This window comes from Gorilla gorilla, chromosome 3, assembly GCF_029281585.2.
Source record: "Gorilla gorilla gorilla isolate KB3781 chromosome 3, NHGRI_mGorGor1-v2.1_pri, whole genome shotgun sequence".
NCBI classification, from domain to species: Eukaryota; Metazoa; Chordata; class Mammalia; order Primates; family Hominidae; genus Gorilla; species Gorilla gorilla.
This window is the reverse complement of record NC_073227.2, coordinates 180683401-180827579: the sequence shown is the minus strand read 5'-3', so window position 1 is coordinate 180827579 and position 144179 is coordinate 180683401. Positions and strand designations below refer to the sequence as shown.

The following is a 144179-nucleotide window of genomic DNA, read 5'->3' as shown; positions in this document are numbered from 1 at the left end:
TCCTGCTGTCATTAATCAATCACCACCCTTCCCATCAGACATGTAAAAGAAGAGATGGAAGATGCCTATAAAGGGGTTTCTTTAAAGAGGGAATTTTCAATGACTGAGTTGAATATTCCTCCACACACTCTTCAAAACAAGAGAACCACTGGGAAAACTTGGCATGTGTCCTCTGGAATTTGAAGGACATAGAAACTGGTGTCTGACTTGCACATGAGTCCAATCGGACGGAGCTGACTGGTGGCCAAACTACAAGAGAAAAGGTTTTGTTGGTGATTGCCTGAACTTGCAGAATTTGGTTGGCCAGGCTTGAATATGTGTATTTCTTGTTATGTTCTGAATTGCATCCCCTCAAAGTTTATATGTTGACGTCCTAACCCCCAGTACCTGAGAATGTTACTCTACTTGGAGATAGGACCTTAAAAGAGATAACATTAGGTCATTAGGGTAGATCCTAACCCAATATGACTGATGTCCTTATAAGAGGAAATTTGAACACAGACACACCCACGGGGAAAATCACGTGAAGACAGTGAGAGAAGACTGCCATTTACAAGAAAAGGACAGAGGACTCAGGAAAAAAATAAATAAAAAAAAAAAAACAAAAAACCTGCTGACACTTCAGTCTCACACTTCTGGCCTCCAAAACTGTGAGGATATAGATTTCTGTTGTTAAATTTATATTCTGTGATGCTTTGTTATGGCAGCCCTCACAAACTAATATACTCATGGGCCAGAGGCAAGCTCCAGGGAAGTGAGCTGTTTGGGGTTTGTCTTAACAGGGATTCCACCCAAGAGGATCGTTCTAGATAGATAATGGGACCATAGCAGCAGGACTGGGAGGGAAGCAGGAATTTAGTTATGAGCATCAGGAAAATTGACTTTGTGGCACTCCAGCAGTGCAGAATTTTCTAGTAATCCATATAAGGATCCCACAAGAGAAAATGTAAGCTCACCATCTGCCATACTCAGGGAACACCAATTCCAGATTATAACTGTAAAAGTTGAATGAAAATCTTTCTGTCCTCTTAACTCTCTTTCCTCCCCTAAGTTACCTACCCTGGGGATCAGTGAAGGTGAAAGTAGCAGAGTACTAAACAAGTGGAGAGAAAAACAGAGGCATCAACCACTGCATCCTTTCTCATTACAGCTTGCCACGTCTGAAGTAGACCTGGTCTAGGGGATGGAGGAGCTTTAAATTTGGTGAAGATTCAAGCTGTGATACCAGAGTTGGTCAGACTTTTATAACTACCAATACAAAGCAGTGGGAAACTATAGAGTGACAGCCTAAGGATGAATCCAGAAGTGGGAAAATATATCCTGACTGAGAAAGTGAGTTAACGAGGGATGGTGAGAAAGGCTGAAGAGACTTCCTACTGCAACTGGGCAAGTCCATAGCTTTAATAAGTCAGTTACAGCAGACTAAATAATAAATAATATACATTATTAATACGAGATGTATTATAGAATTAATGATTCAAATCAACACTTGTTCCAGCTTAAACAACTACATAAAGTGGATCCTGAACACTCTACCTCCAAACTCTTTTCTTAATTCACACATTTTTTCATTCTTTACTCACTCAACTGATAGTTTTGGGGGATGTCCTGTGTGCCAGGCACCGTGCTAAGCTCTGGCAATACAATGGTGAACAGAATGCATGCCCTTATTGACCTCAAAATATTACAGTGAGATGGGAGTTACTGTTACTACTTCACAAGTGATGCTGCAGAAGATACAATGAGTCACTTACTCAGGCCTTGGAGTCTGCAAGGAAGGCACACAGGCTGCTCTCAAATCCAGGACTGATAAAATCATATTCTGCATCCTTTTCATTATTACACCTTGATTCTTATTCACCATGAAAATTGTTTTAATTGAGTGTTAGCAGAGCCTTCCTGCACAATAGTGCTGAAAGGTTGAAGATCTTTCTATGTTCTGTATCGTGAATGACATATGTAACCTCAGGTATATAAACATTTCCCAGGAACACAGGCCCTTCTTCTGTGCAATACAGTGTCTACACTAAATTGCTAAAGCTTCCTCAGATGTTACTTTTTAAAACCCTAACAACTAAATTGCAAACTTTGATAAACTGATGCAAATAGTAACACTAAAAAGTTTAATTTTTTTAAATTTATTATTATTATACTTTAAGTTTTAGGGTACATGTGCACAATGTGCAGGTTAGTTACGTATGAATACATGTGCCATGCTGGTGCACAGCACCCACTAACTCGTCATCTAGCATTAGGTATATCTCTCAATGCTATCCCTCCCCCCTCCCCCCGCCCCACCCCACAACAGTCCCCAGAGTGTGATGTTCCACTTCCTGTGTCCATGTATTCTCATTGTTCAATTCCCACCTATGAGTGAGAATATGCAGTGTTTGGTTTTTTGTTCTTGCGATAGTTTACTGAGAATCATGATTTCCAATTTCATCCATATCCCTATAAAGGACATGAACTCATCATTTTTTATGGCTGCATAGTATTCCATGGCATATATGTGCCACATTTTCTTAATCCAATCTATCATTGTTGGACATTTGGGTTGGTCCCAAGTCTTTGCTATTGTGAATAATGCCACAACAAACATATGTGTGCATGTGTCTTTATAGCAGCATGATTTATAGTCCTTTGGGTATATACCCAGTAATGGGATGGCTGGGTCAAATGGTATTTCTAGTTCTAGATCCCTGAGGAATCACCACACTGACTTCCACAATGGTTGAACTAGTTTACAGTCCCACCAACAGTGTAAAAGTGTTCCTATTTCTCCACATCCTCTCCAGCACCTGTTGTTTCCTGACTTTTTAATGATTGCCATTCTAACTGGTGTGAGATGGTATCTCATTGTGGTTTTGATTTGCATTTCTCTGATGGCCAGTGATGGTGGGCATTTTTTCATGTCTTTTTCGGCTGCATAAATGTCTTCTTTTGAGAAGTGTCTGTTCATGTCCTTCACCCACTTTTTGATGGGGTTGTTTGTTTTTTTCTTGTAAATTTGTTTGAGTTCATTGTAGATTCTGGATATTAGCCCTTTGTCAGATGAGTAGGTTGCGAAAATTTTCTCCCATTTTTTAGGTTGCCTGTTCACTCTGATGGTAGTTTCTTTTGCTGTGCAGAAGCTCTTTAGTTTAATTAGATCCCATTTATCAATTCTGGCTTTTGCTGCCATAGCTTTTGGTGTTTTAGACATGAAGTCCTTGCCCATGCCTATGTCCTGAATGGTAATGCCTAGGTTTCCTTCTAGGGTTTTTATGGTTTTAGGTCTAACGTTTAAGTCTTTAATCCATCTTGAATTGATTTTTGTATAAGGTGTAAGGAAGGGATCCAGTTACAGCTTTCTACATATAGCTAGCCAGTTTTCCCAGCACCATTTATTAAATAGAGAATCCTTTCCCCATTGCTTGTTTTTCTCAGGTTTGTCAAAGATCAGATAGTTGTAGATATGCGGCATTATTTCTGAGGGCTCTGTTCTTTTCCATTGATCTATATCTCTGTTTTCGTACCAGTACCATGCTGTTTTGGTTACTGTAGCCTTGTAGTATAGTTTGAAGTCAGATAGCGTGATGCCTCCAGCTTTGTTCTTTTGGCTTAGAATTGACTTGGCAATGCGGGCTCTTTTTTGGTTCCATATGAACTTTAAAGCAGTTTTTTCCAATTCTGTGAAGAAAGTCATTGGTAGCTTGATGGGGATGGCATTGAATCTGTAAATTACCTTGGGCAGTATGGCCATTTTCACGATATTGATTCTTCCTACCCATGAGCATGGAATGTTCTTCCATTTATTTGTATCCTCTTTTATTTCCTTGAGCAGTGGTTTGTAGTTCTCCTTGAAGAGGTCCTTCACATCCCTTGTAAGTTGGATTGCTAGGTATTTTATTCTCTTTGAAGCAATTGTGAATGGGAGTTCACTCATGATTTGGCTCTCTGTCTGTTATTGGTGTATAAGAATGCTTGTGATTTTTGTACATTGATTTTGTATCCTGAGACTTTGCTAAAGTTGCTTATCAGCTTAAGGAGATTTTGGGCTGAGACAATAGGGTTTTCTAGATATACAATCATGTCATCTGCAAACAGGGACAATTTGACTTCCTCTTTTCCTAATTGAATACCCTTTATTTCCTTCTCCTGCCTAACTGCTCTAGCCAGAACTTCCAACACTATGTTGAATAGGTGTGGTGAGAGAGGGCATCCCTGTCTTGTGCCAGTTTTCAAAGGGAATGCTTCCAGTTTTTGCCCATTCAGTATGATATTGGCTGTGGGTTTGTCATAGATAGCTCTTATTATTTTGAGATACATCCCATCAATACCTAATTTATTGAGAGTTTTTAGCATGAAGCGTTGTTGAATTTTGTCAAAGGCCTTTTCTGCATCTATTGAGATAATCATGTGGTTTTTGTCTTTGGTTCTGTTTATACGCTGGATTACATTTATTGATTTGTGTATATTGAACCAGCCTTGCATCCCAGGGATGAAGCCCACTTGATCATGGTGAATAAGCTTTTTGATGTGCTGCTGGATTTGGTTTGCCAGTATTTTATTGAGGATGTTTGCATCAATGTTCATCAAGGATATTGGTCTAAAATTCTCTTTTTTGGTTGTGTCTCTGCCAGGCTTTGGTATCAGGATGATGCTGGCCTCATAAAATGAGTTAGGGAGGATTCCCTCTTTTTCTATTGATTGGAATAGTTTCAGAAGGAATGGTACCAGTTCCTTCTTGTACCTCTGGTAGAATTCGGCTGTGAGTCCATCTGGTCCTGGACTCTTTTTGGTTGGTAAGCTACTGATTATTGCCACAATTTCAGCTCCTGTTATTGGTCTATTCAGAGACTCAACTTCTTCCTGGTTTAGTCTTGGGAGGGTGTATGTGTCGAGGAATTTATCCATTTCCTCTAGATTTTCTAGTTTATTTGCGTAGAGGTGTTTGTAGTATTCTCTGATGGTAGTTTGTATTTCTGTGCGATTGGTGGTGATATCCCCTTTATCATTTTTTATTGTGTCTATTTGATTCTTCTCTCTTTTTTTCTTTATTAGTCTTGCTGGCAGTCTATCAATTTTGTTGATCTTTTCAAAAAACCAGCTCCTGGATTCATTAATTTTTTGAAGGGTTTTTTGTGTCTCTATTTCCTTCAGTTCTGCTCTGATTCTAGTTATTTCTTGCCTTCTGCTAGCTTTTGAATGTGTTTCCTCTTGCTTTTCTAGTTCTTTTAATTGTGATGTTAGGGTGTCAATTTTGGATCTTTCCTGCTTTCTCTTGTGGGCATTTAGTGCTATAAATTTCCCTCTACACACTGCTTTGAATGTGTCCCAGAGATTCTGGTATGTTGTGTCTTTGTTCTCATTGGTTTCAAAGAACATCTTTATTTCTGCCTTCATTTCGTTATGTACCCAGTAGTCATTCAGGAGCAGGTTGTTCAGTTTCCATGTAGTTGAGCAGTTTTGAGTGAGATTCTTAATCCTGAGTTCTACTTTGATTGCACTGTGGTCTGAGAGACAGTTTGTTATAATTTCTGTTCTTTTACATTTGCTGAGGAGAGCTTTACTCCCAAGTATGTGGTCAATTTTGGAATAGGTGTGGTGTGGTGCTGAAAAAAATGTATATTCTGTTGATTTGGGGTGGAGAGTTCTGTAGATGTCTATTAGGTCCACTTGGTGCAGAGCTGAGTTCAATTCCTGGGTATCCTTGTTGACTTTCTGTCTCATTGGTCTGTCTAATGTTGACAGTGGGATGTTAAAGTCTCCCATTATTATTGTGTGGGAGTCTAAGTCTCTTTGTAGGTCACTCAGGAATTGCTTTATGAATCTAGGTGCTCCTGTATTGGGTGCATATATATTTAGGATAGTTAGCTCTTCTTGTTGAATTGATCCCTTTACCATTATGTAATGGCCTTCTTTGTGTCTTTTGATCATTGTTGGTTTAAAGTCTGTTTTATCAGAGACTAGGATTGCAACCCCTGCCTTTTTTGGTTTTCCATTTGCTTGGTAGATCTTCCTCCATCCCTTTATTTTGAGCCTATGTGTGTCTCTGCATGTGAGATGGGTTTCCTGAATACAGCACACTGATGGGTCTTGACTCTTTATCCAATTTGCCAGTCTGTGTCTTTTAATTGGAGCATTTAGTCCATTTACATTTAAAGTTAATATTGTTATGTGTGAATTTGATCCTGTCATTGTGATGTTAGCTGGTTATTTTGCTCATTAGTTGATGCAGTTTCTTCCTAGTCTCGATGGTCTTTACATTTCGTCATGTTTTTGCAGTGGCTGGTACCGGTTGTTCCTTTCCATGTTTAGCGCTTCCTTCAGGAGCTCTTTTAGGGCAGGCCTGGTGGTGACAAAATCTCTCAGCATTTGCTTGTCTGTAAAGGATTTTATTTCTCCTTCACTTATGAAGCTTAGTTTGGCTGGATATGAAATGCTGGGTTGAAAATTCTTTTATTTAAGAATGTTGAGTATTGGCCCCCACTCTCTTCTGGCTTGTAGGGTTTCTGCTGAGAGATCCGCTGTTAGTCTGATGGGCTTCCCTTTGTGGGTAACCTGACCTTTCTCTCTGGCTGCCCTTAACATTTTTTCCTTCATTTCAACTTTGGTGAATCTGACAATTATGTGTCTTGGAGTTGCTCTTCTCAAGGAGTATCTTTGTGGCGTTCTCTGTATTTCCTGAATCTGAATGTTGGCCTGCCTTGCTAGACTGGGGAAGTTCTTCTGGATAATATCCTGCAGAGTGTTTTCCAACTTGGTTCCATTCTCCCCATCACTTTCAGGTACAGCAATCAGACATAGATTTGGTCTTTTCACTTGGTCCCATATTTCTTGGAGGCTTTGTTCATTTCTTTTTATTCTTTTTTCTCTAAACTTCCCTTCTCGCTTCATTTCATTCATTTCATCTTCCATCACTGATACCCTTTCTTCCAGTTGATTGCATCGGCTCCTGAGGCTTCTGCATTCTTCACGTAGTTCTCGAGCCTTGGCTTTCAGCTCCATCAGCTCCTTTAAGCACTTCTCTGTATTGGTTATTCTAGTTATACATTCTTCTAAATTTTTTTCAAAGTTTTCAACTTCTTTGCCTTTGGTTTGAATTTCCTCCTGTAGCTCAGAGTAGTTTGACCGTCTGAAGCCTTCTTCTCTCAGCTAGTCAAAGTCATTCTCCATCTGGCTTTGTTCTGTTGCTGGTGAGGAACTGCGTTCCTTTGGAGGAGGAGGAGAGGCGCACTGCTTTTTAGAGTTTCCAGTTTTTCTGCTCTGTTTTTTCCCCATCTTTGTGGTTTTATCTACTTTTGGTCTTTGATGATGGTGATGTACAGATGGGTTTTTGGTGTGGATGTACTTTCTGTTTGTTAATTTTCTTTCTAACAGACAGGACCCTCAGCAGCAGGTCTGTTGGAGTTTGCTAGACGTCCACTCCAGACCCTGTTTGCCTGGGTATCAGCAGTCGTGTCTGCAGAACAGTGGTTTTTCGTGAACTGCGAATGCTGCTGTCTGATCGTTCCTCTGGAAGTTTTGTCTCAGAGGAGTACCCGGCCGTGTGAGGTGTCAGGCTGCCCCTGCTGGGGGGTGCCTCCCAGTTAGGCTGCTCGGGGGTCAGGGGTCAGGGACCCACTTGAGGAGGCAGTCTGCCCATTCTCAGATCTCCAGCTGCGTGCTGGGAGAACCACTGCTCTCTTCAAAGCTGTCAGACAGGGACATTTAAGTCTGCAGAGGTTACTGCTGTCTTTTTGTTTGTCTGTGCCCTGCCCCCAGAGGTGGAGCCTACAGAGGCAGGCAGGCCTCCTTGAGCTGTGGTGGGCTCCACCCAGTTTGAGCTTCCCCGCTGCTTTGTTTACCTAAGCAAGCCTGGGCAATGGCGGGCGCCCCTCCCCCAGCCTTGCTGCCACCTTGCAGTGTGATCTCAGACTGCTGTGTTAGCAATCAGTGAGACTCCGTGGGCATAGCACCCTCTGAGCCAGGTGCGGGATATAATCTCCTGGTGCACCATTCTTTAAGGCCGTCGGAAAAGCGCAGTATTTGGGTGGGAGTGACCCGATTTTCCAGGTGCCATCTGTCACCCCTTTCTTTGACTAGGAAAGGGAACTCCCTGACCCCTTGCACTTCCCGAGTGAGGCAATGCCTCGCCCTGCTTCGGCTCATGCACGGTGTGCGCACCCACTGACCTGTGCCCACTGTCTGGCACTCCCTAGTGAGATGAACTGGGTACCTCAGATGGAAATGCAGAAATCACCCGTCTTCTGCATCGCTCATGCTGGGAGCTGTAGACCGGAGCTGTTCGTATTCGGCCATCTTGGCTCCTCCCCTCCAAAAGTTTAATTTTTAAGGTACTACTGTTGGGTCACAAATTTCATTAGAACAAAGGGAGGCAGTCATAATCAAAGTTACTATTCACAACATTATATTAAAAATGAAAGTGCAAATTACATCAGGTTAAAATTTTGGAACCAATGCTAAGATATATTATTATTTCCTTATTGCCCATTAAAAACATGAAATTACATTGGCTGGATTATTCTAACACTGTTAATGTTAAGACTATATTTTGTATTTATTCAGAATCTTACTGGTGACTATTGTTGCCTCTAAAAATTTTCCTTTCAAACTCTAAATTCATTTTATTTGTATAGCTAAAACAGTTCTTTATACAGGGTAATAGAAGATCTTGCCTACCAAAGAGGAAAATTTTCAGCTGTTTATATAAACCCATTGTTATTCTCTGAAGCCTATAAAAGTGACACATTCAGTGTTTATTGGAAGGTCTTATTATTAGAATGAATAGTTATACTTTGCTTCCATGATGAGCTAAACATGTTTTTAAAAAACAAAAAAACTGAACTATTTATGAAACCAATTTTTTTCCTTTCTTTCAACTCACCAGTCCTCTCCCTGCTGAGTGGAATAAAGTTAATGGTACAAACTATTAACTATTTAATAAATAATACTGAATAAATTAGTAAATCGGTAGCACAGAAAGAGAATATACTCTAAGGCAGGCGTCCCCAACCCCTAGGTTCAACGTGGACTGTACTGGTCCTTGAACTGTTAGGAGACTGGCTGCACAGCAGAAAGGGTGTGGTGGGCAAGTGAACATTACTGCCTGAGCTCTGCCTCCTGTCAGAGCAGCTGTGGCATTAGATTCTCGTAGGAGCGCAAACCCTATTGTGAACTGCACCTGCGGGAGGGATCCAGGTTGCACGCTCCTTATGAGAATCTAACCAATGCCTGATGATCTGAGGTGGAACAGTTTCATCCCACTCCGCTCCCTGCAACCCCCAACAGGTTGCGGAAAAATTGTCTTCCACAAAACCCCTCCCTGGTGCCAAAAAGGTTGGGGACCACTGCTCTAAAGAATGTTGGTTCATTCTCCAACTTAGTATCAGTGCTTTAGGGAAATGCATTCAGCCTTTATATTGTTCATTCATTCATCAATCCTTTAGTTCATTCAACAGTATTTACTAAATAGCGAAACGGTCTGCTTAGCCCTGGAAGTATAAAGAAGAATAAAATTCCCCTTGGCTTAATCAGCTTACTTGTAAGGAAGAGAAATATCAAAATGCAATGTTGCCATTGCTTTAATACAAATACATAGGTTCCAAAAGTAAATGTTACTAATGCTGCTTCCATGAGTGAACACACTTAGAAAAGATGAAGGAGGAAATAACTAAACTTGCTCTTAGAAGAGAAGGAGAATTTTATACATGAAGAAAGCAGAAAGAATTCTAGAAAAAGAAAAGAGAGACTGCAGAGGCATGGTATTGTCAAATAACAACCAGTGGTCAGAAATGAAACTTTGAACTTCTCTGAAGTTTACTTGGACCTGGTGTATTAGTCTTCTCAGGCTGCCATAACAAAATACCATAGGCTGATTGACTTAAATAACAAAAATGTATTAACTTACAGTCCTGGAGGCTAGAAGTCCCTAATCAAGGTGCCAGCTGATTTGGTTCTTGATGAGATCTCTCTTTCTGTCTTGTAAACAGTAGTGTCCTCATATAGAAGAGAGAGAAAAAGATTTCTCTCTCTTTTCCTCTTCTTACAAGGTGACCAGTCCTATCAGATTAGGGCATCACTTACCCCTAATTATCTCCTAAGGGTCCTGTCTCCAAATACAGTCACACTGGGGGTTAAGGTGTCAACATAATGAGTTTTGTGGTGCCATAAACGTTCAGTTCGTAAGAGTACTAAATGAGTTCAGAGCAGCTGGGGTGGGAGAAAGGTAGTAGATGCTGTAAGAGTAAACTGGGAGTGAGGTAGTGAAAGATTTAGATTCCACTTTTATTTAGCTAGGTTTATCAATTAGATAGATTTGACATGGCTGAAAAGGTTTAGGGAGAGGAAGGTCCCCTTAGAGGCATACATATAGGGTGGGAATATGGATATTAAGGAGCTATTAAGGAAGTAGAGTCAGTGGGACTAGATCAATTGCACACAGTTTGTAAGAAAGAGAGAGACACTGAGGCTGGTTCTCAGGTTTCAAGTTTGGGAAATAGAGGGATCAGGGGTGATGCTTTTAAGTGAAGTAGCAAATGCCAGGAAGGAGCAGATCAGAGAGAGATAGTGTGTGTGTGTGTGTGTGTGTGTGTGTGTGTGTGTGTGTGTGTGTGTGTGTGTGTGTGTGAGAGAGAGAGAGAGAGAGAAAGAGAGAGAGAGAGACGCTGAGCAAGTTTGAATATGATGACTTTGAGCTATCTTTGGAATTTAATAGTTTAGAATATTTTGTAAACAACTGAAAATGCTACCTTGAGATCCCTAGGAGCAAGAACCAAAAATGAAACTCTAGGGAATACTTAAAATATGATTAGAAACAGAAACCTAAAAAAACGAACTTGTAGGTCCTGGGATGTAGAAAAAGACCCAGAGAGAGAGCTAGAATGAAGGCCAGTGGGAGCACAGTTTCAGGAATGTTATCGTCTTGAATGCCCTAGAGATGTTACATAAAACACAGACAAAGAATAAGTCATTAACTTATTTAATTAGGAGATCTTTCATAACTTTTATGGAGAGAAGTTTCAGCGGAATAATAGGGACAAGAATTTTTATGCAGGCAGAGTCTGGATGTATTTTATTCACCACCATATCCTCATTCCAAGCACGGTGCCCAGCACACGTGTATGTTCAATGAGTATTTATGAAAATAAAGTTAATTAGAAACTGAGGAATGATTAGGAAGAAGAAAAAAGAGGAAATGGAGAGTGTCCAAATACTGAAGCTAGCAGAAAAGAGGAGGACAGATTCATACTTAGAGAAAAAAGAACCAAAGAAAGGTTTCTTTCTTTGCTTTAGAAATGGATAGGAGGACCTTAATTACATTTATAGAAAATGAGAAAAAGCCATTGAAAATGAAGGAGAAACAAAACTAATAGGCCAAGGTGGCTAAAAAGACCTTCATCTGTATCTGTTCCAATCAGAAGAAGATTGAGATATGTATAAAAAAGTAAAAGTGACTTAGGAATTGCCTGTCAATAATTATGAACAATAAATATTAGCTATAATAGCTAATATTTATTATGTGCTTGCTAAGTGGGTTTTTTATAATAATTAGATATGTTGTTATGGGTTTTTTGATACTAACAATATATCTTATTGTTAGATATGTTGTTATGAACTGTGATCATTATTAGACTGTGTCATGAACTGAATGTTTATGTACCCCCAAAACTCACATATTGACAATGAGACTGTATTTGGAAACAGGACCTTAAGGAGATAATTAGGGGTAAATGATGTCCTAATCTAATAGGACTGGTAGCCTTGTAAGAAGAGAAATGTACCTGGCTATCAATGGGACAACAATAATTATAATAGCTAATATTTATTATGTGCTTGATAAGTGGGTTTTCTGATACTAACAACATATCTAATAATAATCTTGTTATTAGATACCACCCTGTTATTAGATACCACCTTAAAAGGTAATACTATTACATTTCCATTTCGCAAATAAAGAAATTGAAGCAAAGAGAAATTAGGTAACTGGTCAAAGGAAGCATGGCAAATAAGTAGCAAAGTTGGGTTTGAACCCAAGCTTACAGCTTCAATGTCTATGCCATTCGTTGCAGCATTAAAGTACTCAGTCAAGGACAATGTATTATTCCAGCCTGCAAGTCCAGCAGGCAGGTGCTGTGTAACTCCAGTGGGAGGCACCCCAACAGAATAAAGTCTTTTCAGTGGGAAACACAAAATAAATTTATTTCAATACTAATCATAATTATCGCTCCCTTGCAGATGTAGTTTTAAAAGAACATTTATGTGTGTGTAAATACCTTTGAATAATGTGAAGATATTAAAAAAAAACACATATCATGCTTTTATGCCTCAAAATTGACAATAAATTCTATTCATAACATCAGCAGGGCAGTTGAATTTTAGTTGATTTCAAAACACAAGTTTATCAGCTGTAAGTTTTAAAAGACGTAGTTTTAAAAGAACATTTTATGTGTATGTGAATACCTTTGAACAATGTGGAGATATTCAAAAAAAAATCATGCTTTTATGCCTCAAAATTGACAATAAATTCTCTTCATAACATCAGCAGGGCAGCTGAATTTTAGTTGATTTCAAAACACAAGTTTATCAGCTGTAAGTTTTATCCTAACCATAGAAAGTATGACATGATCTGAAGAAGGTTAGCATCCCTAGACTTATGACAAATGTATTTTTAGTATATAAAATCGGTCAATGCGGTAAATTGAAGGGAACTTGGTCAAAATGCTAGGAACAACATATTAAACTATTGTGTTTGATGTTTTCTTTATATCACTTAACTGCTTTGTAGAAATCCTCAACACTTTTCCATGAAACAGAAAGTAATGGAAAGAAGATGGCTTTTAAAAAAATGGAAATTGACTGGGTACAGTGGCCCATGCCTGTAATCCCAACATTTTAGGAGGCCAAGGCAGGAAGTGTGCTTGAGGCCAGGAGTTCAAGATCAGGCCAGGCATCATAGGGAGATCCTCTATCTATAAAAAATTAAAAAATTAGTCAGGTGTGACGGCACGTGCCTGCAATCCCAGCTACTCAGGAGGCTGAGGCGGGAGAATCACTTGAGCCCAGGAGTTTGAGGTTGCAGTGAGTGTTGATTGTGCCACTGCACTCCAGCCTGAGCAACAGAGTGAGGTTCTGTCTTGAGAAAAAAAAAAAAAACAAACAAAGCTAAGTTATTAGGTCCCTAGTCAGATTTGTTCCCTAGGAATCTTTACAAAGTTGTTGCACGTGTTTCAATAATGTTTTCTTCTTAATATAAAACACTACGGTATACACCTGTGATGTCAGGGTGAGTGCATATTCTCCACATCAGCCAGGTTTAGGAGAAAAATATTCAATTAAAGTAACATTCCTGGCCTTACTAACCCCTTCCCTTGGTGACAGCATGATTTATGTTGATGAGTCTGAGAAAGGAAACTGAGCAAGCTTAGCCCATGACCTGCCTCTCTGTCTTGAAGTCTACCTGCCTGAAGAGAGTATATGTTCTGTTCTTCATGATCCATATCTGTGGCTCAGCTTCTTCATGGAGAAGAGGCCTATCATTGTTCAGCACTGCCTGGAACGGGGTGGATAACTTGGTCTAATCTGGAAAGGAACTATTAGCAAGTCCCATCTGGCTCTCACAAGAAGCTATGACCTTCTGTAGCAGCTTCATCAGTAATAAAATTGATATATTCGTTCCTATTTGCCTAATTCCCGTATCTGTCTCTGAAATGGTTATAAACTTGAATGAGAGAGAAGGGAGGCTATTTATTAGGTCTCTAGAACCTCCATATTAAAAATTGAGAGAAATAGGATTTGTGACAAAAGTGATGCTTCAACGGCAAACTTTAGCAAACCCAAGGGAATACTGGAGACATTTACAAGGAGTTAATTAATAGGTGTACATATGGTAGCAAAAACACTTGACAGAGCCTTGCGTTTGAATATATCACCCAGCAAATCCACTGTAAACAATGTTGATTTTGCTTTCAAAAAATATTTTAATGGAATTTAGTCTTATGTAAGCCTTTGCACTGAATAGCCCTAAAGTAAATGCACTCCTTCAAGAATTTAGACACCTGAAATTGTTTAGATGGAGGTCAGTAAGACTTTTAGGCCACTTCTAAAAGACATAACCTTCACACAATTTTTATTGTCCTTCATTCTCTCTCTTAGGTCCTAAAAGTGTTTTCAGTTAGAATTCCAGAAAACACTGGGACCAGCACATGTCCCAAATGAACAAATTATGTCAGTTGCCAGGTTCTCTAAACAACCACCACAAATCCGATAGTTCACTTAGGACAAAAGTATGCTACTTGGAACTTCCTATCCAGTTCAGATGTGAGTAATGCCTTCCAAATACTAAGCTGACAGCATTGGTACCTTTCGTTTATCTAAAGCATTTAACCCACGTATTTTTCAGGTCAAATAAATACTCTATCCTGGAAAGGAAAAATATACCCCCATCTACGCTATTTTCTTCCCATACTTTTAGAAGCTAATTTAATGTAATTTAATTCTTATCTTTTTAGGATCTTTAATGTCTTCAACCTTATGGTTCTTCCTCTTTCCTCTGACTTCAATTGTATGCAAGACTTCCCCTTAACAACTAGTCCTTGACTTTTCTGTCCCTCCAACTACTGTCTATTCTCTCACTTTCCTTTCATTGCTCCAAATCTATTCCAAATTAGTTGTCTACATCCATAATTTTTTTCACCTTATTTCTTAATAGGTCAATAGCTCTTTGTACAAGTAGATGGTTAATAACTATCTATTAATTATTAGGAGTTTTTTGGTAATCCAGAAAAATGTGTGATTTAACGTAATTTAGGCTAATTACATTTTTTAATAATCCTGCTATTTTCATAGTTTTCATTCAGGTCAATTTTCCTGAGATTTTCCCTTGAATTTTCTTTGAGTGGATTTTTTTTCACTTTTTTTTAAAGTAATTTGATACTACTATATTTTCTTCTGCCTTACTAAAGTTTTTCAATTGTAACAGCACAGCAGCAAAAATGTTGAAAAAGGCATTTGAGATTCTTGAATGAATAAAATTTATTCTTGAACAAATTTTAAAAAATAGTAGTTTAACATTAAAAAATAACACGAATAAAAATTTAATAAATCTGATTGTTTAGGCAATCTTTATAAAAATACTTGCATCTAAAATAATATATGGCACAAAATAGACACTCAGTGAATAAATGTATATATTCATGCCTGACATATACAGAGGAAAGAGGAAGAACACCATAAAGATGAAGGCATTAAAGATCCTAAAAAGATAAGAAATAAATTAAACTAAATTAGCTTGACATTTAGCACACTGCTCAGCAAATGGGCTCAAAAAGTGGTCTCTTCCTCACATTTCTACATGTGTTTTGTATTTCCTAATGATAGAAATTCTCCATAGTTAAATCAAAAACTAAAAAAGGAAGAAAAAACTCAGTCACTTTTTATATTTATTATACCAAATATGAAAATGTATTTTAAAGGAATAAAAAAGTACTGAATTTATGTGAGACACTTTCATCATCATCATTATTTTGCATCAAAAGAGACCAGGCTCCTGGGCACTGAGTAAACATGGCAACAAGACCGACCAAGCAAAGTTGGTCCAGAGTTGCTCTCGATCTCCCACAGCGCCATTGGTTCATGAAGGAGGGACAGCGTTGTTTTCAGGCCACATCACAATCTGATTACTGTCACTAAAATGAGTTTTTTGGGTGAAGGAATTTGTCGTCTGACAAATACAATCAGAAAACAGAGTAAGATCAGTAATTGAAATAAACCACAAGAAATGGAGGATTATGGCAGTTATCTCAACAATCCAGGCAAGCAAATATTTTTGATTAAAATAAAAGTTCAGAATCTAAATGACCAGGATAAATTCTACTTAATCAGCACAGAAAAATATTCAAATTTTAGATCTATATATAAAAATAAAACCCAAGTTTTTATTTCCTAATTTTTATTTCCAAATAAGGTTAGATCATATTGATGAGATTTAGAATGTTTACAAAATTCACAATAATAATTATTCAGATAAATTTTTCTTTATTCTTAAGAACTACTTGAACATGTCATGAGTAGTTATCAGTGTTGGCTAATAGCTGCTAGTTTTAAATACATCACGAATGCAATATTCATTCATTCCGTAAGTATTCACAGAGCATCTCCTCTGTGCAAAATGCTGTGCTGGAGAGGAAGTAAACAGATGGATAAGACATATACTCTTGCCTTCCAGTCAAATAGGAGAAGGAAGACAAGCACATAATTAAGTTTCAGAGGAGAATGAAATAGATTAAATTTTCCAGATCAAAGAAGGGAGGATTTGTACTTTTCCCCATCATGACAGATGGAGAAGTGAGGGAGGAGGCACCACGAGGAATTTAAAAATTCGATTTGTACAAGATTTTACTGGTAAGGGTATGAACTTCCAAAAACCTGGAAAAGGACACTCTCAGCAAAGAATACAACATGAGCAAAGCAATGCTACGGTATAAACAAGACTGTGTGCTTACCAAAAGCGGGTTATTTGTGCTGGGAGAGAGAATTGCAGGATGGTGGGAGGGAGGTAAGCTATGGAAGAAAAGTTCAAAGAGGTATACTGGGCCTATTGTGGAGTCCCTGGCATGGCAAACTTCTCATTTGGACATATTTAATAACAACCTAGAAAACACTGAACTTTTTTTATTTTTAAAATTCAAGGTTCTCTTTCAAGTAGTGTTGTAATTCTTGTGATTCAATTAACTAATAGTAAAATAATAACTACAATTTGAGAGCTACCATGTGCCAGCTACTGTGTTAAATATATTACATGATTTAATCCATTTAATCTTCACAATGCTGAGACTATTAGTTGGCCTCATTTTTCAGATGAAAATGTGGAGGCTACTTGTGCAGATAAATAGTATGCACGAGGTCAGAGGGTTGTTAAGTAGCTGAGCTGTAACTTGGCCTGTGGTCCATCAGATTCCCAGCTTCACACTGTTATCCACCACACCACAGTATTTCTTGGCATTTGTACCAAGTAACACAAGACACTTAGAAAATTGCCATTTTTTTCTACTGTATTTAATGGAAAGAAGTGTCTGGGCTAGTTTCAACCATTAATTTTTCATGTAACAATTTATGTGACAATGCTGATATATATCTTTGAAACCGCCTTGCAAATATGTCTTAAAAATAATTCCCCTAAACATATATTTTCTAGACATTTATAATGTATTTGAAAATTAAAATATTGATTTAACTCACGCACCTTGATGATCATCTTGCTTCATGGAATTACAATTTTAGAATGCATAGATTATTCTTCCTCCAGAGGGGAGAACGCAATCAGGTAAAGACCTCTAACCACACACAAATTCTGTTCAGCTCCTTTTTATAATTTGAATAATAAAAATAAAAATATATTCTGGAATATTTAGAGTCCTAAAAAAACAATATTTTTAAAGTATTTTCTAGTTGTCTCCTTTTGTTTCTCAAACATTTTTTATTACCGATCAATCAGAAAACCACAATATATCATTCTGCTTTATCTATATTGATCAAATAAGTAGTTTTTTTACTGGTTTATAGTGTGTGATCAGTTCACAAATACAACCCCACTGAAGATTCTCACATAAAAGAGCTAGAAATAAAATGCTTAGAGTGTTAATCAAGTAACTATATAATCTAGTTATTTTTATACCCTATATTAGGAAAACAGGAACTTTTCTCCAGACGAAAAAAAAAAACATTTTCCATGTCTAATTATGGTAAGCAAAGCAGAGATAATCATAGTCAATGTGATAAGTGACAGGAGTTCGTATTTACTTGGCATGCCATCTGCTAATTCTCTTTCCCTAGAGATTTCTTGCTGGTTTTTTCCTCATTTCCTTGTGAAACTCCCCAACTATATATCTACGCTATCCCCCCTCCATCCTCTACTTTTTGTGTTCTTATTGCTGCATACGGGAGGTTGCCTAAAGTTGCGACAATCAATCTTATCTCTACTCAGCAGAAAAAGACAGCCCAACAAAGCTTGCTGCTGACTTCTTATATGTGATCCACAATTGGCTTGTTTTCTGATACATTTCTTATTTGTCAGGGCCTTTGTCAGACATTTTGTATTTATAGCCTCTGGGGTGATCAATTCTAATACAGTGTTTTATGCTGAATTTTGAATCCAGATCACTCCTGGCATGTACTTGCATACAGCATTGTCCAGTAAGGAAGCTCACCCCTGTGGCTCTTTTTTTAGGAGAAGAGGAATATTTACTAGCATTACCAAAGACCACCTCTTAAAATAATGCACCACGCCACATCTGTATCACCTTTTCTATTTGTATTAGACAATAATCTAATTATGCAGAGTATCTCCTTTGGGGAATCTGAAGAGTATAAAATGAACGCTGTCACTTATTTTTAAAATGTGCATTCAAAACCTACAAGTGGCCGGGCGTGGTGGCTCAGCGCTATAATCCCAGCACTTTGGGAGGCTGAGGCGGGCGGTTCACGAGGTCAAGAAATCGAGACCATCCTGGCTAACATGGTGAAACCCCGTCTCTACTACAAATACAAAAATTAGCTGGGCGTGGTGGCAGGCGCCTGTAGTCCCAGCTACTAGGGAGGCTGAAGCCGGAGAATAGCTTGAACCCGGGAGATGGAGCTTGCAGTGAACTGAGATCGCGCCACTGCACTCCAGCCTAGCAACAGAGAGAGACTCCGTCAAAAAAAAAAAAAAAAAAAAATACAAGTAACAATAAACTATTTAAGCTCACGATTTGAAAAAATAATACATAAGGTAAATAATATATTCTCATTCCTATGTAATCCACACAGTACTCATGTCAGCTCTCATCATCAAGAACTCATCTACCTCATACTGTAAGAACAGTTTTTAAAAAGGTCAACTGTATCCTTATATGAGGTATAAACTGGATTAATAAAGGCCCCTGCCAAACTAGGGTGCTGTGATGTATTTCAAAGCAAACAAAGCCTTTCTTCAGTTCTAAATTTACTTTTCCTTGCTGGATTGATCAGTTTATTTAGCCTTGACTTCATTTGGCCTTTCCCATTAAGGAAATGGGAAAATGTTTGACTAAATATAAGAATACATAGTTATTACCTGGCAGTAGCTTGAAGATGACACTGGAATGTATAATAGAATGTACTAATCTTTCTTGCACAAACAATACATTTCTTATAAAAATACACATTTATGAATATATTATATGTGGATATATACACATAAATATACATAGATATGTATATATAATAAATTCAACCAAAGGAATAAAAGTTTATAAGAAAATGAAGATCAAAGATTCATGTCCACATGATCAGTGCACTAAATGTTGGACATTAAGCCAGACTTTCCTAAAGACACTCTAAATATATCCTTAAATTTTAAAGATTGTTCTCTTAATTTCTTAAAATTTATTCTGTGACACGCCATTTTTTTCTTGACATTATTCTACAAACTGAAGCAATCTAATCATGTACCCTATGGTGTTGTCTCTAGAAATGCATATACTCTGAATCTAACAAAAATTATTTAATGTAGCTCTTAAACATCATATATACTAAATAATTATTGGGACGATTGGTATAAAAAACCTGTGGAATGAATGCTGGCATTTTTGTCATTCATTTCATACAACGTTTTATTTGCTTAACAAATTTTTACTTTAATTTATGCCATATATTTTATAAGTGCTAAAGTGACTGAAGATGAATACTACTTTTTCCCTTAAGAAAATTCAATATAAAGGAAAAAATTTTAAATTGTGTATATATAATTGGCATCCCTTTCTGTAGTAAAATTCTATTCACTCTGTTTTTTTGAGGACAATATTGAATTAGCAAATCTCTTCTCAGCACCAAGAAACTAGAAACCCAGTAAGAATACAATTAAAAGCATAAGAGAATATTTAAAAATAAAAACAGTCGAGTCAGGACCATATTTTGACTAGAAATGCTTCTTCTATGCTCACATTTCATAAAGATAAAAAGCCCTTCACTTTTCAAAATATTTTCTGATGGCAAGAGGGAAAAAAAATAGAGGAGATACTGCAGAATGATATTTTTAGAGGAAGGATTTGATTTTACATTTCTATGAGGAAAAAAAAAAATGCTGCATTTGTATTAAAAGAATGACTTTTAGGGGCCGTGCATGATGGCTTATGTCTGTAACCCCAGCACTTTGGAAGGCAGAGGTGGGAGGATTGCTTGAGCCCAGGGGTTCACGACCGCCCTAGGTAACATAGTGAGACCATGTCTCTACAAAAAAAAAAAAAAAGCTGGGTGTGGTAGTGCATGCCTGTGCCTGTAATCCCAGCTACTAGGGAGGCTGAGGTGGGAGGATTACTCAATCCCAGTAGCTTGAGGCTGCAGTGAGCCATATCGTGCCACTGCATTCCAGCCTGTATCACAGAGTGAGACCCTATGTCAAAAAAAAGAAAAAAAGAAAAAAGAAAGAAAAGAGAATGACTTCTAGTTGTCCCAGTTTGCCTTGTGTGTTGGCTAGGCAAACTACGCACCAATTGAATTGAGTATGAAACTTAAAATCGACCTAGAACAGCAGTTACTTGCCATAGTTGTGTTCTAGAACATGGTGGGAGCAATTTTAAAACGCTGATTCCTGGGCCCCGCTTCAGACTGACTGAATCTTGGAAGCAAGGGGTAGGTATTGGTATTTTTCAAAAGCTTCCCAGGTAATTCTACACAATCACTCACTCCTTAAATCCTCTTAATAACTGACAAAGCATCTAGGATAGCACAGCCATCTTCCAGAATATGAGTGAGAGGGCCCAAATCTGCATGGATTTAACACTTTGCAGAAATAATGAAGGGAAGATATAGGGAATTCTGATGATCTCGAGTGCTTCCAAGCTTTATTTTATGTATTTCTAACAAATACCCCCAAAAAGAGAGGATTCTACTAGGGGTGGAATAAATAGCAATCACAGCTTAGCATGACCAGAAAAGACGGCACGGACTCAGCAAGAGTCTCTGGAAGAAGTAGGATTTTCTGAGGCTGCTTAAATACTTGAGCATTTCAGAAATACTCAGCGGTTTCCCTTTCATAAACACAAAAACTCACACTGAGGGAGAAGAAAATCTTCCAGAAACAGAATCCAAATTGAACAGGTCAGGAGGCCAGGGGTCCAGTTACTGGATGTAAAATGTGCTGAGAAGGCAGATATCAGATCTGTGGACATTTCTACACAAAGAGGCCACAGTTTTAATACTTTGTGGTAACCATAGAAGAGAAAGGCCGTGAGTAAAAAACTGAGAAAGCTAACTTGACCTACCCCACCCCCTCCCTGCACAGGAAACTACTTCTGAGAATAGAGGAAAACCCATCTGATTAGCCATGAAAAGAAGAAAAGGCTAGCCATCCAACCTCATGAAATTATATCCTAAGAACTAAAGGAAAAAGTCCTGATTAATGTGCTAACAGATAATGAAAGAATAGCAATAAAATATAGCTGCAAAGTAGAAGAAAATTGTAACCTAATATTAAATATGAGATAAAATAAGAAAGTGGTAGAAGTCATGAAATTAAAGAATAAATCAAAAATGAAAAAGATAAGGAAAAAACTTGCCTAAACAATAGACCATCATGAAAAGGGAACTGATGGAGCTCAGGAAATATTTAGGAGAAGAAAATGAATAACGTCATTACTTAAATACTATCTAAGGTTAAAAAAGCCTAAACGGAATTTAATGATTTGAAAAATTGTTCCTCTTCTATTAAAAATAATCTAGAAGATGGTCGGTAAATAGCCTGAGTCAGAGCTGGGGCCACAGATAGAACTTCTCAGTTTCTAGCTAATTTACAACACAAGGCATATTATAACCCCATTGGAATCCATAAAATGCCTATATTGTGTAGCACTGGGTACACCTCAAGCCAACGGTAATGAAATCGATAAAAATATTACAATAGATCCCTGTATTAAGTTCTTATCACATAGCTGAGCTAGATGTTTTACTCATTCCTCTCAATAACCCCATGTACAGAAAAAGAATCTCCATAAATAAAATAAAACTTGTATGTGTTGATCCTGTTTTTTGGTTTTTATATCCCTCTAAAATAGATAGATAGATTTTTGCAATATTTAGTAGGGTATTTTAAGAATCATCCAACTTAACATGGGAAATGTCAAGCACACATACATTTTATCTTGGACAGTCCTTCAAAGCCTGTGACAATAAGGGGAAAGGCCAGCCATTAGTATCTGCTGACAGAGAGATGCACTACCTGTATTAAGAGAGTGAGACAAAGAAAATAAATGGGAGCTTCAGATATGAACCCAAAATCAAAAGTCACAAGGACAGATCCTGTCAACTGAAGGCTGTAACTTGCAATTGAGTTGCTTCTCGGAGAGAGTACCCATCTTGTGTGTCCCAGGCTGAGTAGCCACAGTGATTTTTCTATCTAAAGAAGGTTAATGAATTTCTGACGGAAAGCCAGTTAGGCCAGCCAGCAAACAAACGAAACTGGAGGAAGAAGTGGCAATATGAACACAGCAGTTCATGGCTGAGGTGTTCCAACAGCTGCTTCTCAAAATGTCTGATGACAAGAACTGTGGCATCATCCAGGTGTTTGTTAGAAATGCAGTTTCAGGTCCTGTCCCATCTCTGCTAAAGCCAACTGCATTTGTTTTTTGTTTTTGTTCATTTGTTTTTGAAATGGCACCTCGCTCTGTTGCCCAGGCTGGAAGCTCGGCTCACTGCAAGCTCCGCCTCCCAGGTTCATGCCATTCTCCTGCCTCAGCCTCCCGAGTAGCTGGGATTACAGGCACCCGCCACCACGTCCTGCTAATTTTTTTTTTGTATTTTTAGTAGAGACGGGGTTTCACCATGTTAGCCAGGATGGTCTCAATCTCCTGACCTCGTTATCCGCCCGCCTCAGTCTCCCAAAGTGCTAGGATTACAGGCGTGAGCCACCGCACCTGGCCAGCCAACTGCATTTTAACAAGATCCTCAGGTAATTCAGATATATGAAAGTTTGAGAAGCACTGTTCTAAAGAATATAGGTGATTATTTGCCTTTGTGTACCAGAGTGGAGAATTTTGTAATAGTCAAAAATATTGCAAGTTTTTAACTTATTCATCCAGTAATTGTCCTTTTAACTGCTTACGCCATGCCATGATCCATGTGAGATGCTATCAGGGAACGTGCCCCCGATAGTCACGTAGTTTCTTTTCTGTTTTCCCTAAGCATCAGCCGGGTCGAGAAATAAAAGGACAGAGTACAAAAGAGAGAAATTTTAAAGCTGGGCGTCTGGGGGAGACATCACATGTCAGTAGGTTCTGTGATGCCCCACGAGCCATAAAACCATCAAGTTTTTATTAGTGATTTTCAAAAGGGGAGGGAGTGTACGAATAGGGTGTGGGTCACAGAGATCACATGCTTCACAAGGTAACAGAATATCATAAGGCAAATGGAGGCAGGGCGAAATCACACGACCACAGGACTGGGGTGAAATTAAAATTGCTAATGAAGTTTTGGGCACCATTGTCATTGATAACATCTTATCAGGAGACAGGGTTTGAGAGCAACCGGTCTGACCAAAATTTATTAGGCGGGAATTTCCTCGTCCTAATAAGCCTGGGAGCGCTATGGCAGACTGGGGCTTATTTCATCCCTACAGTTTCGACCACAGAAGACAGTCATACCCAAGGGGGCCATTTTAGAGGCCTACCCTCAGGGGCGCATTCTCTTTCTCAGGGATGTTCCTTGCTGAGAAAAAGAATTCAGCGATATTTCTCCCATTTGCTTTTGAAAGAAGAGAAATATGGCTCTGTTCCTCCCGGCTCACCGGTGGTCAGAGTTTAAGGTTATCTCTCTTATTCCCTGAACATTGCTGTTATCCTGTTCTTATTTCAAGGTGCGCAAATTTCATACTGTTCAAACACACATGCTCTACAATTTGTGCAGTTAACGCAATCATCACAGGGTCTTGAGGTGACATACATCCTCCTCATCTTATGAGATGACAGGATTAAGAGATTAAAGTAAAGACAGGCATAGGAAATCACAAGGGTATTGATTGGGGAAGTGATAAGTGCCCATGAAATCTTCACAATTTATGTGTAGAGACTGCAGTAAAGACAGGCATAAGAAATTATAAAAGTATTAATTTGGGGAACTAATAAATGTCCATGAAATCTTCACAATCCACGTTCTTCTGCCATGGCTTCAGCCGATCCCTCCATTTGGGGTCCCTGACTTCTCGCAACAAGATGCTAGCAGTAAAGTGCTGAGAAAGGCAACCAAGATTTTTGTACTAATAGAGATGACAATCTAGAAGGTGATAAAGAGAATAATAAAAAAATTAGAAGAGTAATAAATGCTATGAACACCTGTATTAGGTGTTAAATAAATATATAAAGGAAGAAACTAAGCTTAGTTTTGCTCACCTACATTTCAGAAAAATGTGGCTTATGTAATGATTCGTGGGGGCTTCCGGAGCAATCTATTTGAAACAAACTTTACTTAAGTTAGCTGATATTAGTAGATTGGTTTTACATGTTTCACCCTCTCTCTCAGCATCTCCAAACATAATCATAGGAGAAACCACAAGAAATTGGCACATTCCAGGCAACCATTGTGTGAGGTTGCCATTCTAAAAGAATGACTAGAAAAGCAATACAGGAACTAAAGAATTACCCACCACTGGTTATAGAGGATGAAAAGAAAAATGACTCAGATAGCTTTTACAAATAGGTAGCTCAATAGCCTTCAGCAGCAGCACTTTTATACTGAAATTTCCTTTGGCAGAAGTATCTGCCAGCCGCACTTTGAATGGCATCCAAACTAATGTAACAGGCTGTGTGCTATATTGGCTCTCTCCATAAACACATGATTCTAGCAGGCCAAAGAACCACTGTGGAACTGAAAAAAATCTGGGTTCACTGGTATTGTGTGTAAGCTTTAAAATATGACCTAAACCTTCAAGTAAGGAATCAGTGAAAGAGTGATTACTTCAAATAACCATTTACAACAATTACTTCTGATATATTGCTTAACAAAATGTAGAAAGACCTCAGAGACAGATTGTAGTTTAAAGCCCCACTCCATTTTGTGCCAACTTTGTGATACCGAGAAGGCCATTTGTCATCCCTGAGCATCAATTATTTATAATATATATATATTTTATATATATATATAATGGCAATAATCCCTACCCCCAAAGACAAAAGAAATTAGGTATTTATAATACCTAATTTATATAGCATGTTTAACCACTTTATTGAGGTATGATTGGCATACAAAAGCTGCACATATTTAATATATGCTATTTTGATGAGTTTGAAGATTATATACCTGTGGAACCATCACCACAATCTATGCTGCAAATGTATCCATCACCTCTAAAAGTTGCCTCCCACCATCTTTGTGTGTGTGTGTGTGTCTGTCTATTAACAACACTTAACATGAGATCTATCCTCTTAACAAAATTTTAAGTATATAATACAGTATTATTAACTATAGGCACTATGCTGTACAGTACATCTCTAGGGCTTATTCATCCTATGTAACTGAAACATTGTGACCTTTAACTAATACTTCCCTCCCCTCAGCCCCTGGCAACCACCATTCTACTCTCTACTTCTATGAGTTTGACTATTTTACATCCATCAAAGATGTAGTGTTATCTAGTGTTTGCCTTTCTATATCTATCTTATTTCAGTTAGCAAAATGTCCTCCAGGTTCATCCAAATAGCCATAGTTCCTATTTAAGGCTGAATAATATGCCATTACATAAATGTACCACCTTTTCTTCATCCATCTGTCCATTGGTGGTCATTTATGTTGCTTCTATGTTTCAGCTATTGTGAATAATGTTTCAATGATCATGGGAGTGCAGATATCTCTTCAAGATTATGACTGCAATATTTTTGAATATATACCCAGAAGTGGGATTGCTGGATTATACATGTGTACTAGTCAGGGTTCTCCAGAGGGACAGAACTAATTGGAGATACATATATATATACATACACACATACGAGTTTATTAAGTATTAACTCACATAATCACAAGGTCCTACAATAGAAGAATAGGGTTCTCCAGAGGGATAAAACTAATAGGAGATATAGATAGATAGATAGATAGAAAAAGGGGAGTTTATTAAGTATTAACTCACATAATCACAAGGTCCTACAACAGGCCGTCTGCAAGCTGAGGAGCAAGGAGAGCCAGCCCAAGTCCCAAAACTGAAGAACTTGGAGTCCAATGTCTGAGGGCAGGAAGCATCCAGTACAGGGAGAAAGATGTAGGCTAGGAGGCTAGGCCAGTCTAGTCTTTTCACGTTTTTCTGCCTGCCTTATATTCTAGCTGCACTGGCAGCTGATTAGATGTTGCCCACCCAGATTAAGGGTGGGTCTGCCTTTCCCAGCCCACTGACTCCAGTGGTAATCTCCTTTGGCAACACCCTCACAGACACACCCAGGATCAATGCTTTGCATCCTTCAACCCAATCAAGTTGACACTCAGTATTAACTATCACAAAATGGTGGTTCTATTTTAAATTTTTTGAGAAATTTATATACAGTTTTCCATAATGGTGGCACCAATTTACATTTCTACCAAAAGTATACAGGTTTTCCTTATCTGTACAACCTCCTTAACATGTACCTTTTGGTTTTATGATTATAGCCACCCTGACAGATGTAAAATGATATCATGGTTTTGATTTGCATCTCCCTGATGATTAGTGATATTGAACACCTTTTCATATACCTCTTGGCCATTTCTAAGTTTCTTTGAAAGAAACATTTATTCAGGTCCTTTGCCCATTTTTTAACGGGGCTATTTGTGGTTTTGGTTTGGTTTGGGGGTTTTTTATTGTATTTTGTTTTTGTTTTTTGCTGTGTTTACTATCAAACTATAGAATTTGCTTATATGTTTTGGACATTAACATTTTAGCAGATGTATGATTTGTGAATATTTTCTCCTAGTCTATAAGTTGCCTTTTCATTTTATTGATTACTTTCTTTGCTGTGCAGAAGCCTGTTAGTTTAATGTAACTCCACTGTTTATTTCTGTTTTCCCCTGTGCTTTTAGTGCCATATTCAAGAAACAATTACCAAGGCCAATATCAAGAAGTTTTTTTTCCTATATTTTCTCCTAGGAGTTTTATGGTTTCAACATTTATGTTTAAGTCTTTAATAAATTTTGAGTTCATTTTTGAATAAGACATAACATAAGGGTTCAATTTCATTCTTTTGCATGCAGATATCCAGTTTACTCAACACTATTTATTGAAGAAACTCTCCTTTTCTCATTATGTATTCTTTTCATCTGGGTAGAAAATCAGTTTATCTATAGGTATGTGTTTATTTCTAGGCTCTCTATTCTGTTCAATTGGCCTATCCATCATAAAGCATTTTTAAGTGCCTAATAAAACGTAGGTGTTCACAGAACTTGGAGTGGCTTCCTATTACACACAGCCTAAATTTTTGAGCTTGGTATATCTCAGCCAGATAAGCAAGCTATCTGGCCTTTAAAAAAATGTCCCCAATTTTGCAACCTCTCCTCTTACCAGTTCTCTTCAGTTGAAGCTCTTATTATGTGTTAGGCATTCTGCTAAGTACAGGGAATACAATGATCAATATTCAATATTACATGGTTACTATTATTGCACAGTTTACATTTTAGTGATGAAGACAGAAATCCAAACAGATAATTTCAATATACTATGGAAAGTGTAATGATAAAAGTATAGTCACATTTGCATGAAAGCACAGAGATATTAAGCCTCATCACACAAGGTTAAGGAAGGTGTTTTGTAGTAATTGATGCCTAAACCAAATTTTTAAAGACAGGGGAAAATTAACCACATTGAAACAGGTTTGAGGATAATCTTTTAAGTGGAAAAAGAACATTAGCAAAGACAGTGTGATGTGAAACAGCATAATGCCTGCAGCCAACTACTAGAATATCACTGAGCATAAGTATACCTCTTAGCAAGGTGAGAGATGACGGCAAAGAGGTGGACAGGGGACAAGACTTTGGATGACAAATTAAAAGCGCAGATATAATAGTGAGCCACTGAATTATTTCTATAAAGGTAATAAAACCAGATTTGCATTTTGTGTTTATCTAGCTATTGTCTGGGCAAAACAGCCATCCTCAATACTGGTATCAAAACTCACAGATGTTTTCCCAAAATGTAAAGACATGTTGACATTTATTAATATAGTTAACAAAGTTTGTGAACATATTTAAAAATACATATATTGGAGCAAATTAACAACCTTCTCAATGCGTTACCAATAATTTATTTATTTTATGATATGCTCTTCCACTTTCAAGTTAGAAGCCATCACTATTATTCATCATTATTTTTCACTTACTTATTGATAAGTATTTCCAATAAAGAAAGAGAAGGACAGAACCATGACAGGAAATTTTAATAACTCTGGGTAAATCCTTGAGAGTGTGTAATAAAAATGAGGGTGTTCATGCGTCAAGGCGGGTGGGGGAAACGAAGAACTATTGGTAATAGGTATGGCAAATGAACTGACAGGGCAAATTGAGAGATAAAGTTATTTTAGAAGGTTGTTGATAAACTTCCCACTATTCCCTGACATGCTCATTCCAGCCCTTCCTTATATCATTCTCCCCTCCATACATACACTTTGAATGTTCCTCCCTTCCTCTCACTGCTCCAAATATTATCCATCTTTAAGGCTCAGACAGATGCCTTCTTTGATTACTCTACACATACCAATATTTTCTTCCTTGTAAGACAAGCTACAAAACCAAGCATATTATTATTATACAGCATATTTGCTCCCAATTTGTTCTATGTGCTTTAATCTTGTTTCCTCAGCTAGGTCTTCAAGTACTGTAATGTAGAAAATAGTATTTTTCTCCTTTCTTAAATCTTCAAAGGGCAGACATGATCCAGAATCAATGGAAATTTCATTCGGCCCTTTCACCTTTTCTCTTATAATGTTCTTATCATTTTTGCTACACGTGAGAAAAACAGAGAGAATGGATTTGAGAAATCATGTCTGAATCAGACATTCAGTGGGACAAGAATCCTTTAATCAAGAACTTCCTAGAAAAGAAAATTATATTCTCAGGGCATCCGCTTTGCTTTGCAGTTCTTAACCATCCATCTGGAGGTGAGGGGGGATATGTATTTAGTTTATCTTGGACATTGCTTGCTTGTTTCTTTTTTTGCTTGTTTTAGCAACCAGGATTTATCCATAAAACTATCCATGTCCTTTCTTGAATGTCAGGGGCCAGAAGCCTGAAAAATATCTTTTCCAGACTTCCTTGTTTCCAGGGCTTAGATATGATTTACATTCTGCCAGTGAGATAAATTTGTGTAAGATTTAGAAGTACAAGAGAAGCAGAATTCATTGCTTTCACCCTCCAAATCAGTAGTGAATGGATGTGTGGCTTTGACAGATGTGAGATCTTGCAGTGGCCCCCAGCTGTCTCCTTCTTTAAGTTCCCATCTGATACTCCCCACCTGGATGTGGCTGGGGAACAATGATCATCTGAGAAAGTTTCTCAGTGATTACTGAAGAGGTAACAGCACAAAGTTCCTGATTTTCTAGACCATACTTGAAAGGCCACACAACATTTGTTGATGTTCACAACCTTGGCCTTTCTAGTGGTTTTATAAGAATCTCAATAACTGTGTTAAAATTTTGGTGCAGCATATTCTTAACTCCTTCCCAGCTTTATTCATAATTGCTCAACCTTAGAAGCAACCAAGATGTCTTTCAGTAGGTAAATAGATAAACTGTGGTACATCCAGACAATAAACTATTATTTAGCACTAAAAAGAAATGAGCTATCAAGTCATGAAAAAAAACATGAAGGAAGCTTAAATACATACTACAAAGTAAAAGAAGCCAATCTAAAAAGGCTACATACTCTATTATTCTAACCACATGGCATTCTGGAAATGACAAAACTAAGGAGATGGTAACAAGATCTGTGGTTGCCAGGGATTAAGGGGGTTTATTTATTCCACCATAGATAAATAGGTGGAACACCAAGGATATTTAGAGCGTGAAAATATTCTGTATGAGCCTATAATGTTGGATACATGGCATCATATGCTGGTCCAAACCCACAGAATGTGCAACCCTAAGAGTGAACCCTAACATAAACTATTGACGCTGGATAATAATTTGTCAATGTAGTTCATCAATTGTAACAAATGTACCATTGTGGTGTGGGATGTTGATAGTAGGGGAAGCTGTGCATGTGTGGGGATAGAGGGCATATGGGGGATCTCTGCATCTTCAGTGCAATTTTGCTATGAACTAAAAACGTTCCAAAAAATAAAGCCTATTAAGAAAAATTTTTGTGGCCCAAGAATACCTGGATAAGTAAGGCATCCGTCATCAAGGTGTTCTAAGCAGGGAAGTGACATGACCTGATTTATATTTTTGAAAAATCACTTTACTAAGCAAGGAGAGAATGTAAGGAGACAAGACAAGGAAGAATGGAGTCCAGTTAAGAGAAATTGCCGATAGCCTAGGCAATGAATAATGGTGACAATGGATTAGGATGGTGACAGTGAAAGTGGAGAGTAATTTATATTTTAAGTACAAATGACAGGACTTGATTGTCTGGATTTAGAAGACAAAAAGAAGTAACCAAGCATGACTACTAGGTTTTAGGATTTTCCAACAGATTGAATGATTATATCATTTACCAGGACAGAGAAGACTGAGAGGGTGACACGGTCATGAGACGGAGAGCTGTGAAGAGAGAATACCAAGAGTTCTTTTTTTAGATGTGCTGCGTATAAGAAGCATATTAGCAGTGGTATGTTTGCAAATGTTTAACATTAGTTAAACTCTCCAGGAATAAAAAGATATACAAATAAATTTCAAACAAAGGTTTATTATAAATTTTTCTCATACAAAGATATAGCACATAATTTACATATAATAACAAATGTGAAATACTCTTTATTGTAATGACCATATAGCTAATTGAGCCTCTCAGGAACTTTCATTGGTTCTGCCAGCAGGAAGCCGAAAAAGCTGCTCCTTTTTCAGCCTAAGTTCCAGAATGGGAAGAGGCATGAGAGAAACAATGCCTATGAGTAGGATGTATCAGAAGAACCTCCGTAGCCTACTAAGGCCAACCTTACAAAATATGAAAGATTGATAAATGGGGTTTTAGGCCAATGAGACATTAGAATTACTTATCGTGCAGCATTGAGAGTGATGACAAGAATGGTTTCCAAAACAGTTTCAGAAAAGTGGAGACCAGGATGGAGGTGGTATGTAGAATCTAGACTTGTAAGGAGACAATCCTGAAAACTAGGGAAGTGCAGACTTTACCTGGGGGAAGGAGGGAGGTTTCATTCAATGGGTGATTGGAGAACATGTTTATATGCATTGTTGAATGATCATAGAGGGTGGGAAACACAGTGATAAAGCAGAAAGGGGGAAAAAGAGCAACAGAGATGAATTTGGGGAAGTTAAGGAGGGATGAGACTCATAGGTACATAGGAGGATGACCTTTGATAGAAAGAGGGATACTTCAACTATTGTGCAAGTAGTAAGGCAGAAACTATGAGTACACATACAACAGATTTGTTAACTGGAAGTATGATGTGAGTTCATCAGCTGACATGATGAGAGAATATGATAAGGAGAGACAAGGTACTAGAATAGTTTACAGAGAGTGGAAAACTAAAGTCACTAGGAAAAGGTAGCAAAATTATCTGATGGAGTTAAGTGCTAACTAAATTTGTGTGCTAATTAACTTAAAGAAAAAGAAGTCAACATGGTTCTGTGATTCTTATTTTTAAAAATATCCAGCTTCTCTAGGATAGTCACAGAAAAGGAAAACAATTTGGTATAAATCAAGTTTAGAATTTTGACAGTTGAATAAATAGAGGAAAAAAGAGGCAAGGAAGTTGAGATTGTTACATAAGCTATGTAACTGAACTGTGGACTCTCTGATAGGTATAAAGGAAGCAAAAATTAGAGAAGCATGATGGGAAGTAAATATGGATATAAGGTTTTGATTAGATAAAAGGACTTTTGGAATTTGGAAATACTAAAGTAAATGAACTGAAAAAACAGGAGCTGATATAGTTACCAAAGTGACAAGGTTTAGGATATATATGACCATGGTAGTAGAGAACAGATTTTTCAAAATGAGAAGATTCACAATTTAAGAAGTCAGAATGTTGGGTGTGTCATCCATGTGAATGCTGAATTGACCAAAAATAATGACTGCTGTAAGGGTAGAGAGAAAGACAGTAATAAGCTGGGAGCTAATTTTTCAGTGAATGAGAGAATCATAAGAAGCTTAGTAGAAGTTGTGGATAGTGAGTGGTGTATACTTCTAAGGAGCTGGGATGCTTGAATAAAAAAGGAAGAAAACGAGATGGAAGAGACACTGATAATCATGGTCCTGGGAGTCACAGGATAGGAAGGAAGGAAGGAAGGAAGGAAGGAAGGAAGGAAGGAAGGAAGGAAGGAAGGAAGGAAGGAAGGAAGGAAGGGGGTGGGGGGAGGGAGGGAGGGAAATGGTTTTTTTCAGATGTGACCTTTTGTATTAGTACAAGTTGAGTATAACCTTAAGGGTTACAACTTATCATTGGATGTGCTGAGAAAATTAACATAATGCTAAAAATATTTTGGGAGACTACAGAAAACTTTCTAAACTATAAAATTGAGGGAAATAGTGTTTGATTTTCAAAAGCAAAAGTCTTCTACTAAAAGATTATTTAAAACTGCTCTGACACGAAGGATAACAAGAACCGAATTCCAAGTGTCATGTGTGGTTTATAAAATCAACCACAGGCACTGTTATCATAAAAGCTTAGGAACCAGTAGGATAAAATACCAAAAAGGATGAAATAAGATTATAATGTGAAACCATTTGAAAAAGTAAATGTTTATATACACATACAAGGTCATCATATTATTATGAAATGCAAGTTGAGTATGAAATAAGAGAAGCTTCAGGCACTTTCCTCTGTAGGTATATTGTTCATTTTTCAGTTGTGTCTAAGCACAGGTTCGAATGCTAATCAACTAAGTATTTAGGGTGCCCAGCACAGTGGGTTCCACAAGTATTTGCAAAAACAGATTCTGCCCTTATGAGGTCAACTAATTCTGTATAAAAATTACTAGAGGAAAATATAGCATGCAACTAACTATTGAATAGCGTGGCACAGACCACAAATGTAACAAGAATTTAGAAAAAAGATTAATCATTACTAGTCACAGTAACAATTGATTAGATTATCCTTGCACCAAGCATTGTCTCTCAATTTAATGATTTATTTAAGTGACTTTCATCAGGAAGAGCTTTTGACAAAGGAAAAAGAAATAAAATAAAACTAACTAGAAAAGTACAAATGGGCTGGGCGCAGTGGCTCACTCATGTAATCCCAGCACTTTCAGAGGCCAAGGCAGGCGGATCACCTGAGGTCAGGAGTTCGAGAGCAGCCTGGCCAACATGACGAAACCCCGTCTATACTAAAAATAAAAAATTAGCTGGGCGTGGTGATGTGTGTCTGTAATCCCAGCTACTAGGGAGACGGTGGCAGGAGAATCACTTGAACCCAGGGAGGCAGAGTTTGCAGTGAGCTGAGATCACACCACTGCACTCCAGCCTGGGTGACAGAGCAAGACTGTCTCAAAAAAAAAAAAAAAAAAAAAAAGAAAGAAAAAGAAAAAAGTACAAATGAAAGCACATTTTATTACTCTTTTCACTAGAAGGTCACTCTGAAGAGTTATCTGTCGTTAGTAATCATGGTAATGTATTTTGAAAAAAGAAAATCCAACTATCAGAACAAAAACATCAACCATTTTCACCTTTTCAACTCTTGTCAGTAATTTAGGAAACCTTCTACAACCAACCACTTATGTAACTATTTCATTTCATACTCGGAAGAGTATTAAGTGTTCTTGATATCTTCGTTCACTGCACCATGCCCTCTACCCTTTAAGGAATTTAGAGTCTAAGTCAAAACAAAACAGATGGAATGTGGCAAACACTGAACAATTGATACTTTCCTTTTCCAAATAAGATATTCAATAAATTTTGGGGAGATGTTTCATATTTTAAGAGTTAAAAAAAGAGGAACACCTATAAAGCCAAGTACACCAAGTAGTCTTCAAAGAGGAAGTGGGAGATGAGATTGTGAGTCAAATAAGCAAAAATCTTAACACCAAAGAAACAAACAGTGTAAAAACCAGCTTCCTCAACTGAAGACTGTACAACTTGAAATACTAGGTGATATGTTTGGGTCCTCAAAATTCCACAAAATAAACATGGTACATATTCTAGAACTATAACTTTATTCAATGGCAATTGACTTGAAATGTTTTCAGGTGAACACAAATGTATTCTGGAGTAGAATGTAAATGTGTGGAATACTTTTCAAATGATAGATGCAATTGTGTTCTTTGAAATTATCTAGAAATATGAAATAATTGTCCACAAATAATAAGAGTAGTTTATCAGAAAAATTGCAAATTATTTACCAAAACAAAAACACACAGAATTGAGTCTGGCAGTAGAATAAATATATTTTTTAAATAAGATAAAGAACATAAAAATAACTGGATAAGTAGGTCATTGAAGCCACTTTTATCTCCTGGCACACTGCTACCTACTCCCTAAATTGCATTAGATTTAATATAGTAGAAATATTAAAAGTTGTTTAAGATTCCTAAGAAGAAACTACAACACGAAGATTAATCTGATACAAATATGCAGGATGGAATAACAGGAAGTGGGAGTGGGAGGGAGGGGTGTCTTGGGAGAACTATAGTAAGAGGATTATTGCAGGAGTCCAAACTTCCACTGATGAAGACATGGATTGAAATGAAGCACGTATGTGCTTACAGTTAACAACAACAACAAGAAAAGGCTGGAGAAAACAGCGGTAAGAGCACTTTGAGATAAATATGAAGACTAAATATACAGTTAACAACAACAACAAGAAAAGGCTGGAGAAAACAGAGGTGAGAGCACGATGAGATAAATATGAAGACTAATTATAATGTAAAATTTGAGTTATGCCTGTAGATAAACCTCTCAATCTTATTAATCAAAAGAGCTTCAGGTAGTATGGGATAATGTAGCTAATTAAATGCTGTATTTATATTTTCTGTCTCTTAAATTTCAAGCAAGAAACACACGAAGCTAAGATAGCTCTATGTCCCCTTTGCCACTTTCACTAGATTTCACCTGTGTCTATGCCTGGACGCCGGAGGTGGGGGCAAGAAGCAGGCCTCGCTGGTGTGGCTTGGCTCTGGCAAGAAGACGGCTGCTTGGACAGGTGATGCTGGTCATTCCCAGACTAGCAGCTCATTAGGAGAAAGAGGGAGAGACAGATGGGCCCCACTGGTCAGCTCTGGTTGCTGAATTTAATGTATTCACTGGTGAAAAAGAGAAAAAGTAACAGTGGCCTAACAGTTAACACATAGGCCAAGAATACGAGACTGTCAGACTGCACAATGCTATTAATTTTGAAAGTGGGAGCATAATTGGCTACCACTTACCACCTGTGGTTGATGTTAGTGCTTCAATAAAGGAGAAGAAAGATAATCTGAGGCTAGTGATTTTAGAGACTTAGCAGCTTCCAGCTGAGTCTCTTAAAGACAGTGTTGACAATTTTATTATAAACCTCTCCTAGAGGGGTTTCTCACTTTCATCTATAATTTGTCATCTCCTTGCACTCATGTGACTAATACTTTGCTTAAATCACTTTTGCCGTATTTGAAAAACGGAGAACCCAAAAGTGGCTTTTTTAGTGTAGCTGAGATCACATGCGTGTTTCTTTCTTTGCATTATTCTAATATAAAAGCAGTGGCAGAAAGCAGGAAAGAGAGTCTGAGAGTGATTTCAGCTGCTCTTCACCCATTTACTTGTTTTATGAGAATAAGCCTTCAACAGTGTGAAAGAACTTTTTATAAGAATTTTAAGGTTCTGTATGGTATAATTTCTCCTCTCTGTGACTCTCACTGATGTCACACTCATACTTCTCTGGCATGACAGAAAGGGGATCATGACCTTCTTTCTGCCAGCCATAATGAAGCCAAGATCATTGTATATAACTAAATGTACTACAGAAAGAGTAAGATTTAATCTAACATTAAAACACTCACCTTTCATGGAAAGTAATGATTCATGTCACATAAAGTTCAGAGGGGCAGTAGGTCCAGGGTAAAACTGAATTCCAAACATCTTTTACAAATTATTTGATCATTGAATAACTAGTTCTATTCCTGAACAAACTGTTCTTTCTTCTATTTCTCTGCCTTTGCTCAGGATGTACCCTTTGATTGAAAAAGTGTCTCACACCTTACTCCCTTCTCCCTAAGTTACCCTTCTCAACCAAACAAAAAGGAAAAACTAGCACACAGTAAGCATTATGTAAATATCAGCTACTAATTCATCATTATTATCTTTAAGGATTGTTTAAAACATTATACATAATAGACATAAAATGCCTGCATAGTTGGTCTCCCACAAAAGAAATGCTTACTAAGTGGTTATTATTATTAGCATGTAATTAAGACTTCTTTCCATGTCTGTCTCCCTAGCAGTTAGGTACTTAAGGGTGTGCATGATACCTTCATGTATTCATTTAACAAATATTTGTTAAACATCTGAAATGTGCATGGCGTTGTGATGTGTATCAGTGGAGATACTTGGAGGACCAGCTAGTTAGGGTTTCAGAATTTCCTCAACTACCTGCCTGAGTTATTAGTACCCCTGTCATTTTTTGTATTTCCTATCACCAGGCACTTTTCACACTTTATTTAAAATATCTAACTGTCATGTGGAGTCAGAGAATGCTTTCCTTGCCTTATTAATTATTGTGCCAATTTCATAAATATGAATTGATCAACTTATTAAGCCTTCTGCTTTTATGTCTAGAAATCATCATTGTATCTATAAAACATTAACATGTTCATGAAAATTTTCTCCTATAGTTATTAGCCTTAGTTTACAAATTATCAAATTTTTGAACTAGCGGATTATATATGTTATTTTTGTTAACTAATTTTCAACAACTCACATACATGATTGGTTAAATACTGAAAATATATTTTGTGTATATAGCCTTTTATGTTTTCCAGAATACAAAAAGAAAGATAGGAAGTTATATGAAGATATTATTTCCAGGTTGCGATGTGAGATACTTTTTTCAGTTCAAGATCTAAGTCATTTGGAAGATAACAGTAAAGTAAAATCATAAACTCCAAATTATCATTTGCTAGGTGAGACTTCTCAGGGATCTCTGGATAAAAAATTAAGTGGACCTTCAATCCAGGTTTCTTTTATCAGGGTCAACAGCCCCTAATTTTCATCATAACACTCAGACTAAACCTACTCAAGCAACTTTTCAGCTTAGAGAATAAGTAATTGCTATATATTCATCTTAAACTCTACTCACATTTTTAATGGAGAAGGGAAGTTACAATTCCACGCTAATTGCAGTCACTGAAAGTAAAAGACGAACTTTTTAGTATCTTTATTTTATCCTCAACCTCTATACCAAAGCTACTTTTTAAAACAGGAGATTTGAATGGCTTTCAGAGAAAGAAATTTATATCAGAGTCTTAAGCTGCCAAAATAGATGCAAGCAAAGAAGACATGTCTCTACATCAGCAGAAATTCTGCACATATTAAAAGATAGGTAAAAATTAACAATCTTACAGTAATTAATTTCAACTTTTGTTAGTTGATATAATAAATAACATCATTATATGCATGTAATCTTCTTCAACAATAGAACCTATTTCAAAGACATTTAAGATACAGAAATAGTTTTAGCTTTTAAATCCTCTTAAGAATTTTCTAAAATTCATCTATATGTTCTGCTCACACTTTCTCTCCATTAAGACAAATCACATATTCTTTGATAATATCACATCATTTCCACTGACATACTAATGGATCCCACTGTGTGTTACAAGTTTATGGCTATATGATTCATTTCTATGATAATCTCGCTTTCATTAATATAATAGCTCCAAATGTAGTACATCAATTCCTGAGATATCCACATTCACATCCTAATGACTTTTTCATCCCGTAACGGGTTTTAAAAGAGAAGAGTCACATTATTCTGGAAAAAAAATAATAAACCTCACTAGGAGACTTAAAGACTTAAATCAGCTACATTACTAGTGTCCTCAGCAAAATGGTAATGATTCAAGAACGTAGTGATCCAAAAATTTGCATACATGCAGAACATTTCCTTAGCTCTCAAAGAACATAACAAAAAACTGACACTATGGAGAATAAAATTAAATTTTCAAAGTAATTCAGCACATATTGTTACCTATTCTAGATTTTAGTAATTGTACTATGAAGATACTCAGTCTGGTATTGGTGGGCCTGGGAAATTATAGGTGGGCTTCAAAGAGTAAGTCAGTCCCCTGATGGTATAGAAGTAATATGTTATATACGTGTATATTTATGGAGATAGTACACATCTTTCATCACATTCTAAAAATAGTCTTCATGATCAATACACATACAAATATATATAAAGACCTCATTGTCTGTCTACTTCTATAACATAAACTAGAAGAAAACAGACTGAGTGCTTAGACTGTAGGAAGTGATTCATATGTAAATAGACTATGGGAGGAAATGGAAATAGTACTTTTAGCCCTAATCATCTATATCAATATGAATATGGAATTTTATACCAATATGAATTTGGAATTTTAAAAAAGAGAATGATACAAAATTACAGTTTTGACTTAAGGCAGAAATATGAGTTAAAATTATAATACAGCAATAGACGATTATACCATTTTCATAAAAAACAGACCTGTTGATATTTTCATGGAAATAAGTTGGAGAGTCTGTGTTCAATGCTGAAAGTAAATAGAAGTAAAAATCTATGTAAAGAGGTTGAAGACATTTTTATCTTAAGAGTTGGCGTGGGGCCGGGCACGGTGGCTCACGCCTGTAATCCCAGCACTTTAGGAGGCCAAGGCGGGTGGATCACGAGGTCAGGAGTTCGAGAGCAGCCTGACCAACATGGCAAAACCCCGTCTCTACTAAAAATATAAAAATTAGCCAGGCGTGGTGGCACGCATCTGTAATCCCAGCTACTCAGGAGGCTAAGGCAGGAGAATTGCTTGAACACAGGGGGCGGAGGTTGCAGTGAGCCGAGATGGTGCCACTGCACTCCAGCCTGGGCGACAGAACGAGACTCCTTCTCAGGAAAAAAAAAAAAAGTTGGCATAATCATTCCTTTTCTTGTGGGATCTATCCTTGAGAAAAATATCCCACTTTGGGGAAAACCTATCTGAAGACCAAAACATGGGAGGAAAGAGATAAATTCATCCAAATAAGACAAAGAGATGGTTTTTAATCAGAGAGAAAAAGGAATACAAGAGGAGCAGGAGAAAGAACTTAGAGAGGGTGAAAAATTGAAAAAGTTTGGAAATAAAGGCCAATAAAACTTCCTGGTGGAAGAATAGGTAAATAAAATTAACCAAAAAAATGATGCGCAAGAGCAGATAGAAGTTTTTTGGGGATACACTTACATGATTTTGGTGATCCTTGTTAAAAAAAAAAAACCCCAGAATTTTAAATCTCTAATTAGGGAACAAATCTTTGGAGGAAACATGTAAATTGGGGCCCCTAAAGCCATAGCTTTATTAGTTTCATGGAAATTCAGGACAAGTCATGTCTAACATTCCATTTGAATTTCTTATATGCAGAACATCTACTAAAATTCATGTCTTCCATCATGCACCCATATGTTCATCGCAATGCTATTCACAATAGCAAAGACATGGAATCAACCTAGATGGCCATCAATGGTGGATTAAACAAAGAAAGTGCAGTACAAATACACCATGGAATACGATACAGCCATAAAAAATACATTTCCAACAACGTGGATACATCTGGAAACGTTTATCCTAAGCAAACTAACACAGGAACAGAAAACCAAATATCATATGCTCTCACTTCTAAGTGAGGGCTAAACATTGGGTCAGATGGATACAAAGACGGAACCAATAGACACCGGGGACTACAAAAGGGAGGAGAAGGGAGCAGGAAAGGGGTTGAAAAACTAACTTTTGGGTACTATGCTCACTAGCTGGGTGGGGAATTCATTCATACACCATTTCCCAGCATTGCATAATATACCTTTGTAACAAACCTGCACACGTACCCACTGATCCTGAAATAAAAGTTGAGACAAAAAGTTCATGTCTTCCTTACTAACAAGTTTATCTTCCTGGCAGACATTGAGGCATTGCATTAGACAGGAGATGCAAGGGTTCCGATTTTCATGGAGGTAATATAACATGATGGTTAGGATACCAGGGAGTCACTGCAGCCCTCATAAGTTACGTGATTTTTTTGTCAAGTTGCTTAATACTCTATGATTCTCTTTCCTCATACATAAGATGGGGATAATATAGGACCTACTTCATGAAGCTATTGTGAAGATAAAGTAAAATAATATTTAAACACTTGATATTGTGTATTAAAGCTAGTAAGTGATGAGTGAAGCTATTATTATTACCTGTACTACAACTATTTCCATCTCTATTACAAGCCAATGAACTTAACATTATAACAAGAAGGACCCTAATCCTGGGCAATATAATGGCAGCCCTTGGAAGACTAACTAGGATCTTCTATCTCTAACAATACATTTCCTTCTTAGAGAGACTGGAGCGATGGCACAGGGAAAGATGGAAGGCATAATATATCAGGAATTGAGGTTGAATTGCAAAGTTCAGGAATAATTATTGTGCTGGTTAAATGACATAGTACTTATTAATCTACTAGAGAGAGTTTCGTGAAAGGTTTCCAGAAATGTGCCACTCTACTCCACTCTTAGCCTTGAACTCTTTACTTTAAATGCTTGGATTAAGACAGAAAAAAAAAAAAACGATGTGCTCATATTCTAGGGTGAAATAAAGTCACTAGAATATGCACTCCTTGAGAGCAAGCACCTCACTTTCTTGTCTACCATGTGTATCTAATGCAGATGCTCAATAAATATTTTGTCAATGAATGAAAATCCAAAACAATTTTAGTCTGGATAAACTGAATATTTTTTTTAAAAAAAAAAGTGATAAATGTAACATTTTTGACATTTAATTTTATGGTAACTTGAGAGAGATAAGGCAATTGAGCTGAAGCACATGTTAGAAAGAAGAAAAAAAGGTTTTATTTGACACTGAACACCACTTATTCAATGTTATAATAAAATCCCCAAAGCTTCCTCAACCCTGGGCTCTATTAATGTCTGCTCTGTAACTAGGGACAAAAGACTGAGCTAAGCTACTCCCTAATGGTTCCAACTCTATGCAGTACATAAATTGCACTCAGTTCTCAAAATCGTATTTGAATAGAAAAAGAAGACACAGCAAAGTTACCAACAATCCAAATAATAAAGGGTCTATAAAACAAGTTAGGTAAGAAACGGTTAAGGAAATTATGGAGTGTATCCTGCAGAAGAGTATAAAATAGCATGCTACTCTTATATAAACTTGTGAAAGCCCAGACATCCGCATAGCTCCAGATTTAGAGAGATAGGATCAATAAATATAATCTATAGGAAAGCAGATTTGGAATCAATAAAAGGTAGAACAAATATTTCTAACAAGGAAATAATTCAAATCATAATGGTTTTGAGAGGTTGTAAGTTGTTTTCAATGAAGTTTCCAATCCTTACTTCCTTTATTTATTCATTCATTCAAGTAAATGTTTAGTGCCTCCCTACATGTTTGATATGATCTGTCTCTGTTTAACAGCAATTTTATTCCCTAATTCCTATTGATATTTTAGGTCTAAGCTTAAATTTTATTTCCTTAGACTTTTCCTGATCTCAAAATTTAAATAAAATCTCTCTCTCTTTCATCAGATTTACTGAAGTATAATTTACACACCATGAAATACACCCACTACCAGTGTAACAGTGAGTTTTATTAAATTAATATCTGTTTAAAAACAACATTCCAATTCTATTTTAAAACATTTCCAAAAAGTTCCAGCATGACGATTTGTTGGCAGTCTCCACTCCCAGCACCAGGCAACCACTGATCTGCTTTCTGTCTCTACGGTTCTGTCATATGTAGAAACTTACAGGTTGAATCATTACATACATAAGTATTCTTTCACTTAAGATGTTTCTGAGGTTCATAAATGTTACATGCACCAGTGTTTTGTTCCTTTTCATTTCCAGAAAATATTCCATTGTAAGGATATGCTTCATTTTGTTCACATATTCATCAGTTGGATATATTTGGATTGCTTTCAGTTTTGAGCTATTATGAACAATGCTACTATCCACATTAACATAGAAGTCTCTGTGGAAAGATTTGTTTTCATTTCTATTGGGTAAATACCTAAAGGTAAAATTTCTACATCACATGGCAAGTGTATGTTTAACTTTATAATGATATAATAAAACTGCTTTCCAATGTGGCTATGTTACATTCCATTTCCACGAACAATGTATCAGGATTCTCATTTCTCTATATTCTTGACAGCACTTGGTTTTCTCTGTCTTTATTCATATATTCTGGGTACAAGTCCTTTCTCAGATATATGATTAACATATACTTTCTCAAATTCTCTGGGTTGTCTTTTCTTCTCTCTTACTAGTGTCTTTTGAGGAATAAACATTTAATTTTTAATTTAAAGTCTAATTTACCATTTTCCTTCTATGGATCTTGCTATTGATGTCAAATCTAAGACCTCTTGGCATAACTCAAGAACACAAAGATTTTCTTTGTGTTTTCTCCTAGAAGTTTTATACTTTTAGTGCTTACATTTAAGAATATGATCCATTATGGGTTAATTTTTGTTACTGGTGAAGCAAGAGTTTTAATTCCTTTTTTTGTTTTATTTTGCTTTGCTTTTGGCATAAGTTATCCAAATGTTCCAGAACTGTTTGTTGAAAAAAAAGTCATTTCCCAATACAATTACCTTGGCACTTTTGCCAAAATCAATTAGCCATAATGATGATAAGTATGCCAAAATCATGGACACCTATATATTCCTTATTGTGCATAACAATTATTGAAAAATGCATGTCTTTCACAAGCAGAAGCATGACAATTCATATGCATTCAGTTTGTTCAATAAACAAGCAATTGTTGTATATTTACAATGCAGGAAATTTTGTAAATATAAAAGTAAATGAGACATAGAATCTGCTACCAAAAAAAAAGTTTATAATCTAGATTAGGAAGTGACAAAGGTCTCAAGGGGGCAAACATAAAGTGGAATGAATACTTAGGTAGAAAGAGGTTACCTCTATCTGAGGATACCTGCATAGGTTCCATACAGGCAGTGGCATTAGGGACAGAACTTGACAGATGGGTGGGATTGAATTCTACAGAAATAAGTTGAAGGGCATTTCAAAATGAGGATAAAGCCTGACACAGGCAAGGTGGCAAGAGAGTGGGGAAAGGGGAAAGTGGGGTGATACATAAGAAATATCCAAAAGAAGCAAGATTGTAATATGGAAAATAAATTTGAAAAGGTTAGTCCCACACTAAAGAATTGGATTTTATTTTCTAAGCAATAGGAGCAATGGGAGTTACTTAAGGTTTATGAGCAGAAAGATGTCATGATTGATGCTTATATCTGTGCTAATACAAGTAAAAAACTTAAACATTTACCACCATTTCTAAAATTATTTAATTTCATGTAGGAGATGCTATAATTCAGTTCTTGTTCTAACAGTTTCTGTGCTTACTATTTACCTGATACTGATTAAATTAGAATAAATTATTTAGATTTGAAAATTCTAAGTTCATTCATCTATTCATTCAGCATATATTTATTAAATGTCTTCTATATGCTGGGCACTGGACATGTACTAGTTTAAAAAGAAATATAAAGGTGTATGTTCACACTTCATGAAGTATATTTACATACACATACATAATATACTCACACATCACACATATAGATTTACGTATATTAACTAAATCATAATGATTGTTAAAGAGCAATAGCATCTTATATTTAAATAGGTTTTAAATTTTATTTAAAGCATTGAAATTTTATTTCACATGTACATTAACCTATTTAATCTTCATGAAAGCTATTTTAAGACAGTATTACAGGCCTCACTTTACACATGAGAGTATTAAAGAACACAAAATTAACTTCATACAAGATCATAAAATTAGAAAGTCAATCTGGGTTAGACAGCTCTAACCCAGATCTCTTGATTCTAAACCCGGTACTCTTACCATAGCATGTTAGAGGTTTTAAATTATAAATTTTTCCTAAATTAATATGGAGAAATTTATGTCTGGCCTAATCCATGGCATAATATGCAACACTGAAAAAACTATCCTGTCCATTTTGGTACATGTCTTGGCCACTTTATTCTTCCTACTCAAACAGCCATCCCACACCACTCACACACACACTGCAGAAGAATGCTTAATAAATGCCACTCTGGTCTAATTCTGACTGCTTGGCCCTGTGGGTCACACACAGCACTATCTCACACTCCAAGCAGTAAGGAGAAGATTTGGTGTCTTAAGAGAAAAGTTGTTTGTCAAGAAGTTTTAAAAGCTCAGCTCCAAAGCCCCTCAGGGTAGGAAGAAAAGAAAAAAAGAATTAATTGAGAGCAGAGAAAACCTGGTGAGGTCTGTAAACAGGTCAAAGATTTTTAATTGCTTAAAAACTGTTGAACTTGGCCCTAAAATACATCCTTAATTCAGGAAGGCCAGCCTCAAAGGAGATTCATTCTGGAATCACATATAAGAACCAAGATGTTGAGGTTTAATGCTTCCTAAAAATAAATGATCATTTTTCAAAGCCACAGTCTTGCTGTTGCCATAACACTGTGATTTTAGTTGGTCTTGGAGAATTAGATTTTTCTTTTTAGGTATCCCACTTATGTTTTCTTAGAAACATTTAGAAAATTTCTAGTAATACCAATGGTATTATATTAGAAATTTACTTTAGCATAAAGTTAATGTTTTCACTAAGGAAACATTAAGAGTTCTGCCAGAATCATAAAAGTCTACATGAGAGTTATCACATGCATGCCTTCATTTTGATTCATAGTATTTTGGGATTTCTTAGGAGCAGGAGCCAAATAGCTTAATCTAGATCAAATGGGGAGGAAAATAAATTCCAGACTGCACCTCACATATGGCAAAGAAGCAGAATGCTAAGAAACTACTAAGTGAGAATAGTCCTAGAACATGTATGACACATTGAAAGGCTTAAGAGGAGTGCAGATTCCTGAAAAAAAAAAATAATTTAAACAAAACATTTTTGCATTTTACACTTTTGTGTCTAGAAATTGTGTCTCTTTTTAAAATTAAACTTACGTAATCATAAGGATAACAAAAATAGTAACTAGTTTACTCTCTGGGAAATTAGCATAGCATAATCTCTTGAAAAAATAAGCATATTGGTTTTTTATTTTGAAATAATTATACATTCATAGAAAGATTAAAAAAGAAGTTGAAGAGGTCCCATGCACCTTTTATCCAGCATCCTTTAATTTTAACATCTTGCATAACTATAGTACAAGATCACAAGGAAACTGATACAACCCACAGAGTTGTTTCAGAATTTGCCAGTTGTGCATGCATTTGCATGCGTGTGTTTATATTTGCAGGCAATATTATCACATGTATATATTCAGGTAACAACCATCACAATCAAGATATGGAACAGTTATATCTAAAGATTCCCTTGTGGTGGTTCTTTAAAGCCACATCCACTCTCCCATTTCTAACCTTTTGTGGCAACAATTTGTTTTCTATCTCTGTAGTTTTGTTATTTCAAGAGTGTTATGTAAGTGAAATCATGCAGTATGTAACCTTTTATGATTTTACTGGGCATTATTCTCTAGTGATTTTCAGTAGTTTTTACTTCTTAATTGCTGAGTAGTGTCCCACAGTGCAAATGTACTACACTTTAACCATTCACTCATTAACAGACATGTGGCTATTACCAATCAAATTGCTGTAAACATTCATGGACAGGTTTTTGTTTAGACATATGTCTTCATTTCTCTCAGCTAAATGTCCAAGAGTACAATCAATAGGTCACAATGGTAATCGCATGTGTTAAACTAAATTAAATTTGGCCTAAATCTGCTGCCATATTAAGGGAACCGCAAGCAAACTTAGTATGTAAACAAACTGAAACCTAACTCGAGAATATATTTCTGTAATCAGAATCTACTGTAACGAGAGTCATAGCCAATCACCAGCAGCCAAGCTGCAGCCAATCACAGGCTGCCAACTGATCAGACCATGTGAACATAAGGCAAATGCTGAGCTGTAAACAACCAAGCTGTTTCTATATGTTACTTTCTCTTTCTGTCTATAAATAATGTCTGCCCACATTGTTGGATGGAGTTCTCCAAATCTCTACTGGCTCAGGGTGCTACCCAATTCATGAATTGTTCTTTGCTCGGAGTTTACGTGATTATTTGCTAAACTGAGTTTATCTAAAGTTTTTTCTTTAACACAGGCTGATTTTTATAAGAAACTGCCAAACTATTTTCCATAGCGACTGTACCATTTTACATTTCTACCATCAAAATATGAGTGATCCCGTTTCTCAGAATCCCCATCAGCATCTGGGGCTATCACTGTCTTCTAGCCATTCTGACATGGGCATAGTTATATTTCATTATGGCTTTAATTTTTATTTCCCTAATGTTTAATGGTGTTGAATATTTTTGCATGAGATTATTTGCCATCTGCATACCCTCTTCAGTGAAGTGTCTGCTACTCATTTTCTGACTGGGTCATTTGCATTATTGTTGAGCTTTCAGTTATTTGTGTATTCTAGCTACAAGATATTACAGATATTTATATTTTTGGTCAGATATGTGGCTAGCAAGATTTTCTCCAGCACATAATTTAAAAAAAAAAAAAAAGAAAAGAAAGAAAAGAAAATTGGGAGACTGTTAGATGTGATATGCAATTAAATTATTTCTTCCAGGGAACATGAGAGCCAATCAGCACTCATGAGTTTTTGTCAGAAATACAGAGAACACACAGGAATTTCAGGGTTTGAAAAAATAATAAAGAGCACCTGAGAGTAAGAAATTCCTATCATATTTTGTCATCATTCTCAAGATTAATCTGTGGCCCCATGACTAAAAGCATCAAGCAGCTATGAAAACTTGTCTCTCCATCCAGTTTCTGTGACTGACATTCCATATAACCTCAGAAAGTAGCTCTTTTTCATAGAAATGTGTTTATTCGATATATGAGAATTACATTACTTCTGGGTTTGTATAATACTCTAAATCTAGAGAGAGTAGTATTTCCAAAATTTTTCTTCTGACACAATGAAAATATTACTGGTTCTAATGTATTCTGACTTTGTTACAGTCACTAAAAATAAGCCAACCTGAAATTCTCCAACCCCTGAAATTTTATTTCAAAATGGCATACTAATTCATAAATTTATTTTAAATTTTACCTCAAAATCCGATAACAGAAAAAATATAATTTGAAATTAATATTTTTCTTCAAAAATCATGAAACAAAACTTACTGTTAAAAGGACTAGAAAACAAATATTAAATGCCTTTTAGTACAATTAAAAGAGAGCTTTCATTTTAATTTTTGATAGACAATTTATGCATCAGGAGATTATCAGACATACTAGAAATGACCTGTGATTGTTTTTGACTCTCAAATCAATATCCTCACCACATAAATGCTAACTTTAAGCAAAATTTTATATACGCCATAAAAATGTAGCTTATACATTTTGTTTATATAGCATTTAGTTGAGAAATGGTATGAAATAAACTTGTTTTACATTTACATTCTTGGGTTTTATTTATATGAGTAGTGCTATTGGACATATTCACTATATAAATGCCAGTGAATGATTTTAGAGTGTGTGTAAGTGTATATGAAATTTATTAGGGTGGAAACAGTAGTATGTTTTCAAATAATCGACATAGAATGTCTGAACAGTGAGACATGACATCAGTGTGAGTCAAAACAAAATAGAAGTCCAAGACAACTTTAGAAGAGAGAGAAATCAATTAAAAAGTGTTTAAAAATTGGATGATTCTTGGAACTGGGAACAGGCGTCTGCGCTACTTGGTGACTTGTTGATAAGCAAGTACATGCCTAAAGCTAAGGAAAAAATAATGGTAGTCTGCCACCTAGAGGGCAGTTCAGTCATTTTTAACAGCGTGATATATTTTAATGGCATTGTTCCGGACCCCAGATCCACAGGCACAGAAAACCTTCCCAGCAATTTTAACTTTTGCATTAAAAGGGGGGATTTTTTTCCTTCTGAGAAAGGTTCAAAAAGCTAATCTTTTTAGCTGCCAGGAAGTGAACTGTATTCTGGTGTGTGGAAAGCATAGAAAGGAAGCCGTTGTAAGCTAAAAGCCTAATTTAATGGTTTTCTGTGTCAAGCAGAATTTGGCAAAAAAAAAAAAAAAAAATCCAGAATCAGACATTACATGGAATTGACTTTGAAGATGTGCTTGATCTTGTTAAGGATGAACAAGATTGGAGATCTAGTGTGGCTTGGAGAGGAACTACTATAATGGCCAAACATTGTTATATAGTTTCATTTAAAATCTGAAATGGTAATTTTTTCCTGAGACATCTCTGGATAAGCACTTACAAAATGCTTTTGAAAGGTAATTCTACAAGACAAAATGGTCTTTCTGCACTAAAAAAAAAAATTTTAATCTCATATTTCTAGAAAAATAAATAAGGAATACCACATTATTTACTATAACTTTTCCTGCCTTTTGTTTCTCATTGTTTCAATTATTCAGGTCAAATAAAAGAAATAAGTTGAGATGGACACACGATAAAATTTAATTCAAGGAATGACAATTTAATAAATATTTAAAGCTTATTTCTGTCTCAGTCTACTACTTCTCACCACTAGCAGCCAGCAATCTGTACTCTACAACAGAATACATGTATTCACACAAATTTGACAATTATACAGTGGCAAAACACGTCTAGTGTTTCACCATTTGCAACATTAAGGTGGTTTTTTTTGCTGAAAATTGCTGCTGTAGGCAGTCACTTTAAATATATAACATACAAAACTATAAAACTTTTAGAAAAAACTAGGAAAACATCATCAGGACATAAGGTTAGGTAGAAGAAAAGCTCTTAGACTTGACATGAAAATATGATTCATAAAATAAATGATTCATGAATCGTAAAATAATTTTTTAAATAATTTTAAATTTTTAAATAAATTTATAAATTTATTCATAAAATAAATTGGACATCAAAATTTAAAATTTTGCCCTGTGAAAATCCTGTTAAAAAGATGAAAAGACAAGCTAGAGATTAGAAATAAATATTTACAAATATCTGACAAATAACTAATATCTAGGGTATGTAAAGAACTCTCAAAATTTAACAATTTTTAAAATTTAATTAGAAAATGAGCAATAAACATTTCACCTAAGACGATATACAGAGAGCAACAGAGCACATGAAAATATGTCCAACATTATTAGACTTTAGGGAAATTAAAATTAAAGCCAAAATGAGATATTACCAGTCTATCAGAATGGCAAAACAGGAATAACAATAAATGATTGTAAGGATGCAGAAAACTTTATCTCTTATGATTTTCTTATGAGATAATAATTTGGCCGCTTCTTATAAAAATAAACATGCAACTATATGTAACCCAGCAATTGCACCCTGGGGCACTTATCAGAGAAAACTAAAAATTTATTTTCATGGCAAAATGTGTAAATATTTATAGCAGCTCTATTTGTAAGAACCAAAAAGTGGAAACTACCCAAATGCCTGCTAATGGGTGAATGGTTAAACAAACCATGGTACATCCATACAATGGAATACTACTCAGCAATACAAAAGAATGAACTATTGATGCAGGAAACTTGGATGGATCTCAAGGGAATTATGCTGAATGAAAAAGCCCAATCCCAAAAGTTATGTACTGTGCGATTTCATTCATATAACATTCTTACAATGATAAAATTATAGACATAGAGAAAAGATTAGTAGTTATGAGGGATTAGGGAGTGGAGTGGAGATGGAGGGAGAGTGTGGATAGAAAGGCCAACACGAGGAATCCTTATGGTGACAGAACAGTTCTCCACCCTGACTGTAGTGGTAGTTATGAGAATCTACACATGTGAGAAAATTTGATAAAACCAAAGACATATGCACATATACATGAATATGTGTAAAACTGGTGAAGTCTGAATAAATCTGTGGACTGTACCAATGTCAGTTTCTTGGCTGTGACATTGTAGTATAGTTATGCAATATGTTACCACTGGAAAAAAATGGGTGGAGGGTATATTTCTTACTAATACATTTGCATCCGCAGTTATCTCAAAATTGAAAGTTTAAGAAAAAAGAATAAAAGCAACTAATAAGTTCAATAAAGTGCAGAATATATAAGATATGAAGCAAACTTAATTTTCTCATTAAATATGCAGGAGTTCAGTGGAAAAAGGATGTAGCGAGACTACATGTAACCTACGGTAAATGTATATGTTTGTATATTTTCAACATTATTCTCTGTTAAATCTTTAAAAGTTTTACTCATGAAAATGCAAATGGACTAATTTCTTCGCTTTTCCATATTTGTTGTTAGAAGAATTACTAAAACTGGGCAAAATATTAATAACTCACACAGTAGGGAGGAAGAAATCCAGTATGTAGCAGACACTTCAATAATAGGCCTGAAGTGAGATAGCTATCTATCCTTAGAAAGGACTATTTGCAAGGTGGGCCATTGGATTTCTGGAGTGTTCCTACCATTCTTTAACAGATAAAGGTGATATACTGTACCTAAAATATTCATACAAACAATGTGATGTCTACTGAACACCTGTTTTTCTTCTGGGAGTCTAGAATTTGGGTATGTAGTAAGTAGAGGATATTTAGATGATCAGTCACCAATAAAAGCCCTGGGAACTGAGTCTCTAATGAGCTTCTTGGGTAGACAACATTTCATGTATATTCTCGCAACAGATTGCTGAATGAATTAAGCACATCTTGTGAGACTCCTTTGGGGAGGACCCTTGGAAGCTTGAGCCTGGTTTTCTGTGAACTTTCTCCATGCACCTTTTTCCTTTGCTGGTTTTGCTTTGGATCATTTTACTATAATAAATCTTACCATGGCTATGGCTCTACGCTGAATCTTATTAGTCCTAGTAAATTTTGGAATCTAAGGTAGTGTTGGGGCCCCTTAACCATTTGGATAATAAGAATAAAAAGGAAGAAATGCATTCTGCCTTATGACCTCTAGTTCTCAGTCTAACAGGCCACCCCATCCAGTTTCCAACTTACTATTCTGAAATTATATCACTGGGAAGATTCAAATCAACATTAAAAATCTCTTTGTGTAAATCCTATCAAGGCTGAGCTAGGGATTAAATGGAGCTCCTCTGTATGAATTTTGAAGTAGCTATGCCAACTTTTAACTTCACAGACAAGAAGGCTACTTTATTATTTAAGCACATGGATAAACACAATCTCTCATTCATATCAAAGTTTCCTTTCAAGCACCTTTGACCATCATTTCTCTTATCTCCAATTAGCATAAACTTCACAGAATTTTTTTTTTTGATACAGGGTCTTCCTCTGTCACCCAGGCTGGAATGCAGTGGTATGGTCACCACTCACTGCAACCTCAACCTCCTGGACTTTAGATCCTCCCACCTCAGCCTCCTGAGTAGCTGGTAGCTAGGACTACAGGCACATGCCACCACACCCACTAACTTTTTTCTTTTTTTGGTCTAGACATGGTTTTACCATGTTGCCCAGGCTGGTCATGAACCCCTGGGTTCAAGCAATCCGCCCACTTCATCTTCCCAAAGTGCTGGAATTACAGGCATGAACAACTGTGCCCCATCAGAAATATATTTTTTAAAATAAAGAATAATATATATCTAGAACTGCAGAAACAAATGAATTTTTTATTTGAGGTTGTTTAACTAAAATAAGTGCACAGTAAATAGGAAAAATATATACACAAAATCCTGGTGACCTGAAATAGAGTGATGTAAAGAAAGACTGGCCCATATATTTACCTCATGCGCATCCCAAAACTTGGGGGAAATGACAAATATATTTGAGAATAAATCCAAAAGTGTTGGAAAAACAAGGGTGGGTGTTATCAGCAGATCAGAATCAGATGGGTTGGTTGAGATTGATGGGGAAAAAGAAACAACCATGAAACCTCCTATCCCAGTGCAGGGGAGAAGAGGGGCTGATGGAGATGTTTTCTGACAATCTACCTGGGGATCAACAGTGTCCATATCATGTGCTTTCTGTTCTCTACTGTAGCTTTTCCATGGCAAGTAAGTTCATAAGGCTGACTTCTCTCATCCAGCTTTAACATCAATGAAACAAGCATTTTGTTCTCTATTTAGCTCTTTCATATATTTCTCCTTTACTTCAGAACCTGTAAAGAATGGGTGTGGTCAGCAATCACATGGAGACTCTACCTGTGATTTACACAGTGTCTACCACAGTGTTGCCCTCACAGGAGAAATTTAGCAAATGCTAAATGATTGACCAAAAAAAAATTCCTTGTCAATCTTTCAGAAATGGTCACAATTTAAATTTTACAGGTTAATGCATGTTCTTACTTATTAGTGGGAGCTAAACATTAAGTACTCGTGGGCATAAAGATGGCAACAACAGAAACTGGAGACTTCTGGAGTGGGGGAGGAAGGGAGGGATAGCAAAGTAACAAACCTATATATGCACCTTCTGAATTTAAAATAAAAGTTGAAAAAAAAATGTTATAGGCTGACTTCTCAATATAAATATATAGCTAGGCCTTGGCTTCCAAAAGACTTTTCTAATTTTGTTTTTCTTAGAGGTAGGGTCTCATTATATTGCTCAGGCTGGAGTGCAGTGACCACTCACAGGCACAATCACAGTGCACTATGGCCTCAAACTCCTGGGCTCAAGCAATCCTCCTGCCTCAGCCTCCAAGTAGCTGGGACTACAGGCACATGCCACCACATGCCCAGCTTGCCTACGTTATTTTAAACTTATTAGTTTTATATTGTAAAGACATTACTCTAAAGAATTAAGCAATTTTCTTAATCACAAAATATGGTAATATTAATGGTCCAATTTTTACTTTATTTTACATATGATTCCAATGAAAACAGTTTTACGTATGGTAAAATTTCAAAAAGCCACAAACTCTTAGCAAAGGAAAAAATATTCCTACCTCTAGCCCACACTGTCAATCTTGTTTTTTGTTTGTTTGTTTGTTTTCTTCCTTTCTCTTTTTCAGAAGTCAGTCAACAAATATTTTAGTGTCTTCTATATGGCAGGCTCTATTGAGGCACTGGAGAATGTCACAGAAAGGGAATATCTCTGCTTCAGGAGAGCTTACATGTTAAGGAGAGCGTGTAGGATTAGTTATGGCCTTGAGTATCAAAAACACTAAAAGTTTGAAAAAAAAATTGTAAAATGTGTTTGCAGTTTCAGACTAGTTATGGTGGCTCCATGATTATCAGGCTTACCAAATATTAATGTGATTGTATAGGTTCTGCACTGCACGAGTCTAAAGCGTATCATTCATATCATAGGCATTGTATATTTTAATTAACTATTCTACACAAATGGAAGTATTTATAAGCATACGAACTTCTTAAATGAGGAGAAACATTTCTCTATTCCACACCCTCCTCTTTTAGCTCCCACCTTGTGCTACTTATTCCAGCTCCACAACTCAGCCTACAGGGGAGAAAAGTGTACACTTCCTCCCTTTAAGGGAAATTTCTACAGGTTACATATTTTACCTGTGTTCATATCTCATTAACAGGACTTAGGCACATAACCACACCTAGCTGCAAAAGAGGCTAAAAATATGCTTTTTGTTCTGGGTCGCCATATGTCTAGTAAAGATCAGAAGGTTTTCTGGTTCCTGTCAAAATGCTGAACTAAGCTAGCTGCTATTCTCTCCCCAAAAATAAACCATGGAGAAACTACACATATTTATATACTTATACATAGTAGATAACCAAGTTTTTAAAATTGCATTTCATACTGCACACGAGGAGATCCATATTTCCCTGTGTTGGCTACAGTATCTTTCACAATACTGTGCAAAACACAAGCACTCAATAAATATTTGATGAAAGATTGACCAAACCCACTTCCTTCTGTGCCATGCTAGAAAGAGGAAAATTGGTCTGCTTGATAATTTCTCCATATACTTAAAGATTGACATCTAGTCACCTCTCAAACTTATCTTCTGAAAGAACTAATCTCCTTTTCTTTATCTTTCCTTATTGATTTGGGTCCTGAAATCTTAATTATCTTCTAAGCATTGCTGTAGATTCTTCCACCTTGACCAAATAAACAAATTTGATGAGCCCAAAAGGCAATTAATTGCTCCATAACATAGATTACCAGATTCCATCAACTGTCTACAACAGATTGAATATTCCGTAGGCATTTTTATAGAATCAAAGACCTGGAGGTAGAAATCTTTTACCATGGTTTTAAAAAGCCTATGCATTCAATCAACACTTTTTGCTAAACTCATCCTTAGAATGTATTTGCTTTCACTTTTATTAACGTCCTAAAACAAAGTATCTTTTAGTAATCAGAGCTTTTAGTGCTTTGTCTGAGTTCCCCTTAACAAGCCAGCTGGCAAGTTTCAAACCCCTCGAGAAATCTACAGAGTACACATTTCTATTTCTATTTATTCTTATGCTGTACTTGACTGTGGAATTTCATCTTCCTGATAACTCTTCTACTTGTACTTGGCTAATAACTAATTTAACAAAACCTAAATCTGAGAAGAGATTTAAGGGATCAGGAAAGCTACTTAGCCCCTTGAGTTTGCTGCAGTCCTCTGCCCTAAGAGCTATATTTTCTTGAAAATAGACTGTTCTGCAAGGTGACAGGTTAAAGCCCAGGAGTTCTTAATGTGTGTTTTTTTTTTAAATAAGCTAACTTTAAAGAGAGTTTTGGTGATGGAAAAGCACACTTTTAAAGTCAAAAATCCTCTCTAACCTGCCAACTTTGCATTCATTAATTAATTCATTCATTCATTTTTAGAGTATCTATTGTGTGCCAGGCATCCTTTAAAGCTCTGGGAATACAGTACTAAACAAGAGGTCTTTGCTATCATTGAAATTAAATAAAAATCCAATTATTTTTTAGCTTACTTATTCTTTACAATATGAAATAATACTACTTTAGCTCAAGAAAGAATTTATGCTTTGGTGTGTAAACTTGGTTGCCTGAACTGAAATATAAATATATGCATTGTCAAAAGTACTTTTTTTTCCTTTTCTCTGAGTCATTTATGGCTTTAGTCAATATAAAGTATATAAAGCCAAAGATACAAAACTTCCAATAGAAGTGTTAACAGAATTTTAATTTATCACTTACTTTTCCTACACTTGTAGGAAATAACATTGAAATGGTGAGAATGAGTTCACAGAGCACCTATACACACACCCAACAACAAATTCTTATATCTTTAGAGTATTGTATTTAACTCTGTTGGTGAATGCATAGTTTGAGCTGTAGATGCATATTTTGAACTATACATTTATGCTCATTTGAAGCATTATATCATATTATGATAGCTAGTAGACTGCTTAAGGGCATCCTGTCAAATCTCATTGGTATGTATGTTGAAACATAGATAATAAAAGCAATACTGAATAAGGAGAGTCACAAACATTTTAGTTTGTCAAGTGAAATTATCCAAAAACAAATAAAACGTGGCTAAGGATACATATAAAAACTATAAATATTTAAGGATCACTTGCAACATGCCTTCCTGTGTTCTTTGCACTAAAGAAAATACAACTGCTATTATAAACCCTCATTTGCAAGGTGGCCTTTTTAAACTGTGGTTACCTACTTTCTTATTAACTATAAGAAGCACAGATCCACATATTTAAGCTGAATTTCTTTTGAAGTTTACTACCAACAAATGTAAATAGATTTTGACTTTACCAAATAAAGTCTCACATGATTTCGCAATATTAGCTATGGGTTTGTCATATAGGGCAACATTGTCTTTTAAAAATACAGGAGGGAAAAAGGCTTCTACAGACTGTATTTGTTCATTCTCACACTGCTATAGAGAACTACTGGGTAATTTATAATAAAAGAGGTTTAATCGACTAACATTTCCACAGGCTATACAGAAGCCATGGCTGGAAAGGCCTCAGGAAACTTACATTTGCGATGGAATGTGAAGGGGAAGCAGGCATGGTCTTCACAGGGCCAGAGGAGGAGAAAGAGACAGAGCAAAGGGAAAAGTGCTACACACTTCCAAACAACCAGATCCTGTGAGAACTCTGTCATGAGAATAGTAAAGCGGAAGTTCACCCTCATGATTCAATTACCTCCCACACATGGGAATTACAAATTGACATGAGATTTGGGTGGGGACACAGAGCCAAACCATATGATTCCACTCCTGGCCCCTCCCAAATCTCATGTGCATCTCACATTTCAAAACAAAACCATGCCTTCTCAACAGTCCCCCAGGTCTTAACTCATTTCAGCATCAACTCAAAAGTCAATACAAATTGATTGTTATAATCAATTATACACCAACAAGCTTATCAACCAAGAAGAAACAAATTTCTAGAAACAACCTACCAAGAATGAATCAATAAGAAATAGAAAGCCTGAGCAGACCGATAAAAAAAAGGAAAAATAAAATATAACAAAAAAGATCAGTATTCAAAAATTTCTCAAGAAAGAAAAGCCTAGGACAAGAAAGTTTCACTGATGAATCCTACTAAACATCTAAAGAAGAATCAATTAAATCCTTCTTAAACTTTTCGAAAAATGGAGAAGAAAGAGTACTTCCAAACTTGGTTTATGAGGCCAGCACCAAAGCCAGACAAAGATATCACAAACAAAGAAAACTACAGGCCAATATCTTTGCTGAACATGACCAGAAAATTCCTCAAAAAATATTAGCAAACCACATTTAACAGCATATTAAAATAATTATACACCATGATCAAGTAAGATTTATCCTTGGGATGCATGGTCAACACATTGAAATCAATTAATGTGATAAATGACATTACCAAAATGAAGGAAAAAAAAATGGCACAATCATTACAATAGATGCAGAAAAAGCATTTGGCAAAAATTTTATACCATTTTATCATAAAAAAACACTTAATATATTTGGTATAAAAACTTATAGCTGAGTGTGGTGGCTCATGCCTATAATCCCAGCACTTTGGGAGGCCAAGGCAGGAAAATGACTTGAGACCAGGAGTTTGAGACCAACCTGTGTAACATAGCAAGACTCCATCTCCACAAAAAAACAAAATAAAATAAAATAAGCTGGGCATGGTGTAGTCCTAGATACTCAGGAAGCTGAGGCAGGAAGATCACTTGAGCCTAGGAGTTTGAGGTTGTAGTGAGCTATGATCACACCACTGTGCTCCAGCCTAGGTGACAGCAAGACCCTGCTTCAAAAAAATTTTTAAAAAAGGAACATACCTCAACAGAATAAAGACTATATATGAAAGCCCCAGTTACATCCTACTCAATGGTGAAAAACTGAAAACTTTTCTTCTAAAATCTGGAACAAGGTAAGGATGCCCACTATTGCCATTTCTATTCAACATAGCCCTAAAAATTTTAGCCAGACCAATTAGGTAGGAAAAGAAATAAAAGGCATGTAAATCAAATGGAAGAAATAAAATTATCTCTGTTTGCAGATGACATGTTTTACATGTAGAAAACCCAGAAGACCCCACAAAAAAAAAATGTTAAAACTAATATGAATTTTCAGCAAAGTTGCAAGATACAAACTCAACATACAAAAATCAGTTGCATTTCTATACACTGACAATGAACTATCCAAAAAGGCAATTAAGAAAACAATTCCATTTACAAAATTTTTAAAATACTTAGAAGCAAACTCAACCAAGGAAGTAAAAAATCTCTACTGAAAACTACAAAACATTGAAAAAAGAAATTAAAGCAGATGTAATTAAATTGAAGGACATTCCTATGTTCATTGAAAGGATCGATATTGTTAAAATGTCCACACTATCCACTACCCTGTAGATTCTGTTATCTACAGATTCAATGCATTCCTATTAAAATCCCAATAGAATTTTTACATAATAAGAAAAATAATGCTAAAATTCATAAAAAAAAAAAAAACAGAAAAGATCCTAACCAGCCAAAGCAATTTTGAACCAGAATATAACTGGAAGCATCACACTCCTTGGTCTTAAAGTCTACTACAAAGCTATAATAATCAAAACAGCATGGTACTGTCATAAAAACAGACAGATCAACCAATGGAACAGAATAGAAAGCCCAAAAATAAACTCACACATGTACAGTGAACTGACCTTCAAAAAGAGTGCCAAGAATACACAATGAGAAAAAAAAGTCTCTTTAATAAATGAGGTTGGGTAAATTAGACATATACATGCAAAAGAATAAAATTGGTCTCTTATTTTGCACCATATACAAAATCAACTCAAAACCGATTAAAGATTTAAACATAAATCCTGAAATTATAAAACTTTTCAAATAAAACATAGGATGCAATGGTATGTGCCTGTAATCCAAGCTACTTGGGAGGGTGAGGCAGTAAGTTCACTGGTGTCCAAGAGGTCAAGAGAAGTCTGGGCAACATAGCAAGACCCCATCTCAAAGAAGGAATAAGGAAGGAAAGAAAAAGAAGGAAAGGGAAGGGAAGGGAAGGGAAAGGGAAAGGGAAGGGAAGGGAAGGAAAGGAAAGGAAGAAAGGAAAGGAGGGAAGGGAAGGAAAGAAGGGAAGAGAAAAAGGGAACAGGAAAGGAGAAAGGAAAAAGGGAAGAGGAAAGGAAAAAGGGAAGGGAAAGGCAAAGGGAAGGGAAAGGGAAGGGAAAGGGAAGGGAAAGGGAAAAGGAAAGGGAAAAGGAAAGGGAAAGGGAAAAGGAAAGGGAAAGGGGAAGGGAAGGGAAGGGAAGAGAAAAGAGGCAGGGAGGGAGAGAGGGAGGGAGGTAGAAAACAGAGAAAAACCTTCTGGATATTGGCCCTGGCAATGATTTCTTAGACATGACACCAAAAGCACAAGGAATGAAAACAAAAATACACAAGTGGTATTACATCAAACTAAAAAGCTTCTGTACAGCAAAGGAACTAATCAATAATATGAAAAGGCAACATGAAAGGGGCAGAGCAAGATGGTACAATAGGACTTCTTAATGATCATTCCTCTGCCAAAACATCAATTTAAACAGCTATCCATGCATGAAAATCTTTTACAATAGCTAAGCAAACCAGGTAAGAGATCACAGTACTGGATATAGCATAGAAATGAGAAAAGATGCATTGAAGAGGGTGGGAAAGACAGCTTTATATTACCAATGTCACCTCTCCCTCAATCCCAGGCAGCAGAGCATGTAGAGAAAAAAACCTCCACTCAGGGAAAAAAAAGGGAAGTGAGCAGAGGAGTTTGCCTCGGACCCCAAATCTAGGCCTGCCACAGAAAAACCCAGCATCAGGAAAGCTTTCACAGCCCCAGACTCCAGGCTGATACCTGCAGACTCAGCTTCCAAATCTTCCCTCATGCCAGGCCAGACCCTACAGCCCAGGTTTCAAGCCTGTGTGGCAGACTCAGTCTCCAGGCCACATCACTGCTGGGCCTGCCTCAGCTCCACGGCAGTCTCAGCAGAAGCAGGTTTTGGGTCTACCCCACTGCCATCTTAGGCCCAATGGCCACAAGCTTCAAGCCCACCTCACCATCAGCCTGGCTCCAGCAGACCGAGACTTAAGGCTTGCTCCACTGCCAGCTCAGCCCCAGGAGTCCCATGCTTTGAGCCCACTCACCTGCTGACCCAGATGGCGGCTGACCAGCTAGCCCAAGGGCTCCAGTAGCAAGCCTGCCCATGGTCCACAAGAGACAGTCTGCCCAGAATCCTTGGACAGGCTTACTTGTTGAACTTCCCCAGACAAAGCCAGTCTGTGAAGACTGGAATAAATACCTGTTTCTTCAGATACACAGACACCAAGACATACAGCAAAGATAAAGAATATTGAGGGAAACGTGACATTATCAAAGGGACAAACTAAAGTACCAGGGACTAACCCTAAAGAGATGGAGATGTACAAACTGACAAAAAATTCAAGAAAAGGCAACCTATGGAATTAGAGAAAATATTTGCAAACCATATATCTGACAAAGAGTTAATACTGAAAATATATAAGGAGCTCAAACAGCTCAATAGCAAAAAAAAAAAAAAACAGAAAACTCAATTTTTTATTTTATTTTATTTTATTTTTATTTTTTTGAGACAGAGTCTCAGTCCATTACCCAGGCTGGAATGCAATGCCACAATCTCAGCTCACTACAACCTCCAACTCCTGGGTTCAAACAATTCTCCTGCCTCAGCCTCCTGGTTAGCTGGGACTACAGGCATGTGCCACCACATCTGGCTAATTTTTTTATTTTTAGTAGAGATGGGGTTTCACCATGTTGGCCAGGCTGGCCTTGAACTCCTGACCTCAAGTGATCCACCTGCCTTGGCCTCCCAAAGTGGTGGGGTTACAGGCATGAGCCCCCACATCTGGCCAGAAAACCCAATTTTAAAAATAGACTAAGAACTTAAATAGACATTTAGTCTATGGCCAATAGGTAATGGGGCCAATAGGTAATGAAAAACTGCTTAATATCACTAGTCATTGGAGAAATGCAAATAGAAGCCACAATGAGATACTACTTCACACCTGGTAGGATAGCTATTTTCAAAAAAAATTATATATATATATATATATATATATATACACACACACATATATACATATATAATTTATATGTATACACATATACATATATGTATACGTGTATATACACATATACATATATGTATACGTGTATATACACATATATGTATACGTGTATATACACATATATGTGTACGTGTATATACACATATATGTATACGTGTATATATACATATATGTATACATATACATATACGCATATATGTACATATACATATACGCATATATGTACATATACATGTATGCATATATGTACATATACATGTATGCATATATGTATATATACATATATGCATACGTGTATATGTATTATACATGCATATATACATATATACATGTGTATACATATGTGTGTATATGTATACTTGTATATACACATGTGTGTATACATGTATATATACATGTATATACATACATATATACATGTATACACATATACACATATATACATGTATACACATATACACATGTATACATGTATACATGTATATATACATATATAATATATAATATACATATAACATATACATATAATAATATATGTATATATAATACATATATACATATATATTATTTTTTTTGAAAATAGCTATCCTACCAACAATATATAAATGTTGGCAAGAGGCAGACCATACAAAGAACGTTTTTACACTGTTAGTGGAGGTATAAATTGTTTCTATGGAAAAATACTGTAAAGGTCCCTCAAAAAATTTAAAATAGAAATATATGATCCAGCAATCCTACTTCTGGGTATATTTTCAAAGGGATTGAAATCAGGATTTCAAAGAGATAGCCACACTCCCATGTTCACTGCCACACTATTCACAATAGCCAAGATATGGAAGCAACCTAAATTCCCACCAACAGATGAACGGATAAAGAAAATGTTGTATGTTCATATAATGGGATATTATTCAGCCTTTAAAAAGGAAGAAAATCCTGCCATTTGTGGCAACTTAGAATAATCTGGTGGACATTATGCTAAGCAAAAGGAACCAGACACAGAAGGACAAGTACTATATGATACCAATTACATGATGAATCTGGTCAGAAAGAAAACACAATTACTGGCAAAATTCCCTTGCTGAATGGCAATATGGAATAACACTTAATGGAAAGTACACCCCACATGCATGCTAGAAGACATTTCACTTTAGAGCTGGATAAAGCCATTCACATAAGCAAAGCTTAAACCATTTCTTCACATATGCAGTAGGCATTTATGAGAAAACTATGGGGGTTTTTTTGTTGCTGAAAACTCATGATACAGTAGACGAAATACTTTTTACATTGGTTAATGATTACTTTGCATATTAAAATAAAATAGAAAAAGATAAAATATGTCGTGATTGCTACTAACAGAGTAGCATATACGAATGCAGCAATAAACAGTGTAGCTAATCAAATTAAAAAGCTTGCTTCTTAATGCCAATTACTACACTCCATTAATCACAGACAACAGTTGATTTTGCCTCCTAATCTTGATTCAACATTGAAAGAAATGGTAAAAAAGTGAATGCAGTTATATTGTGCCCCTAAGCATAAGTATTTTAAGGCTGCCTAATAAAAAATTTAAAAAATAGTAATGTGCAATCCTGCTTTCTTCTGCCAGGTCCTGCTGGTCATTAAGAGAAAAGGTGTGCACACAGGTTGGGCAATAAGAGAATCAAACAGTTCTCCACCAGCCATTAACACCAGGGTACATATATCAGTAATGAATTCCGTGTCTTGAAGAGCCTAAAATTTATAACCTCTGAGTAGAAAAAATAATAATATTGAGGCTAAGATATGATAAGAAGGCTAGACTAAAAAGAAAAGTATTTATTCATCAGAAAAAATAACAAATGACATGTTATTGTGCATATTTTTAAAATCCCTTCAAAATGCTTCTAAAAACATTATAAAATGCTTTCCAGAGTCAAATACATTCAGCTCTGGGTTAGGAAGCACTTTACTATTATCCTGTAAATTTAAAAAAAAAAAAAAAGAACAGAGTTCAGGTGTGAGTGATATACTCATTGTCTAGTCACTTAGCATAGAACTGAAAGTTTCCATTCAGGTATAGAAAACAACCTGACAGTCAATTTCTGCCATAAATGGTGCCCTTCTAAGTTAATTTTTCTAATTTTCTAGTAATATGGAGTAAGAAAAACTGTGCCTGGTACATTGATTTATTGGCCACAATACTTCACTTCTCTCACATCCAACACCCTTGCTGTGACATCATAACTGGGGGAGGAGATTGGATAATATATTCTTAGCCCTTAGTTTGGGGCTTGACTATGTGATTTGTTTTGGTCAGTGAGATATCAGCAGGCATGACACAAGTAAGAGTGTGATATGCGCTTGCCTGGGTCAGACTGTCTTCTTTGCATCTCTGCCATCTTCACAAGGAGAAAAATGTCACACTAACCTGCTGATCAAAAAATGAGGGACACATCAGAAGAGCAATCTCAGCTCACAGGAAGACTAGCACCTGAAGCACATGCAGATGCACAAACTTGTGAGCAAAAGAAAGGCTTACTTTGCTATCACACTGAGATGATCTGATTGCTATGCACCATTATTGAGGAGAGACTTCACTAATGAAAATTTTCAACTGCAATAGCTTTAAATTCTGGCTATGGCTCATCAAGCAGAAGTAGATATTTTGCTTGATTAAAAACAGCATAATCTTTTTAACTGATATAAAACTATTATTATCAACAATATTTTTAACTTGCCTGATTTTATTGCTTTTAAATTGTGTTAAAATTTTTTAATTCACCTTGTTGTTTCCTATATGAGCTGAAAGCCCATTAAGTAGTTCATGATTGCTCATAATATATGAAACGCTGAACTGAAAACTTATGTCAAATACAGTATACTGTAAACAGTATTAAAATTAAGTACCTTGAACTGCTAAGTTAGCAAAAATTCATTTACATATACACATATACACATACACGCATACACACACACACACAGAGTCCTTAAATGGTTAGGGGGGTAAAATTTCAGGTTTTCTCTTGTGCATATATTATTCCTATTTAATGCAGTATATTAATCTTACTCATGTGTAGACAACCTATTTTTACATAAAACACGTCCTAAACAATTCAATTATTCCCTGGAAATCATGAAAGCAATCAAGTTTCCGTAACTGTAACTGCCACTAGGACAATATTTTTCTTCTTTTCTCCATATCTGCTTTAGTGGCTAAAAATATGACTGAATCTATTCTATCCACCAAGTGAGCCAAATTGGCTCTGACGGCTCAGATACTTTGCGAAAGGCACTTGATGTGACCATACGGGATACTGATAACAACTAGAGTAACAGTAGACATTTCAGATACTTTATTTTTTTCTGTATTTTTACATTATTCCTGATGTATCTGAAACCATGGCAAATGTTCAGGCAGCTTAATTGTTTTATAAAGATTTGTGTAAAATCTAGAGACTATGAAATTATTTTACAGATCCCATTGTTTTGTTATTTTTAATAGGAATTATATTTGTAAGGAAATGTGACAGGAGCAAGAATCAGGCTTTAAATTTTTTTAATCCCTATTGTGTGAATATTCTAAAATATATTTTATAGTTAAAATAAAAGTTAGCATTTTAAGAGATAGACAGCAACACAATAATAATGGGGGGTTTCAATATCCCACTGACAGCACTGGACAGATCATCAAGACAGAAAGTCAACAAAGAAACAATGAACTCAAATTACACCCTACAACAAATGGACTTAACAGATATTTACAGAGCATTCTACCCAACAACTGCAGAATATACATCCTATTAATTAGCACATGGAACATACTCCAAGATAGGACATATGATAGGCCACAAAACAAGTCTCAATACATTTAAGAAAACTGAAATGATATCAATTATTCTCTCAGACCACAGTGGAATAAAATTGAAAATCAACTCCAAAGGAACTCTTAAAACCATGCAAATACATGAAAATTAAATAACCTGCTCCTGAATGATCTTTGGGTCAAAAATGAAATCAAAATGGAAATTAAAAACTTATTTAAACTAAACAATAATAGTGACACAAACTATCAAAACCTCTGGGATACAGCAAAAGTAAGTGCTAAGAGGAAAGTTCATAGCCTTATCAAGAAGTCTGAAAGAGTACAAATAGACAACCTAAGGTCACACCTCAAGGAACTAAAGAAAAAAGAACAAACTAAACCCAAACCCAGTGGAAAAAAAGAAATAACCAAGATCAGAGCAAAACTAAATAAAAATGAAGCGAAACAAAAGATAATAAAAGGCTTGTTCTTTGAAAAGATAAATGAAATTGAAAAACCCTTAGTGAGATTAACAAGAAAGAAGAGAAAAGACCCAAATAAGTTCAATTAGAAACAAAACAGGAGCCTTACAACCAATACCACAGAAATACAAAAGATCATTCAAGGCCACTATGAACACCTTTATGCACACAAACTAAAAATCCTGGAGGAGATGGATAAATTCCTGGAAAAATACAACCCTCCTAGATTAAACCAGGAAGAAATAAAAACTCTGAACAGACCAATAACAAGTGGCAACATTGAAATAGTAATTAAAAAAATTGCCAACAAATAATGTCCAGGACCAGACAGATTCACAGCTGAATTATATCAGGCATTCAAAGAAGAATCGGTACTAATCCTATTGACACTAGGCTACAAGATAGAGATTCCTCCCTAAATCATTCTATGGAGGCAGTGTCACCCTAATACCAAAACCAGAAATGAACATAACAAAAAACGAAAACTACAGACCAGTATCCCTGATGAACATAGATGCAAAAATTCTCAACAAAATACTGTCTAGCCAAATCCAACAGCATATCAAAAAGATAATCCACCATGATCAAGTGAGTTTCATACCAGGGATGCAGGGATGGTTTAACACCCACAAGTCAACAAATGTGATACACCATATAAACAGAATTAAAAACAAACAAAAAAAATCACATCATCTCAATAGATGCAGAAAAAGCATTTGACAAAATCCAGCATCCTTTTGTGATTAAAACCCTTAGCAAAATCAGTATAGAAGAGACAAGCTTAAGGTAAGAAAAGCAATCCATGAAAATCCCACAGCCAACATTATACTGAACAGGAAAATGTTGAAAGCATTCCCCCTGAGAACTGGAACAAGACAAGGATGTCCACTTTTACCACTTACATTCAACATAGTACCTGAAGTCCTAGCCAGAGCAATCAGACAAGAGAAAGAAATAAAGAGCATCCAAATCTGTAAAGAGTAAGTCAAACTGTTGCTGTTCACCAATGATATGATCATATACCTAGAAAAGCCTAAGACTAATCCAAAAAGCTCCTAGAACTGATAAATGAATTCAGCAAAGTTTCAGGATACAAAATTAATGTACACAAATCAGTAGCTCTGCTATACACCAACAGTGACCAAGCTGAGAATCAAATCAAGAACTCAATCCATTTTACAATAGCCACACACACACACACACACACACACACACACACACACGAAGTACTTAGGAATACACCTAACCAAGGAGGTGAAAGACCTCTACAAGGAAAACTACAAAACACTGCTGAGGGAAATCATAGATGACAAAAACAAATGGAAACACCATCCCATGCTCATGGATGGGTAGAATCAGTATTTTGAAAATGACCATACTGCCAAAAGCAATCTACAAATTCAATGCAATTCCCATCAAAATACTTCACAAACTAGAAAAAAAAATCCCAAAATTCATATGGAACCAAAAAAGAGCCTGCATAGCCAAAACAAGACTAAGCGAAAAGAACAAATATGGAGGCATCACATTACCTGATTTCAAACTATACTACAAGATGATAGTTACCAAAACAGCATGGTACTTGTATAAAAAATAGGCATGTAGACCAATGGAACAGAATAGAGAACCCAGAAATAAAGGCAAATACTTACAGCCAACTGAACTTCAACGAAGCAAAGAAAAACATAAAGTGGGGAAAGGACACCCTATTCAACAAATGGTGCTGGGATAATTGGCAAGCCACATGAAGATGAATGAAACTGAATCCTCGTCTCTCATCTTATACAAAAATCAATTCAAGATAGATCAAAGACTTAAATCTAAGACCTGAAACCATAAAAATTCTAGAAGATAACATTGGGTAAACTCTTCTAGATATTGACTTAGGCAAAGACTTCATGACCAAGAACCCAAAAGCAAATGCAACCAAAACAAAGATAAATAGATGGGACTTAATTTAACTAAAAGGCTTCTGCATAGCAAAAGAAATAATCAGCAGAGTATACAGACAACCCACAGAGTGGGAGAAAATCTTTACAATCTATACATTCAACAAAGGACTAATATCCAGAATCTACAAGGAAGTCAAACAAATCAGCAAGAAAAAACCAATCCCATCAAAAAGTGGGCTAAGGATATGAATAGACAGTTCTCAAAAGAAGATATACAAATGGCTAACAAACATATGAAAAGATGCTCAAAATAACGAATTATCAGGGAAATGCAAATGAAAATCACAATGCAATACTACCTTACTCCTGCAAGAATGACTATAATCAAAAAACCAAAAAATAATAGATGTTGTCAGGGATGCGATGAAAAGGGAACACTTCTACACTGCTGGTGGGAATGTAAACTAGTACAACCACTATGGAAAACAGTGTGGAGATTCCTTAAAGAACTAAAAGTAGACCTACCATTTGATCCAGCAATCCCACTACTGGGTATGTACCTAGAGGAAAAGAAGTTATTATACAAAAAAGATACTTGCATATGCATGTTATAGCAGCACAATTCACAATTTCACAAAACACATGAAATCAGCCCAAATCCCCATCAATCAATGAGTGCATAAAGAAAATGTGGTACATATATACTACAGAATACTATTCATACATAAAAAGGAATGAAATAATGGCATTCACAGAAACATGGATGGAGTTAGAGACCATTATTCTAAGTAAAGTAACTCAGGAATGGAAAACCAAACATCGTAGGTTTTCACTTATAAGCAGGAGCTAAGCTACAAGGACGCAGTCATAAGAATGATACAATGGACTTCAGGGATTCAGGGGAAAGGGTGGGAAGTGGGTGAGGAATGAAAAACTACACATTGGATGCAGTGTACACTGCTTGGGTGATGGGTGCACCAAAACTTCAGAAATCACCACTAAAGAACTTACACATGTAACCAAATACCACCTGTTCTCCTAAATCTATTGAAATGTTAAAAATAAGTAAATAATAAAATTCTTTAAAAATTAGCATTTTAAATGTTACAAATCTAGTATTTGTTTTGGAAAAACTATAACTCATTATCATCTTTATTGAAGCACTATTTACAATAGCCAAAATATGGAATCAACCTAAATGCCCATAAATGAATGAATGGATAAAGAAAATGTGGTGTATATATGTATACACACACACACAAACACACACACACACACACAATGGACTACTATTCAGCCATAAAATAAAATTTTGTCATTTGCAGTAACATGGATGGAAATCGAGGTCATTGTGAAATAAGGTCATAAGTGAAATAAACCAGGCTCAGAAAGACAAATATTGCATGTTCTTACTTATGTGGGAGCTTAAAAAATAAGTGGATCTCATGGATGTAGAGACTAGAATGACACTTACCAGAGACTGGGAAAGATAGAATGAAGACGATAATGAAGAGAGGTTAGTTAATGGGTGCAAAAATACAGTTAGATAGAAGGAATAAGTTCTAGTGATCAATAGTACAGTAGGGTGACTACAGTTAACAAGAATTTGTTGTATATTTCAAAATAGCCAGAAGAGATTTGGAATGTTCCTCACACAAATAAATGATAAATGTTTGAGGTGATGAATATCTTAATTACCCTGATTAGATCACTACACATTGAATATGCATGTATCGTATGCCACATGTATACCATAAATATGTACAATTATTACATACCAACAAAAACATATATATATAAAACTCGAAGTCTGATCTCAGACATATCCTTCATTAAATTTAGTAAATCATCTCCAGAATTTATTCAACTGTATCCGTGACCCTGACTTACCCAACACTTACATTTGTTGCTGCTGTTGTTGGAAGTGCTGGTAGGGTGAAGTTTTTAATCAATAAGAGAGGGCAAAAACTCAGGACAATTCAAATTATTTTAATCTTTGTTACTGTGATACATATTCTCAAGTTCAGAAGACTTCTAAAACAAATTGATTCATGATTCTTTGTTAATCAAATATGTATAACAATAAAAATGTGTTTTATTGAGATATATAGATACAGCTAGATATGGATAAAGATTATAGATATAGACTGCTATAGATATAGATAGATATACAGCAGGTTCTCTAATAACAACATTTCCTTCAATGTTGTTTATAACATTGATGAAAAATAATAATTGCTTCCCTGTCAGAACCACTGCCTGTGTGGTTTGCACATCTTCACCACGTCTGTGTAGGTTTTCTCTGAGTGCTCCAGTTTCCTCCCACAGCCCAAAGATGTGCACATGGGGTTAACTGGCCCAGAATGAGTGAATGTGGGTGTGTGTGTGAGTGCACCCTGTGATGAGATGGCATCGTGTCCAGGGCTGCTTCCCACCTTCCACCCTGAGCCCATGGGATAGGCTCCAGCCACCGGTAACCTTGAACTGGAATAAGCAGGTTGGAAATGAATGCGTTCAAATCGTTGTAAAATAAAAATCTGTAAAGGATACAATATTCATACAAATGCATGACACTAAAACGATGTGGTAGGAAAGTGCTCAGAGAACCTACCATATTTGTGATTGTTTTTGAACTTCAAGGTGGGAGGAAGTGCTCCCTACAATTTTCACTTGTCAAGCATTTATTTCCTGATTTAATCCACCACCACAATCACTCCCACTCACTGATTCGTGAAAAATTGGGAAAATGATCATGTTACTTGGTTTTATTAACTGTCTTTCAATGTATGTAAAGCTCACATGTATTTCAATGCTTAATATTAGAAGTGGTTTGGGTCTTAGTTTTGAAGTTTGATGATGTTTTTGTGACCAGAAATATGTCATAGGAACTGAACTTTTGCTTATATCAGTTTTGCCTGTGGTAAAATTGGTTTTGTTATAAGTTTTTTTCGCTTAAAGTCACAATTCCCAAGAAGCTATCATCAATGTTAATTGAGGGCTTAACTGCATACTGGTCATCTATCAAATATATCAAGTTATATATTTGGTGTAAGGTCAGAAGGTAGATTTATCAAGAGATTTTTGGAATCTACCCACTGATCTCATATCAAGGAGATATAGACATATTTTAATATTATATATATATCTTAAAACATGTTTTTATTGTATACCTATTAGATGGACAAAGAATAATCAATTTGTTTTAGATGTCTTCTGAACTTGATAATATGAGCCATGGTAGCAAAGATTAAAATAATTTAAAATGTCTTGATCATTATTGTAGATCCTAATAATCTGTTGATGTTATAAGAATTTTCTAATCCTTAAAAAAATTTAGATTTTCTAGATTTGACTTTCTGAAATCACTTTTCTTTGATTTTCTATGCTGCCTTTATTTGCTATGGTAATTCTCTACTTCTACTTTCCACATTAGTCATTAGTTTTTTTTCTACTGTCTCAAAATCATTGAATTTATTTATTCAGAAAGTATTTTTATTTTTATATTTCACAGGCATATATTCTGTATTTGTAATATTGTCTTCTGATTTTTTTTTAACTTTTAAGTTCAGGGGTACATGTGCAGGTTTGCTACATAAGTAAACATGTGTCATGGGGGTTCGTTGTACAGATTATTTCATCACTCAGGTATTAAGCCTAGTACCAATTAGTTATTGTTCCTGATCCTCTCCCTCCAACCGATAGGCCCCAGCGTATGTGTTCCCCTCTATGTGTCCATTTAGCTTCCACTTATAAGTGAAAACATACAGTATTTGGTTTTCTGTTCCTGCCTTAGTTTGCTAAAGATAATGGCCTCCAGCTCCATCAATGTTCCACAAAGAACATGATCTCATTCCTTATTTTATCTGCATAGTATTCCACGATGTATATGTACCACATTTTCTTTATCCAGTTTAGCACTGACGGGCATTTAGTTTGATTTCATGTCTTTGCTATCGTGAATAGTGCTGCAATGCACATACACATGCATGTGTCTTTATGATAGAATGATTTATATTCCTTTGGGTATATACACAGTAATAGTCATCAGTATTTTCAGAATTCAGCAACCTCTGTGTACACAATATTATTTAGCTTAGAGTTAAAAAGATTCAAACAATGTAAACATGTAGTTTGCAGACTTCTAATTAAAAGATGAATTTCCATGAGAAATTTGAAAACATTAAAAAGAGATATAAAATCGTCACAAAATTGCCCAGAGCTTAATCTTGACAGACTAATCTGCACAGGGCTGGTTTGAGAAGCACCACACATGGCTTAAAATCATTAGCAGTAGTGCAGCAAGATGATTTAAAAAGTTAATATCATTTACGAAGCTCTTCCTTTGCACAAGGTACTCTCCAAAGCACTTTACACCACAAAAATCTATGATATTGTGTATTAGTCCGTTCTCATGCTGCTATGAAGAAACAGCCAAGACTGGGTCATTTGTAACAAAAAGAAGTTTAATTGACTCACAGTTTCGCATGGCTGGGGAGGCCCCAGGAAAATTACAATCATGGCGAAAGGCACCTCTTCCCAGGATGGCAGGAGAGAGAATGAGTGCTGAGCGAAGGTGGAAGCCTCTCATAAAACCATCAGCTCTCATGAGAACTAACTCACTATCACGAGAACAGCATGGGGGAAACCGCCCCTAATGATTCAATTATGAGAACAGCATGGGGGAAACTGCCCCTAATGATTAAATTATCTCCACCTGGTCCTGCTTTTGACATGTGAGGATTGTAACAATTCAAAATGAGATTTGGGTGGGGATACAGAGCCAAGCCATATCGGATTGTTCATTTTTTTATCCCCATTACACAGACAAGGAAACTTAAACTGCAACCAGTAAATTCTCCCAAATTCAAATAGCTCAGGGATATGAACTCAAAGAGTCTGGTTTAAGAGGTGATGCTCCTCTACACAATGCTCTACTCTCTCAAAAATAAGAGTGAGAATATTAATGATCACTATGTGAATGTGTTACATACATTAATCTTAATAGTGAGTACAATGATTATTCTATTTTACAGATAAAAAAACAAAGTATACAGAGCTTAAAAACCTTGCCCAAATTCACAGAGAGAGGACTTTTCGAGGTATTGTGTTTTTCTCTTGTGTGTTTTTCCTTCCTGAGTTTTATGTCTTTCCCTTCTCGTTTTCCCTAAGAAATGAGTTCTTCCTTAATGTAGCCTTCCCTACTAGCTCGTGTTACAGGTGGAAAAGCAGAATAGCCCAGACCAGTGCGGGGAGGGGTGGAGTTCTTTGTTTCAAAAGGTAAGCCTAATAAGGACATCCTGCAAAGTACTTTCTGAGGTAGTAAAAAGGAGAAAGACAGGAAGTAATGAGAGCAAGTGAGCTTTCCCACAATTAGGAAAGTGATAGAGAATTGTGGGTTCCCTGAGATGAGAAAGCTGTCATCTCATTCCCACTTGGGGTCCTTGGATGACAAGCACTCAGAGGGAAAGAAATTGCTGCGTATCACTGAGGTACTACAGTGATGGCTAGGAGGAGGCCCTGGGATGCTCAGCCCTAAAAAACATACCTACCCATTCCTTAGCACATCAGAGCCTCTCACTATCAAGGAATCATAACTTGGACAATCAGTAGTGACATATACAGTCTTGTGAAAGGAAAATATCTTGGGCCCCCAAATTCACTAAGGAAAACTCAAGCTGGAAACTGCTTAGGGCAAACCTGCCTTCCATTCTATTCAAAGTCACCCCTCTGCTCACTGAGATAGATGCATATCTGATTGACTCCTTTGGAAAGGCTAATCAGAAACTCAGAAGAATGCAACCCTTTGTGTCTCAACTATCTGTGACCTAAAGCTCCCTTCCGGTTTTGAGCCTTCCTGACTTTGCTTCAAGTTGTCCTGCCTTTCCAGATGGAACCAATGTACTTCTAACTTATACTGGCTGATGTCTCATGTCTCCCTAAAATGTATAAAACCAAGCTGTGCCCCAACCACCTGGGCACATGTCCTCACGACTTCCCGAGGCTGTGTCACAGGTGCGTCCTCAACCTTAGCAAAATAAACTTTCTAAATTAACTGAGACCTGCCTCCGATTTTCTGGGTTCACAGTCTGAAGCACACAGGGTCCTCTTGCATTGTGAAACTCTAAGAACTCTGGTAAATTGTCACAGGATGGGGAAAAAGAAGACCCGATAATAACTGAGTTTGCATTTCTTGCCATTTGAAGTTAGATTTAATTTAGTTTTAGAAGATCATCATGTAATATGACTGGCATAGCTGAGTTTCTGGAGAAGAATGCATCCCTGCTGTACTAATTTTCCAAAAGGCTCCTGTTTATTCTCCCTAATACTATACCAAGAGAAGAGACAGAGTTTGAGTTGTGGTCAGTCTTTTCAGAAAGTCATCTTGTCAAAATACAAAATTATTGGTTTTGAAGTCAAGAGTCATGAACACTTGTACAAGGAAATCTGGACTTTAATCTGAAGCTATAATTACATAACAGAATAGAGTTTTTATTTTAAATGACTATAGAAATGATACAAATGCCTAAATTCCAGCTGTGTCAGCTATAGAAACAAGCTTCTGCAAAAACTGAGAAAAGTATTCTTTGTAAATCTGCCCCAACATACTTGAAATTGATCCATCTATAATTATCTTCTCTTTTCCCCTAAGCAAAAATATTTTCATGATTTTTAAAAAGCCAAAATAAGGAGAAAAAGCTCCTTGATATGGTGTTTCTTGGTAGAGTTATTTAAAACTATGTACACTAGTTTTAAAATGATAGACGGATTATGCACATTATTAGAGCATAATGTATGGTAGAGATAAATGCTCCTTTGTTTTCTTATAGAAGATTTTTCTCCATGACAAGGCACAGCTGTCAAAACTTCAACAGAATTCTGCTTTTTTGGCAAGTAAAACAATTAAGAGCTGAGGCTTACTGACCCCTTTCCAAATATAGCCTCCTTTTCCACAAAGGTAGCTGACAGACTGTAAGAGCTCTAACCAAACTGAACACCTAGTAGGTATGGCTTGTTTCTGGAAAAGGTGTATCAAGTCTGTCAAAAAGTCCAGGTAAAATCTCACAATCTCGGTTATTTAAAGAGATGCTTTGAAACTCATGTCTATTTAAAGACCAAAAAGACAATGGCCTTTATGATACTTACAGATCCATAAATAAATGTTTACTGTTTGCTCTGAGCAAAGATACACAATTCTACACCAAGATGATAAATCTCAATCTGAGGGACCAATTATAAAATATTTGAGCCACATTTGTTGTTAAAAATCCATAAAAAACTGGAAGTTATTATACTTGTGTATGCCAAGTCTTTCTACATACATGTATTTCAATAGTTTATAGTATGCTACAAATTTCTGATGTACTGGATTTACTTTCTTTTTTTGAGACTGAGTCTGGCTCTGTCGCCCAGGCTGGAGTGCAGTGGCACAATCTCGGCTCACTGCAAGCTCTGCCTCCCGGGTTCAGGCCATTCTCCTGCCTCAGCCTCCCGAGTAGCTGGGACTACAGGTGGCTGCCACCACGCCTGGCTAATTTTTTGTATTTTAGTAGACACAGGGTTTCACCATGTTAGCCAGGATGGTCTCGATCTCCTGACCTCGTTATCCACCCACCTCAGCTTCCCAAAGTGCTGGGATTACAGGCGTGAGCCACCGTGCCCGGCCGACTGGATTTACTTTCAAGACAAAAGTTTAATGATCATTTAGGTGATAGTTTCTCCTGTTCTGCTAAGTCAGAATTATGAATGCCTGGTAGGGATTCAGTGTTCTTATGTGGAGGGGATTTTTGAGTCCCCAGAGTGACCTGTTTCAGTGACTTAGGCATGTAATTAGGGACATGTGGCTGGAATCATTGCAGCAATTAAAGAAGTCTAGACGAAGGCCTGTTCATCTCTGCTGTCAACTATAGCAAGGACACAATGAGAAAGATGGAATTCTGGATGCTGCATATGTTGCTCGCTCGCTTATTTGTGTTTTAGTTGTTTCTTGAATCTGTTTGGTAGGGGTGAGATGGTATAGAAGGAAGGTTTTTTATTTAAACTCTGCTAAAGATTCATTCTCTAATATAAACATGCAGATAGTTATACTCCACCAAGAAATTTGAACAGTCTGAGCTGCTTTCATATCCTGTTGAAACTCTTGTTAGATAATTGAATTTTATGGCACCCATCGTGAGAGTTTTTCATTCTGTTTAATTCCAAAAAAATTAGAAATCTAAATACGAAAATGCTGGCCTTTGGTAGTCGAGGAAATCCCAACGATGGAGGAAGAAGATATTTTACAATATTTAACTTACATCTTTCTTCCTGATTGTCAAACTGGATTTGAGTTGGCTTACCAAAAAAAGATTTATTTAGTATAAGGCTGTTAAAAAGCATACATATAAAACTCCAGGCCCTTAAACATAGGTAGAAAGTAACATGATAACCATCAAATCGAATGCAGTAACCATGACTTAGCATCACGTTTAATTCTGACCTTTCCCTGAAAACAAAGCAGAAATGGTACTAGAATCAATTGTGTGTTTTATTATTATTTGATAGAAAAAAAGCATTCGTCTTTTAATAAATTTTTTTACATTAACTTCTAAAATTAATTTCATTGAGTTCCTGCCATTTACAATTCCAGGAATGGCATCATATATTAGTGACCCTTATGATCCAATCAATAGGCAATGAGCTTAAAAAGGATTTAAAAGACTCTTGTATCATTTAAATATGTCAGGTATTTGCACTGAAAGAAACACAGAGAGCTATCAAAAGGGAATTTAGTATCTTCTTAGAATACCATATATAACAGATGCTTATGTTCACCCACTCCAAGGAGGTAAATTATGCCACCTCTGATGTGATGTACCTATTCCCGAAGTAAAGCGAAAGCTCTGCCTGAGACTATCACTTTCTGCCATGCTTTTCTTCCACAAAAACTAATCACTTTTGAAGCACTTTATTGTCACCAGGGTTTTAAAAAAAAGTCATTTTTTATTGTTGAACACTGATTGAACTCTCAGTTTATTCTAGTATATTATGAGAATCATAAACTCGTGTTTATTATCATGAACATCTTACCTTACAAAAGGGGTAGGGTGAGGACACATACCAGTGAAATAATAGTTGTTTACTATATGAGCACTTCTCAGCTACCAAAAAAAAATGAGACATGAATGGGTAAAAGGAAAGTTCCATAACCATTTTTTAAATGATGGTTTTAAATGTAGACTCCTCACAAATATTAGATGATACTTATCTGAGTAGACCTGACTACCCTTAATTATGTAATTAATAGACGGCCCTGGCAGCTTTTGTTTATATCTTATGAAGAAGTAAAATAAGACATGTGAGCTGTCAAGTCTTATCTCTTCCCTTACTGGCTATAAGACCCTGGACAAGTTATTTAACCTCACAGTTTTCTCATCCATGAGATGAGGATAATAATCAGCCCATAAAGTTGCTGTAAATATTAAATTAGATAGTATACATAAATCAGCAGCACATAAAGCATGAGAGGAACTAGAACTGCTGCTGCCTGAGGGAGGTCAACTGGAAAGCATGAAAGAAGACTACAGGCTCCAGTAGGAGCCAAACCAGGACCTTCCAACTTCCAGCAAAGGAGCCTTAACACTACGAGAACAAGAAACTCAATTAGCCCGCAACCTGAAAGAGCTTGGAGGTTGATTCCTTCCCAGAGCCTCCAAAAAGAAATGTAGCTTTCCACACCTTGATTTCAGCCTTGTGGGATCCTAAGCAGAGGACCCGGCTGAGCCACACTGTACCCAGATCTCCGACTTAAAGGAGGTGAGAAGATAAGTGGATATTGTTTTTTGTTTGTTTGTTTGTTGTTGAGACAGAGTTTCGCTCGATCTCGGCTCACTGCAACTCCTGCTTCCTGGGTTCAAGCGATTCTCCCGCCTCAGCCTCCAGAGTAGCTGGGATTACAGGAGCCCGCCACCACGCCTGGCTAATTGTTGTATTTTTAGTAGAGATGGGGTTTCACCATGTTGGCCAGGCTGGTCTCTAACTCCTAACGTCAGGTGATCCACCCGCCTGGGCCTCCCAAAGTGCTGGGATCACAGGCGTGAGCCACCGTGCCCGGCCCTAAGTGGATATTGCTTAAAGCCACTAAACGTGTGGTAATTTGTTATGGCAACAAAGAAAAGTAATACAAAGTTCTAAAAGAAAATGTAGTTGAAGAATTTTACACCGTTGGAATAGGAAAGATATTTTTAATCATGATCGCAGAGTCAGAATCTATAAAAGACTGATTTATAAAATTCATAAATATGTAAAATTTCTGCACAGAAAAGTACAAACAAATTTGATATTTAAATGAGAAGATGTAAAAAGTATTTACATTCTACATGATAGGCAAGAGATTTATTTAATAAAGACATTTTACGAATAAAAAAACAAGGTATTAGAAAAATGGACTAAATGTATTAAAAATTTATTAAAGATGAAATCTAAAGAAGGAATTCTTAGAAGTCCCCTTGTTAGTAATGAGAAGTTTGAAACTAAATGAAGATAAACATTTTGATGTATCAGATTAGAAAAATTTTAACAGTTTCTGCTATTCAGTGTTGACATTGGTGTAAGAAAATAGGTACCCTTGCATATTCCCAGTAGAAATGTTCTGCAGGGCAATTGAATGTGTATTTCAAACTTTTAATAAGTATATTTATTGATAAATTGAATTCACTTTTACATTTTCATCAGAAGAAGTAAATATAAGCAAGTATACAAATATATTAATTGCAACACTGTTGACACTAACAAAAATTAGAAAAAGGTGAAATGATTAAATTTTGTATAATGAAAATATTAAAATAAAATTAATTATATCTTTACAATGATATACTGGCAGATATTAAAATGAAGATAGAGATTCATATAATACAGAGAATTTTAAGCACTGAATAGTTATGTTGAACTTGATATTTGTGGGCCTCTCACCCCGCCATATACTAGATGTGCAACCTTAAGTGACTTACCTATGTACTGGAATTCAGATACTTTTTCAGCAAACTGCTGATAATACCTACCCAGCTTATTGTAAAACTTAAATGAAATAAATATATAAAATACCTGGTACAGATTCTGTTGTATAAATGTGCTTAACAAATTGTAGTTACTATTATGTCTGTCTAAAATTATGAGATTTGTGTTATAAAAATGTATACAGTTTTATACTCATGATAAGAAGCAAAAACCACTTTTAACAATAAAACATTTTATAAATAAACTTCAGATCTTAGATATAAGTAAACAAACCATATTACGTAGCAGGATAATGATGTTATTAGTAATCATGCATGGACAACTGTGCTCCACTCCAACTGGGCAGCCCGTCCAAAAATAAAATGAAATAGTCAAAATGACATAAAAAGAAATTACTCTGTAATTATGTGTTAAACAACATAGTTGCTCTGAATTTTGGCAAGAGAATAAATTTCAGGCTGAGATTTTTCCTAAAAAGTGCATCTTTTCATGTCACCATCAGACATCTCTCCAGGTTAGAGCAGCCCATGGTTTTGATGCTTGGGCATTTTTACCCATTTATTATGGGAGACATAACTGTATTTTCCATCTCTTCAATTCTCAGGATACTCACTTTATCACTGAGAAAATACTATTTAATTTTGAGAAAACTGTAAGAGAAATTGTTTAAAAAATATATCCTTAGAAATAAAGAGTATCAACATTGGAAGAGAAGCTCTCTGTAAAGGTTGCTAGTTATACAGACAAGGAACCATGATACTGACAGACTTAGTAACTTACCCAAGTTCATGGCAAAGTGGGGTCAAGAACCCAGCTCTCTCATATCTCTGCCAAGTAATCCCCTTATTCGATCACTTTATCTTCTTATTAGGATGTTTTCTAAGAGAAGGAAGGAGAAATCTCAGAATTACGCAGGATCATATACAAGCTCCACCTAAGCTAGCATTCTTTCTCTAAGAGGCAGGCTTTCCTAAGCTCTTCTTAAAGAAGGTAGGCTGTTCATCCCAATGTCAATCTCAAAGCTTAAATTTCTAAGAAAGTTAAAGGAAAAAATAGCAAAATTTCCTAATTAACTATGGAATTTCTGGAGCCTCCGACAGGGCCGAATTGCCTCCTCAGTCTGACTTGAGGAAAACCCCATGCCAGCTGCTCATGCTTCATTGCCATGAGAGTTCTTCTAAGGCACAAATCTTTCCTGCTTACAAACCACTGTGTGGTGTGCCATGCTGTATGATCAGGTCCCAGCTCTTTATTATGGGTCTTCTAGATGCCTTCAGTCTCTGCCATATTTTACATTACCTATAATTCCTAGGGGCCCCAGCAAGAGGGGGCATGAGTCTTGGTGATTATAATACATCTGTTCATACCTCTTCCTCTGTTTCTCACAGTAGATCTAGGGAGAGGTTAAGATTAGGGCTATCTAGTAGGAAACTTTCTTTCCTCTTGAGAGAGTGTCCAGGATAGGTGAATCTAGATCATGTCTTTCCTGGAGAACCTCAAACCATTAATATAAGGCTTAGAATCAATAGAAGTGAGAATTAGGACTCCTGGAATTTTTTTAAAACTGCGTAGTGGCACTTTAAATATCTTTTGTAGATAGACTTCCAGGCAGAGTGGTTTGCTGGTAAATGTTTAATAAGCTGTCTCGGGAAAAAAAGAAAGAAAAGTCTGTGTGTACATACACAAATACACACAGACACACACATATATATCATATATAGTTCATTATAAATTGTACTGGTATAAGGATGTATATCACACAACTTACAAATAATAAAATGTGCCTACAATTTTTATAGGTACACACATAAAGGCAATTGATTCTCCAGAACATTTTCATTGATTTTTGCCAAACTCTTATATCAGTAGCCAAACTTTGGTTGCAAGTGATGAATGAGTATACTTCTGGCATGAAAGCTGGTTGATCTTTATGAAAATATTTACATTAATATTTATGATGAAAGTGAGACAAAGATATATGTTGAAGCTTTGCTTATTCAACAGCAACATGTGCAAATCATTTGTCAAATCAGATAATAATTTTCAAGTATTGGCAGAATGTCACCCATTCTTTTGCCATTTGCAATGTAATGGCTAAGGACATACATGTTTTTTAATTTAATATGCCCTATTTATCTTTTCTCTATCATTCTCTTAATTTTACACAATGAATAAAACAATAAGTCAAGTCCTCATTTGTAGCATTTGCTACAAATACTCCTACCATGACTGATTTCAAGCTATCAACGTGGTATCCTTTGATACCATTACCATGATTGAAGTACTCCTACCATGACTGATTTCAAGCTATCAAAGTGGTATCGTTGAAAATGGAGTTGGGAAGAGATATTCAATAGCACATCACTATGTAATATTTCCACCATGTAGATACAATAAATGCAAATAACCTCAAGAGCTCAGCTATCATAAAATGTAGTAAAATAATTAGGAAGTGATGTTTTGAATATTTGTTATCTTGTTTTTAATATAATTAATTTAGCTATAAGTTTATGTAATTTAATATTTACTGACTGTGTTATTAATAAACTTTCTGAACATTTAACAATCATCTGGTAATGGGTTGGCATCAATCAGTTCCAAAATACCACTGGTTCCAGGTATTAATGAGTAACTCATAAAATAAGTTTTCAAATAGGATCCAAGCTCCTTGTAACCACTGAGAAATTATAGAAATTCTATGGGAAATACATCTATAAATTCATGATGAAACATTAAAGACATTATACGGTAGAAATCTACATTGAAATCATGCTTCATTTTCAAAGCTATAGTTTTACATCTTCACTCTGAGATATGCTACCAATAGACATCGCTGATGACGTATTTTCTTTATGAAACTATTTAAATAAAAGGGTGTTGTATAATAGCTATCATATTATTCTCACTCTTGATCTCCTTTCTACACCATCCAATTTTCCTATATTATCTACCTTAGTTGATGGTGCCACTCTCCTGATCCAAGTTGGACAAAATGGACCCAAAATGTCCATACTCAAGATGGGCATTTGGAAGGTCCTATCTAACCAACTGTAGGTTTTTCCTTCATTTTCATCTTATCGCACCACCACCATCTCTCTTGTTAGATATCTCTTGAATGCTTCTGGTTTTCTGGCCTCACCCCATACCCTGAGCTTTTGGAAAGACCTCAGCCATCCCTGCTGAACTCCCTGAAGGCACAAGCCTACAGTACTTCTCCTCACTCATACACAGTGCCTCTACATCTCCTCCTTTCCTGTTTACAGTAAGGCCTCTAGTCTTTTTTCATTGCCTTGAGAGTTCTTCTAAAGCACAAATATTTCCTGCTTACAAACCACTGTGTGGTGTGCCATGCTGCAGGATCAGGTCCAAGCTCTTTGTCATGGCAAACAAGGTCTCTCATGAAGTGGCTTCTGCCCCATCTCCAATTCTACAACTCCTTCTTACACTTCGGCAATAAGAAACTTGAATTTTCCAGGTACTGGCTCTTTTTATTTATACTCTGTTTAAAACTTTGCATTTGTATTTATACATAACAGATGAAATGTGACAGAATAAGTGAGATGTTAACACCTTTCTTTACTGCTTAACTTAGGGCTGTATGTGTTGCATGTTCTTCACATTCCACCCTCTTCCCCTTTCTGTCAATTCTATTTCTTAAATTTCCCTTCAATCTTCTATTCCCATTCATACTGTCTTAGTCATGTTCTTAGACTGATTTAACCACTCACAACTGATGTTCTATAGATCTTCTTTTTCCTTCCAATCCTTTCTCACATTGCCCCAGATATTTATTTATTTATTTATTTACTTACTTACTTACTTACTTACTTACTTATTTTTGAGACAGAGTCTCACTCTGTTGCCCAGGCTGGAGTGCAGTGGTGCAATTATGGCTCACTGCAACCTCTGCCTCCCAGGTTCAAGCAATTCTCCTGCCTCTGCCTCCCAAGTGATGGGATTATATGTGCCTAGGATTACAGGCTTGCACTACCATGCCCAGCTAATTTTTGTATTTTTAGTAGAGACAGGGATTCACCATGTTGGCCAGGCTGGTCTTGAACTCCTGATCTTAAGTGATCTGCCCGCCTTGGCCTCCCAAAGTGCTGGGATTACATGTGCCCCAGATATTTTTTAAAAGCCATGAATCCCTTCTCAAATCTCTTAAAGTTGTTTAAAAATTTTAGATGGCCAAAAAGCTCTGTTGGCTCCTACTGATTTTATATGTCCTGGCTAAACAACATTTCTTCAAGAAAGCATTTTCTGGTATCGCTGGCTAAATCAATTTCCCATGTTGAATACTTATAGCATCTTATACAATATAAAAATATAATAAATTAATGTGAAATTATCCTCTTAATGCCTATCATTTTCCCCACTATTTTGTATAAAAGTATGAGTCATATCTCTTTTGTTCACCGAGCAGAAAAAAAATTTTTTTGAATGCATGAGTTAGTTAAACAATCAAGTTGGCATCATTTCAGCTCTCAGGAAAGAAGCTCTACTCTTAAGGTGATTGATAACATAAACAAATAATTATAAAATTAACTGGCCTTACCCTCAGTTTTTCACACATGCACACCAAATGGTACAATAATTTCCACATATATACCATAGCTCTGATGCAGTATATTAGTTCCTATTGCTGCTGTAATAAATTACCATAAACTTAGTGGCTTGAAACAACACAATTTATCTGCTTTCAGTTCCAGAGAGCAGAAATCCAGAATGAGTCTTATGTGGCTTTAATCAAGGTGTCTGCAGAGCTAGATCCTTCTGAAGTCTCTGGGGCTGAATCCATTTCCTTGGCTTTTCCAGCTTCTAGAAGCCACCTGCATTCCTTTTTAACATCTCCTACTATTTACCTTGATATTCCTGCATCCGTCTTATAAAGACCCTTATAACTACATAGGACCCACCTAGATAATCCAGGATAACATCTCCATGGAAGACCCTTAACTTAATCACATTTGTGAAGCTCCTTTTTCCATGTAAAATAACATAGTCACAGATTCCAGGGATTAGGACGTGGACATCTCTGAGGGATTGTTATTCAGCCTACCACACTCAACTATAAGAAATGTTTAACAATCCTTATAGAGAAAAATCTGCTAAATTTCCTGTCTGATTAAGAGAAAGAAAAATGTTACTTATTCAAAATCAAGTCCCTTCTGCAACAGAGTTTTAAATGACTGCAAAAATGAGTTTGGCTGCTTGAAGAGTTTTTTATTATAAAAATTTACAAATCTCATTTAGCTTTGTTACTGTTTTCTCAATTCTAAATGCACAGCTGTCACGCAAATGACATGCATGAGTTAGAGGATGTAAAAAAAACCACTTGTGGGAAAACTTACTGATTCCTTTTTTGATATTATAATGGAATTTTTTTTACTGAATCTTATATAATGATTAGGTAGCATGAATTATTGTCTAGCTAATGGGAAGAAGTGAAATATAAAGGTCAGACTTATTTTTCTAAATCACAAAAGGTACTCTCCTAGACCACCTTGAAATAACTCGTTTACCCAAACACACACAAGAACTGCATTTGATCTTCAGATTTAAGATTCAAATTTAGAAAATACTCAGATACTATTTCTCATTTCTCCCTTAATAATGTTATAATTGGTCCTTTGCTAATAAGTCATTTGTTCACTTAATGGCCTCTGTAAAATTAAATTTAGCAGTAAGAGCTACCATCAGTGCGACCATCTTTAACAAGCAAAGCATTCAACTAAAATTATGACAACTTTATATGCGGCAATGATCATTGACCACTGCTCTAAATTTACAATTGATTGTGAATCCTACAAGTTTTGAGTATAAGACTCTCAGTATTGGTCCCTCATCACAGACATGATAGTAAGAAATATAACAGAAAACACTGAAGGGTGTCTACAAAGTCACATAACTGGTTTTATGTATCAGTCAAACATCTGCCTCCTTGTTTTACAGAAACATTTGACATAACCTGAAAGATTACCAGAAAGAGCCATTCTATAACTTTGGCTTATTGCTACATAAACTTAAACTGATTTGTTGTTGCTACAAAAATATTGAATAGTTTTTGTAAACTCATATTAAGTAATTGAATTCTGTGTGCACATACTAACTGATTACAGAAGAGGTTCATCTAAAATTGTGTTATGTGTCAAGGGAAGCCCCATATATAATTTTTTAAGAACAGTATCAGTAATACTCAAAAGCACTTAATGTATTGATTTCATTATGGACATACAGTCATGCATTGCATAATGACATTTTAGTCAACAATGGACTGCATATACATCAGTGACCCCATCAGATTATAATAGAGCTTAAAAATTCATATTGCTATGACATTGTACCTATTGTAAAGTCATAGTGCAATCCATTACTCGTGCACTTGTGGTAATGCTAATGTAAACAAACCTGTGCTGCCAGTTGTACAAAAGTTTAGCAGATACAATTATGTACAGTACATAATACTTCATAATGATAATAAATAATTAGGTTGCTGGTGTATGTGTTTACTATATCATACTTCTGATGGCAGCAGTGGCCCCTCTGGACCAGCTGCTGCAAACATGCTGGCTGCAGCAGGGGAGGCTCCCCTGGGGTCGTGCACTCCGTGGAGCCAGCAGGGGCCAGGAATAGGCAGGAGCCCTGACCCCTACCAAGTCAGTAGGGCAGGAGTCCCGTGCGTTCAGGCACAGCTGCAGCCACCCAGCTGGGTCTCCAGATCCCAGCATCCCTGCACACTCAAGGGCCCAGGAAACCCCTTGCTCCAGCGTGCTTGAAAGTGCCTGCTCCTGCTGCTTGGCCTCTCCCCACTCCCAGCACCTGCTTGGGGGTGGAGCAATGTTGTAACAAAGCCTGGTGCTGTCATGACCTGACCGCATGTGTGATATGCTAGTCCCCTGCCTCCTTGGCCCTCTCCAAATTCTGGGTGCCAACGAGCATGGGAGGGAGGCTGAAGGAGGTCTGAGGGTGGCTCAGCATGGGCCTGCAGGCACCCCTTGGCATGAACAGTCTGGGCACTGTGGATGACATGTTGATGGTGGCAGGAGGCAGACAGGCTCCTGGGCAGAAAAAGACAGGTGAAGCCCCACCTTCAAGCCAGGGACAGCCTGAAGCCTGGGGGCCAGGTTGTCCATTCTGGATGGAGTCTGCGGCCCAGAGTGAGGACTTACGGTGCTTTTTCCAGGCCCACTCATGGCCACCCATGGACCAATCAGCACGCACTTACTCCCTTCTGAGCCCATAAAAACCCAGATCCAGCCAGACTCACACAGACGTCAGGACTACCAGCTGCAGGAAGGAGCTACCTACTTCAGGTCTCCTCGATTTGTCAGGATGATCTGCCTGCAGAAAGGAGCTACACACTGTGGGTCTCCTCTCTGCTGAGAACTGGACACTTGTCAGGATGACCTGCCTGCAGGTAGGAGCTATCCACTGCAGGTCTCCTCTCTGCTGAGAGCTAGACACTCGTTGGAATGACCTACAGAAAGGAGGTACCGACTTCAGGTCTCCCAAAAGCTATTCTGTCACTCAATAAAGCTCCTCTCCACCTTGCTTACCCTACAGTTGTCCACATACCTCCTTCTTCCCGGATGCAGGACAAGAACTCAAAAGCCATTGAATGGAGGGACTGAAAGAGCTGTAACACAAACAGAGCTGAAACTCAACTCCCTGCTCACCACATTGTGGGTGATGAGAAGGAGAGAAGAGCTGTGGCCCTTCTGGGAGCCCAGACCTAGGTGCTCCCCAAGCCAGAGCTGTGATACCCTCTTTGGGGCTCTGCAGTTTCTGACATCTCCAAGCTTCCAGGCATCACCGCATTCCCCTCATCCAGACACCGGTGCCCACAGTGGAAGCCACTTGCAGTGCATCTGTTCCAGCCGCAGGCTTGCACGGAGCAGGCGCCTGTGCTGGTGCCTGGAGCTGCCTGCCTCACCGCAGCAGCCTGGCTGTGCACAGTGGCCAGACCCCACATTTGCTCATCACTCCCCTCTCGCTGCTCCGCGCCTGACTGTCCCTTGGCAGGCATGGAATCCGAGCTGATAGTGCAAGCTCAGCACTGCCTGCCAGGCCGAGTGAGCAGAAAGAGCCCAGCGGGCTCAAGCAAAACTCAGGCAAAGGTGCCACTGGCCACAGAGGCTTCTGCCTGGAAAGGCAACACCCCAAGGATCCTGAGACATTTCTTATCGTTATTTTAGAGTGTACTTCTACTTATTTAAAAAAAAAAAATGTAACTGTAAAACAGCCTCAGACAAGTTCTTCAGGAACTTTTCCAGAAGAAGGCGTTGTTACCATAAAAGAGGATAGCTTCACGCTATTATTGCCCCGGAAGAACTTCCAGTGGGACAAGATGTAGAAGTGGAAGACAGTGATATTGATGATCCTGACCCTGTGTAGGCTTAAGCGCTAATGTGTGTGTCTATGTCTGAGTTTTTAACAAAGAAATTTAAAAAGTAAAAAAATAAAATAAATAAAAATAGAAAAAAGCTTATAGGAAAGACTATAAAGAAAATATTTTTGTACAGCTGTACAACATATTTGTGTTTTAAGATAACTGTTATTACCAAAGCGTCAAAAGGTTTTTAAAAACTAGTTTATTGGCCAGGCATGGTGGCTTATGCCTGTAATTCTGCACTTTGGGAGGACAAGGTGGGCAGATCACTTAGGCTCACAAGTTCAAGACCAGCCTGGGCAACATGGTGAAACCCTGTCTCTACAAAAAAATACAAAAATTACCAGGTGTGCTGGCATGCAGCTATAGTCCCAGCTACTCAGGAGGCTGAGGAAAGATGGCTTGAACCCAGGAGGCAGAGGTTGCAGTGAGCCAAGACCATGCCACTGCATTTCAGCCTTGGCAATAGAGCCAGACCTTGTCTCAAAATAAATAAATATAGTTAAGTAAAAATGTTACAGTTACCTAAGATTAATTTATTATTGAAGAAAAACATTTTTTCACAAATTTCCTGTAACCTAAGTGTACAGTGTTTATAAAGTCTATAATAATGTACAGTCATGTCCTAGGCCTTCACATTCACTCACCGCTCACTCACTGATTCATCCAGAGCAACTTCCAATCCTGCAGCTTCCACTCATGATAAGTGCCCTATACGGGGGTACCATTTTTTATTTTTACTGTGCTTTTTATATGTTTAGGTACACAGATACTTCCCATTGTGTTATAATTGCCCAGTGTTTAGTACAGTGACATGCTATATAGCTTTATAGCCTAGGAGCAATAGGCTAACTATACCAGTTAGCCTAAGTGTATAGTAGGCTGTATTAGTCTGTTCTCATGCTGCTAATAAAAACATACCAGAGACTGGGTAATTTATAAAGGAAAAAGGTTTAATGGACTCACAGTTCCATGTGGCTGGGGAGGCCTCATAATCATCGATGAAGGCAAACGAGGAGCAAAGTCACATCTTACATGGTGGCAGGCAAGAGAGCTTGTGTAGAGGAACTCCCCTTTATAAAACCATCAGATCTCATGAGACTTATTCACTATCATGAGAACAGCACAGGAAAGACCCACCTCCATGATTCAATTACATCCCACCGGGTCCCTCCCTTGACACGTGGGAATTATGCGAGCTACAATTCAACATGAGATTTGGGTGGGGACACAGCCAAACTCTATCATAGGCTATACCATCTAGGTTTGTGTAAGTACCTTCTGTGATGTTCAAACAATGATGAAATCGCCTAAAGATGCATTTCTCAGAACATATCCCCATTGTTTGTGATGCACGATTGAATTAACTAATTTCTGGTGAAATCAGGTGGCTCATTTTATTCACTATGTGATGCATAAATAATTTAAATGTTTAGATATGTAATAGGTATGTTAACTTGTTAAATAGAAAATATAGGTTGTCTTATCATGTTTGGTGCTGGGGCTTGAGATACAAGGATAAATTGCTAAATTACAGAAGTTCTGATATCTCTTTCTATTCTTAATCTAATACACTCTCCTTATGTTTGTAACATAACACAAACAATCAGATATGGAAGTGTTATTATAATAAGGTGATGTGAAATATGATAAAATTTTCTAGTCACTACATTACTACTCAATTTACCCCCTGTAGTTAATTTAGCTAGGTTTGATGTGTATAGTAGGCCTATCTTTTTTAGGAAAAACATCAAGATTCCTTAGGTGTTCTTTCCTGTTTTATGTTTGAGACTGCCAATCACCATCCTCACTCCGTAGCCGCATGGCTCACAAACAACCCAAACCAGTATACCAAGTCCTTCCTGGAATCAAGGAAAGAGAGTCAGTTTTTCTCTGATGGCGAAGCTGAAAAAATAAAGCCAAGTTTCTTTTGTTAGCTTCAATTTCTTCCTCACAAAAAGAACTGGCATGGAAGAATTGATACTACTCACAATGAAAAGCAGTAATAATAATAAATGCAGAATAAAGCTTATGGCAGCATTAGTACTGTGGGTTGCAGTCATTCCAAAAATCTATCTCTATTCCTGTGCATCTGCTGGCTTGGATATGGAGCCAACAAATTCCATTCTTTGCTTAAACTAGTACCAGTGCAGGAATTCACAAAAGGAATGGGATGAAAGAAAAGCAGATAATTGGGTTTTCACAGAAGAGATGACTTTATGATGATTTGAAAGACCGGCAAGATTTTGATAGTGGAGATGGGAAGGGGTAGCAGATAAGAAACAGCATCTCTAGATAAAATAGAAATTAATAATACGTAGTGGAGATGGGTATCCCCACTCCAGTCCCACAAAAGAGCTGGTGCTGAGAACTTTCCTTCCGCAAGACCATATCCAGTCTGCATCTCATAGTCCTTACTTTCTATTTTGCAGTGTGGGTTGGTCATTGGAAAAAGGAAGATAGCATGGGGAGTGTGGATAGAGCAAATGCATCCCCTCTACTAGATAATTCATGGACAACATAAAAGCTTCACCTGAGAGCCAAGACAACACACTTCAATGGGTAGGTCAGCTGAAGGGACTGCTCAGCAGTTGCAGCATGCAGTGTTCACTAATATGAAATCAGACAGACATTTGTTTGCTCCCCTGGTGCTGGTGGCCTATAATATTCGGCAGTTTCTCCAATCAGGTACCACTCCCCTAAAGTCACATGCCTTATACCAGATACCATTGAGCTCTCCAGCATCATAGCCCATTTTCTCTGAACCCTGCTTCCAGCAGAAGTGACTTTGACCTTGCCCCTATTCTCTCTTAAAGCTCATGCAATGACATGAATTCAGGGCCCTGCTTCCACCAGGGCCTCCTTTGGTTCTTAAGAATCTTTCTTCTCTTAACAGAACCCATGTCTTGCTAATCACAGTTTCCTTTTCAAATGTGCTGTTTCTGGAGTGGGCTTGAAAAGCCTAAAAAACAAGCTGAACATTGTTTCTGATTCTCAGATCAATTCTGATGCCTCTGGATGTCTTAAACAGCTATTTACAAATGTGCAAATATGTATTGAGCGCTTACTATATGTCAAGCACTGTTTTAATGTCAAAAAGAAAAGAGCAAAGCCTAATCATTCTAAGCATTGTCTCATAACATTCTTCACCCTGGTCAATTCTGTGTCTCTGTCAAGATCATTTCCTCTTATCTTTGCTTTACATCCCAAGGCCTAACAAACTCTGGATCTTGTGCTTCCTCCTTTCTCCTATCTAACCCTAAACTACTAGGGGGCTGCTTGCCTTCATGTATTTACTGGCACTACCAGCAACAGAGTAAAGCATCTTCCTTGTGACCCCCTGCATCTTGGTAATGGAGGTATTATGTGCTTGCTTTGTGGTCACTTCTTTGCTGCCTGTGGCCACTAGTATATTTATCCGGTTTGTTGTCTGGGGCTGGCGGCCTATTCTTGACTTTCTAGTGTGATACTCAATTGCACAGCATCCTGGGATGGGTCACACAATTGAGGCAGTGCCACTTCCTTCCTTTCAGTCTAGCTATTGGTCACCAGGTATCCCATCAAGAGTGATTTTTTTTTTTCATTCTCTTAGTCTGCTGGGATGACAATATGCCCTGCCTCTTCTACTTCCAAGGCTCACTCTGGACTCCAGGGAAAACTTATCTATCCTTGCTCTACCTGTTGGTGTGGACTCAGGCTATTTCTAGGCACATTCTCTGAACTGTGCCATGCTACAGTTCTGAAAGGATCAATGAGGAAGGCCTACACAGTGAGCACCTGCCTTTGCAAGACCCCTAGTCTAAGAAGAGAGATTATCTTCGTGCATTTCTTTGGAACAGAAAGAGTTGAAAGTTGCCCCTCATATTCACGGAGGGAAAGGATATTGTGATAACTATTCTTCTGAAATCTCTGCTCTCTGGAAAGAATACTTTCTTTTTTTTTATTATTATTATTATACTTTAAGTTTTAGGGTACATGTGCACAATGTGCAGGTTAGTTACATATGTATACATGTGCCATGCTGGTGTGCTGCACCCATTAACTCGTCATTTAGCATTAGGTATATCTCCTAATGCTATCCCTCCCCCCACCCCACAACAGTCCCCAGAGTGTGATGTTCCCCTTCCTGTGTCCATGTGTTCTCATTTTTCAATTCCCACCTATGAGTGAGAACATGCGGTGTTTGGTTTTTTGTCCTTGCGATAGTTTACTGAGAATGATGATTTCCTGTCCTTTGTAGGGACATGGATGAAATTGGAAATCATCATTCTCAACAATACTTTCTTTAAAACAACTTTACATTGATTTTCCAATATGGGGAAAAGATGGTAGAAACAAACTTGTTGATTTTTCTTATTCACTCTGTTTTATCTCATGGCTCAAAAGAGGTCACTGAATCCAGCCATCAGTTTTCTCAGTTCTTTGTGCTTAGCAATTTGAGATGGAGGATGGTCAAGAGGAACTCAACCCAAACATAAAAATTTGACAGAAGCAATTAGTTTACATGCTGATTCATTTTATACCTTAATTTTTTTATTTTTAGACTATTTGATAGTAAACTACGACGTCAACGCACACAAAGTTTGCAAACTTTGCAGAACCCCAAGGATTAGTTCTCAGACTTCTTTCTTCTATTCACACACCCAAGGTGATCTTGTCCAGAATCAGGCTTTAAATCCCAACTCGATGGTGGTGACTCCTGAAGACCCAGACTCCTCAGTAAAATCTAGACTCATATATTTAATAGCCTATTTAGTATCTTTCACTTTTCAATTAATTCAGCAAATATTTATTGACACCTACTATTTGCAAGTCACTATTTCCATAGTCCTAGCGAAAAACTGATTGTTTCATAGTCATGGTAAAAAGTAACTACCAGAACTAGAATTTATTTTGTTCCATCAAATACTACTCACCTCAATGAACATGCTTCCAAAAGCCAGCCCATCAGTGGCATCCCTCTTCTTTATAAAGCCAGCCAATCAACCACAGCCTCATTTCAGCAAACATGCCTCTGAAATTCAGCCCCTCAGAAATATCCCCACCCCAGTGACCAAGCATCTCCAGCTGAGTTAACCCATTCCTGCCAGTGAATCTTCATCAATACCTGAACGCCATGCCTCCCAACAGCCCTATGTAAGATCAACACTCTTCTTTGTTTGGAGATAGTGTGCCTAACAAACACAGCTCTTTTTTTTAAGTGATAAATTCAGATTTTTGATTCCAAATTAAATGCTGATCTTATACTTCAAGAGTTGAATAAATGATTGGATGATGACACAATTTGAGTCAGATATAGAAAGCCACCATAGAACCAACCTAACTACTATAAAGATAAGAGAGCATGCTGCTAGCTAGGTTTCTCCTGATACTTAGAACAAGCCACAAAAGGAGAGTGTGAATCTCAGAACGCATAATGACAAAACCAAGTTTATTGTAAAAGATGAATGTTTCCTAGGTGGCTGCATCTAGTGTACGCTGCTAGAGCTACCACAACAAAAGACCACAGACTGCGTAGCTTAGACAACAGAAATTTATTTTCTCACACTTCTGGAGGTCAGGGTCCAACATCATGCATGTCCAGGTTTGGTTCCTTCTGAGGCCTCGCTACCGGGCTTGCAGATGGCTGCTTTCTTTTTCCTTTTTTTTTTTTTGAGACGGAGTCTCACTCTGTCGCCCAGGCTGGAGTGCAGTGGTGCAATCTCTGCACTCCAGGTTCAAGCAATTCTCACTGCAACCTCTGCCTCCTAGGTTCAAGCAATTCTCCTGCCTCAGCCTCCCAAGCAGCTAGGACTACAGGCACACGCTGCCATGCCCAACTAATTTTTTGTATTTTAGTAGAGACAAGGTTTCACTGTGTTGCCCAGGCCAATCTTGAGCTCCTGAGCTCAGGCAATCTGCCCACCTCATCATCCCAAAGTGCTGGGATTACAGGCGTGAGCCACCCTGCCCAGCCAACGGGTGCTTTTTTACTGTGTCTTTACATGGTCATCTCTCTGTATACACATTCTTCTAATGGCTCTCTATATGTCCAAATTTCTTCTTTTTATAAGGACACCAGTCATATTGGATAGGGCCCACCCTAAGGATCTCATTTTAACCTAACTACCCCCTTTGAAGACCTTATCTACAAATACAGTTACATTCTAAAAAACTGGGGATGAGGACTTGAACATATTAATTTTGGGCAGACACAATTCAGCCCATAACACTGAGATCCATGGCCCAGACCCCCCATTAAGACTAAAAGAAATTATTCTCCCGAGTGCTAGAAGTGCTGCCAGGACACAGCCTTCAGCTATCAGCCCTTTTTACGAAGTGCCTTGCCCAAAATGTCTCCTTCCCCAAGGTCATGTCCTCTTCTCAGGGTAGTTCATATCCAAAAACTGATCAACACAGCACTGCAAAGGCCCACCCCCTCGCCTTAACCTAGGAGGAATCTGAAAGCCCATCCTATGATGTCGGCTGAGGCTCCTGTTGCAACTACATCACGTATCAATCTCTCCCTCTGCCTATTCCTACTTCCTTCCCTTCCATTGTTTGGATTTCAAGAGTACTCCCTAATGCATTTCCTACACGCTAATCTCCATCTCTGAGTCTGCCTCCTAAGGGATCCATCTTATGACTCTTCTGAAATAGAATCCTGATTACACTGGAAAAATAAGTAGAGGCAAATCTAGTTAGCTAGTATTTATAAGATCACAGAAAACGGTATTCTATGAAAGGTTATTAAAATGGGGTGGAGTATTTGGGTTTCCTTTAAAGAATACTATTTTGCATGAATTGTTTATCGCAAGTGAGAGATTTGAGCTCTTTATGGAATGTTTTCATAAAGTCATTACATTTAGATATTCTTAAAGGATGATATTTATTTAAGCTGTCACTGAAGTATGGAGTTTTTAGCTTTTGATAAATTTTCCCCTGGGTATAAGGGAGAGAAGCATATGGTGCTTAAGAGAACATGAGTTAAACAAAGAATCTGCTCAGGGATGCAAAAATTCTGGTCTGGTCAACTTTGCTTCTCCAGAGGAGCAGATATGAATGGATTTTCTCACCTTGGTTGCTGGTAGATGCCTGTAATGTGAATGGTACACAACATGCTTGTCATTCTGTTGCATACTTATTAAGACTGAATTTCTAAGCACTAATACCAACAGTTTTCTCTCCAGGCCAAAATAAAGACCCAGCACTGCCAAATATGTAGAATAAGGGAACTGAAGAGTAACCAACTCCCAGGGCAGGTGGCACATCAGAAACCCCTTCTCACTAGAACACAACTGAGCCTCTAAGTGAACACAAGCATATTTCTCCCTTTGCTTACAGGGTACTCCAAAAGATGCCAACTCCATCCCACCCCTCAGATTATAAGCATCTACTATATTTATGTAACCATAATATTGTGATACTTTGCCTCCATAGTTTTTGTTATTGTGAATTACTCGAGACCATAGTCTGACTTCCAATATCACAATGAGGAAAGTAATATAATCAGGTAGCTTGTCATGAGAAATGCTCATGCTATTAACAAATCCCTCTAAACCCACTGCCATCAAAATTCACCCAAACAAACATACGCAAACAAACCCAGACAAATATACCACTCACGCACAAATAAGTTAGCAAAAAAAAAGAAGCATATACCTTAGGGTTGAACATAGATCAGCATCAAGCATTCATGTGCAAACTTTTCAATGAACTAGCTGAAAGATTCACTTAACTTCATATTACATATTTGAATGAATGTGGTCAGGTGCTTTCTTCTTGGAGTTGGCCATGATTATTAAAAGATGGACTCATAGAGGAGGAAGAAAATCTTTCCAATATATATGATTTATGAGTAAACCTTGAATAGTGTCATTAGCAACTCTTTCATTCAGGTCTCCAGAAATAATCAATCAAAATATCAGGCACAGAGAAGATACAAAGTAGAGAAGGCCATCACACTGAAGTCAAATATCTAGAATCTATGCACTGTGTAATTGCTTCTCAAACCATCTTGTGGTGAATAACCAGTTTTGTTTTTTTATTTCCAATTCATTTTTATATTGATTGATATTGTTGGTCTATATCATGTTCATAAAAATGGGTCTACAAGAATAGTAGGGTGTTTTGACAATATCAAATTGCTATAAAATGTTTCTATTCACTGATTCTTATAAGTCTCTCTACTTATATTTCTGCAGACTGTAACAAGCCATTTGTGGAGATGCAAATGTGGGTCCACAGGTTATACTTTGAATAGCACATTTCTACGTAATCTGTGCGCCACTAAAAGGAAGACACAAGCCTCCCAGCCTACCATCATTAACTCCTTGTGGAACAAAATGAAAAAAACATAGAAACAAATTGTGTGTGTTCAAATGCTTAAAACCTATCTCCCTAACATTACCAAAGATTAACTTGGCAATGCATACTTACGTCTTACTAATTTTTTTAACAATATGTCTTAAGTGGATAGGAACATAAATCTTTAACAATAAAAAAATTATTTTCTAAAATCCATGTATTTTGAAATTCTGAAAGCACTTTCATAGATCAGTGTTTGTTCCGTAAATATTTGGGACATATTCTGTGTTCTAGTTTCTGCCTTAGACATTGGACCTGCTTAGCCTGATGTAAAGAAGTTCCCTATTTAGAATTCCATCTAGCAAAATATCAGATGAGGGATGTTAGTCACTAGAAGAAAAGCCCCCAGGTCTCTAGTGGGTCTGTGAGGATAGTTCCCATAGTGACCCCAGGTCTCTAGTGGGTCTGTGAGGATAGTTCCCATAGTGACACTATCAGTGTGAAGTAGGCCAATTTAAACTGGGTTGCTGCACTGCACATGATCAGTTCCCACTGGCTGCTGTGAGCAAAGGCTTTACTGCTGTTCCTGCAGGAGTGTGCATCAATCATCAGGTTAAACCTGCAGGCAGGGTTCTGCCTTTGGTACGGGCCATGCACAGGCTTAGACAAGCAACTTGATATTTCACAACGTCACATATCGATGCACTTGAATTAGTGAAGTATTTTTGTAGTATAAATCATTTTTCTGATTAGAGAAAGAAAATATTTTTTTCTGGCTTACTAGTTTGATTAAAATTAACAAGTAGCTTTTTCAAATAGCTTGTCAGTTGACTAGTCAATACCTAGTCTCATGCATTTCATAAGGATCAGTTATGACCCTCAAACATTTTTGGAAGACCAGTCATAATTCTAAATCTTTCTTCAACAACTGAATAAGAAATATTATAGCCAATCAATCTGTTTCCATGGCATAATCTGTAGGCTGACTGTTCTTAAGGAGAGTAAAATTATATTGACATGACAGCCAAAAGTCTAACTCCATACAAAAGAGATTTCAATGGGTAATCTTAGAGAGAACACATGATTAATAAGGTTATTAAAGGAGAGCCATGTGTACAATATTTGCTCAGCTAAAATTATACTTTTCAAAACTGAGGCCTCAAAATGAACCACATGGATGGTTTAAAATTTTCTTTGATAATTTTTAAATGTTTTTGAAAATAACATAAAATTGCAATAAAATAAGAGCACCCAATTTACTACATACAAAAGAAAACAATGACTAAATACCAAAATCATAAAGCAAACTTAAGTGCCTAATGTAAAGGCACATCCACAGTTCAGAATATTATAGAAATAAAAATATAAATATAGAGACATATAATGTCTGGTGTGTTGAAAATACCATGAGAAGATTTTTGGTATAATGTTATGATGAAAAAAATACGATAAAAAAATCTATCTGTAGGATAGATTTACTTTTAAAAGGCATATACTAACTTGTGAACAGCCAATCATATTCTCTGGAGATAGAAATATTAATAGGTCAACATTATTTTCTTTTTTTTCTCTCTGATATTCATCCCTGAGGATAGTACTTTGATAACTGGGGAGGGGGCCAGGAGAGGAAGAGTGAACTTTGTTCAAAAGAATAAAAGCAGAAACGATAAATAGGTTTTTAAAAAGCTTAAAAGAGAATGGTTATTTTTAATTAAGAAATAAAAACTAAATGGATTATAATTTAAGAAAAAAACAAACTAAATGGCAGTGTCATGTTTTAACAATGTCAAGCAAAGGAATCCAAGTGCCAGCCTTTTGAAGCAAAGTTTCAGTAGCTGTCACCTCTCCCCTATATTGTTCCCCTAGGTTGTAAAAGACTGCCAAGAAGTTTTCCTTTGAATGTCTTTCAATAAAAAAGCACTGTTAATCATCTGGACTTCTAAATCTCTTACACTAATCAGCATGTGTGCTTTAGCAGCCTTCAAATTGAATTAGGTGGATTTCCCAGGAGAGGGTCTAAAGAACAAAAAAATCCCTCTTCCCTTAGATCTCCCTCATCTGAAAAAAAAAAAAAAAAAAAGAGTCCTCGTATTGCTTTTTATTTTCATAGTTTACCTAAAGACAGAAGCATTAATAAATTTACATTTAAACTTAACCCTCTCATTTAGGGGTAAGCCTGCCCCATTATTCTCCACTTTAGAGCATATTCCTAAATGGAACTTTTCAATTCAGGTCCTCGAAGAATGCTTAATGTGTTTTTAATGATATTTCCTTAGTCTCGGGAAACCTTGTTTCTAATATTTAGATTAACTGTCATAAAACCAATTTATATAAATTCAATATATATATTTAAATCGAAAGAGACTGAAACAATAGTAAAACAAGTCTTATATTAATGTTCTGATACTGGCATAAGTCCTACTTCGGCTAATGTTTGATGTATCAATGATAATAAAATCTATATTAGCAAACACAATCCACATGTACCAGATGTTCTATTGAAGGTTATCTTAGTCCTCTGCCAGAATCCTTTAGGATATTCAGTATCAATTACTATGGCAAAAATTGTGATTATAAGAAATGAGAGAAAGAGTGTTTCTGTCCTGGATACAGGGAGCACATACCGCACCTCACTTAGTAGTGGTGATGTGTGTTCCCTGGCACTTATCTTTGAAGAGAAATCAGACATTTAGTGGAAGATAATTCAAACAGCTGCCTCCTATATAAGCACTAAAACACATTTACATACTGGATGGTGACTTATCACTAGAATATCCCTGTTGAGTTGTAGAATAATTGTACCTTGACAAGGAAAATCTTAGCCTAAAGTAGCAGTGTCTATAAGAATATTAAAATCCAAGATAATTTAAAGTTAAAATTTCTGCTAATTATTTACATAAAGAAAAAATGAAAAACTTACAAGAAACATTACTACTCAAAATTACTGATTTCTGACAGAAGAAATGAATGAGCAATTTTATGACAGAAAAGCGTTATAATAGTTCAAGACCAGATTGAATGTAGTTTATTGATTTAAATAAATACCAATATCAATTTTTAAAATTTTCATGAGTTTTAATAACCTTTGTAAAATGTGATTTTTATTAGCATGCACAGATATATTTAGCTTCCAATATTTCTTAACATATAATGTTCAAAACTTCTATAAGTATTTAGAATAAACATTTTACTGAATAAAAATTTTGCAAGTTAACAAATCAATTATATCATAAATGCAAATTGGTAGTAATAAAATGTACCACGTTATACATGTTTTAAAGGCAATTACCTCCATGTACACATAATAATCAATGTAATTTATTCTTCATAAACTGTTAAAAAAAATCATGTATTCAAGTGGTTTTCAGATGTTTCCCAAAAACTGTGTTAATTATGTTTCATTCCATCAATAATTATTTTCTGTATATCAGACGCTTTATGAGAGATATACAAAAGCTTCAAAAAAGTGCTGTTTCTTGTTTTTATTTTCTGGAGGCATGTGTTGCTCTTATTAGAATTTTTGTCTTGCTTTATTTTGACCATGTAGTCAATTATTCAGTGTGGAGTTTGAAGGTGTAAGTTTATCCCAGTGCCTTCACCTAAGTTAAACCAGACTTATAGACATATTAATTAGTACAAGTAATGTCATTAGTGAAGGTTACTATTGTGAGGACTAGGAAATCTTTCATAAGCATATGTTAACCATTCTATCTTAATCAGGCTCTATTCTCATCTTACTGTGAAATAGCTTTAAAAGTCTATGTTATATCACATGGCAAATTGATAACTAGTTTATGATATTTTTATTCTATATGACTAGATCTTCAAATGCTGGCCTCAATTTTTTTCCAGTCCAACACTGTGTATAAATTTTTGTATAGTGCCATTTTTTCCAAACAGTTAAAAAGGTTTTAGAAATCAAAACTCATTTGAATTCAACAAATTCCAGAGCTATAAAAAGCTAACAAAAGAAACCAAGAATGCATCAATCTCAGCACTAAAGACAAGAATAGGAGAGACCTATGGATCATCCAGTCCAATCCATTGTAAAATTATTTTCTTTTACATTAAATGTATGCTTACCTACTAACAGTGCTACCTGAGAATATGCTCCATAATCAATGTGATATAAACTAGATTATCTTTCTGCTTGGAATATTTTCATCTCTTCATCATGATAATGTGTTTCTTAAATATACTTTCTACAGTTTTTTTTTTTTAATTTAAGAGAGCAGCATGATATAATTGAAGTTCACAGGCTCTGAAATCAGATCCAGGTTTAACTTCCAGTTTGGGTATTCATTGACTGTTTAGCCTCAGGAATTTATTCATTCATACATTGATTCATTGCACCATAGTTACTAAAAATATACATGCTCCGGGGACTGTTCGAGGTTTTCATACATAGCGATAAAAAAGGACAGAGTGCCTTCCCTATTCAACCCTGAGTTCTAGTGGATCGTAATGTACTCTGAGATGTGGGAAATGAGAAAATATCTCTACCTAAAGGTCTGTAGAAAAATCAAACATGTAATTGTATTTTAATATAAATATGTTAAAGTATGCTGCATATGTTATGCCAGGCTTGATTCCTTATGCAGCTTCCCAACCCAGACCTAGTGCTCTCTTTAAGCATTTTCAGTCTGGAAGACAAATGCACATTGGTGATAATCCATGGAGAAGCATCCTGTCCCACCCAGTTCCAGTGCTGAGCGGTGATCCAACCAAGCCTTGGTGTTCTCCTTGAGCCTCCTCAGAGAGGAGGCAAAAGTAGATCAGAGATTATCCACAGAGGGAGAATATGGCCCTGCTTAACCCCAGCAGCCAGACAGTGACCCAAAAAAGCTGTTGTGTTCTGCTTAAGGCTACCCTAAACCAGGAGGCAAGCTCAAGTCCATGCCTATCTATGGAGCACAGTGTCTGACCCTGCTCACCCCAAATGGCAGAGCGGAGAATCCAGAGACCTCACTCAACCTCAGATCCCAGCACACAACCCTGTCAAACTACAGATTCCAAACAATAGTACTGCCCAGTCAGGGAAGACAGCCTTCAACCCTGCCTGATCAGAGGTAACTGCAGACCCAGCCAGCAACTCCACCTAATCACAGAGTTCAGCCAGTTGTCTCGCTGGACCAGAAGGCACTCCCAGCACATCCATTTGACCTCTGAGCACAGGGAGCAGCCCAGCCCAGCTAAAGGACCCAACATCAAAATCTGCCTGTTCTAGGTCACAACAGCTAGGCCCGGAATCCCAGACTAGACAAAATTCTGAAAGTTGATCACCACCAAAGAATACCTGCAAAGGCTGGAAGACATGGTCATTTCCTCAACGTGCAGGCACCAATGCAGAGACATATTATGAAAAATCAGAGAAATATGACACCACCCAAAGAAATTAAGCTCCAATAATGGACCCTTAAAAGATGGAGATATAAGAAATGACTGACAAAGAATTCAAACTAATCCTCTTAAAGAAGTTCAGGGAACTATAATATGGATAAAAAAGATGGATAGAAAATTAAAATGTGGAAAACAGTTCACAAACAAACTGAGAACTTTGACAAAGAAATAGAAACTGTAAGAAAAAATTGTAGCAATAATGAATACAATAACTAAACCGAGAAAGTCAATATAAAGCTTCAACAGCAGACTTGATCAAGTAGAAGAAAGAATCAGTGAGCTCAACAATAAGACATATTAAGTCATCCAAGCAAAGGAATGAAAACAATTTAAAAGGTCTATGGGAATTATGGGACATCATCAAGATATTGAACCTTGGCATAATAGTAGTTCCAAGAGAACAGAGAGAAAAAAGGCCCAGAAAGCCTATTAAAGAAAATAATAGCTGACAGTTTTACAAATCTGGGAAAAAACAAAAACATTCAGATAAAGGAATCTCAGAGGTTCCAATAAAATTTAACCCCAAAAATATTAACCAGACACATCATAATGAAATCAAAAATCAAAGACAAAGAAAGAATACTGAAAGCAAGGAAAGATGAGAAACATATCAAAATCAGGAGACTCTAAAATGGCTTCAGCAGATTTTTCAGTAGAAACTCTGCAGGCCAGGAGAGAGTAGAAAAATATATTCAAAATGCTGAAGAAAAAAATCTGTCAACCTAGAATATTTACCAGGCAAAGTTGTTCAGAAATGAATAAGAAATAGAAACTTCTCCAGACAAGCAAAAGCTAAGTGATTTCATCACTACCAGACTTGATTTATAGGAATTGCTAAAAGGAGTACTTCAAGCTGAAATGAAAGGCTGATAATTAATAACACAAAACATGTAAAAATTAAAAACTCAATGTCAATGGTATAAGTAATACATAGTCATATTGAGAATTCTCTAATACTGGAAGGGTCATGCAGTGTTTCTACTGAAAAATCTGCTTCATCTCTACTATAAATGTTAAAAGAAGAAACTATAAAAGAACTATAGCAGCAATAAATTCTTAAGAGATACAAATTATAAATGTAAATATTGACATCAAAATTATAAAAGGTGGTGAAGAGGTAGTGAATATAGAATTCTTGTATGTAATTAAGTTGCTATCAGCTTAAAATAGCCTATTATAAGGATAAGATATTTTATATAAGCACTGTAGTAACCACAAAACAAAAAGTTATAGTAGCAGCACAAAATTAAAAAAAGATGCAAAGCATACTACCATAGAGAACCATCAAAACACAAAGACAGCAAGAGAAAAAGAAAGAAACAAAGGATCTACAAAACCACCAATAAACAAATTACAAAATGACAGTACCAAACCACTACCTATAAATAATTATCTTGAATGTAAATGGGTTAAATTCTCCAATAAAAAGAGTGTCTGAATGAACTTAAAAAGCAAGATCCAACCATATGCTACCTACAAGAGTCTCATTGTACAAGTAAGTACAAACATAGACTGAAAATGAAGGGATAGAAAAAGATATTCCACAAAAATTGGAACCAGAAGAGAGCAAGGATAGCTATACTTATATCGGACAAAATAGACTCTAAATTACACCTTAAAGAGCTAAGAAAAAGAAGAATAAATGAAGCCCAAAGTTAGCAGAAGGAAAGAAAAACAAAGATCCAAGAGGAAGAAACAGAGACTAGAAAAACAATAGGAAAAAAAAAATCAACAAAACTAAGAGTTGGTTTTTTAAAAGATAAACAAAACTGACAGATCCTTAGCTAGACTAAGTAGGAAAAAAGAGAACACTCAAATAAATAAAATCTATAATGAAAAAGGAAATATCACAACTGATACCACAGAAATACTAAGAATCATAAGAAAATACTATAAAAAATTATTTGCCAACAAATTGGATAATCTAGAATCAGATAAATCCTAGGCATATATAAAATACCAAGCCTGAATCATAAAGAAATAGAAAATCTGAATGGACCAATAAGAAGTGAGAAGATTGAATCAGTAATAAAAAGCCTATCATCAAAGAAAATCCCTGGACTGTATGGTTTTGCTGCTAAATTCTACCAATTATTTTAAAAAGAACTAATTGCAATTCTTCTTAAACGTTTCCAAAAAATCAAAGTAGAAGGAATGCTTCCAAACTCATTTTAGGAGGCCAACGTTACCCTGATAAGCAAAGCCAGACAAGGACACCACAATAAGGGAAAACTACAAACCAATATTCTGATGAACATAAATGCAAAAATCCTCAACAAGATAAACAAATATTAGCAAACCAAATATAATAGCACATTAAAATAGTTATTCACCATGATCAAGTGGAATTTATCTGTATGATACAAGGATGTTTCAACATATGCATATCAATCATTGTAATATACCACATTAACAAAATGAAGGCTAAAAACCAGATGATCATCTCAATGAATTCACAAAAAAAATTTGAAAAAATGCAACATACTTTCATGACAAAACTGCTCAACAGATTAGGTATAGAAGAAATACAAAAAAAGGTTATATATGCCAAACCTATAGCTGACATCATATTCCATGATGAAAAGTTGAAAACCTTTCCTCTAAGATTAGGACAAGACAATGATGCCCACTCTTACCTCTTTTCAACATAGTACTGAAAGTCCTAGCCAGAGCAATTAGGAAAGTAAAAGAAATAAAAATCATCCTAATAGGAAAAAAGAAGTGAAATTGTTTCTATTTGCTGATCACATGATTTTCTATATAGAAACCCCTAAAGACTCCACCAAAATACTGTTAGAACTGAGAAATGAATTCAGTAAAGTTGCAGAATACAAAATCAACATATGAAAATCAGTAGCATTTCCATATGCTAATAATAAACAATGTGAAAAAGAAAATTTAAAAAACAATTCAATTTATAATAGCAATAAAAATATAAAATATTTATATGTAAATTTAATCAAGGAAGTGAAAAACCTGTATAATAAAAATTATAAAACCCAATAAAAAAAGAAAACACAGAAAAATGGAAAACTATCTGTGTTTATGGATTGGAAGAATAAATATGGTTAAAATTTCCATACTTCCCACCAATATCTACATATTCAGTGCAATGCTTATCAAAATTCTGATATCATTTTTCACAGAAATAGAAAACATTTTTAAGTTCACATGAAACCACAGAAGATTACAAATAGCCAAAATAATCTTGAGAAAAAAAAGCTGGAGGCATCACATTCTAATTTCAAAATATACTACAAAGCAATTATAGTCAAACCAGCATGCTATGTGTATAAAAACAGACACATCAACCAATAAAACAGGTTAGAAAGCCCAGAAATAAACCCATGCACTTATAGCTAATTGACTTTCAACAATGCTGCAAAGAACACAATGGGAAAAGAACAATCTCTTCAAGAAATGGTATTGAGGATTGGAAAAAAAAATAGCAAATAGGAGGCAAGACTAACTTGCAGCTCCCACTCATATAGACAGAACAGCGTGTAGAGACTCACATCATAAACTTATGCTCCAAGAATCACCACAGGAATGTACTAGGAAAACCAAAAGAATTCACAGACCCATTGAAAGAAGTGGCTTGCCACTGCAAACTCTGTGAAACAGCTGAAAAAAAAAAGAAAAAAACTGTGACTCCGAAAGTGTGAGAAGGGGACAGTTCACCTTCGAACACGCATCCTCACAGGGGAACCTGAAAATCCAGAGCACAGGAGAAAGAATTAAAGTTACCTAGAGCTGAAACAAATTTAGAGAGCCAAGTGAAATATAAAAGTAGAAGAAGCAGGAGGAAGAACCCTGTAGGCACTCCTGTTCGCCAGGAAGCCATTTCTGACTTTATCTCACAGGAGTCCTTGGGGAGGGCAGCCAATGGAATTAAAGAAGGTCCACAGGGAGAAGAAGACTTCCAGCTAAACTTTATAATAATTTTGACCTAGCATGAATTTTCTAAGGCAGAAGCCAGGGGTCAGGGCACAAACAGGAAGTGCAAATATGAACACAGAAGCCATGGCAGGCAGAGAGGAGCAAGGCCTCAAAACCCTGCTTGCTTTCTCAACAGGGAGGCTTATAGCCTGGGACAAGATCTCAGCCCTGTGCACTCACTGGAGGCCTGGATATAAATTTAGCTCCGTTAGCTATTAGGGGAGCATGGCAGGAGTGAGACTGGCCTTACTGGCTGTGTAGGAGCTGAGAGAGGCCTGTTACTGCCTGCTTTCCCTCACCTTCCCTGATGACCTGTATGAAGCAGCAGAGGAAGCTATAATCCCCCTTGGAACACAACTCCGTTGGTATGAGAACCACCCCATACCCCACAGTGACCACAACAAGGCCACCCACGGAGTCTGAGCTCAGACACACCTAACCGCCTCCACCCCACCTAATAGTGTTTTCCTACCCACCCTGGCAGCCAAAAACAAAGGACATAAACTTCTGGGAGCTCTGTGGCCCTACCCATCACCTGAGAAAGATGAATACTTATTCAGGCAACCTTAGGGCAAGCTTGTACACCCTCCATATGACCACAGCTAATACTCCCTTGAAAGTGACACCTCCTGGCTAGAGGCCAACCAACTCAAGTCATTACGGCAACACATAACAGAACAACCCTGCTCCAAGGAAGGAGAAAACAACAGCAAATTCCACCGCCTATAATATCCTGGCTGAGGACAGGCCCTGAGTCTGTCCACATGACAACTTTACTGCTAGTATAACTAGCATTCAAGAAAACCAGCACACTAAACAATACTGCAACCAAGGACTCTCACAGAGTCCACTTCACTCCCCCTGTTACCTCCACTGGAGCAGGTTTTTGTATCCATGGCTGAGAGACCTGAAGAAGGATCACATCACTTTGCAGACATTCCGAAGTGCCAGGCCAGAGCCCAGTAGCTCCACTGGGTAGCTAGACCCAGAAGAGCAATAACAATTACTATGGTTCAGCTCTCAGGAAGCCCCATCCCTAGGAGAAGCAGGAGAGCACCACACCAAGAGGTCATCCCATGGGACAAAAGAATCTAATCAGCAGTTTTTGAGTCCCAAATCTTTCCTCTTACATAGTCTACATGAATGAGAAGGAACCAGAAAAACAATTCTGGTAATATCACAAAACAAGATTCTATAACACTTCTAAAAGACCACATTAGCTAACCAGCAATGAAACCAAACCAAGAAATCTCTGAATTGCAGAAAAAGAAATTCAGAAGGTCAACTGTCAAGCTACTCAAGGCAGCACCAGAGAAAGGTGAAAACCAACTCAAAGAAATTAAAAAAAAAAAAACAGGATATGGATTTTAAAAATCCCCAGAGAAATAGATATCATAAATAAAAAACAATCACTTCTGGAAATGAAAGACACAGTTAGAATAATGCAAAACACACTGGAAATTTTCAACAATAGAATTGAACAAATAGAAGAAAGAATTTCAGAGCTCAAAGACAAGGCTTTTGAATTAACCCAGTCCGACAAAGACAAGACAAAATAATTTTAAAAAATGAACAAAGCTTTCATGAAGTTTAAGATTATGTAAATGACCAGACCTAAGAATAATTGGTGTTCCTGAGGAAGAAGATAAATCTAAAAGTTTGGAAAACTTATTTGACAAAATAATCAAGGAAGACTTCCCCATCCTTGCTAGACAGCTAGACATCCAAATATAAGAAGCTCAAAGAACACCTGGGAAATTCATCAGCAAAAGATCAACACCTAGACATGTAGTTATCAGGTTATCTAAAGTCAAGGCAAAGGAAAGAATCTTAAGAGCTGTGAGGCAGAAGCATCAGGTAACCTATAAAAGAAAATCTGTTAACAGCAGATTTATCAGCAGAAACCCTACAATCTAGAAGGGATTGGAGTCCTATCTTTAGCCTCCTTAAACAAAATATTTATCAGCCAAGAACTTTGTATCCAGTGAAACTAAGCTTCATAAATGAAAAAAACAAAAAGGTGAAGTTTTTTTCAGACAAATAAATGCTAAGAGAATATGCCACTACCGGATGGGGAGAGCCAAGATGGCCGAATAGGAACAGCTCCGGTCTACAGCTCCCAGCGTGAGTGACGCAGAAGACGGGTGATTTCTGCATTTCCATCTGAGGTACTGGGTTCATCTCACTAGGGAGTGCCAGACAGTGGGCGCAGGCCAGTGGGTGCAGCGCACCGTGCGCGAGCCAAAGCAGGGCGAGGCATTGCCTCACCTGGGAAGCGCAAGGGGTCAGGGAGTTCCCTTTCTGAGTCAAAGAAAGGGGTGACGGACGCACCTGGAAAATCGGGTCACTCCCACCCGATTATTGCGCTTTTCAGACCGGCTTAAAAAACGGCGCACCACGAGACTATATCCCACACCTGACTCGGAGGGTCCTACGCCCACGGAGTCTCGCTGATTGCTAGCACAGCAGTCTGAGATCAAACTGCAAGGCGGCAGCGAGGCTGGGGGAGGGGCGCCCGCCATTGCCCAGGCTTGATTAGGTAAACAAAGCAGCCGGGAAGCTCGAACTGGGTGGAGCCCACCACAGCTCAAGGAGGCCTGCCTGCCTCTATAGGCTCCACCTCTGGGGGCAGGGCACAGACAAACAAAAAGACAGCAGTAACCTCTGCAGACTTAAATGTCCCTGTCTGACAGCTTTGAAGAGAGCAGTGGTTCTCCCAGCACGCAGCTGGAGATCTGAGAACGGGCAGACTGCCTCCTCAAGTGGGTCCCTGACCCCTGACCCCCGAGCAGCCTAACTGGGAGGCACCCCCCAGCAGGGGCACACTGACACCTCACACGGCAGGGTATTCCAACAGACCTGCAGCTGAGGGTCCTGTCTGTTAGAAGGAAAACTAACAAACAGAAAGGACATCCACACTGAAAACCCATCTGTACATCACCATCATCAAAGACCAAAAGTAGATAAAACCACAAAGATGGGGAAAAAACAGAACAGAAAAACTGGAAACTCTAAAACGCAGAGCACCTCTCCTCCTCCAAAGGAACGCAGTCCCTCACCAGCAACGGAACAAAGCTGGATGGAGAATGAGTTTGACGAGCTGAGAGAAGAAGGCTTCAGACGATCAAATTACTCTGAGCTACGGGAGGACATTCAAACCAAAGGCAAAGAAGTTGAAAACTTTGAAAAAAATTTAGAAGAATGTATAACTAGAATAACCAATACAGAGAAGTGCTTAAAGGAGCTGATGGAGCTGAAAACCAAGGCTCGAGAACTACGTGAAGAATGCAGAAGCCTCAGGAGCCGATGCGATCAACTGGAAGAAAGGGTATCAGCAATGGAAGATGAAATGAATGAAACGAAGCGAGAAGGGAAGTCTAGAGAAAAAAGAATAAAAAGAAATGAGCAAAGCCTCCAAGAAATATGGGACTATGTGAAAAGACCAAATCTACGTCTGATTGGTGTACCTGAAAGTGATGCGGAGAATGGAACCAAGTTGGAAAACACTCTGCAGGATATTATCCAGGAGAACTTCCCCAATCTAGCAAGGCAGGCCAACATTCAGATTCAGGAAATACAGAGAACACCACAAAGATACTCCTCGAGAAGAGCAACTCCAAGACACATAATTGTCAGATTCACCAAAGTTGAAATGAAGGAAAAAATGTTAAGGGCAGCCAGAGAGAAAGGTCGGGTTACCCTCAAAGGGAAGCCCATCAGACTAACAGCGGATTTCTCGGCAGAAACCCTACAAGCCAGAAGAGAGTGGGGGCCAATATTCAACATTCTTAAAGACAAGAATTTTCAACCCAGAATTTCATATCCAGCCAAACTAAGCTTCATAAGTGAAGGAGGAATAAAATACTTTACAGACAAGCAAATGCTGAGAGATTTTGTCACCACCAGGCCTGCCCTAAAAGAGCTCCTGAAGGAAGCGCTAAACATGGAAAGGAACAACCGGTACCAGCCGCTGCAAAATCATGCCGAAATGTAAAGACCATGGAGACTAGGAAGAAACTGCATCAACTAATGAGCAAAATCACCAGCTAACATCATAATGACAGGATCAAATTCACACATAACAATATTAACTTTAAATGTAAATGGACTAAATTCTCCAATTAAAAGACACAGACTGGCAAGTTGGATAAAGAGTCAAGACCCATCAGTATGCTGTATTCAGGAAACCCATCTCACGTGCAGAGACACACATAGGCTCAAAATAAAAGGATGGAGGAAGATCTACCAAGCAAATGGAAAACAAAAAAAGGCAGGGGTTGCAATCCTAGTCTCTGACAAAACAGACTTTAAACCAACAAAGATCAAAAGAGACAAAGAAGGCCATTACATAATGGTAAAGGGATCAATTCAACAAGAGGAGCTAACTATCCTAAATATATATGCACCCAATACAGGAGCACCCAGATTCATAAAGCAAGTCCTGAGTAACCTACAAAGAGACTTAGACTCCCACACATTAATAATGGGAGACTTTAACACCCCACTGTCAACATTAGACAGATCAACGAGACAGAAAGTCAACAAGGATACCCAGGAATTGAACTCAGCTCTGCACCAAGTGGACCTAATAGACATCTACAGAACTCTCCACCCCAAATCAACAGAATATACATTTTTTTCAGCACCACACCACACCTATTCCAAAATTGACCACATAGTTGGAAGTAAAGCTCTCCTCAGCAAATGTAAAAGAACAGAAATTATAACAAACTATCTCTCAGACCACAGTGCAATCAAACTAGAACTCAGGATTAAAAATCTCACTCAAAGCCGCTCAACTACATGGAAACTGAACAACCTGCTCCTGAATGACTACTGGGTACATAACGAAATGAAGGCAGAAATAAAGATGTTCTTTGAAACCAACGAGAACAAAGACACAACATACCAGAATCTCTGGGATGCATTCAAAGCAGTGTGTAGAGGGAAATTTATAGCACTAAATGCCCACAAGAGAAAGCAGGAAAGATCCAAAATTGACACCCTAACATCACAATTAAAAGAACTAGAAAAGCAAGAGCAAACACATTCAAAAGCTAGCAGAAGGCAAGAAATAACTAAAATCAGAGCAGAACTGAAGGAAATAGAGACACAAAAAACCCTTCAAAAAATCAATGAATCCAGGAGCTGGTTTTTTGAAAGGATCAACAAAATTGATAGACCGCTAGCAAGACTAATAAAGAAAAAAAGAGAGAAGAATCAAATAGACACAATAAAAAATGATAATGGGGATATCACCACCGATCCCACAGAAATACAAACTACCATCAGAGAATACTACAAACACCTCTACGCAAATAAACTAGAAAATCTAGAAGAAATGGATACATTCCTTGACACATACACTCTCCCAAGACTAAACCAGGAAGAAGTTGAATCTCTGAATAGACCAATAACAGGAGCTGAAATTGTGGCAATAATCAATAGTTTACCAACCAAAAAGAGTCCAGGACCAGATGGATTCACAGCCGAATTCTACCAGAGGTACAAGGAGGAACTGGTACCATTCCTTCTGAAACTATTCCAATCAATAGAAAAAGAGGGAATCCTCCCTAACTCATTTTATGAGGCCAGCATCATTCTGATACCAAAGCCGGGCAGAGACACAACCAAAAAAGAGAATTTTAGACCAATATCCTTGATGAACATTGATGCAAAAATCCTCAATAAAATACTGGCAAACCGAATCCAGCAGCACATCAAAAAGCTTATCCACCATGATCAAGTGGGCTTCATCCCCGGGATGCAAGGCTGGTTCAATATACGCAAATCAATAAATGTAATCCAGCATATAAACAGAGCCAAAGACAAAAACCACATGATTATCTCAATAGATGCAGAAAAAGCCTTTGACAAAATTCAACAACCCTTCATGCTAAAAACTCTCAATAAATTAGGTATTGATGGGACGTATTTCAAAATAATAAGAGCTATCTATGACAAACCCACAGCCAATATCATACTGAATGGGCAAAAACTGGAAGCATTCCCTTTGAAAACTGGCACAAGACAGGGATGCCCTCTCTCACCGCTCCTATTCAACATAGTGTTGGAAGTTCTGGCCAGGGCAATCAGGCAGGAGAAGGAAATAAAGGGTATTCAATTAGGAAAAGAGGAAGTCAAATTGTCCCTGTTTGCAGACGACATGATTGTTTATCTAGAAAACCCCATTGTCTCAGCCCAAAATCTCCTTAAGCTGATAAGCAACTTCAGCAAAGTCTCAGGATACAAAATCAATGTACAAAAATCACAAGCATTCTTATACACCAACAACAGACAAACAGAGAGCCAAATCATGAGTGAACTCCCATTCACAATTGCTTCAAAGAGAATAAAATACCTAGGAATCCAACTTACAAGGGATGTGAAGGACCTCTTCAAGGAGAACTACAAACCACTGCTCAAGGAAATAAAAGAGGATACAAACAAATGGAAGAACATTCCATGCTCATGGGTAGGAAGAATCAATATCGTGAAAATGGCCATACTGCCCAAGGTAATTTACAGATTCAATGCCATCCCCATCAAGCTACCAATGACTTTCTTCACAGAATTGGAAAAAACTACTTTAAAGTTCATATGGAACCAAAAAAGAGCCCGCATTGCCAAGTCAATCCTAAGCCAAAAGAACAAAGCTGGAGGCATCACACTACCTGACTTCAAACTATACTACAAGGCTACAGTAACAAAAACAGCATGGTACTGGTACCAAAACAGAGATATAGATCAATGGAACAGAACAGAGCCCTCAGAAATAACGCCGCATACCTACAACTATCTGATCTTTGACAAACCTGAGAAAAACAAACAATGGGGAAAGGATTCCCTATTTAATAAATGGTGCTGGGAAAACTGGCTAGCCATATGTAGAAAGCTGAAACTGGATCCCTTCCTTACACCTTATACAAAAATCAATTCAAGATGGATTAAAGATTTAAACGTTAGACCTAAAACCATAAAAACCCTAGAAGAAAACCTAGGCATTACCATTCAGGACATAGGCGTGGGCAAGGACTTCATGTCCAAAACACCAAAAGCAATGGCAACAAAAGCCAAAATTGACAAATGGGATCTAATTAAACTAAAGAGCTTCTGCACAGCAAAAGAAACTACCATCAGAGTGAACAGGCAACCTACAACATGGGAGAAAATTTTCGCAACCTACTCATCTGACAAAGGGCTAATATCCAGAATCTACAATGAACTCAAACAAATTTACAAGAAAAAAACAAACAACCCCATCAAAAAGTGGGCGAAGGACATGAACAGACACTTCTCAAAAGAAGACATTTATGCAGCCAAAAAACACATGAAAAAATGCTCATCATCACTGGCCATCAGAGAAATGCAAATCAAAACCACTATGAGATATCATCTCACACCAGTTAGAATGGCAATCATTAAAAAGTCAGGAAACAACAGGTGCTGGAGAGGATGTGGAGAAATAGGAACACTTTTACACTGTTGGTGGGACTGTAAACTAGTTCAACCATTGTGGAAGTCAGTGTGGCGATTCCTCAGGGATCTAGAACTAGAAATACCATTTGACCCAGCCATCCCATTACTGGGTATATACCCAAAGGACTATAAATCATGCTGCTATAAAGACACATGCACACGTATGTTTATTGCGGCATTATTCACAATAGCAAAGACTTGGAACCAACCCAAATGTCCAACAATGATAGACTGGATTAAGAAAATGTGGCACATATACACCATGGAATACTATGCAGCCATAAAAAATGATGAGTTCATGTCCTTTGTAGGGACATGGATGAAATTGGAAACCATCATTCTCAGTAAACTATCGCAAGAACAAAAAACCAAACACCGCATATTCTCACTCATAGGTGGGAATTGAACAATGAGATCACATGGACACAGGAAGGGGAATATCACACTCTGGGGACTGTTGTGGGGTGGGGGGAGGGGGGAGGGATAGCATTGGGAGATATACCACCAGCATGGCACATGTATACATATGTAACTAACCTGCACAATGTGCACATGTACCCTAAAACTTAAAGTATAATAAAAAAAAAATAAAAATAAAAAAAAAAAAAAAAGAGAATATGCCACTACCAAGCAAGCACTACAAGAACTGCGAAAAGGAGCTCTAAATCTTGAAACAAATTCTCAAAATACATCAAAACAGAACATCCTTAAAGCATAAATCTCACAGGGCCTATAAAACAACAATACAACAAATTTTTTAAAAACACCCACACAAGATATTCAGATTTCTGTGACCCAGTCTTCCCACCTTGCTTCTGAGGAACATCAGCTACATGCATAAGCGGCCTCTACAATTTCTCCTCTCTCCCTTCTTCCCCCTGGAATTTCATTACCTTATTCTCCTTCTGGTGGTGGCTCTGTCCTGTGGTCTCTGGCAGGTCTCTTGCTGAGAGGGACTTCCCCTGTCATGCAACCTTTTCCAGCCTCAATATGTTTCATGTGTTTATGACTCTCAACCTAGCTCTTCCTTGATCACCCTGGAGATTCTCAAACTTGCCCCAGCTTCCACTGAGAATCTCAGTAAAATCTGAACATAATGCAGTAAAACAATATACACTCACTTAAAAACCATTATAATAAATATACTTTTCTCATTATGTCTAAAATATCAAATCCAAAGTTAAAGTAATTAAGTACAAATAATGATTTCTCTTTTTATTGGCTTTAAATGTGATGTTTTAATTGTAAAATATTGATCAACTCTCTAATTTTTCTGGTCTAAATATATGCTGTCTTATTTCTTATTCCTCTTTCCATTCAGACCCTGTCCTTGTTTCTACATAAATATAACCTCTTTTGCACAGACCCACAATTTTTCTGAGATCTAATTTTTTACTAAACAACAACACTTTTTACATAAATCTCTATAGTAAGGGTTTACAGATTTCCCTGATTCTGATTGCCTCACCCTTGTCTAACTAACTGCCACTCTAAATCACAAACATGATTGCACTATCTGGTGACATTTTGAAAATGCTTCAAGAGCTCTTCGTGGCTTGTATTTGCACCTAAATTCTTTCTAATCTTGTAGTTCATGCATACATGTATGAGATCTCCTGCCAGACATCCTTCCCTCTTTTCTATCACTGGAAATTACTTATCAACTCCACTCCTTAACTCTAGTTCATAAGTCTTTGCCTGTCCACATGTTCCAACTGCTTTAGACTATCTTTCCTATTAATTCATCTAACTTCCTCTAGTTCCTACTGGTCTACCAAAATTCAGCTGATCATTTTCTCCTACATGGAATATTCTCTACTTGTTCTTATTTAGAAACACTTGCCTTTATGCATCCCTCTGCATCCTCTAAAACAGTCATCACATGAAACAATACCTTTGAATGAATATTTTTACTCTGAAGAACAAATCATTGCACATACGGCTTTCTTCAGCATAAAAATAAAATAGCACCATTATTAAAATTGTCCTTTGTTGCCACGAGGATGTTAAAGCTAAAATAGAATAAAAACAAAAGTATATGTGCTTTTTCTCAGACACTGGGATAATTGCTTTAGATAGAGTATTTGACTCTCACAACATTCCATCAGGGTTATTTTTCAATTTTTCATTGCAGTAAAATACAACGTTAAATTTATCATCTTAGCCATTTTTAAGGATACAGTGCAGTAGTATTAAGTATATTCATATTGCTGTACAACAATCACCACCATCCATCTCCAGAACTCCTTTCATTTTGCAAAACTGAAATTCTATACCATTTTTAAATGGGCATAGAAATTGAGTATTAACCCCACTTCTCAATCCCCTGAGCCTTTGGAAATCACTATTCTACTTACTGTCTCTATGATTCTAATCACTCTTACTTAATACCCCATGTAAGTAGAATTTGTCTTTTTGCAATTGGCTTACTTCACTTAACACAATGTTCTCAATGTTCATCCATTTCAGAATTTCCATACTTTTAAAAGATGAATAATATTCCATCATATGTATATATCACAATTTGTTTATCCATTCATCTGCCAATGGAAACTTTTGTTGATCTCACATATAGCTATTGTGAATGATGCTATGCTGCCATAAACATGAGTATACAAATATCTGTTCAGGTCCCTACTTTTAAATCTACTTGATATATACCCAGAAGCAGGATTGCTATATCATATGGTAATGCTATTTTTAATATTTTGAGAAGTCACCATACTCTTTTCTATACTGACGGTACCATTTTACATTTCCGCCAACAGTGCACAAGAGTCTTAATTTTTCCACATCCTCATCAATACTTGTTATTTTCTGTTTTTTTGATAGTAACCAAACTAACAGGTGTGGCATGGGATCTTATTGTTGTTTTGACTTTTTCTTAATAATTAATGATGTTGAGCATCTTCTTTATATGCTTATTGGCCACTTACATGTCTTCTGTGGAGGAATGTCTGTTCAAGATCTTTGTTCATTTTTGAATGGGGTTGTTTCTTCTTTCGTTGTTAAGTTTTACGAGTTTTCTATATATTCTGGATATTAATCCCTCATCAAATATGTGATTTGGAAATATATCCTCGCTTTGATGGCTACCTTTTTCACGTTAATAGTGCCATTTGATAAATAATTGTTTAAATTTTCAGAAAATTTAATTTCTATTTTTTCTTTACTTGCCCAGAAGAAAACGAAATATTTGGTATCATATACAAGAAATATCGCCAAATCCAATGTCATGAAGCATTTTCCTTATTTTTTCCTGAGATTTTATAGTTTTATGTCTTACATTTAGACCTTTGAACTATTTTATGTTAAAATATCAAATCCAAAGTTAAAGTGATTAAGTACAAATAATGATTTCTCTTTTTATTGGCTATAAATGTGATGTTTTAATTGTAAAATATTGATCAACCCTCTAATTTTTCTGTTCTAAATATATGCTGTCTTATTTTTTATTCCTCTTTCCACTCAGACACTTTCCTTGTTTCTACATGAATATAACCTCTTCTTTTGCCCAGACCCACAATTTTTCTGATATCTAATTTTTTACTAAACAACACTTGAATTTCTTCTCAGAAAATGGGTTCTTCTCTTCTATGACATCATCAGGCTGCAAGTTTTTTGAACTTTCAGTCTCTGTTTCCCTTTTGAACATAAGTTCATATTTCAAACCATATCTTTGTGAATACATAAAACTGAATGCTTTTAACAGCACCCAAGGCATGTCTTAAACACTTTGCTGCTTAGAAATTTATTTGCCAGATACCCTAAATCATTTCTCTCAAGTTCAATGTTCCACAGATCTCTAGGGCAGGGGCAAAATGGCACCAGTCTCTTTGCTAAAACATGGCAAGAATCACCTTTATTCCAGTTCCCAAAAAGTTCCTCATCTCCATCTGACACCACCTCAGCCTGGACCTTATTGTCCCTATCACTATCAGTATATTGGTCAAAGCCATTCAACAAGTCTCTAGGAAGTTCCAAACTTTGCCACATATTCCTGTCTTCTGAGTTCCCCAAGTCTCTAGGAAGTTCCAAAGTTTCCCACATTTCCCTGTCTTCTTCTGAGCCCTCCAAGATGTTCCAACCTCTGTCTCTTAGCGAGTTCCAAAGTCACTTCCACATTTTCGGGTATCCTTGTAGAGCACCCCACTCTCTACAGCACCAATTTACTGTGTTAGTCCATTCTCATGCTGATATAAGGACATACCCGAGACTGGGTAATTTATAGAAGAAAGAATTAATTGACTCACAGTTCTGCATGGCTAGGGAAACCTAAGGAATCTTACAATCATCGTAGAAGGGAAGCAAACATGTCCTTCTTCACATGATGGCAGGAAGGAGAACTGCTGAGCAAAAGAGGGAAAAGCCCCTTATAAAACTATTAGATTTTGTGAGAACTCAGTCACTGAGTCTGATGTTTGAGCACAGGAAGCATCCAGCACAAAAGAAAGATGAAGGCTGGGAGACTCAGTAAGTTGGTACATTCCACCTACTTCCACCTGCTTTTTCTAGCCACGCTGGCTGATTGAGAGTGCATCTGCTTCTCCCAGTCCACTGACTCAAATGTTAATCTCCTCTGGCAACACCCTCACAGACACACTAAGAAACAATACTTTGCATCATTCAATCCAATCAAGTTGATACTTAATATTAACCATCCCAGTCTTTCATCATTGAGTTTGATGTTCTCTGAGGGTTTCTCACACATGGCCTTTATGATGTTGAGCTAGTTTCTTTTTATTGCTAGTTTGTTGAGTGTTTTTATCAAGAAAGACTGTTGAACTCTGTCAACTACTTTTCTGCATCAATAGAGATGATTATGTGGATTTTTCTACTTGTTGTTAATGTACTGTATTACATTAATCCATTTTCATAAGTTGAACCATCCTTGCATTCCAGGAAAAAAATCCCACTTTGTCATGGTTTATATCCTTGGATGCTGAAGAATTCAGTTTCCTTGTATTTTGTTGAGAAATTTTATATCATGTTTATAATGAATATTGGTCTGTAGTATCTATCTGACATTCATAGCAGGTTAACATCAGCCTTATAGGATGAGTTAGGAAGAGTTCCCTTCTCTTCAAATTTTTTGAAAAGTTAGAGAAAATTTAGTGCTAGTTCTTCTTTAAATATTTGATAGAATTCACTAGTGAAGCTACAGATTTTTCTATTTTTCTCCAGATTTTGTCTTGGTTGGTGTTGTGTTTCTAGAAATTTGTCCCTTTCATATACATTATCCAAATTTTGACATGTAAGTGTTCCTAGGACTCTCTTATAATCCTATTTATTTCTATAGAATAGTAATGTTTCAAGTTTTAGTAATTTGAGTCTTTTTTCTTTTTTTCTTAGTTAACCTAGCTAAAAGGTTATCAGTTTTGTTGATTTCAAAGAAAAGACGTTTGGATATTTTTATTTTCTCTATCATTTTTTAATTTTCTATTTTATTTATCTCTGCTCTAATCTCTATTATTTTTTTCACTCTGCAAGATTTGGATTTAGTTCATTCTTCATTTTCTAGCTTATAAAGTTATAAAAATTAAGTTGTTGATTTGAGATTTTCTTCTTTTTATGTGTTTTTAGCTATAAATTTCTCCCTTGGTACTGCTTTCACATGTTCCATAACGTGGGGTTTTCACTTTTATTCATCTCTAAGTATTTTTTAATTTCTCTTGCAATTTTTTCTTTAATACACTCATTATTTTAAGATGTGTTGTTTAATTTTCATGAATTTGTGAATCTTTCAGTTTTCCTTCTGTTATTGATGGCTAACTTTATTCCATTGTGGTTAGAAAAGATACCTGGCATAATATCTATCTTTTTAAATTTATTGAGACTTAATCTTTGGCCCAAAATATTGTCTATCCTGGAAAATAGCCTATATGTACTTGAGAAGAATGTGTATTTTGTTGCTGTTGAGTAGACTATTCTGTATATGTCTGTCAGTTTAGTTGTTTTATCATATTGTTCAAGTCCTCTATTTCCTTACTTATCCTCCATCTGGTTGTTCTATCCATTATTGAGGTGGGGGTATTGAAGTTTCAAGCTATTATTGTAGAACTGTTTGTTTTTGCCTTCAATTCTCTCAAATTTTGCTTCATATATATTGATGGTCTGTTATTAAGTGTGTAAGTATTTATAATTTTTATATCTTCTGGATGTATTGAAACTTTTATTAGTATATGTCTTTATCACTTTTAAAATATTCTGATTTAAAGTATATTTTGTGTGATATTAAAATAGCCACGTCTGGTGCCTTTGGTTAAAATTTGTATGGAATATATTTTTCCATCCTTTCACTTTTAACCTTTTTGTGTTTTTAGATCTGAAGTGACTCTCTTGTTATGTAGTTGAGTCATGTTTTCTCTTTTAAATCCATTTTGCCAGTCTTCGTCTTTTGATTTGAGTTTATTTACATTTAATATAATTATAAATAAGGAGAAACATTTTTAATTTTTCTTTGTTTTCTATATGTCTTATAGCTTTTATCTCTCATTTTCTGTATTACTGTCATCTTTTGTGCTTCACTGACTTTTTGTAGTGAAGTATTTTAAGTCACATCCCTTTTCTTTGTATGTATATGGTTACTACGAAGATTATATTTAACACCTACATTTATAATACTCTAATTTGAATGTATACCATCTTAACTTCAATAACATACAAAAGACTCTGCTCTTTTATAGCTCTGACCTCATTGCTTTTACTTGTTGATGTCACAAATTTATATTTTTATGCAGTGTGTCCAAAACATAAACTAATAATCATTGTTATTAATGCATTCATCTCTTAAATTATGTAGAAATCAAAATATGGAGTTACAAAAGGATAATTACAATACTAGCTTTTACAATTGCCCATGTATTTACCTTTACTGCCATCTTCATTTCTTTACACACTTCAAATTACTCTCTAGGGTCCTTTCATTTCAACCTATAAAACTTCCTTTAACATTTCTTGCAGGGCAGGTCTAATGGTAATAAATTACCTCAGCTTTCGTTTATCTATGGACTTCTTAACTTCCTCATTTGTGAAGAACACTTGGCCACATATAAGATATTTGATTGACAGATTTCTTTTCTTTTAGCACTTTATCAGCCCACTGCCATCTGGCCTCCAAAGTTTCTGATGACAAACCTGCTAATAATCTTATTGAGGATTTCTTGTTTGCAGTGTCTTCTTCTCACTGCTTTCAGTATTCACTGCCTTGGCTTTCAACAGTTTGATTATAATGTATCTCAGCAGGGGTCTGTTTGAGTTCATTCTACTGGTAGTTTATTGAGCTTCTTAGATGTTTATATTTATGTCTTTCATCAAATTTGGGTAATTTCTGTCATTATTTCCTCAAATTTTTTTTTCTGGTTCTCTCTTTCTCATCTTTCTGGGACTTCCCCAACGTATATGTTGGGCTGCTTGATGTTGTACAATGTTCTTTAAGGTTTGTCCAGTTTTTTTCAATCTTTTTTCTGTTTCTCAGACTAGATAACTTCCATTGTCCTATCTTCACATTTGCTGATTCTTTATTCTATCTGATCAAATCTGCCTTTGAAACTTTATAGTGAATTTTCGTTTCTTATTGTACTTTTCTGCTCCAGAGTTTCTTTTTCATTTCTTTTTAAGTTTCTTCTTTATTAATATTTTCACTTTGTTCACTCATCATTTTATTAACTTTCTCCATGTCTTTCTTTCTTTCTTTGAGCATCTTTAGGACAGTTATTTTAAAGTAATTTCCTGGTATATTTGCCATCGGGTCCTTCTTACAAATAGTTTCCAATAGGTCTTTTTTTTATTTGAATGGAATATAATTTCCTGTTTCTATAAATGCCTTGTAATTTTTTTGTTAAAAACTGAGCATTTGAATCTAATAGTGTGGTAACTGAAAATCAGAATCTCGTCTTCCACAGGGTTTGATGCTGTTTTTTTTTGTTGTTGTTTGTCTGTTTGTTTCATTGTTGCATGCATTGTGAATAAGCTTGAGGTATAAATGTAATGCCTTTTGAAGTCTTTTCTGAGCCTGTGCTTTCGCTGGGCATTTGAGGTTACTTTCTAACTTCCCTCATATATGCAGCTGCTTTTGATTATACCAGTCTTTAATATCTGGCTCCCAAAGAGGGGAAAGGAGAAAAATAAAGGGCAATGAAAAAAGGCACTGGTCTTTTAAGTTTCCTGGAAGTAACTTCAGCCAAACAGAGGGGGACTTACAACAATGGAGGAAGGTGCAACAACAATGGCTGCCACCTCTGTGTCTAAGCCTTCATAATCAGAAGCCACATCAGGAATTAGCTTGCAGATCCCCAATATTTGAAAGACAGGGTCCTTATTAGCCACCCTGGCTTCCTGGAAGTTGCTCCAGGAACACAGGCATAGGTAAACAACAGGCGGGTGGGAGATGGGTAAAGGTACCTACTGATGAGCTAAGAGATAAAGTTTCCTAAAGTTAACCACAATTTACTGTCCAACTCTTCTACTGAATGTTGCAAGCCTTCAAAAAACTCTAGAGTTCCAAAATAGTTACATCACACAGATTCTCTCAGTGGAATTGCTGTCTGAGTGAGGAAACAGATTTCTTGTGCTTCCTATTCTGCCATCTTCCCAGAATCTTCTTTAGGTTTTACTATTATTATCCCCACTTTATAGATGAAAAAATAAGACTCAGAGAAGGAAATCTGATAAACAATCTAGATATGTGATACCATTGATCATTTCCCCAGTAAAAGAAATCAATCTTCCATTTGACACTTACAAAGATATTGATAGACTGATAAGCCAGTTACATCAATATTTATAAGCAAAAGTCATTTTCATCTCATTTTAGAGTTTTATTCATTACTTAAGACCTGTATGCATTTCTCTTCTCTTTGGCACTAAAGTTCCAAGTTTTCGTGTTTTTCACCAAAGACAGAACATGCTTAACTCAAAATCCAGACATATGTTACATTATAGAATTAAAACCCTTTTATCATCAGTTAAAAGGAGCTGTTTAACAGGAACTGGGTTTTTGAAAACGTAAATGGACAGGCCAAGCATGGTGGCTTATGCCTATAATCCCGGCACTTTGGGAGGTCAAAGCAGAAGGAGCACTTGAGGCCAAGAGTTCAAGACCAGCCTGGGCAACATAGCAAGACCGTGTCTCTACAAAAAATTAAAAACTTAGCCAGGCATGAGTGGCAGGTGCCTGCGCTCATGGCTTATTGATCTACCAATATCTCTGTTCTTTGTATTCTCAGCTACTCAAGAGGCTGAGGCAGGAAGACAGCTTGAGCTCAGGAGTCCAAAGCTGGGATCATGCCACTGACCTCCAGTCTGGGTGACAGACTGAGATCTTTTCTCTAAAAAAAAAAATAAACGAAAGAAAAAGAAAATGTAAATGGACTTTAATGAAGCATTTGTATAAATATTTTGTAAGATATTAAAAGTAAGGGATAGATTATAGCACCTGGGTCTAACATAATCTGGAAAAGCTCTTGGTTAAAAAAGCTTTCATGCTTGACTTTTTCCAGGTGGGAAATCTAATCAGAAGTTACCTAAGATGTTTAAAATTAAGTTTACCTCAAGGTATCAGGCTGCATCATCTAACACACACACACACACACAAAACTCTTTAAAATCCCTAACCTTAAACACCACAGTGGAGTATCTCAGCAGGTTGCTCCATGGGACAGACCATGTACTTAACCTTTGGTGCCTCAAGAAGAACAAGATATATGAGGTCTAAAAATGTACTTCACCTATGCTCCTTTATCATCAAAACTATGGATGAGTCCGTCAGAAACGTTGAGTTGGCCTGCTGTCCAGTGAAAATGCATTATGAATGAGTTTGTCAATGGCTCAGAATGAACATAAATCTCTAAACCTAATGCAACTAATTCTGTATTTGTCCTATCCTCAATCACTATTTTTAGCAAGGAATTTAACTATAATATTACAGTTGCTGCTCTATTTAATCATCTGCAATTTATTGAAAGCAATGTATTTTTTATTTATTTTCAGAGTTGTCTTTTTCCATCTTACAGTGAATAGATTTAATCAGGAGACCAAACAAACTTCTTCAGTTTTACTCAGTTTAACTGAAGCCCTTCCATCTGTTCTAGGTTTTAAAAAATACCAAGTATATTCTATTCAAGGTCAGGACATGGAGCAGAATGCCATACCTCAGCCATTCAGTTAGAGAAAGAAACTGCATATTACGTTTCTATTGTCAGAAGTTTTCAATGTGATGAAAACATATTATACACCAGCGAGCTTCCAAAGGTCACCAAATAGAAACAAGCATTCTTCTCCCTCCTTTGCTATTTAATGTGGTATTGCAAGCTCCTAGCATTAAGGCAATGGCAAGGGCATTGTATTCATGTACATTTCCATTCATTCTTTTTTATCATTTATTCATTCATTCATTCAAAAAATTCCAAACCAGAGGGAAATAATCAGCAAAGTAATTCAATAGGGAAAAGCAATACTACCATTTGAAATAGTTTTAAACAGTCACCACTGTTATGGATAACTGTCAGAAGTAAGTGTCAGAAGTTTAACAAGAGCTTCAGCTCCATAAAAGATCAGCCTAACTTCATCATTACGTTTTTCCCTTTTCTGTACTCTCAGGTCCCAGCTTAATGAAAGATAACAAATAACAGGACATTTCATAGGAGAGCCAGTTCTCATTTTCACTTTACATATGAAAGCTTACCCAAGAATGTTGGATAAGCATTTGAGGCGGGAGGTAAAAAGAATAGCTCGTGTCACACTTTTGAAGTGTTCCAAATGCTAAACTATCCTCAAACATTCTTTGATCTGCCTTGGCTCAGAAGTTCCTTGTTTTCTCTTTCTACATACTCAGTTACATTTTTTCCACACTGCTCTGTGAACTGTTCATCCAGCTCTTCTCAATACCTGCTGGAAATAAAAGGAAGCAATTGACTTTTCCATGAGTCAAACTGCCATCTGTTAAGAGTACTGCCTCCCCCTTGCCAAAACTGTTTAGAAAGTCAGTTACCTGCTTCCTGGTTTCTTCCCCAGACTCGACTGGAAGCATTAACTAAACTGTGAGGCTTAATAACTTCAATTTTATAGGCTGCCAGGAGAGAACAGAAAGAGAACAAGAAAATGAACAACTGCTTTCCCACACAGCAGGGAAGTGGACAGAGTCCAAGTCTGAAAAACTTTCCCCAGTCGGCTAGGCCATTCAGATCCAGCAAGAATAGTTTATAATCATCATAAGAACAATTGCCATTGTCATGTCCCAAACCATGCATGACAGCACTACCCTTTTGTTATAAACTCTCTGTTGGCAGCACTGTAACTGGGAAATCATCCCCTCTAAATTTCTTCCTTCATTGAAGACAGCCTTTGCTAACAGAGGGGCATCTGCCACAGCCAGCTCTGCCTGTAAAGGCAACAGGATCCCTTTAAGGCAGGAAATATCATCATCAGACATACAAGTGCCTTCAGAAGGGCCTTTGGCTTCTTTTTCTACACTATAAAATCTTCTAATAACCCTATTCTGCATTTTTTTCTTTCTTTCTTTTTTATTTTCTGAAACAGTAAAGGGGTGGGGCGGAAAGCAGCATTGTAATTGAGACTTCTGAAGGGCATAAATATTTCATTGAATAAGACAAGTCACAATGTATTTGCCTCATTTCATTCATTATAGCTGTGAATGTCAAGGCATCTCATTTTTCTTACATTCAAAACAAAGAATTCAACCTGTAAAATGTCTAAAGCCTGGTAATGACCTCCAAATGGATAAAAATAAATTAAATGTGCTTGTAGCAGCAGTTCTATGAGTATCATATACATTTTGATTTTTCAACAAAACTCATTAATATGGCCTGAGAGAAACCATTCTGAATTAGCAACATATTTAATATTGGCAGGCTGTTTCTAAAGAAATGCCTGCTCTGTTATTTGCAAGTAATAACGTGACTAGAACTAAACTAATAGAAGATTGCCTAATGAAATTCCTGGCTTTATTGAACAGATATGATTTCCCACAAGCACATCAGTTGTCTAAAATGCAAATATTTACTCCTCAGGTGCTTAAGGGAGCTTACAAAGTTTTTTGATACTACCTATTCAACAAATACCCAGTTAGAGATATTATCAAGTTAAACTCCAGGATGGCATCTATCCAATCATTAAAAAAAAAAAAAAAAAAAATCTGACAAAGTCAAAGTCATCAAATCCTTTTCAACCCATACTGATTGTAAGGAATATGTTAAGAACTGGAGGTTCAAATTTATATGATGTAAGCTTTGCCATAAAAGAGTCTATAATCTAACTGGGGACATAAGACCTACACAAAAACACACCATCCATAGTACTGGGAAATAGATGAGTGATATAAATAATAAGGTCAATATAATTTGGGAAAGAGCTCAGTAAAAGAAAATGAGCAGAACAAGTATTTTAGGTAAGTAAAGGAGGGTGGAAATGAGGGCATACATGGCATGTTCAGAGCTTGTTGGATTGCCAGACTGGCTGAAATGCAAGTTTCAAGAGTATTAGCTGGATGATAGCTTAAAGACATGTTGTGGCACGCTTTACCACAAAGAAAGATATTTAAACATCATCATAAGTGATAAAAAAATTTCAAAGAACACTAGGTAAGGGGGTAAATGTTCAAAGCAGTGTTTTCTAAAAATGATGAAGTAAAAATTAACCAGTTAAAATCAGGAGCATTTTGTGACATACACATATACGCTACATTCATATTTGTATGTGTATAGATATCTAAACTTATGAGAATTTGTGCATATTTTTAGATCAAAATAGCTAAAGTCTCAAAATTTAGTTTGAAAAGTAGACATTAAGGGCAAATATCTGAACAATTTTGCATAGTAAACTGTATGTTTTAATTATTCACTTTGTTCATGTTTATGTATTAATTTTTTATTTTAATTCAGATATATTTTAATTGATATACTTTATTTCTTAGAGAAGCTTTAGGTTTACAGAAAAAAAATGAACAGAAAACATATTCCTTCTGCCTTCTCCAGCCCACAATTTCCCACACTGTTAACATCTTGCATTGGTGTGATGCATTTATTACAATTAATGGACCAATATTAATATATTATTAACTGAAGTCCATGATTTTAGTGTTCATTCTTTGTGTTGTAGAGTTTGACTTTTTCCAAATGTATAATGTCATTTATCCACCATTAGAGCATCATGCAGAATAGTTTCACTGCCCTAAAAATGCCCTGTGCTCCACCTATTCATCCCTCCCTATCGCCCCCACCCCAGCCTGAACCTCTGGCACTGCTGATCTTTTTACAGTTTCTATACTTTTGCCTTTTCCCAAATGTCATGTATTTGGAATCATCCAGTATGTAGCCTTTCCAGGCTGCCTTCTTTTACTTAATATGCACTTAAGATTCCTCCAAAGTTTTCCATGACTTAATAGTTTATTTATCTTTATCACTGAATAATATTCCATCGTATGGATGTTCCATAGTTTATTCATCTATTAGTGGATGTCTTAGCTGCTCCTAATGTTTGCAATTATGAATCAAAGCTCCTATAAACATTTGTGTGTAGGTGTTTATGTAGACATGCATTTTCAACTCATTTGGGTAAATACCTAGGAGCATGACTCACGGACTACTGTTTAGCCTTGAAATAAATTGTCAAACTGTGTTCCAAAATGGTTGTACCATTTTTCATCTTCACCAGCAATAAATGAGGGTTCCTTTTGCTCCACGTCTTCATCAGCTCATGGCGGGTGTTGTCAATGTCTTGCATGTTAGTCATGACTGTAATAAGCGTATAGTGATGCCTCATTGTTGCTTTAACATTCTGTTCCTAAGGATATAATTTTGAGAATTTCTTCATGTGTTTATTTGCCATCTGTATACCTTCATCAGTGCATCGTCTGTTTAGATCCTTTGCTTCTTTTTTAATTGGGTTGTTTTCTTGTTGCTGAGTTTTAAGAGTTATTGGTTTTCTTTAAAAAAGTTGTTTATTTTGAACACAAGTCATTTATCTGATAGGTGTTTTGCAAATATTTTCCCTCAGTATAAGCTTGTCTTTTCATTCCCGTAAGAGTGTCTTTTGCAGAGAATTTTTTAATTTTAATGAAGTCTAGCTTATCAATATTTTCTTTGATAGCTAGTGCTTATGATGTTTTATCTAAAAACTCAGTGCCAAACTAATGGCTATTAATGTTTTCTTCCATGTTATCTTCTAGGAGTTTTATAGTTTTAAAACTCACATTTAAGTGTATGATCCATTTTGAGTTAGTTTTGTGAAAGTTATGGTCAGTGTCTACACTTATTTTCTTAAACATGTGGATGTCCAGTTGCTACAATATCATTTGTTGAAAACACTACCCTTTCTCCATTGAATCACATTTATACCATTATCAAAGATCTGTTGACTATATTTGTGTGGGTCTGTTTCTGGACTTTATTTTGTTCCATTTACTTATTTGTATATTCTTTTGCAAATACCACAGTCTTGATTATTATAGCTTTAAAGTAAATCTTATATTATTTGTAGTAAGTTATGCAGTGTTGGCTCTCCAACTTTCTGTTCTTCAATATCGTGTTGGTTATTCTTGGTCTTTTGCCTGTCCATGTAAGCTTTGGAATTGGTTTTTTGATATTCATAAAGTAACTTATTGACATTTTGATTGTGATTGCATTGAATCTATAGACTAAGTTGGGAAGAACTGACATCTTAACAATATTGAATTTTCTATTCATGAACAAAGAATATCTCCAAATTTATTGAGTTTTATTAATCAAAGTTTTATAGTTGTCCCCATATAGAACTTGTATACATTTTGTTAGAGTTAAACCTAAGTATTTCTCTTTTTGTGTGTTAATTTTAAATTGCAATTGCCTATTGCCTGTGCATAGGAAAGCAACTGACTTTCTATATTAACCTTGTATCCAGTGACCTTGCTATAATTACTTATTAGTTCTAGAAGTTGTTTTTTTAATCAATTCTCTGATTTTTTTACATAGATCATGTCATTTGTGAAGTTTTATTTCTTCCAATCTGTATACATTTTATTTTATTGTCTTATTGCATTAGTTAGGACTTCCATACAACGAAGCATTTAAGTTAAGAGGAGACATTTTGTCCTGCTTTCAAACTTAGGGGTAATGCATCTAGTTTCTTATCATTGGGTATAATGTGAGCTATAGGTTTAAACATTTCTTGCAAGGCAGGTCTACTATCAATAAATCCCTTCAATGTTTGTCTGAGAAGGTCTTTATTTATCTGGCATTTTTGAAAAATAATTTCACTGAATATGGAATTCTAGTTTGGTGGCTTTTTTTCTTCCAATACCTTAAATATGTCACTGTATTCTTTCTACCTCTGTGGTTTCTGAGAAGTTTCATGTAATTCTTACTCTTCCTCCTCTGTAGTTAAGATTTTTTTTATCCCTGTGGCTTCTTTCAAGATTTTTCACTTTGTCTTTGCTTTTCTGCAGCTTAAATATGATGTGCATAAGTATTGATTTTTAGGTATTTGACTTACTTGGTGTTCTTTAGCCATCCTGGATCTTTAGTTTGGCACCTGGCAGTAATTCTGGAAAATTGTCAGCCATTATTAATTCAAATATTTCTTCTGTTTCTTACTGTTTCCTCCTTCTGGCACTTTCTTTATGCATATTTATACCTTTAATTGTCACACAGTTCTTGGAATATTCTGTTTCATTCTTTTTCCTCTTGACATTTCAGTTTTGGAAGTTTCTATTGACATATTTTCAAGGTCCCTTATTCTTTTCTTGACAACGTCCTGTCTACTAATGAACCAATTGGAAGCATCCTTTACTTCCATTACTGTGTTATTTATTTTAGCATTAAAAAAAATCTTACCTAGAGTTTTCATCTCTCTGGTGACATATCTCATTTGCTCTTTCCTGTTGGTCACCTGTTTCATTAGAGCTCCCAGCATGTCTTAGTCAGCTCAGGCTGCCATAACCAAACACCATGGACTTGGTGCCTTAAACAGACATTTATTTCTTGCAGTTTTGAAGTCTGGGAAGCAGACAATCAATGTACAGACTCAGTTCCTAGAGAGATCCCTTTTGCTAGTTGACAGATGGCCACCTTTGCACTGTATTGTCACATGGCAAAGAGAAAACAAGCTCCATTCTCTTCCTTTTCTTGTAAGGACACTAGTCCCATCATAGAGATCTCACCCCCATGACTTCAACTAAACCTAATTACCTTCCAAAGGCCCCACCTCCAAATACCATCATATGAGGTATTGGGGCTTCAAAATGTAAATGTTGGAGTGACACAAGCATTCAGTCTATAATAGATTGATTAATCATAGTAATTTTAATTGTAAGTCCTGGTCTAATAATTCCCATATCCCTGCCATATCTGAATCTGGTTCTAATGCTTGCTCTGCCTCTTTATACTGTGTTTTTGCTTGTTAGCATGCCTTATAATTTTTTATTGATAACTGGAAATGATGTATCAGATAAAAGAAACTGGGGCTAATAAGCCTTTAGTACAAGGTTTTGTTTATCTGGCTAGGAGTAAGTCTATGTTTACTGCTTTCTGTAGCTGTGGGGTAAGAGGCTAAAGTTTCCACTCTTCTTTTGTTTGTTTGTTTGTTTGTTTGTTTGTTTTGGTTTTGCTTTTGCATTTATGTTTGCCTCCCTTGTTGTCTTCGGGTTTTGCTAATATTTCTTAAGTATGTCCCATGGCTTTCAGTTCTTTTAGCTGTAATCTGTTATTTTACAGAAGCCGTAGTGGTAAGGTCTGGGGGAAGGGACGCATTCTATACCATATGATTAGGTCTCAGTCTTTTAGCGAGACTGAGTTGGATATTCCTGTTCCACAATGTTGAAGTCTAGAGGGAGCTGGAGTTGGGTATTTCTCACTTCTTTTCTCTCAGCATATTATACCTCTAATGGAGTTGGGTATTTCTCTTCACCCAGATCAATTAGGCTTTGGTAGAACACAAGTGGATAGGCTCTGATAAAACAGGTTTTCATGAGTACAGGCCTTGTTAAGGAGAACATAGATCTCTGAGTGTTTTTCAAAATGCTTACATTTTTCCTCCTTCTGCTGGAAGCACAGAGGAGTCTTCTTTGATCTTCTCATTGAGAATCTGATAGGGCTCCTGAAGGTAAAACACAATGTGTGAGGGCATCCCTAAGGACCTCTTATGAGATTTTAATTTCTAAGCCACACTGTGACTGGAACAATTTGTCAACTACACTTTAACGTAATCTTACTGATACTGACTTTAGCTGCTGGCTTCTGCTCTGGGCATCTGCTCTTAGGGGAGTCTCTGTATTACCCTATCTATCACTCCAGTTTCAGAGCAGCAGTCTACCTTGTGGCCTTAATTATCTGAAGATTACATGAAAAGTTGTTGATTTGGAGTTTGTTCAGCTTTGTTCTTGTTGTAAAGACAGGAATAATGACTTTCAAGAGTTTTACAGGTCAAGCTGGAAACGAGAAGTCTATTTTTCTAAAACTAGTCAAACCATGAAATTGGTCCAAGATTTGCCAATAAACTATACAGAAATTATTAGAAAACTGAAGTCTTTCAAGTGAGCACTGTAGTAAATTTTGAACATGAAGATGAAAATACTTTTGCAAAAAGTATCCAATGTTAGCCTACCGTTGTATGCATAGAAAAAAAAATTACCTACCTGTGCCCTTCACACTCTACTGCCTTTCACTAATTGAAAGACAGCCACAGACATGAGAAAAGCTAGAAATATTCATCAGTCACAACATTACTTATTCTCTTCCTACATATAAGAGAATAGCAATATGAACAAAAGTACCAAAAGATGTTCCCACATGAGATAGGCACTGTTCCAAGGTAGACTGTATTCCAATATTCCTCTTGTAGCTTCTTTGGTTATTCTCTTCACCTCCCAAAACATAGCTAGCCACACATATCATTCAAGAAGATGAGATTCATGGCCATTTTATTTATATCTGAAGTTTCTTATAGTAAGGAAGCAATTTGAATAGAAGGATAAGACTAAACTGCAGAAAAATGTTTAGAAATAAAATGCAGTAGGTAGCCACTGTGAGGGCCATGTGATGTCTAACCCAGATGAGCTGGCAGGTTGATGCCAGAGCAATGCACTACGCCTTTGCACAAATCATTTAATCCTTAAAACAAAGTAGCTTTAAGGCAGTATTATGAAACTCTTTTTATTGATTTAGAGAAGTTAAAGAAACTTTAGATAATACAACTAGTAAATGATGGAACCCAATTTCAAAGTTAAAGCTATCAGGTTTTAAAATTTTTTATCTATACCAGGTTTACTGATTTTGAACATGAGAGCATGTGATGGCAAGACTCTACTCCAACAGTTTGCTTAAAGTCATAAGGAAGGTGTTCAACAGAATCAGACCAAGAGTAGAAAAAGACAGTAAGAATTTCATACCAATTTTCACTGCAAACACTTGTCAAAAATACCTAATGGCTTTTTAACATCCATCAAGCAACTCTCATAAGATCTAAGTTAAACTCTTTTACTAGACTGTCATTTATAAGTATAATCAATTTATTTTTTAAATTAAATGAGAAAAAGTAAATCAATAACTATATAAATGTTTTCACTTAGAAAACCTAAAAAACAAACAAACAAAAAAAGGATTAATTTGCTCTCCAGTGCTCTGTTCAGTTATTCTGAAAAAGATTTACCATGTTGGAGTTCATTTGAACAATAGTCTGAAAAGATTTCATGGTGCAGAAAATAATTTCCTCCAAAGAATTTGTGTCAGTAATTTCTTCTGAAATTGGATAAGCCAGCATGACATGCAAGGCTCAAATTGAGACCAACTTGTTCAAACTCAGTTTTCCCAAAACAAAATATGATATAATATCAATCTCTTTCCAATCTGTATTATATATTTGAGTGTAAAATCCCCAATTGCATCAAATTCATTTTGTATTCAAAGGCTTCTTATTTGTTTAGCTGAATTGTGATAAACTAGCTCTTGCTACATTAGTATGAAGTTACTCAACCTTCAACTTCTACAGCCAGAACAGAGCATTTCCTGGTACGTATCATTTGCCTGATTCCCATAAGAATTACCCACAGCCTTTTATTATCAGATTAAATGTCACAGGAAACATATCCTGTCAGCTTAAACAGCCAGGAGCTATTATTATTCTTTTCCCAGCAAGAGAAATTTGACCTCATATTCACAAGTTTCATATCCCACAGTGAAGCAGGTTTATCATTTAATTTACAATTAGATGACTTTAATGCTTTTACTTGATGGAGGATGCAACAAAGTCTTTATCAGTCGCCTTAATGTAAAGCCCAAGAAAAAGATCTTAGAATGATAGGGAAGAAAAAGCAACTTTCCTCCTTGTTTGGTCTGGAACCTGTGATTTGGCACTGCTTGGGGATACGGAAAAAAGAAAGTGGTAGCTGTTATTATCTATGTCTGTTACTATATTCATAACAGCTGCCCTGGGCTACATAATCATGTATGTTATGCAGACGGTCTCTGACTTACAATGGTTCGACTTATAATTCGTAGACTTTTCTATGGGCTTACTGGGACATAACCACATCGTGACTCAAGAAGCTTGTGGACTTATATGACAGTATGATTTACAATTTTTCAACTTTTATGATGGGTTTATTGGGATACTAAATGCATTTTTGTCTTAATGATATTTTCAACTTATGATGGATTTGTCAGGATGTAACCCCATTGTAAGTCGAGAGGCATCTCCCTGGTGAGTGCTCTCAAAACCCACCAAAGTAGCTATTAGAACACTTAGCTTATAGAAAAATAAACTGAGGCTCAGAGAGATTAAATAAGTTGTTCAAGGTCATACACTAAGTAGCAGGGCAAGGATTCCAATCCTTGTCTGACTCCAACATATTTTACCCTTCACCCTGTATCCTTCCCAGCTCCCTAAGACGAGAACTATTAAGATCGTGTTTCCGGCCGGGTGCGGTGGCTCACACCTGTAATCCCAGCACTTTGGGAGGCCGAGATGGGCGGATTACGAGGTCAGGAGATCGAGACCATCCTGGATAACATGGTGAAACCCCGTCTCTACTAAAAATACAAAAAAATTAGCCGGGCGTAGTGGCGGACGCCTGTAGTCCCAGCTACTTGGGAGGCTGAGGCAGGAGAATGGCGTGAACCCAGGAGGCGGAGCTTGCAGTGAGCTGAGATCGCGCCACTGCACTTCAGCCCAGGCGACAGAGCAAGACTCTGTCTCAAAAAAAAAAAAAGACCGTGTTTCCTGGTAGCTGCACAAAGGTAAAAATAGCCTTAACTTAAAATAATCAAAAGCAAAAATATAACTACTATAATATTGTGAGTTTCAGAACCTGAAGCATGCAACTTTACACCAAATTATGTTGTACAATTCTTCAGTGATAAAGCCAACAACTTATCATAAACAGATTAGGCTCTCAGACACTTTAAGTCTAAAAAATATAGCTGTATAAGAAATCCAGAATTTTGTTAATTAACTGGGCTTGTTAAAAGTTAATAAAAGTTCATTAGGGACTTTGAAATTATAATAGACTCTAAACCTTATGAAAGCTGAGGCAAGATTTGTATTATTTACCGCTAAATCCCATTATCAAACACTCTAATAATAACTTGATATTTGTTATATCAAAATTAGATATTGTCCTTATGAAAAAATTATAACTTTTAGAGATATGACTTTATAATGTTGTAAGCTACATTATTTTGGAAGAAATTACTACTGACTAACAAGATTAGTTCAAGTATTTTCAGGAGACTTCATCACTAAGAATAATTTAATTGCAAGGACCCATTACACAAATAGCATGAAAAACAATAGATCTCTGATACCAATAATCAATAACTTATCTAGATGCCACAGTAAATATTCAATGCAGTACAGAAAGGACAAATGCTACAGCCAGATATATACCATACAGTATCTTTGCTATTCTAAGGCACCAGCAATAAGAATGAACACCACTCATTTAATAATGAAAGGTTTATTTAAAAAATAAAAAAGAATCTTGAATTAATTGTAGCTAAATTTCATGACCCAATAATGAAATATTCATAAAACAAATGTAACTTTATTCACAAATATCACAGTTTAATACTAATATGTAATATACCTTTAAAAATGCTTCTGAACGCTTTTTTTTTTTTTTTTTGGCCGTTGCAACTTTAGCAAAGAATAAGGATGTCATGCAATGTTTTATAACACATAATTGGAATCTCAATCTCCTTTGTGTCATTAGGACAACCATTCGGACATTAGTGTCATTAGGAAAACCATTTAAATTCTGAGGCTTACAAAATATATCAGGACTATCATATCCAGTATTGGAAAGCAAGATAATTCAGATTAACCTCCTAGTCTCCATAAATGACAAGTTAAATATCCAGAGAAAATTTGAAAAAAATAAATAAGCATTAAACAACTAAAAATAGAATGAGGAATAACTGAACCAAGATAAATGAGAATACAGAAATCCAGAGATATGAACCCCATATTCATGAAGGATTTTGTTCTAGGAGTATTTGTCAATACTGAAGAGTTGACAAAGATACTGAGGACTAGTTTTTAATCTAGGACCCAGTAAGAGTAGACAACTCTAGTGAGGACAGAACTTACCCCCAAACACCTTCTTTTACCTAGAATTACATCACCTTAAAATGAAGAGCATTTAAAATAATAAATCGGCAATGAGATAGCAAATTCATGAATTATCCTATATCTACTGGTTCATCTACACGATTACTATCAAGTTAGATATTTCAAAATAAAAAGTAATCTCTATAGCTTTTTGGATTATGTGCTAGCCACAGTTAATAATTCTCCTTCTTAGTACTAGAAAGTCAGTTCTCATATCTATCAAGTTATATGTTCAGTACTAGATATATTGTAAAAGCTTAATGAATACTTTATTTATCTCATGTTATCAAAAATAAAAAATAATATAGCCAATTACATTAGATTTTCTTCAAATGCGTATTTTAATAAATTAGGAATCTACTTTTACTCACAACACCTCTGACACTGAATGTGTGGTGTCTCTTTCAACACCACATCTCCAACTCTCCAACAGCTGAATGTCCCACAATTCAATTCAGTTCTGACACTATCTACCTGGAGTTAGCATAACACTCCACAAGTTAAGGGCTCAGTCCCACATACTGCCTTCACTTCAGCTGGCTGTTATAAGTCCTAATGAAGCAGGATATTTCCCTGACCCTTTCATGGGTGGGAACTGAGGTGCAGGAGCACTGGAACTAGCCAGCCACGTTAGCACTGGCAGGGGCGAATTCCACTCACTCAGACCTTCTGCACTTCACCCCTTGCAGGAGGGGAGCATGCAGGTGAGCAGGTGCAGAAGCCGGGGCAAGTGGTTTTGGCTGCCAACAAAGGCAAAACTCCATGCCGGCCCTGTGGCAACGTCTAGTGGGGAGTACCTGTGACCCTGAAGCCCCAGTAGGAGTGTTACAGTCAGTGCTCTTTTAACTTTGCCATCATGCCATTGCAGAAGGCTTAAATGTTAACAGCTCAGTGGAAGGTCAGTGGAGGGGTCAGGGACAGCCTTTTGCACCCACACCTTAGTTCTTGTTCAGCATCCAGGAGGAATGAGGTTGCATGAATGAATTGAGGTGATAAATGTGGGGGATTTTATTGCCGATGAAAGTGCCTGTCAGTGGGAATGAGAGCTGAAAAGGGGACAGTGCAGGAAGGTAATCTGCCATGAATGGCTGGACTCCTTTTCGAAGCCATGCTGTCAAGTTGTCCTGCTTCTCTCTGACATCCAACCATAGTATCTGACATCCAGCCACTTCTCCTCTCCCTGCTGGCAGGTCCTGGGGTTTTTATGGGCAGAGGATGGGGGTGGAGCAGGCCATGGGTGGTTTTGGAAAAGGCAACATTCAAGCAGGAAAATGGAGATGTAAAGTTCTCACTTTGGGCTGCAGTATTAGGCTTTTTGACTTGAGGGTGGGACCCTCATCAGAGACCCCACCCTCTTCTGCCCAGAATTTCTCTGCTTCCTGTCCCTAACATTCACCCCTCTGTAAAGGAACATCTAACTGCCATTAGAATACAGACAATGACTGGTTTTAACCACCTCCTGCTAACAGAGGGAGTCGTTTTGGGGAGAATGGCAGTCAGATTCCTCCAAGAGGTCTACCTAAGGTTACCCTGCAAAAGGAAGCCATCATCTGAGAGTCCGGTTCCCTGGCTGTTTGGAGTTTGATGGCCTCTAGGCGAGAAAAAACAAGTTGTACAAAGCTAAGTGTGCATGGATCAAATATGTGTATTATACAAAGAGGAGTTTAAAAGCAGAGAATCTAGTGCCTAAGATTACAGAAATAAGAAGTGAAATACATTAATCATTGCAAATACAACATTCTACCCAATGGTATAGAACAGAATGAAGGTAAGAACAGCAAGCATAGGCAAGACTACAAAGAGGACATCCATGGAAGGTTAATTATTAACACTTATCTTTTGTGATTTTTAGCTTGAGGTCTCCAATCTCTTCACACTGGTACTTTGGGTGCTTTCCTGGGTTTATGGAGGTAATTCCATCAGCTTTCCAGTGAGTTATTGTGAAAGACTAAGGTGGCCACTTTCAGGAGATTCTCTAAAGTACTATCTGTTCCCAGGGCCTGTTTCTGCAGCTTCCTCCTGATCTCAGGGGCTGCCTGAGTAATAAATTTATCCTTTAGAATTGGTTGTCCTTTGACTGAATCAGGAGATAGAGAGGTGGCTTTTACCAAGGCCTCTCTTAGCCTTTCCAGGAAGGCAGTGGGATTCTCATCAAATCCCTGGTCTATCATGGATAGCTTGGTATAATTGAGAGGCTTAGTTCTAGTCCCACGTAAGCCCTCTATTATGCCCACATGAAAGTGTCTCCTCTTCCACCAGGTTGTTACCCACTTAATACTACCAGTTTACTATGAAGAATACAACTCAGGAATAACCAGATGGAAGAAATGCATAGGGCAAAGTATGGGGAGGTGGCAGGGTACAAGAAGCTTTCAAGTTTTCTCAGGCATACCACCTTCCAATCACCTTCCTGTGTTCACCAACCCAAAAGCTCTCCAAACCACATTATTTAGGCTTTTTTATGGTGGCTCCATTACATAGGCATGATTGATTAAATCACTGACCACTGATAATCAGACTCACTCTCCAGCCTCCCTCCCCTGGAGATCAGACGATGGGGTTGCAACTTCTAACTCTCTAAACATGAGTTACTCTTTCTGGCAGCCAGCACCCATCCTAAGGCAATCTAGTGGCCCCCATCCAGCAGTCATCTAATGAGCATATAAAAGAGACTCTTACCACTCTGGACATTCAAAGAGTTTTAAGAGTTGTATGCCAGAAACCAAAGATAAAAAAGCAAATACAAATTTATCATGGGACATATTCATGAATTTCAAAAATATAATATTCTGCTATCTCTTTGCCAAAAACACCTTGTATAGTACAACTGAAATCTGCAAACATAATTCTTCACCTTGTACTCTTGATTGCATTATGTAATCTATTATAACTTTTCCATTGTCTATGTGATACTTACTAAAATTTTTTTTCCAATGGAAGTACACAATCTCCAGAATTTCATACCAAACATAAAACTATAGAAATTTTACATAAAATTTTATAATTTCTATAAAAAACTATAGAAATTATTTTAATGACTTCAAACATCAAGCTAAGATTTTTAGGTTGAATATGTCAAAACCTTTTCATGACATTTTCTAAAATCAACTGAAAGCAAGGAGAGTGTTGAAAGCAGTAGGCTCAGAAAACAATACCCCAAAGTATGGTGCTTTGGCATGCTGCGCACTTTGAATTAAAGAAAATTGGAAGGCCTTAGAAGCTTCCTCCAAATAAAGATTTCTTTGACTTTACCTTGTTTCTCCTTCAAGATGAAGGGAGGGGCTATCTCTAAGGTTCCCTTATGTGACCAAGGGTAGTTCTTATTAAAAAAAAAATACAATTTTCTCCAATCTCCTATCTGAAATCTCATTAACCAGGGAAGACTGACAACCAAAGGAACTAAAAGTTGTCACCACACTTGCCCAGAGAGACATTTCATCTATTCTTCCAAGGTCTGTTACCTAAGGGACTTTATCAGACAACTTTTTTTCCTAATGTAGTTCTACCCCTCAATGTTCCCTTAACTTGTTGCCACCCTCCCCAGAGCTCAGGAGAACTTTGTCTAGATTATTATCTGTTCTTCAGGCCCATTCTTTTCCCCTATAAATTATTGACTCTTCCTCCAAAATTGCCTAAATCTCCCACTCTCCTTTCACCTATGAGGAGGGTATTTAAGCTTCAATCATCTGGCCCTTCCTTGAGTTTCATACGTTGTGCCACTTCTGTGTATTTGCACGGTATAAATTTATATGCCTTTTCTCCTCTTCATCTATCTTTTGTCAGCTTATTTCAGTAGACTCAATTATTGAACCTTCAGAGGGAAAGTTTAAACTTTCCTACAAGACCAAGAAAATAAAATGGAAATTCTGTCCTCATTAATACTAATAAATACCCTTGATACCAACTTCAAAATAAATAAGAAAGGATTACTAAATGAAGTACAAATAGGATCAAGGTAAAGAGGAAAAAAGTGAAGCCGCTTGCCAGTAGAGATCTCAGGTAGAGACAGGAAGATCAAAACCAACAACCACCTGTTTGGAACATTTATAACAGAGTGTATGGGGCCAGGTACAAGAACTTTCTACTACCTTGTTTGAAAATACAAAGTTGCAGAGGAGACAAAGATAACTGAAGAAATATACAGGCATTCTTTGTAATTACCATAGCAATGTAGAGAAGAAATCATGAATAGAAAAGTACAAGGACTGCCCCCATCTTTATCAACTAAAAATGAGACAAGGCTAAACTATAAATGCACACACACCCACACCCACCCACCCACCCATCCCCACACACACACACACACACATTTTATCCTATAAAACTCTACTGAGAGCTGTGAAGATTTCCTGCTAGCCCAGACCACCTGTTGGCCCCTTCTTCATACTATTTATTTTGCAATATCTGGCCCTGAAACAACTTCAGTCATTAAAAAATTAGTAACAATTAAATAAGAATAATAGCCAGCAATAGAGATAAATAAAATGACTTCAAGAATAATCATTTAAGAATTTTTGACAGGAATAAGATCAGATAAACTGCAAAATTTATTTATTAAATCAATATTTCTTTTAAAGCTAAAGTAATTAAAACTGTATGATAGTCACTCAAAGAGGAAGAGAGAGAAACAGACTGAATCTAAGTTCAGTTCCATGAACATTTGAAAACAACTTGTGACAGAAATGGCATTGTCTATCTGAGACAAAGAGAAAAATGCTCAATAAGTTGTATACAAACAATAGGAAAAAATGTAAATAAAATCCTATATCATCTCTTACACTAAAATTAATATCAGGTGAATTAGAGATTTACATGTAAGCATCAAGGTTACAAAAACTTTCAGAAAAAAAATCAACTATTTCTATGACTGGAGGGTAAGTAAGAAATTTTTCAAGTAAGACACAAAAAGCAAACTTAAAAAAAAGATTGATACACAGCGCTTCATTAAAATTGCAATTATTACATTCATCAAAAACACCATAATGAGAGTGAATATATAACCCAAGCTATGAAAAGTTGTATCAACACAGTAACTGACAAAACATTAGTAAAGATATAAAGAATGCCTCCAGGTCAATACGAAAATTATAATTAACCCAGTTGAAAATTTGGGGGCAAATATAAGTATTGGCAATGCCAGCTACTTAAATGAAGGGAAAATAAATGTGAAAATAGACCATTGAAAGGTGTTTAACTACATCAACAATTAGGAAAATGCTAATTTAAATGATAATTAGTCAACATTTTACTCTGACCACAGTAGCAAAAATTTTAAATCTGATAATATCAGTGCTGGCAGGGACATGGAACCCTGGGAACTGTCATGCATGGCTGATGGGAGTGTAAACAGACAAAAACACTTTGGAAAATGATTTCACATTCTCTCAAGCTATTCATATACAGAGTCAAGCAATCTCAAACTCAAGCACATACCCCAGAGCCATGGATTCAAACGTTTTTCCCGACATATTTCCTAAATACTTCTTTGAAACTTTATAACATGTTGCCCATTTTTAAATGGATTGCCATTGTTAATCAGTTTCCAAAGGATATAATTCCCAGTTTAATGTAAATATAACATTTTAAAATAAAACTGTTAAATCTCTCTTTTGAAATGTGTCTAAAGAGCAGAAAATATGGTCAAATAGAATTCTCCAATGATAAAACCCCCACAGGAAAACCAAATTGAACAACTAGCCACGCAAGAAAGTACCTTTATAAGAACCAAAAAATCAGGTGAGCAATCACGGTATCTGGTTTTCACATCATAATAAGGAAAGAGGCATTGAAGACGGTAGGAAGGACAGCTTTGCATTGCCTACACCACCCTTCCCCCATCCCCAGGAGGCTCAGTGTAGAGAGAGAATCCATGTTTTTGGGGAGGGAGAGAAAAGTGAGTGTGGGACTTTGCATTGTAACTCAATGCTACGCTGTCATAGTGGAACACAACACAGGACAGAAGTCGACTGGTGTCCACAGAGGGAGAATTTATGCCAGCTCTGGGCCCAAGGGGAATCTTTTCCCAGCCTGTGGAGCCTGACTCCCAGCCCACTTTATCACTGGCTCACTAAAGTGGCCTGGGTCCTTGAATAAATTTGAGTGGCAATCAGGCAACAAGGACTACAGTCTTTGGGCAATCCTGGTGCTGCCTGGTCTCAGAGGCAGTAGACCAGGGATGCAACCCTCTGTAACATCAGCTGCATTGGCTGTGTGAGTGCCTCTGTCACACCTCCCCTGCCCCGCCTTTAGGCAGTGCAGCACAGGGAGAAAATTATTCCAACTTGAAGGAGGAGAGGGAAGAATACAGAAGACTTTGTCTTGAAACTTGGGTACCAGCACAACCACAGTAAAATAAAGCACCAGGCATATTCCCAAAGTCCCCAGTTCCAAGCCTTTGCTTCTGAACATTTCTAGACCCACTCTGGGTCAGAAGGGAATCTGCTGCCCTGGTGGGATGGACCCGGTCCTGGCAATATTCAGTACCCTCTGGCTAAAGGCAACCAGGCAGTAGTGACTATGGGCCTTAGTGAGTCCCAGTACTGACTTGGTCTGGAAGCCCACGGGCTTCACGTATGACCCAGTATGGTACCAGCTGTGATGGCCAGAGTAGCACCCACATTACCACTTCCCTGATTCCAGGCAGCACAGTACAGAGAGATGCCTTCTGATTTAAAAAGAGAGGAAAGAGAGTGAGAGATTTTGCCTGGTAACTGGTATCCCAGCAAATTCCCCATTATCTTCCCCAAGTTAACCAAGGCTATGTATCTAGGAGTCTACAAATGTCACAATGTTCCTGGGCTTCGGGCTCCTCCCAGTGCTAAAATGGCTTCAGTGACCACAGGCCTAGATAACAGCACTCAATCCCCTCTGAATTCTTGGACAGCCCACTCAAGAAGGATGAGTACAAAGAAGCCCAGACAGAGAAGATTGAAATAAGTACCTAAATCTTCAATGCCAGACATCAATGAATGTCCACAAACATCAGAAACATTCAGGAAAACATGACTGCAACAACAAACTGAATAAGATATCAGTGATCAACCTTGAGGTGACAGAAATGTGTAACCTTTCAAACAGGGAATTAAAAATAGCTTTTTTGAAGAAGCTCAACAAACTTCAAGGTAACACAGAGAAGGAAGTCAGAATTCTGCGAAGAAAATTTAAGAGATTGAAATAATTTAAAAAATCAAGCAAAAATTCTGGAGCTGAAAAATCAATATCATCTCACCCACATTAAAGTGGCTATTATCAAAAAAACAGAAAATAACAGATGCTGGCAAGGATACCAAGAAAGCAGAACAGTTGTATACTGTTGGTGGGAATGTACAACAACTATGGAAAACAGTATGTAGGTTTCTCAAAAACCTAAAAATAGAATCACCATATCACCCAACAATCCCACTGCTAGGACTATATCCAAAAGAAAACAAGCAGTGTATTGAAGAGATATCTGCATTACCGTGTTTATTGCAGCACTATTCACAATAGCCAAGATATGGAAGCAACCTAAGAGGCCATTAATGGATGTATGGATAAAGAAAATATGTTATATATACACAACAAAATATTATTCAGCCATAAAAAGAATGAAATCCTGTCATTTGCACCAACATAAAGGGAACCAGAGGTCATTACGTTAAGTGAAACAAACCAAGTGCAGAAAGACAAATAATGCATGTTCGCACTTATATGTGGGAGCTAAAAAAAAAAAAAAAAAAAATGAACTCATGGTGACAAAGAGTAGAATGATGGTTACCAGAGGCTGGGAAAGGTAGTAGAGAGAAGGTTAATGGGTATAAAAATACAATTAGACAGAAGTAAGATATAGTGTTCAGTAGCACAGTAGGGCAACTGTAGCTATCAATTATTGTATGTTTCAGAATAATGAAGAGTGGAATTGTAATTTTCTTAGTACAAAGAAATAAGAAATGCTTGAAGTGATGGATATCCCAGTTACCCTGACTTGATTATTACACACTGTAATCCTGTAACAAAATTTCACATGTACCCCACAAATATGCACAACTATTATGTATCCATTATAATTAAAAAATAAAACCTTTTAAAAATAAACGTATCTAAGCAATCTTCTTCAACAGTCAGAAATTTGGTATCTTTTTTCTTCTTGAACTTATATCCCTATTTCATTTCTCTTACATAATTCTGTCCAAATGGAATATATTTTACGCTTGAGAGTCTACCAGTAAAACTATTATGCCAATTTAGAAAGTGAAAAACTAGTAAAGACAAAGCATTAGTTAAAAAAAGATAAAAATAAAAAAATAAAGGAGACATCCACTTCCAGCAACATGGAATAGATATAATTTTCCTTATTCCTCCCGCTAAGTACAACTAAGAATTCTGGGTATTACATATCAAATGTAAGTAGAATCTGAAGGCAGAAAAAAGAAGGAAGACTGTCTAGGGACCACAGGGCCCAAGGAATGACATAGTGATGCATTATTTGATTTGTTGGGATTTTTGTTTATTTATTTGTTTGTTCATTTTGCCTCATATATTCCAGGTTTGAAGGTGAAGAATCTGGCAAATTGAAACGTCAACAGATGCATATAAAACCCTAACAAAAGCCTCTCTAGCCAATAGAACAAGAAAGGAGTAGACTAGCAAGGCAGAAAACTTTCGGAAAATAACTCTTCTGCTATATTCAATCTGGGAAAAAAAAAAAAAAAAAAACACAAAACTGGCTCCACCCAACCATGATAACAAAGGTCCAGTAAGAAACCTTGACCACCTCTAATATAGAACCTGAAGCTCCTACCTACCAGAATTATTTCAGAGGAGGCCAAGTAGAAAACCATGTCTTTCATCTCTACCATCCAATAACAAGCCTACACCTTGCAGTGTCAGCAGAGACACATGGGGAACTGGAACTCTTAAGCTCCCAATCCCACCAAGCAGTAATGAAGAGCTTTCCCGCACCATATGTCAACAGAGCACACTGTTGTGAGGACCCTGTACCACTTCTTCTACCCAGCGGTAACAAGGGAGATCTTTCCCTGCTGAGGTGTTGTCACATAAATCCAGCTAAAACAGGTTTAAAGAACACACAGAGTCTCATAATACAAAACTGTCCAGATATCAGTTAAAAAATACTTGTCATACCATGAACCAAGATCTCAAACTGAATTTTAAAAAGGAATTCAAAAATGTCATTACCAAGGTGACAGATTTGTTAGAATTACCTGACAAAGATTTAAAGTTGCCATGATAAAAATGCTTCAACAATTACCAAAAAAACTTGAAACAAATGAAGCAAAAGAAAACTTCAGCAAAAATCAAATCTCAGCAAAAAACATATTAAAAAATGGAAATTTCAGAACTAAAAAATATCACCTCAATAAAATGCTCAGTAGATGAGATCAACAGAAAAATGGAAGCAAAGGGGGAAAATATAAGTGAATTGAAAAATAAAACAAACTACATTACACAATCTAAACATAGAGATACAATAAACTAGAAACATTAAATGAACAGAACCTCAGGGACTTTAGGGAATATAACAAAAAACCTGACTCAGTTACCACCAGGGTCTGAGAAGGAGAGAGGAAAGGGGGTAGGACTATAAGTATACTAAAATAAAACTGGCTGGAAACTTTCCAAATTTGACACAAAAACCCCATAAAACTACAGATTCAAGAATCTGAAAACTTCATACAAGATAAGCCCAAAGAAATTAATCCCAAAACACATCAAAATGGAACTTTTGAAAACTAAACAAGGAAAAAAAACTCTTAAAGGCACTTAGGGAATGATATGGTTTAGCTCTGTAACCCCACCCAATCTCATCTTGAATTGTAATCCCCATATGTCAAGGGAGGGACCTGGTAGGAGGTGATTGGATTATGGGAGTGGTTTCCCTCGTGCTGTTCTCATGATAGTGAGTTCTCATGAGATTTGATGGTTTAAAAGTGTTTGGCAGCTCCCCCTCCCCGCCCACCACCTCACTTTCCCTCTCTCTTGCTGCCATGTAAGACATGTCTTACTTCCCCTTCGCCTTCCACCATGATTGTAAGTTTCTTGAGGCCTTCCCAGACATGTGGAACTGTGAGTCAATTAACCCTCTTTCCTTGATAAATTACCCAGTCTCAAGAAGTTCTGTATAGCAGTGTGAAAACAGACTAATACAGAAAATTGGTACTGGTAGTGGGGCACTGTAATAAAGTTAACCTGAAAATGTGGAAGCTACTTTGGAACTGGGAAACAGGCAGAGGCTGGAACAGTTTGGAGGGCTCAGAAGAAGACAGGAAGGTGTGGGAAAGTTTGAAACTTCCTAGAGACTTGTTGACTGGTTTTGACCAAAATGCTGATAGTGATATGGACACTGAAGTCCAGGCTGAGGTGGTCTCAGATGGAGATGAGGAACTTACTGGGAAGTGGAGTAAAGATCACTCTTGCTATGCTTTAGCAAAGAGACTGGCAGCATTGTGCTCCTGCCCTGGGGATCTGTGGAATGTTGAACTTGAGAGAAATTATTTAGGGTATCTGGTAGAAGAAATTTCTAAGCACCAAAGCATTCAAGATGTGATTTGACTTTTTCTGAATGCATACAGTCAAATGCATTCACAAAGAGATAATCTGAAATTGGAGCTTATGTTTAAATGAGAAGCAGAGTGTAAAATTTTGGAAAATTTACAGCCTGGCCATGTAGTAGCAAATAAAATCCCATTTTCTGGTAACAAATTCAAGCTGGCTGTAGAAATTTGCATAAATAATGAGGAGTAAAATGTTAATAGCCAAGACAATGGGGAAAATGTCCTAGGGAAAGACAGATTTTCATAGCAGCCCCTCCTATCACAGACCTGAAGGTCTAAAAGGGAAAAATGGTTTTGTGGGCCCGGCTGAGGGCCCTGCTGCACAGTGCAGTCTCAGAAAGTGTCACCCTGTGTCCCAGCTGCTCCAGCTCCAGTTGTGGTTAAAAGGGGCCAAGGTAAACCAGGCACGGTGGCTCATGCCCGTAATCCCACCACTTTGGGGGGCCAAAGCAGGCAGATCATGAGGTCAGGAGTTCAAGATCAGCTTGACCAAAAATGGTGAAACCCCATCTCTACTAAAAATACAAAAATTAGCTGGGCATGGGGGCACAGATCTGTAATCCCAGCTACTCGGGAGGCTGAGGCAGGAAAATCACTTGAACCTGAGAGGCAGAGGTTGCAGTGAGCCAAGATTGCGCCACTGCACTCCAGCCTGGGCAACAAAGCAAGAC

General features: G+C 36.8%; 1 long non-coding RNA gene across 1 annotated transcript; it reads left to right on the top strand.

The window, feature by feature from the left end:
* Positions 1–34828: 34828 nt before the first annotated feature.
* LOC129533079 (uncharacterized) lies at positions 34829–141635 on the top strand. The gene is made up of 3 exons (XR_008679108.1): positions 34829–34940; positions 62325–62411; positions 141480–141635. It is a non-coding gene; the product is annotated as an uncharacterized lncRNA (long non-coding RNA).
* Positions 141636–144179: the final 2544 nt, after the last annotated feature.